The following is a 144,179-nucleotide window of genomic DNA, read 5'->3' as shown; positions in this document are numbered from 1 at the left end:
CTCTCAAGTTGCCTTTAAACATATTACTTGCTGAATAAATTCTCATTGATAAATTTATTGATTTGCATTGCTTCCAGTGTTCCAGTAACTCTGCCTTAAATCCTTATACTTTCTAGTTTTACAGTTAACTCAATGAAAGATTGGAAACTCCCTAGAACCCAACCTGGGATCTCTTAGTTTGTGGAACCACCAATTAGGAATTATTCAATGGAGTTGCCATATGTCTATAACTTATACCCCTTAGGGATGAGACTTTGGAAATTATCAAGTCTACTATTTTCAATTTAAGGATGGAGGAGGTTTTTTTCACTCAGCTTATTAGTGGCAGAGCTAGAATTAGAACTTTAGTTTTTGGACTCTTAATTTAGAACTCTTTCCACTGAACAATTATATCTCCTTTTCTAGAACTAAGGTTTGTTCAATACCTTTAAATGGCCTGGTGTAAATTCCAAGCACCACGAGGCTTCATTCCTCCTGGGGTCACCCCAACACACAACCCTAAGCCATCCATTTTCAGATCATCCCTGGGCCTGAGGAAGGTGTCTGTTATTGAGTGTGTGTACATTGGTTACTACAAGTATCTGCAGTTTTAAGGACTCTCAATGGATCGCATTTCCTTGCAAGTTGCACTGCAGTGACCCAGACACAACACTGACAGCTGTGGTGTAAATAAATAAAAACAGAGTATTTTGATCCTAATGGGGGGAGGGGTAGTGAAAGGTTGAGGACAAGAAGAGAAAGGCAGACAGAATGAAACAGCCACAGCTGTGAAAAGAACAGATGCTGGACACGAGAGAGGGAGAGAGAGAGAAGGGGAGGAGAGATTAGGGGTCTATCAATGTCAGAAATGTTGAGGCTCTTGGAAAAGGATACACATACTTGGGACAGGTGGGAAGTGTTTACATTAAAACCAGAATATCAAATGCCTTCCTAAATGCTAGCCAGCTCATGGAAGACCCAAGTTGACCCAAAGGAAAAAAGCTGAAGTCCTTGCCCAAAGAGCCCATTACAGAGAGAGTCTCCAGGATTCTTTATATTCCATTCAAATTACTGGATATCAGCTGTGAGCTGCTGGATATCAGCTGTGTGCATCAACACACTATGCAGTACACCAGTGGCTCTCAAAGTGTAGTCCCCAAGCCAGTAGCATCAGCACCACAAAGGAAACTGATAGAAAGGCAAATTTTCTGGACCCAATCAGACCTACTAAATCAGAAATTCTGAGGGTAGGGACTGACACCTGTATTTTAACAAATCTTCCAGGTAATTTTGATGTATGCTCAAGACTGAGAACCTGGGTTCTATGTGCGTGACACTGCTCAGCTTCCTTAGGATTCTCTATAATCCCATCACCTTCATTCAGTCAACAGGCCTCCTCTCAACCTTGCACCTTGGTTCCTATGGGTTCTTAAGGATCCATTCCATGATATTACCAAGAACTAGCAATATCCTCACAGGGGCAACAAAGGCAAGAAACTGTATAGCATGCACTGCCAACACCTGGGGCAACAGACCAACTAAACACACAGGACAAAAATCCTGAAATCCATTCATTGAGTTTCCAGTTAGTAAATGGTGTCTAATACCTCCCACTCCCTACCAGAGATTGACTCAGTGCAAGGACATTAGCCTCAGTCTCAGGGTCATTTTCATTAGCTTTCTGCAGTGCCTTTCATTTAAGAAATGCAAGACATTTTTCATTAATTTTCTGAACCGTAGGACATCAATAAATAGAGGAGATTTTGAAAATTTGGTGGGAGAAAGTTTAGTTTATCATGAAGAAAAACTTATTCTCTATCCTTTGACATTGTTTTTAGGTGTTGGTGATATAGTGTCTATGAGCAGAGAGAGCTAGCTTCCAGTGCTACCTCTTCTAAGATTTCTGACCCCCTGGTAATCACTCTTACTCTTTCATCCTGAGTTTTCTCTCCTATATAATGAGGATCTTGATTAGAAAGATTACTGAAGGTCCTTTTTCAGCTCTAAAAGATACCATTTGTAGTGGAGCTATCTGGTTGTAGAAACAATTACAGAAATTAATTAAGTGATGGTTATAAGTTCAGTTCTCTACGTGATTTGAAAGGCTGGCTCAGTAAGAAGATCAATCCATCTTTAATACACATTGGTTTCCAAAGGACTCTGATAGCTCACTCTGCATTACATGACACCAAGATATTGATCACTACTTTGGGGGAAATGACTCAAAGTACATACTCCTTTGTACGCAATAGTGTTTTGGCCTCCCCTGGACGGAAGTCACAAAATTATTATCAAAGAAGCTATCTTAGAGGTAGCCTAGAAAAAAGTTTGTAAAAGTTCAAGAGACCCTCTCCTTATTTCCTGGGAACTTTTCTACTAGGCTCTGTCTCTGAATTAAACACTTCAGCATGTCTAGGTGAAGTCTCACTTTGCCAAAAGACACAATTCTAAAATTACAGAATGTTACAACTAAAAAGTCTTTAAAAGGGAAATTGGGTGATAATAATTATTTATTTAGTACTAATCCTGTGCCAGAAACTATGTTAGATGCTTTAACATGACTACAATTCCATTTTATTCAGAGAGGCAATCTAGTCCTACCTTCTCATTTTGCCAAATAGGGAACTGGAATCCTCAGAAAAGACATGTAAGGTGACAGGTGATACAATGACTTAGGAGTAGACCCAGGACTAGACAGACCCCCAATGTAGTGACATGTCAAACTGTTCTGATCCCTCCAAAAGCTCATTATTCTCCCAGATAATTTTAGAGGTAACACAGAAGAAAACATTAAAAAAAAAACCTAAAAAATAACCTTTTGACTATTTTTACTCCTACTGCCCACTATAAAAATAACTGCATTTTAAACCTTGGGATTAATGAAATTCTCAAAAATAGTTAAGGATTGACTCAAAAGAGCACCCAGGCAATTGCTTCAGTGTCTGGAATTCTAGGGTGGACTTCCAAAAAGACCTAGTTATTTCAAACTTTGAGAACAGTAGTCACAGTTAGTAAAATAACAGTTATAGAAAAATGGGTTGATTGTTTACTATGTGTCAAGTACTGTGGCACTGCCTATTTTAATTCTCAAAATAATCCATTAGGAAGGTAGGAAATAATATTAATGCTATTTCAGAATGAGGAAACTGAAGCTTAGCAAGGTCATAGAACAGGCCTGAATTCAAACAGCTTGTAAGTGTCAAAAGCAACATTTAAACAAGTTTGGTGTAATTTCAGATCCTGAGCTTCTGACCACTATTCTATACTCCCCTTCTGAACAGATGGTGATCATTAATACCTATGCTGTCCTTCAGGGTTTATAAATCTTAATACCCCCATCTTATTTAACCCTCATAAATATGTCATGGTAGCAACTGTTAAACTCCATGTAAGGGTAAAGGATGATAAAACTGAGACCATGTAAGAGTGAGGAACTGGTCTTACAGGTGAAAAGTATAGAAACAGAACTTCTGAGCCCTAATGCACTGAAGTTTCCCTTAGGCTAAGCAAGTGGAGGGTCGTGGAAATGGATTTACATAGAGAGTCATTACATAGAGAGTCATAGAAGAATCCCCTGTCCCTTGAGGAAATGGATCGAGGTTATTCTCTATGCTCAGGGCCATAGAGTAATACCCAATGTTCTCTCTTCTCACCATTGCATCCCATATATATTGGAACAGCCAGTGGGGTCCAAGAGTGGAAATCACAGAATGACTGTTCTTCCGAACAATCTACAAGTATCTCTTTTTCTTGGGCTTTTTGCTTTTCTGTCTATATATGGCCCAGAGGGATCTTTAACTCTGACATCTGCTAATTCCATTGGCCCTGGTTAGCCAGTTTAAAGGGGGGAGTGAGGATGCCTGTTTCTCCTTTATCACAGCTTCCTCAGTTAGAGGGTCATGACTGCCCTCACTGCTGGTTCCCTGAATGCCACACTCCTTCTAGGTGTCAAAGCAAAGCAAAAAGTGAGTCCATGTCACACATTAAAGTAAGATTTCAAAACAGAATATACATAATTATGTTAAATTTAATCCTTAAATTACATTGACTTTTAAATCAATAAAAAGTTCCTTTTTCGTAAGAAAATTTTACAGATGCTGAACTTCTATTTCCTGAAAATAACACAAGCAAAAAACTAACAAACACAAAACAAAAGAGAAAATAATGGTTTTTATGAACACAGACATTGAATTATGTCATTGATTTTTTTATGGCAAGCAAAATTATTTTGCAATTATTTCACTACTGCTCTAAAATATCTGGAGTCCATCTTTTACTTTTTTTCCCATCTGTCCATACTTATTGGCCACCAAAAGTGTAATTATATATTTGTAAACACAATTTGACATGCAAATTGTCATAAAATGCTAAGCTAAACTATTTATTCATAAGCACTAATGAAAAGTTACAAATGCAAGAGTTGATTATCAACCTCTACTCTTTTTCATGTATATAACCTTGAGCAACACTTTTATCTCTGGTCCTCAAGTGTTTTTTTTTGCTGTTGTTGTTTTGTTTGTTTGTTTGTTTTTAAATATATTTTTATTGATTTCAGAGAGGGAGAGGGAGAGAGAGATAGAAACATCAATGATGAGAAAGAATCATTGATTGGCTGCCTCCTGCACCTCCCTCACTGGGGATTGAGTCTGCAACCCTGGTATGTGCCCTTGACCAGAATTGAACCTGGGACCCTTTAGTCCGCAGGCCAATGCTCTATCCACTGAGCCAAACCAGCTAGGACTGGTCCTCAGTTTTTATGCCTGTAAAATGAAAATAATAGTCTCCATGTTGCCTCCCTCACTTTACCACAGAATTTTTATAAAGATTAAAAGGAATCATTTATGTTTAACAACACTGTAGACTATTTGATACATGGGAGGCATTTTTGCCATGATTACATTTACTTCTCTTTTTAACCTTAAAGATGTTGCTCTCTTTAATTGGAATACATGACTTGATCATGCATAAATCTATTGATCATTATTATTGATTTTCTCCGTTTCCTGTGATTTGTTACCATTATGTCACTGTTCAACAATTGAACATTGCCAGATGCCAAGCTTTCTTAAGACGATGTAGGTGTTAATATTGTATTTATTTTTTAATGATTGAAAAGTATTTTTTATTTATCTTTCTATTTTATGATTTTTGACTTTTATTGAAAATATCACATTCAAACTTTTAATCAGAATATTTGTTCAAGCTGTTTCATATTGCACTCTCCATAACCTGATAGTAAAGTTGTTGTCACAACAAGAACAACAAAAAATATATATCTTCTGTAAAGAATATAGGGGACAGGTATCACTAGGGTCCACTTTAGATTTCTGCCTGTCATAGCCGTTCTAAACATACTGAATTAGCAATTCATATATACATATACACAAGATACAATAACACTTAATGACAACAAAAAACTAAAATTGTGTTATTTATACAATGGTAGCAGCTGTAAGATTTCAAGAAAGTTATTTTAGCTCCCTGAGTCTCCATTTCTTATCATTAAAATGAGGTTAATACCCACTTCGTATGTCTTGTAGGTGACTGTAGAGAACAATGATAACAATGGATACAAGTGCAATTGATGACCTGTAAAAAGTGATCCAGAACGAAGAGAATGTGGTGTCATGAATCCATTGGCCCTGATGGTGTATGCAGGTAGACCTAAGCCAGGGACCAGGGCTAGCATTCACAGTCCATGAATCATCCCTCAAATCCTCTGTCATAAAATGAAAGGCAAGTCTGAGCTATTCTTTCATTTGTTGTGGTTTTATGCCCTTTCAAGCCATACCTACCTATATAAGAACCAAGAACTTTTGAGAAATTCTTTTGAAATGCTTGTTCTATTGGGTATAGCAACGTTAGGTCCAACTCTTTCACGATAAGCTCAGGTTGATTCTGTCAACAACTGGTATCTGATTTTCAAACTTGCCCTCATATGACCCAAGTGAGTCCTAATTCAGCCTCAAACTTTAATGACAGAAAGCTTGCACATCAGGGCAAAGTGCCCTTGTGCTCACCCACCTCCGATCAGCACAGCTGGGGTAGCCAAAGCTGCACAAAAGAAGCTAGTGTTTCATCATTTTAACAACCAGGCAAAGGCATAGAGAACTCACCCTGGGCTCATTACCACAATCCAGTTTAAGAGCACAGAGACCACAGCACTATGGCTGTGTGTGCTGCAGCAGGTACTTCAATAACCCTCAGCTCCTGGATCCTCAGAGAGCCAGGCAAATGTTAAAAAGCACAAGCCCTCAGGCAGCCTCTAGGGGAACTACTGGAATGTTGTTTATCTTCAGACCACAACAACTGGTCCAGTGTTTCACAACAGGAACGTCTGTCCTGTAGTTCAGACACTGGAAGCTTAGAGAAGCAAAGCCTGAAATAACCCCGCTCTCTTCTACCTCTGTCTCCCCACCTTCCTGGACCCCTCTCCCATCTAATAATTCATATTTTTAAAAAAAGAAAGGAAGAAAGAAAGAAAAGAAAATGAAAAAAATAAAGGCACAGCCAAGGCTGTGACCTTGAAATAGATACAACTTTCTGAGCAGCTTGCAGTTAACTTAATACTCTAGCTGGGATGAGACACAGCCTGACCCAACAGGACTTTAGGTGATAGGGAAACCAGAAACGATGTCTTCTTTTATTGTCTTAACCCCTTGATTCATAAAAATTTCCCTTTATTCATTTTTAAAAGTTCACGTGCATTCTCTCAGGTCTCTTGAGTGAGAAGAAAGAAGAAATTGATTATGATTGAAACTCTAAAATAATAGACAATGCCTGGTAACTTTACTTTAGCTCCATGTGATTTGAGAGAGTTAGTTTTAAATGTCCTAATAAGTAGCTCTGAGATCTTGAACAAATGGACTAACCTCTCTGAGATGGTGTGCAAACATCAGAAAAGAGATGACAAGAGCCTCATCCAGGCTCATGAAGTGGGGAGGTTGTATAAGCCTTGCATGATTGAGCTCTAGGGATTTCTGAGTCTTCCTGACTGAGAACACAGAGCTGGGAAGATTCTGGGTGGTTTTATTATTTAATGTAATGGGAGCAGGTTGTTGTTGAGAAAGGAATTCTTTTTACACCAGACCATGAGGAAGTTCCTGAGTTTTGGAAGTTACAATCGGGAAATAATTGGTTTGTGATGTTTATGACCCGGTCTTGTCACCTCAACTGTTTTTGCACAACCTGCTTCAACTTGGCTCTTCTTTCCTGTGATGGAGAAAAGGAAGAAAGCTGGATCCAAGAAAAATGTTCTTCTGGACATGCCAGGATGGAGAAGCGCATGACCTGAAAACAGATGGGTAAATAGTAATTGTTTCAGAAAAATATAACTACTTCATGCCTAGTTTCTTCCTGGAAACCTTTAGCCCTTAGTAGTTTGGCAGGCCATTGCATACCTACTTCTGAACAAAATGACAAATGAATGCATTACTTTATTCAGTGAGCAACTACCATGCCCTGTCTTAAGCATAACAGATGAACCATACATTTTGTACTAAAAATAAAACACACACACACACACACACAGAATAAATAGATGAAAAAGTGAACTCTGATATTAGGCAAAACAAAGTACAGATTACAAAGAGCAGATGATGAAATGCAGAGAATACACAAACAATTAATTCTGGCTGTAGGTTTTAGGAAGGCCTTCATGAAATCAGTGCCATTACACTTAAACCTTAAAGGACAGGCAGGTTTTGATAAGGTGAATATGGGGTGAACTCATTTCAATAAGAAATCAAAGTAACAATGAAAGAAAACATAATGGAATACTATGCAGCTGTAAAGAAAAAAAAAAAGGAACTCTTACCCTTTGTGACAGCATGGATGGACCTGGAGAGTATTATGCTGAGTGAAATAAGCCAGTCAGAGAAAGACAAATATCACACAATCTCACTTATAAGTGGAATCTAATGATAGAGCCAGAGGCATGGATACATGGATATGAGGCAGGGGTGGGGTGGGGTGGAGTGGGGTGAGGATTGGATAAAGAAATTTGAAGGGATTAACTAAAGAACATATATGCACAGCCCATGAATACAGACAATAGTGTGGTGAGGGCCAAGGGAGGGGCATGGGGGCTGGTTGGATGTGGGCAAAGGCAGGGAGGGGAATAGGGGACATTTGTAATAATGTCAACAACAAAATATTTAAATTTAAAAAAGGGTGTGAACGCTGGCTGGTGTGGATTGGTTGGTTAGAGCATCTTCCTACAGCCAAAGGTCATGAGTTTGATTCCCAGTCAGTGCATGTACCTAGGTTGTGGGTTTAGTACCTAGGTGGGATGTATATGGGAGGCAACTAATTGATATTTCTCTAATCTCTCTCTCTCTCTCTCTCTCTCTCTCTCTCTCTCTCTCTCTCTCTCTCTCTCTTCTCTTTCTCTATCTCTTCCTTTCTCTCTTTCTCTATCTCTCTCCATTCCTCTCTATAAAAAATCAATAAACATATTTTTAAAGCATGAAAACATGTGTGATGCATGTGGAAAAATAAGAGCAGTTAATGAGACCATAATGGGTTGCTGACATTCCCAGTGCCTCCAAAGGACTCCCACTTTCACACTGCCCTCTATAGCACCTATGAATTTGAAACATTTGCATATGTATTATCTTATTTAATTTTTAACAACCCTATAAAATTGGAATGTTTCTCATTACTTTTAGGCTGAAATTCTATCTTTGTGGGTTAGCACACTAAGTCCTTTAGGATCTGGCTCCATTCTACCTGCAGGGCCTATGGCCTCATCTCTAACCCCTGATTCCTTACATCTACCCAAACTTTCCTCCAGCCAGTATAAGATAACAACCAGCATAAGGTACTCTGCCATGCTCCTAGAACGTAATACATGTTACTCTTTCTGCCAGACACAGTCTTTCTAATTACCTCTAAATGTTGGCCTGTATCAACTTTCTGAAGTCGACCTCTACTACCATTTCCACCTCTATTGTAGCACATAGCATGGCACTCTTCTCATTGTTTTCCTGGATTTCCATTCCCATGAAGCTCCTTGAGGCCTGAACATTGCCCATATTAATTTCTATCCCCACAACAACTAACATAGCAGTTGAAACATAGTAAGTACTAAAATAGAACTTGCTGAATGAATAAATGTGAACTTTCTGGACCAAAAAGATGATGCCCCACTTCTAAACTCTGAGTTACAGACACAAAGGGGGATGCCATGCAGCTGAGATTATAGCTTGGTTCTAAGTTCTACACATGCCCTAGAGCAGTGATGGCGAATCTATGACACGCGTGTCAGGTGACATGTGAACTCATCTTTTTTGGTTTATTTTTCTTCGTTAAATGGCATTTAAATATATAAAATAAATATCAAAAATATAAATCTTTGTTTTACTATGGTTGCAAATATCAAAAAAATTCTATATGTGACATTGCACCCGAGTTAAGTTAGGGTTTTTCAAAATGCTGACATGCCAAGCTCAAAAGGTTTGCCATCACTGCCCTAGTGGCATCACTGTAGTCTTTTTGTTTTTCAAAAATATGAAGGCAACTTAAGGACACAGAGACTATAATTTTGCTGTGTCGATCTCAGCTGAAACCAAGGTGTGTTTGCATGAGACAGTCATCACTTAGCTGCCTTGCTCCTAAGAACACTAACAATTTGGCCCTTCCAGACGGCTTGGGAATGTGATTAGGAACCATTTGAAAAGTGACACCCCACAGTAAAATGGAGCTTTGTGGCCCCTTCTTCAATCCCAGCTTCTGATCCTTTAAAACCTTCTTTAGAAACTTTCTTTTTCTTTTCTTACGTATGTTTACAAAAAAGTGAGAATAAGAATTCTCTTTTGAAACTAGCTTTACAGGCCAAATTATCCAGTATTTATTTAGGCAATAGTCAAGTCTCTGTGTTTAAAATAAACATAAATTCCTTCTATCAAATCAGCCAATGAAAGTCTATGGTAGACTGTGTGGCCAGTCACTATTCTTCTTTGCCAAATGCATATAAACAGAAAATGACTTCATGTATTTTGTTCTTATTTTTGGTCTTCCCATATCTTGCTGAGCCTTTATGGACAGCATTTGTTTCAGTTGATATTTTCACAGTGCCATTATTGGCTAATTGAATTCCAGGTTTGCGTGGGACCTTGATGTTTCATCCTTTCTATAAAGTTCTCTGCCAAATGGCTGTGGAATTTCTGTTTGAAAACACCTTTAACAGAGAACTCACTAACTCCTAAAAGCAGCTCATCCTATCTTTGAACAACACTGGCTTTCACCTTCTGAAATCATTTTACCTAGAGTTCCCATAATATTAGTCCTAATCTATCACGTAGGGCCACAGAGCACAATGATAATCCATTCTTCATGCCATCCTTTCAGATATGTGAAGATGATAAGGCAATTCTATTGTTTTTCTGGAGGTAACTCCTTCATAGGAAAGAGTTTCAGTCATGTCCCCTGGAGATTCCTCTGATTATCAATGACACTCAAGAGTCTGGTCCCTAGATTCAAGAGCTGCCATCTAGATGTTTTCTGAAGAAACAGCAAGATCAAGACCACTGCATACCTCCTTCATCAATTGACTTGAGCTCCACATCTCTTTCCTTGGTCTTGTATTTTCTATTCTGTTTCTAAATTTAACTTTCAGTGTATTCTTATATTAAGCTCATACAGTCATTGCATTACCTTCCTTTTCCCCATGCTGTTAAAATGTGTAGCACACAGAATATATCTGACACAGAAAACAGAGATAACAGATAAATAAAGTGTAATACATTTGTATATAATATTTATTGATGCCCCCATTCTGCATGGTAGCTGGAAGAATTCTTATTTTTTGTCATCCTGGGGAACCTTGGTCATTATGCGTTTTAACTTTGCCAATTCACCTTCCTGTCTTCTTTGCAAGAATGTATCTAAGCTCTGAGAAGGCTTATGTCATGAGAAAACATCAGGCCAAATCTATATCATTGCAAGATGTTTGTATTTCTATCTAACAATGCCAATGCCATGTGTTCTATTGCCTTCTGTCCTCAGCAACCCCTCCACTTGTACACTATAGTTGACCTCCTCCTGAAAGTGAAAAGACATCCACCCTTAACCTATCCCAGATCAATTACTGATATCCATAACCCTGAACCTTCTCTTCTTTCAGCCTTCTGAAACTCAGGAAATGGCAACTCTATCCTTTTTAGTTGCACAAGACAAAAACCAAGAACTTATCTTTGACTTTTTCTCATAGCAACATTTATTCTATTACAAAATGCTGTGCTTCTATCTTCCCAGTACATCAAGAATCCAACTACTTATATTAATATACACTGTCACTCCCTGATTCAAGCCACCACCATATCTCACCTGGATTATTGCAAGAGTCTCCTTATTGCTGTCTCTGCTTCCCTCTGAGACCCTATAAACTGTTTTACTCAGAACAGCTAAGGTGATCCTGTTAAAAGTCAGACCATGTAACCCTCTGTGCAAAATAGTGAAAGGCTTCCCATCTCACTAAAAGTAAGAGTTAAAACTTACATCAAAGATCTGGATGCATGTGGTCTGCCTGACCCTGACTTCCCCTGCCCACTGCTAACTCATTGCACTGCATGTAGATGCTGGCCTTCTTGGTTCCTCAAACACTTCAAATATACTCCTGCCTCAAAGGCTTTGCTCTGGGTGTTTTGAGGTATTTCCATGGTTCTTTTTCTCACCCTCTTCTGGTCTTTGCTAAGTGACACCTTCCCTGATTTCCGTATTCAAACTTGATCACCTCCCTCTAACACTGTCCACTCAATTTTATTTTTCCCCTATAATTTTTTTTCAACTTCCTAAGTGCTTTTTTTAATTTTTCCTTCTCCCTTCTCTTTTCTGCTTTGAATCACCAAATGCATCATGAAGGCAGGGATTTTCATCTTTTTTTTTTTTTTAATTAGTGTATTCCAAATTGCTAGAACACTATCTGGCACACAATTAGAACTCAATAGTCTGTGATTGGAATCCCACAAGTCTCTTACCGTATGTCCCACGTAATATTCTGCTTTGACATTGCCTTTTTCTGACCATGAGGCTTTTCCAGTCCATGAGCTCTTGTCTCTGAGCTCTCCAAATAGATACATGAGCATTTTGTGATACTGTCCATGCCATTCTGAGGCTGCAAACACTTCTGAAGCATGTCTTTGGACTTTCCTGCCTAGACGTGATGCAGTACCATTTTTTGTTCAGTGCTGCTCTCCTGTGCTGAATAAAGTACCTAGAACTTGACAGAATCCATCCTCTTGGTCATCATAATCTCAGTTCACTTCTTTTTGGGGAATTGTAAAACTTAACCACTTACTTCTGAACTCTTTCAAGTTAACTGCTGAATGGGGTGAGTCACTTCCTCAGAAACTTTCTTCAGTTTCTCACAAGTTTGTTTACATGTCTTTTCTATCTCCAGAGTTTAATCTTATGATGCTCAATATGAAAACCATTCTAGGCTTATTGTGGCTATGTCAATACCAATTCATGCCAGAACCTTCATTATAAATTTCTAAAAAACCTAGGCTCTTACAAGTCCCACAGCATTTTCTCAAGGTTTTCATCTCTGCCATGGTCTTTGAAAACCTATTATGAAACTAAAAAGTTGAACCTTTCCTCCTTTCTTGCACAGGAGTCTCTGTAGTAATAATTTATCCTGAGGGTGTGAAGCTAAAGAGAATACCCCTAGGATCCAAGAAATTAGAAGGAGGTACACACATCAATTAATTTTTAAAATATTATTCAGCTTTTCATAAATTAAAATGGAATGAATTCCTTCCCAGAAAGGAGGGGTTAAAAGCATTTACTAGTATAATCCAGAATTTCCATAACCTTGAAATCTTCCAGGTTCTTTTGCTGTAGGTTTTGAAGAAACATGCTCAGAAGACCCTGCAGGATACTTTATTCCTATATTATTAATCTCCCATCCAGGCAAAATAATAGAACTTGTTTCTATCTGATTTATCTCCTGTCCAATCATGTGCAAGTCACAAGAACTCCTTTTGGCCCCCAGGTTTTCAGGTAGTGATTACCGTGCCCTGTGCAGAATCATCTTATCATAAAGGACATCAAGCCTTCCTAGAGATACACACTAGGAAGGAATACTGGCAGGCCCAGAAAGATGAGGAAGGGGGCAGCTAGACAAGTTGAGAATGCATTCATCTGTCATAGTGCTCTGCCAAATTAGAGAGTGTTGATGTCCTCCTGGGTGAAAAATGGGATGCTATGAAAAAATGCATATCAGAATACAAGGCTATTCCATCTCTATCATGGGGAAGCCAAGGAAGATCTCCATTGTAAAAGTGGCTTAAATAATAATAATATTAATACATAATTATTAATCATTTCCTATGGATTGATAAACTATGCAAATTACATAATGTTTTTTTAGGTTCTTGTCTCAAACCAAGGTGAGCAAGAGAGTATGTTGCCACTGGGAAATGCCAGGGAAATCCCAGGACTGGGGTCAGGCAAAGGGTACATGGTCAGAGTGGAAAAGACTGCATTATGGCTCTGATGAGAGGGTGCAATGGAGGAACTGGTGGAAAAGAAACATCTCAGTAACTGGGAAAGTTAAGAGACATCAAGGAGGAAGATTTAACCTGAGGTGATGCTTTTATTGCATTTCTAGCACATCTCTCCTCTGAATCCATCCCAATTTTATCATAATCCACTGTGAGCTTAGGTAATACAAACTCATTTTCATATCAGCAAAAGGGATTAGAATGGTAAATCTTCAGAGGAAAAAAATATCCATGGTGTATTTGAAAGCTGAATGCAGTATAAATGATTTTTTATCCACTCTTTTGTATTATTCATGCCTCAGCTCCCTGTCATGGCCATGAATAAATAAAATTTAACAAGTGTTGTGTGGTCCATAGTGTCCCAGAATCATCCTAGAAGCTGAAGATTAGCTGCAACCCATTTCAGAGTCTCACAGAGTGTGAAAGTGAAGGTTTTGGAGATAATCAAAATCTTTCTTAGTCTTTTCAAACTGCCTTTGATAAACAAAAAAAATTACACACCTACATTTAATTGCATTTGAAATTCAAAGTAAATTAATACTGGTACAAAAAGGCAAATCAGATCATTGGAACAAGTATGCTGCTGTGAATTTATGCCACAGGTCTCCCTTTGACTTTTGTAGACCTTCCTTTGAGAAATAACGTGTCCGTCAGAAATTGGCAAAAGCCTTTGTATGGCAGGTTACCTAAAAATGGTTTATGATTCTTAAAAGGTTGAAAAATTTCAAAAGAAGAATAACACTTCATGATATGTTAAAATTATATAAAACTCTAATTTCAGTTGTCTTCAAATTAAATTTTATTGGAGCCCCACCACACTCATCCATATTGTCTGTGTCTTGCTTTTGCACTAAGCAGTAGAGTGTATACAACATAGATCAGATGGCCTATAAGGCCTTACATATGTATTATTTGACCTTTGGAAAAAAATAAGTTATTTATCCCTGGTATAAACCAATTCCTTCTTTTTAAGACAAGGAAATTAAAACCCAAGAGGAAGTAACATCTCAATGCTACACAGCTGGTATGTGGCAGAGGCAACACTGAAACCCATTTGAACCTCACCTGGCATCTTTTCTCATTATACTCGTGGCCCAGGAGTTGAAGGGACTGTGCAAGCCAGTGACTGAACAGGCCATCAGAACCAAAGCCACTGTGTGAGGGTCTTAGGAGCATAAACAAATAATGTACCCTAGGGAGAGGAGAAGAAAAATCAAAACTACATGGAAATTGATTATGAAGGCATGTGTGGCAAACTCATTTTGGCTCAGCATGTGCCCGACTGTATGATGGGACCATGTCACCTTCTGGTCTGAACTGAATGCTGCCTGCTTTTTTGGCCAGGGTACCCATAGGCTATTTGTCGTTATTCTTTTTATTCCTGCTGCAATTTACGAGCCCACAGAAACAGGGATGTGGGACACTTCATACGAGGAAGGGAGGTGAGGTGGGAGAAAGAATCTTAGAGTGGGGGAGAAGTTGAGCTGAGTTTTCTGCTGGAGGCTACATTTTATTTTATTTTTTTTTCTGACTGACACGTGTCTTTTTTGTTTTGAATAATGGAGATAATTATACATTCAAGGGATCATACTCTAAACCCTTTAAAAGATTAAGAAATCTTATTGCAGGCAATCATGAGAAAATGTAAGGGAGGATTACCCGGAGAGACAATGAAAATCATACTTCTTCGAGTCCCTCACTTAGCACAGAGACCTAATCACCATTCTCCTCTCTTTCCCATGGTCTAATTGTTGATATTCCAGGCCTCTCTCAGGACAAAGCAATGTTCTCTCTTAAACCCTGTTCATGTGAAGTCAGAGGTTTGGATGGGTCCTTCTTGGGAAACTGCTCCTTCAGTGATTTTGATACTGACTTGTCAGCTCCCGTTTACCGGCATCTAGTAGTAGAACAAAAGCTTTCATTATGTTCAGGCTTCCAGACCCTTTGTGTAGGGAGAAAGGAACCCTGTATTGAGCAGCTATCACATGGCTGACATTATTCTAGAAGCTGTGGATTAAACAGTGAAAAAAACACATATAGTCCCTGACCTAATGACTTATGTCTAATCAAACCAGGTAGATTGAAAAGAAAAAGTTCAAATGTATATCATAAGGGATAGGACAAAAATAAGTACAGATTGTTCAGGGCTGTGTGGGTGCTAAGCAATTTGAATTTTTAAAAAAAGGAATTAACAAGGAAAAGAGGCCAGAGGAGGCGTTTGTCAGGCTAAAGGAACAAGTGTGCAGCCCAGTAGAGCAGAGTTACAAGAAGTTGGCCCTGTAAGGGACTTGTGGACTCTCTCAAAGATAATACCACATCTCTCCTCCTCGCCCTCACCAACACAATCTTCTTTCCTGAGGTTTGATCCATAAACACGTGTTGACTGTCAGTGGATCAGAAAATACACTATCACCGGAACTTCCCCCTGCTGTCATTGTCAGCAGGTTTTGTCTTCTTTATGGTCCATCGACAGTGACAATAATTCAGGCTCCATTTTCTGTCCATTACACTTTAAACTGATCAAGGTGAGACTTTTCATTAAAGAAAAATCAACAGCTCTGAAAAGGCAAGTGTTAAAAGCTAACAAAAGGAGTCAATGTTGAAAATGGCTAAATTGTATTTACTGGATTTGGAGTGACCACCATATGCCTTTGAGTGTTCAATGTTATCCATAATATAGTGGCTGGCCAAAATCATGCAGTAAACGTGGCATGCAGCCCATAGGCCAAGGGTTGGACATGCTTGATAGAGAATGGTAGAGAACCATCCATTTTAGTGCCCTCAGGTTGCCAGGGGAGTATCAATGTCCAGTTGGCTTTTGATAGTGGAAACATAACTCAGTGGTCTCAGCTTCAGAATCCTTAGACTTCCTGGAACCAAAAGTTTAAAGTCTTGGCAAGCTTGAGTCATGGCTGTAAGTCTCTGTCTCCTTACAAAAAAAATCTGAAGAGCAAGTGATTTATGGTATGTTCTTCTTCTGGAAGAGCCCTCCAACCCCTGGCCACTGAATGGACTTTGAAATATGCCCACAGGGTTCCTTTATCCAAGGACAATCTCTGAGTGCTTATTATTTACTTTACTGGTGTAGAAGCTCTTTAATCACTGTCTCTGCATTTGCTTTAATCTAGAAACTGTCAATTTATTAGCTCATAACGTGCCTGAAGCTTTTCACCATCTTACTGGAGAGAGAGTAGTAGTATAAATTCAAAAGAGAATTCCAACAAAGTCAGATTGATGTGAGATTAAGATATGAAAAGACAAAGTAATATAACAACTATAGAACACACTTGAAGTTTATTTTTGAAAAGAGACATTCCATATTTTGCTTTAAGTGGAATAACACCATGTTAACTCCAGCCAACAATAACAATTGATGAGTTGAGTAAAAGTATTATTTCTGATAAACTTGAAGTTATCCATTCCAAAGGGTTTTCAGCATCAAAATTCTGGGAAGTTACTTAAGTGCACATTTGAGAGATGCTTCTGAAAACAAAGTAGTTACGAAACCAGACAAAGATCATGAACTATAAAACAAGCACGTAAATAAGTAAATAAATAAGTAAATAAATAAATATATAAAAAAATGAAAAAAAAAATTCCTAGAGAACAATCAGAGCATCAAGAAAAAATAATGTTCACGATACAGGGATATGGGAACCCAGGACAGCACGAGACCAAAATTGTATATAGGACACATGCTGAAGAGAAGGTGGCATCAGAGTCCAGAGAGGAAGGACTAAAAGAATGACTCCACTTAAAATAAAACTGCAGTATCCTTGGCTTGTAGATTACCTTAAGATTGGCCACAGCTAGTATAATCACTATAATCACTCTGAGATCTACCTATGACGTTCTTGATCTCTTGCTACTTGCCTCTGATCTTTCTCCCCAGACTGGTTTTAATAGCAAGTAAACATTTACTTTTTTATTTCTGAGAGAAGATATTTTAAATATTACCTGGTTCAACTCATTCATTGTACAAATGAAGAAACCAGGGCTCTGAGAGGTTAAAGTAAATTGCCCAAAGTCATCCAGGTAGAGAGAACCACAGGCAGGACTAAAATCCTGGATCTCCTCATTCCCAAATCATACTTTATTCCAAGAGTACATTCTTCCTCTCAAATAATCAACACTTTCCTCTTAATCATAGTGGTAATTTCTGCAAAGGTAGAGAAATGCTGGAGATGATTCACATGCTAGATTTTAAAATTAGCATTTGGGAACTATATATATTTATAAATAATTGGTAAGAAGATAATATCATCACATTTCTTTTCAAAGGGGTCTCAATATAATCTTCCAGAATACTGGCTTAAAATAATAGGTTCTGTCTGCTCTGTCAATTAACAATCCTGTAATTATTTTATTACCAGAAATGGAATTTAGGGATTCAAATGATTTTGGGAATCACCAAGACCTACTTTATTATCTTATAAATTAAAAAGCTGATGTTCAAAGAGATGTCTTACGAAACTCACAAAATATTAGAATTTGAAGGGGCAACAGATATTAAGTCAACTTTATTTTTAATTTAGAGAAGTAGAAGTACAAAAAAGTATTTAACTGTTATAATGCCTGTGTTTCCCACCACCTATAATTGATGGCTGCTCATGTTTTGTCATGTTTACTTCAAACATTTTAACATAATAAATAAAACTATGCAGATGCAGGTGAAATAACCTTTTTGCCAACACTTAGTCTCACTTTCCTCCTTATCAATATAGGGACAGCTAGTATTAGAAATTTGTTTGAGAATCCTTGCAATGTACTTTGTATAATTTCATATACAAATACAGATATCGATCGATAAAGCATAACTTCTATTAGAGCTGGAGGTTAGGGACCCTGCAATCAAAACTATTCAGATTTTTATCTGATTGTATATTATTCTTTTTAGAAATATTTAGTAGGCAATTACTATAAGAAAACAAAATTATAAACAATTGATCTAACACATCAATTTAACAGACAGGTCAGAGAGGTTAAGTAACTTGCCTCACTGGGTGTGGCATCAACATTCAACAAGAACCCAAAGTCCTCTACCCAGCACCCATCTCCACATTGTCTTTTCACTAGAAAATCCCACCTGATTGTCTTTTTTCTCCTATTTTAAGTGCCATGTAATATTTAGAAAGCCACATGTCTCCCCTACACTTCCATTCAGAAAAGAAACAATTCTGGGGCTGGGAAATCTCATACCAGAAACAATATACGCTTTAACTTCACACTTTGTTCTGAACAGCAGGGCAGCCAGGCAGACACCAGGCTCACACGCCATTATGAATCTGTCAGCAATTAGACTTCTAAACCCTATTTGGGTTTTACTTGCTTCAATCAACTTGTCACTGCAGTGAGGATTATCTACTTTCTCAACATAAACATCAACAGAAGTGAGTGCAATGGCTTGTGTCCTTGGCTGAGGCACAGCCAGAGAGAATGTTAAATAGCGCATTTTACAGACAGGAGGGAACTGGGGCCTCAATGGGACATAATTAGAGGGGGCAGAGCTACAATAGCCTTTATGTGAGGCTTCAGAATTCTGCTCCTTAGGATTGGGAGACATTTTGGGAGATTCAAGAAGACTGTTGTCTGCTTTTCATGTCTCTGTTTCCTGAGCTGGAGAGAAAGGAACAGGAAAGAAGAAACTGTCTGTGCAATGTTTCCACTCACACTAGAAGAATCTTGGGGATCATGCCACCCAACACCCTCATTTAAAGGATTAGGAAACTGAGATCCCAAGAGAGGGGAAGGCCATGGCCAAACTCAAACCTGTGACAGAGCCCAGTGTTCAGACTCCTAGCCCTTGGCTCTTCCCACCTGACCACACTGCCCCCTGCAGGGGAGGTGGAAAAGACCAGTGAAATAAACCACATCTTTCATCCAAATTCTCTTCTTAGTTTTCCACGGCACCCCATGGTGCAAAAGACAAAGCCACATAGTGCAATAAGTGTGAGGACAAGCACATGATGACAGAGATACCTAGAGAAGGGTCTCATTCCACATCAAACCTCCTCTGAAGATAGAGAATATGTAAGTACACAAGTAGAAGTTAATTCGATTCCTTCCAACAAGATATTTTTTAATAGTTGTCTAAGGAAGTTAGAGTTGGGTGGGTAAAGAAAAAAAGTTTAGTAGTATCTTCTACTAATAATAATAGATAACATTATATACTGGCTTATTTAACCCTCATGACAGCTTTATGAGGTTAGCATAATTATTTAGTCTTTATTTTACAGACGAGGAAACGAAAGCACAGAGTATTGCATAACTTGCTCAGGTTATGCACACGGTATGGCAAACTAAGATCTGAACCTGGATGATTTGGCTCAAGAACCTTACTCTTAACCAACAAGAGTAGGGGGACCAACCATCTTAATTTGCCTGGGACTGTTCCAGTTTTAGCAAAAGTCTCCTGACCTACGTAATTCACCAGTGCTGGATAAACCTGGATAGTTGATCACCCTATAGATTACTATACTGACTCTTTTGTTTATCAACAATCATACCCAGGCCCGAAGAAGTCTGGTCATTTGGGATGCCATAGCAGTCTTTGTCCCCCTCGGAAGACTGAGCTCACAGGAAGAACTTAAATATCAATATGTTCCAAGTACTCTTCCAAGAAATCATAAGGCTTTATGGTTTGTGGTGTTGTTTTTTTTTTTAATTTTCACGCACACCCTGGTTGAGGTATCCAGATAAGGAAACAGAGGCTCAGAGAAGATTGGGTCAGTTGCTTAACATCTCAGAGTCAGAAAGTGTAAAGCCAGGATTTGAAACTTCTTCGTAGGGAAATAGCTAAAATGAGGAAGTCTCAAAATATAGAAACCTACCTGTTGTTTTGTTTTCTGTTTTGTGTTGTTGTTGTTGTTTGCAGATATGGGAACTCACACCTGAAGAAATTTAAGTATAACTCTTTGAGAATTCCCTTTTTCTGAGTAAAGCTTTGAGCTTCTGCCTCTTTGCCATGAGGTATAGTATAAGCTGGCCAATTATTGGTGCTCTCCCTATCTCCATGCTATGTCCACACTGTTTCTTCCACATAGGCCAGAGATTTCCAATCAGTGTGCAAGAATTTTTATAACATGCAATACCTGACTATTCAGTCAGAGGCACTGACCTCTTTTCCCTTAGGTTGCCAAATTAAAAAATGACAACAGCCGACACAATAATAACCATCCAGTGTGAATGAATCACAATTATACCTATTTTTGTCAGATCGCAAAAATATATTTTTTTTGTGTGCCACATAATTTTAGTAATTAGTTTATGTGTGCCATGATATAAAAAAAGATTGGAAATCACTGACTTAGATCATTCCTCCCCTACAGTTTTGTTTATGTAAAACTCCTATCCATCCTTTAAGACCAGTTGAAATATTACTTCCCTAAAAGCCTTCCAGGGACATCCTAGTTTAATTTAATAGTACTCATCTTCTTTCCCTAAAAATAATTTACCCTTTTAAAATAGGTATCCTAATCTGCCTTATTCTAGAGTCACAGGTGCAGGAGTGGGAGAGGAATGGGTCCTTGATATCTTGCTATGCTGTGAACCCAATTAGGCTTTACCCTATCACCTCTCTGGCTTTACCAGAGGGGGCACTGTATATACAATCAGTAATTCAGGTGGCTTGTTGAATGAATATGGGTATGCATCAATGTATTTCATTATGAACTATGCTATTTCTACATGGAGATTTGGATGATGAAAAAGATATCCAGAATATTTGTGTATGTCCGGGGATAATTTCTTTGGCCCTTCTAGGTCAGGCTCTACTCTAAAACTAAAGCAAAAGATTAAGGCAATTGGATAGATGTTTATTTTAGTTACCTACTTCTATAAAACTTACCTTAAGTATTTTCACAAAATTATTTGGTGCCAAGAATAATAGTTTTAAGATGGTTTAATAGAAATACATATGGGGCAGGGAGTCAGTTTCCATTCTCTTATTTCTCACCCAAACTCACTGTGTGACCTTTGGTCTTGGTTTCGCTCAGACTGTTGCACGATAATGGTAGAATTACATGATTTCTAGGACTTCCTCCAGCTCTACATGCTTATAGTCCAATAATTCTAATGATTAGAGCAATATTTTTTTTCTTTTTTTTCTTTTTTTGCACAGGGACATTCTGTTCCCTACTGTTATAGCCTTGGCATTCGGAAAATTTTGGATGAATAGTATTATTAATAACAAATTGGTAAAGGACCAGTTGAAGCCACCTGAGGAAGAAGAGGGTGTTATGTTTGAAGGAAGGAAGCCAGAGATTCTGGAGGGACATGATGTGTGAAATAAAGGCTGGGGGTTTAATGAGTTTGAGGCGTGAAAAATTCAAGCTTCAGGGCAGCATTCCCTGGCAGCATGGAGCCCGGCATGCTTCCATGCCCTCTGTGGCTGAGAGCTATTTTAGAATGTATTTGGGTCTGGATCCTCTAACACAGCTGTGACTGTCTGTTAACTTTTAGAATGGCTCTCCATTCAAGCAAATGACTCTTGGTCTTATATTTACAGACCTAGGGGAATGGCAGCTAGAGGAGGACAGACCTAGAAACCATCATAAAGCTTATTGGTGGCAAAAGAAGTGGACTTCATTGAATTGAGATGTAGCAAACTTAGCCCAATGGACCAGAGACAAGAGAAGATTTCTCTATGAAGGCCACAAGCAAATGGTATGGGAAGTCTTACTGGATAGTCCCACCCAGCAAGACATATTTCTTTCAACATTTGAGAGCCCCTCAAAACTACTTAGCTATTAGCCTTCCTTTCTAGCTAGGCGATAACCTCTTGAGACCTTCACCCATGGAAAAAATGAGAGCACAGATGAGTGTTTTCACCATGCTCCCACCCTTCTCCCTTCTGGAATCCCTTCCAGTGCCCAAAGTGCAGAGCTGTCAAGTCCTGCCCCAAATGCTCCATTTAAGTGGATGCCCAGCCCAAATGAAGAAGCTATGTCAGGGTCCGGTTAAGCTCCCCAGCTGCTGGGAAGGGCAGAAGTAGTCACCATAGAAACAAGCCCCTCATCAATCATGTAGTGACTCACAAGAAAATGACTAGGATGCAAGGGGGACTAGAGTCCCTGGAAAAACTACACTTTTTTTTTTAAGCTAACTGACTGCATTCTTGAAAAACAAGGCAGCCACTTCCAAAAATGGAGTGAAAATGGCAAGGGTTGCTTTTGTCTCCGGAATTTAGGCCTAGATGCTATGGTGCTCTGAGCCTGTGAAGGCCCCCATCTGTGGATTTTGTTTTTGCAAACAATTCTGTTTGATACAACTCAATGTCAGAGGGAGAAACAACCTTGTAATTTGTCAAGTTCCACATCCTGAATCAGTGAGAGAGCTAGGGCTAGAATCAAGGTCTCCCACTCCAAATCTGTCACGCCTTCCACAATCCGAGGGTCAGGGTGGATTTTACAGTGAACTAAAGAAGATTACATTTTAAAATACCTCCTTTAATGGATCCTTTCAAGGCTTTGAGGAGCCTTAATAATGTATCCTCATGGTCTTTTCTTTCTTCTTTTTTTTTTTTTCTGTTTAACATTCAAAAGTAAAATACCTTAATGGCAATTGGTTAAGAATTCTGTTTCTTTCCATTCTGTCCCCTCTCCTCCACTCTTCCCTCCAGGTTGGGAGTTAGAATGGCCTTGGGTGTTTGTGAGATCTGGCTAAGGGGAATTTGAGGTAGGTTAACTATTAATTTAGTTGGGATTTAGTAAGATATACTTAATTAGTTCCCAGGCACTCTTTGGAAAAGTTAAATTATTGATTATCTTGATGTAGGACTAAGTTCCAAGAACACTTCTACAACCAGCACCAAGATTCAAAGAAATGGCAGGGCCAAATGTATGTCCTATGGAGATACAAATGGTCCCTGAGGCATCTGCACAGGAAACATGAGGGTAGCAGAGGAGAACAAGGTTTAAAATATGCAGAGCCTGGAGGTAATCTGTCAAAATTCTTTCAAATCCCAGATGTCATGTGTAGCAGAAACTTGATCAACATTTTCCATTATGGATAATGAATTGTGAAATTGAATGAAACTTTTATAAACTATCAATAATAATTTTATAAAAATACATTTCAAGCAACTGAAGAGAAATTGAATTATTCTTTCTACAGAAAATAATTTTTAAAATATATTGTCATAAGCAGTAGTGATCAGCCAATATACAGTCAATAATGGGTATAAAGTATTATATATGTGTGTTAACAAAGGTATTATGTTTTTTTCTGGATTTTAAAAAATTTTGTAGTATTAGTCTGATTTTTAAAAAAATATATTTTATTGATTTTTTACAGAGAGGAAGGGATAGGGATAGAGAGTTAGAGTTACTGATGAGAGAAAAACATCTATCAGCTGCCTCCTGCACGCCCCCTACTGGGGATGTGCCCACAACCAAGGTACATGCCCTTGACCGGAATAGAACCTGGGACCCTTGAATCTGCAGGCCGATGCTCTATCCACTGAGCCAAACCGGTTACAGCATGATTTGTAATACCTATAATTTTTTGTAGTTGATGGAGATGTAATTTGTCATTCAAAAATATAGGTTTGTGTGTCTAATTTTGTTCTTATAATGTAATATTAATTTTTCATAAAGAGATCCCCCATGTCATATAAGCCACATAAAAACTGGATCTGTCCCCTGCCTAAGATACCTCTTTAATGATTTTATATTAGTCATATGATTACTGAGAATGACAAGATATGTTCTGGGTGTGTTTGCTGAATCAAGAATCCATTCTTACTATATAATCACTCCAGCACTATCTTTATTGAAATTTAGCAATTTGAAAGAGTGTTTAGTCTTTTGTTTTGTACACAGGAACTGTTCTCCAATGCCAATCCAGTTGGGTCATCTCCATTGCTGGTAACAGAAGAAAAGCCTTATATAATGCTTTGCTATTACTCATCAGTGTTATGTTTGTATAGTACCTATCCCCAAAGCAACCAAGCCTTTTAATCTCATTTGATTTTTCCAAATTTAGTTTATCTGGAAAATATGCACATTTGTGATATATGTCTGGAGGGCTGGTTATTCTAACCCAGCTGTGGGCAAACTACGGCCCGCGGGCTGGATCCGGCCCATTTAAAATGAATAAAACTGAAAAAAAAAAAAAGACCGTACCCTTTTATGTAATGATGTTTACTTTGAATTTATATTAGTTCACACAAACACTCCATCCATGCTTTTGTTCCGGCCCTCCGGTCCAGTTTAAGAACCCATTGTGGCCCTCGAATCAAAAAGTTTGCCCACCCCTGTAACCTATTTACAGAAGGAGAGAATTCAATCATATTGATGAATTGTTAAAATTTGAACTATTCAATTTTCTCTCTAATATCTTCTTTACTTAGAGAATTGCTGCAAGGATTAAATAAGATAATATATACTAAACTATAGGCCCAGTGCACGAAATTTGTGCACTGGGGGAGGAGGGTGTCCCTCAGCCCAGCCTGCACCCTCTCCAATCTGGGACCCCTTGGGGGATGTCTGACTGCTGGTTTAGGCCTCATCCCAAAGTTAGGTGTGTCTAACTTTGTTTTTATAATTTAACTAGAGGCCCAGTGCACAAAAATTTGTGCACTCGGGGGGGTCCCTCAGCCCGGCCTGTGCCCTCTCGCAGTCTGGGACACCTCGGGGGATGTCCACCTGCTGGCTTAGGCCCGCTCCCCAGGGGACCAGGCCTAAGCTGGCAGTCAGACATCTCTCTGGAAGCCCAGGAGCCCTTGGGGGATGTCCACTTGCTAGCGGGGGCCAGGCCTAAGCTGCAGTCTGACATCCTTAGTGCTGCAGAGGAGGCTGGAGAGGCTCCCGCCATCACTGCTGTGCTGGCAGCCATCAGCCTGGCTTGTGGCCAAGCAGAGCTCCTGCTGTGGGAGCGCACTGACCACCAGGGGGCAGCTCCTGCATTGAGCGTCTGCACCCTGGTGGTCAGTGTGTGTCATAGTGACCAGTCATTCCCAGTCGTTCTGCTGTTACGGTCAATTTTCATATTACCCTTCTATTATATGCCTGGTGCATGGGTGGGGGCTGGCTGGTTTGCCCTGAAGGGTGTCCCGGATCAGGTGGGGGTCCTGCTGGGGTGCCTGGCCAGCCTGGGTGAGGGGTTGAGGGCTGTTTTCAGACTGGCCACACCCTCTTTAGGATGGGGGTCCCTGCTGGAGTGCCTGGCCAGCTTGGGTGAGGGACTGATAGCTGTTTTCAGGCTGGCCACAGCCCCTTCAGGGTGGGAGTCCCCACTGGGGTGCCTGGCCAGCCTGGGTGAGAGGCTGATGACTCTTTGCAGGCTGGCCACAGCCCTTTCAAGGTGTGTGTCCCCTGGGGTGCCTGGCCTGCCTGGGTGAGGGACTGATGGCTGTTTTCAGGCTGGCCATGGCCCCTAGCCACCCAAGCTCCCAGAGGAGGCTGGCTGGAAGCAGGTATCTGGGATTTATTTGTCTTCTATAATTGAAACTTTGTTGCCTTTGGCAGAGGCTACAGCCAGCCAGTGCAGGCGGGAAGCTTGGCTTCCTCCATCGCTGGGGCAACCAAGCCTCCTGCTTGCTCCAGCTCCGTGGATGCCAGCCGCCATCTTGGTTGGGTTAATTTGCATATGGTTGCTCTGATTGGCTGGTGGGCATGGCTTGGGCATAGTGAAGTTATGGTCAATTTCCACATTTCTCTTTTATTAGATTAGATATTAATTTACAGGGATTGGGCCTAAACCAACAGTTGGACATCCTTCTCAGAATCTGGGACTGCTGGCTCCCAACTGCTCGCCTGCCTGCCTGTCTGATTGCCCCTAACTGCTTCTGCCTGCCAGTCTAATCATCCCCTAACCCAGTGGTTCTCAACCTTGGCTGCACATTAGAATCACCTGGGAATCTTTTTAAAATCCTGATTTCTGGGCTTCATCCTCCAGAAATTCTGTTTCTTTGTTATTGGATGAGGCCACAACATTAGTAATAAAGAAACAGAATTTCCGGAGGATGAGGCCCAGAAATCAGGATTTTAAAAAGATTCCAAGGTGATTCTAATGTGCAGCCAAGGTTGAGAACCACTGCCCTAACCACTCCCCTGCCAGTTTGATCGACACCTAACTACTCCCCTGCTGGCCCGATAGCCCCAACCGCCCTACCCTGCCAACCTGGTTGCCCCTAACTGCCCTCCCTTGCTGGCCCAATTACCCCCAACTGCCCTCACCTGCCAGCCCAATCATCCCCAAGTGCCCTCCCCTGCTGGCTCAATTGCCCTCAACTTCTCTCCCCTGCAGGCCCAGTCACCCCCAACTGCCCTCCCCTACCAGCCCAGTCTCCCACAACTGCCCTCCCTTTTTGGCCCAATTGCCCAAAACTGCCCTACCCTGCTGGCCTGGTCACCCACAACTGTCTTCTCCTGCTGGCCATCTTGTGACCACATGGGGGTGGTCATCTTGTGTGAGGGTGTGACGGTCAATTTGCATATTACCTCTTTATTATATAGGATATCCTAAACTATACATTAGCATATGATTATTTGGTAAATGTTAGTTTAATGTTAGATGATTCTTTACCCATGGTAAACATTTGCCAACTTTGGTTCATGAAACACCCAGATGCCTGGAGGCATTTCTACAGTTCCTTGAAAGAAATGTGGTCGCAGTACACAAGCTTCAAATTTCTCTGCTCCAACATAAACCATGGATTGTAGACCTGAAGCAAAAAATCCAACTTATAATAACATTTTTGCAAACTTCAGTAGTAAGGACACTTATTGAGAACAGATTTGTGAGGTGATCGGTCATCAGAAAACCTCTCAGCTTACCTATTTCCCAGTTACACGACGTTGGTCAAGTCATTCTATATATTTCTATTTTGATTTCTTTATCTGCAAAACAAGAATAGTAATAACTTATGGGCTTATAAGAAGACAAAAGTAATAAAATGTTTGATAAGTTTGAAGATGTATAGATGATGAGTTATTATTTTGCACCAGGAATTTAAGAGGGAGAACTGAAACAAACCAGCAGGTAATATGTCTCACATTCCTTCTTCTACAACCCCATCACTACTCTCCTCAGAATTATTAAGTAAAAACAAGTGGGACACACTTAATTTGTACATATTTGCAACCTGGATAATATAGAAGTAAATACATATGTGACAAAAGATGAAAAATAAGAGTTGCTGGAGAAAAGCAGGGATATCTCATCAATATCTTTATTGATATTGAGCTAATACCCAAAGATGATTAAAAAATACAAGTGCAACCTTAGCTTGTTTGGTTCAGTGGATAAATCATTGGCCTGCAGACTGAAGGGTCCCAGGTTTGATTCCAGTTAAAGGCATATGCTCGGATTGTGTGCTCATTCCCCATTGGGGGGGCGGGTGTGTGTGTGCAGGAGTCAGCCAAGGAATAATTTCCTCTTATTACTGATGTTTCTATCTCTCTCCCTTCTTATCTAAAATCAATAAAAATATATTTAAGAAAATAAAAGTATAAAATATTATTTAAAAAACAAATGTAATCAATAAAGTAGTGAAAATAATAAACACTTAAGGAGGAAAAGGAAGTGGGAAGTACAGTGTATGTGAACTTAGTCTGGTTCTTTCATAAACATATGTTGGTAGGTGATATCTGATAATGATAAATCAATACAAACAAATGAAAATATATTTTTCAGAGTTATGAAGGTAACTACCAACAGAACCAGAAACAGAGACTCAAAATAAGCTACCACTAAGTTGGAAATAGAAAGGAGTTAGGAAGCTGTTGGTGTCCACCACAAGCTCTTCTGTATCATTTGATTTTCTTTACCATTTGATAGAATATGGAAGCAAAAATAAAGTACTAAATAAGGTGTGATCTTGTTTATCTTTAGTGGCATCAAATAACCTCAGACAAGATTGTTGCTATTAAGGATTTTATTTTTAACCATATTTTTTATTCTATACCTTTATTGTCTAGCAAGATAGCCACTAGACATGTGGCTATATGAAATTACATTAGTTAAAACAAAATTAGATAAAAATTTCAGTTCCTAAGTCTCATCTGCCATATTTCATGGTTATTGGCTACTGTGTTGGGCAGCAAAAGATTATGGAATTTCTCATTATTGCAAAAAGGCATGAACCCTCTAAGGAATCTATACACAGTTGAGGTTTTACCAATCACTCATTATTGGGTGACAACCTGACCTTTGTCTCTATACCAATGATGGTTGCCTCAGCTCATCACTTCTTTCTGACAAACCGCTTCTGGCCAGAGCACCTACCAGGCCATCATGTTCTGATTATTCTAGGTGTGGCCTACACTTCTGCTAACTGAACTCTGTTTTAAAACTGACAAGCTTCTGACTGATGCACTGGGCATCACTCAACTAGTCTTCTTTATTATTTTCTTTAACCCCAATAAAATGTCATTCCTCACTTTCTGTAACTATGGTAAATTCTGAGTGTTGCTATGTGTTTTGATGTAACCACAACAAAGTCTGGGGAATAAAAAGCGTTTGGTAAAATCAAAATGCTATTTCTTTCTAAAGTCAGGGAGAAGGCTTAACTTGGTTTGACACTTTGTAAAACCAGACCACAAAAAGGCAGTGGTTTCACAGAATTTAAACATATGCTACAAAATGGGTTGAAATAAAAATGACTATGACATCAGGTTCATAAAATACATTATGGACTGATTGCCTAGAATGTGTAAAGATCTATGTTAGAGGAGAAATTAGAATACCTTCAAAAAGTTTATAGTCAATCAGGAGAGAAAATAGCTTAACAGCTATCTTTAATATAAGTCAAATTGTGGATCCAGTAGAATGACTGGCTTAACATCTATTCCCATCTTGTTCTAGTAAGTCTTTGCACCAATTAGAAAAATAATATAATTCTCAGATTTCTTTTTAGCTAGGGTCTGGATGTGTTTAAATTCTAACTTAATCCATGCCTTCTACCCATGAGTGCACAATCTTAGCCAAGTTTTAAGCCTCTTTGCACTTTGCTTTCCTTTGTTTCAATAGAGTTTGTGACAATGACATTAATGTATTCTTCAGAGGTATCTGAGGATTGAGTCATTGATATAGTGAATGCAAAGACTGTACCACACTTTCTGGTACCTATAAACCCTCAAAAAAACTTTGCAGTTACTATTAAGAGAAAGAAATGGAATGTTCTTCCAATATCCTGCTTCAGAATAAATAAGGAGGAAGGGGGCAGAATATGTCACATTCATCTTGCTCTTGTAGACCTAGCAGATGCAATGTGGCTCTAGACCCAGTAGCTCCTGATACTTAGATTGTAACTTAGGTGTGGTGTTATCCAGGTACCTGCTATGGGGATAACAACTTCCTGATTGCCCAGCTTCCTATGTGTGGCAGAGATAACTAAACTTTTGGTGGGCCAATTTTGCAGTGCTGTCCAGGGAATCAGCTCTGGAGTCACAGTCTCAAGCTTGTGCTCCAGCCTTTCTAACAACATTGTAAATACTTCATCCCAAATGTTGAACACTTTCTGTTTAAAATAGTGGAATTCAGCGGTTCTCAACCTGTGGGTCGCGACCCCTTTGGTGGTCGAACTACCCTTTCACAGGGGTCACCTAAGACCATCCTGCATATCAGATATTTACATTACGATTAATAACAGTAGCAACATTACAGTTATGAAGTAGCAACGAAAATAATTTTATGGTTGGGTCACAACATGAGGAACTGTATTTAAAGGGCCAAAAGGTTGAGAACCACTGGTTTATATTATGTGAAACTGAACCCAACCTGACAGAGACAGAATGGAAGAAGTGGCATCATGGCTCTGCAACTAGTGAGCTGAGGTGTCTTCATGAGGTATGTGTGACAGTAACTGGGCCATATCACCACCCAGATCTGCTTTCTTATAAAAAAAAAAAAAAGTAGTCTTGAAGCAGGATGTAGGAATGGCATTCCATTTATTCTGCCGCTTAGCAGGAATTTCCGTCACAGTGTCTTTCAGGATAACCATGGAGTAGGTGCCCTCACTCTCCACATTCAGGTGATGCAGCATATCACACAGAATCATTTAAAAATGAAGTTCAACATTGTCTCCTCAATCCATTGAGTGTAGGGAACTCTCCAGGAAACCCCAGGTATGGGCAGCTTAGACTGTATTACTATGTGGTGGCCAATAGTGAAGTGCCCAGTCTCTACTAGAGCCCAGTAGAAATCAAAAAGAAAAAAAAGAAATGTTATCTAACAGAATGGGATATTTTTGCTTAAAATCCTAATGTCTACTCAGTGACTCACCTATAGCGGCTGGCCAAATGTTCCATGCAGGACCTCCATTTGCCACGGATACTCCAAGCACCACTGGGTCTGCTGGGTATATAGGATGTAGCCCAAGTGATAAAGCAGCTTGCACAGCAGCCTGAAACTGCTCCAGATCCTTCTCTTGTTCTGTGTCTCACTCAAAATTAGCAATCTTTTGAATCATTTGATCAATGGGTTGAAATAGTCTATGTTGCCTCCAAAATCTAAAGAACCTCATTAGGCATTGTGGCTCTTTCTTAGTAATATAAGAGCAGAAACTTTACAGCTGCCTTAGAAGGTATATCTTGACATGTTCCAGTCCACTGATACACTAGAAAAGTCTCCAGTGTGACTTTTGGTGACACAAGCCCCAGAATTTTGGGGGATACATTTCCATGCTGGTGTCACACAATTGTTAGAATACCTTCTATTTCCTGTTCACGTGGTTAAGTCAAAATGACATCATCAGTGAAACAGAATTGTGGATCAGAGACTTGGTCCAATTCCCTGTTGACTAGAATATGACATAGGTTTGGAAGGTTGATATAACTCTGAGTATACTACTGGTACCAACAGATAAAAAGCAGTAGAATTAGTTGCTGTAGAAAGTAAGGGGTTCTCTATCTTGGAATGTTTTTGCATAAGCTGAGTCTGCCTTGGCTGTGTTTTGGTGGAGTAGATTGCTGCAATAGGTAGGAGGCTAACCTAGATGTCCTTTAAGGTCTCTTCTAATCTCAATTTAAATGAACCCATGAAGAGTGAGCAGAGAATGTTAAAGGAAAGAAGGAATTCTGCAGCGCATGCAGTAAGCATTAAATGTGAGCAAGAAGGTGGTGACTTAGAGAACTTGACCCCAATATATGTTCCATACATAGTGTAGCATCAGGATCTCTCGTATATATCTAAACACATGAGAGTTAATTAAACTGGACCTATTATGTTATCACCTCAAATTAACTCAGCAGCTATGATATACTGATTCTGATGATTTGCTTTTCCCTGGGAATGGAGATATTTGGAAAGAGCAGTGGACCAGAAATAAATAGGAAATTGGGGGTTTTAGAATATAATCCCAGTATTGCCAGGTATTCACCATCTGCTCTTTGAACAGTTTATTGCAAATTCTATTTGGCTTCACTAAAAAGGAGACTTGCAAGATGTTTACTAAGAACATTTTATAATTGAGTATAAAATAGTTCATCAGGTAAAAGATCTAGACTCAGGAGCAACCTCATGTATTTGCCTCTCAGATTTCACAATGGTTGCAGCCCTAAAATGAAATATAATCCACTTTTTTTGGGGGGGGGGGGGTCTTGGGTTTTGATACTAAAACAAGGGTTTAGCGAAGGATATCCTAATTCCTCTTTGTGGTGACAGAATTGTACTAAGGGGTTGCTGCTACAATTGAGTGGAATAAGATAAGTATTGATCAAGTCTCCGACACTCCTCAGGCCACAAATGGAGTTCTTCCTGAACCTCTGAAGAACTGGTATCTCCAAGGAAATCAGGAGACCTGGCCCCCTACCTGCCTTAGGAGCACGTTGTGGGAGGTGCAGACCAAAGTTGAGTTTACACATGAGTGACTAAAGTTTCCTGCCACTAAGCATAAGAAGTCACTCAAGAGCAGCGTCCCTAAACCACAGCTACAGGATGTGGGCACAAGCCCTTGTATAATTGTTGGCCAAGAGCCAGTAAGTATTCATCCCTGTGCAAATACTGGGGCTTTTTTTGGTTGTTGCTGTTAACCTTTGAAAACCACAGGCATTAGCCTCTCTCTTTCTTCCCTTTGGCACAGTCACCTTCTTTTCTTCGACTTGGTCTCTTATGTGCAAAGAATTTCTGAGGAGCTTTTAAAGCAAAATTTAATACTTTTGTCCTCCCCTCTCCTGCCCCACAACATACCAGGCAGAGGTAAACCCTACTTAAAAAAATATCTGCTGGCTGTGTTGGCTTCCGCAGTTTTGTTTGGGCTTTTTGATCAGAGAGGAAATCAGAGAGCTCTATGAGTGACCTTAGCCTTCAAGAAAATTCAGGTAATTTCTGGAAGTTCCCTCTATACAACAGTGATCCATTTTTTCCTCTCACCTCTGAATTAAACCAGCAACTAATATACACTGATTTACACGGCATGCCTTTCTCTGGGAATGGAGATATATGGAAAGAGCAATAGATCAGGAATAGGAAACTGGAAGCTTTACACTCTAATCTTAGTATTGCCCAAAACTCACCATCTGCTTTTTTAGCAATTTCTTCCCAATTTCTAGGTTTTACTCTGTGAAGTAAAAGTTTTGGATTAGATGGTTCCTATGCTTCTTTGGCTCCACAGCCCTGAGCACTGGATTCCTTAGTAATGCTTCAGTAAAGGCAATGAGAATGGGCCTCAAGGTAAAATACCCCAAACTCATAAATTGTCTCTTTTTTCTACTTTTGAGTCTGGCCAAATGTGGGAGGTAAGGGATAGTGATTCTTGACCATCCACTTTGTTGTAAATAACAGAGCATCAGTCAGCCCTTACTCTGTACCCAATGTCCCACATCCTGATGTGGAAATCCAAGCTGAGCCTACTCCAGCATAAGACTATCTATATATATAAAAGCCAAGCGACCAGAATGACTGGAATGGCTGGTCACTATGCTGCACACTGCAGCGGCCAACCAGCCCAATTGGGGCCCTGATCGGCCCCTCCCAACCTCCCGTGGCCCCTCCTCCTGGTTGGCCCGGGCCCCCAATCAGCCCCCCAACCCTGATGGGGGTTAGGGCCAGCCGGTCAACCTCCTGTGTCCCCTCCTGCCCGCCGGCCCAGCCCTGATCAGCCCCCATTGGGGCAGGCGACCAGACCCCAACAGTGCACAAATTCATGCACCTGGCCTCTAGTTTTTAAATAAAAGAGATGGCAGATGGACATTACAGGATCTAAGTAAGCAAAAAGAGAAATTTCTAACCATCAGAACTGGCCAAAATGCATTAGAAGACTGTGAGTAAGCTGTCAATAGAGACTTTCTGGGATTTTCTAGTGGGAATTCCTGAATGGGATAAAGATCAAATAAAGAAGGTAGCCAACTATGACATTTGAATGATCACATGCTTCATAATAAATGACTTTTGTAACTAAACCTATTCCCAATTAAACCTATGATGCCCCTTTTGGAAACTTCATTGGCATAGTCCTGATGATAATCTGAAGGAAAAGCCCAAGTGTCCATTAGTTCCAATGATTTGGGATGTTTCCTGGGGAGCCCAAGTGAGAACATCAAGTGTCGCCAGAGAAAAAGTTGGCCAATGGGTCTACCATGACCAAGAAATCATTCTAAGGGAGAACTGAATTTAATGTTTTTGGATGTTATCCTACTTTCTGCTGCAAAAGTCACATCATTCTGCAGGCAAGTACTCAATGCCTTTTCTTTAATAAAATAACTTACCTCATTCCATTAAGTCCTCATAAGACCTTTATGAAAAAGGCAGAGTTATTATTGCCTCCACTTTGCAGATGAGAAAATTAAACCTTAGGAAAGTTAAAGTACTTTTCCAAGGTCTCACCTGACTGATTTAACTCTTTTCAAACAAAAAGGAGTTTAATTATCTAATCAATAGCAACAATGATTTGGAGGATCATAAAAATCGTAGGTTAAAGGATTACATCAATTGTCTCTTCAGCAATCCCTTTCACAATATCCACTTGATCTGTCTCTACTTGAACACATCAAGCGATACGGGTCTCGCTCTTTCTAGGAGCAACCCATTCTATTTTTGGACATTTCTAACTTTAAGAAGAAGTTTATTCTTGTTTTACATTACTATCCAAATTCCTGTATTCTCTCATCCTCTGATCATAATCCTGCTTTCTAGGCCACATTTATTATTTTATAGCATATCTCTCGAGAGTCTTTGTGAAATGTGAAGACAGTTCTCCTGTTATCATCTCCGCGTTCTGCATACTGAATAGCTTCAGTAAGATTAAATGCATATTCTATTGTTACAGACTGGATCTCAAGGCTCAGAGACATCTACCTCCTCTCATCTTTTCTGATTTAATTCCATTGACAATGTTACAATGCGTCCTTTAGAAGGTCATTTGGGAACAGTCCAGCTTAGGTTACAAAGAGGACAACTATGCAGAGAGAAGTCAACTGCCAGGCTGATCCTTAAATGGTAACTGAAGAGAAAGGGCTGGACATTTCAGATGCTTCTGCCAACAAATGCCACTATCTTGAGGCAAATGGGGATTTTCAGGCAACAGTGTCATAATAATTTGCCAATTATGAGGACTTCAGAACCACTGCCAAAATAATCCAACGACTTTTCTTTCCACTACTGTTGACAGGACAGCTAAAAATTTCAACATTTCCTTTTACAGTCTGAATAGAAGTCCCCTGCCTTGGGGATTGTAACAATATTTGCTATCATGGTGGGGAAGTGGATGCTGGGAAGGGGGAGAAGAGGGAGGGAAATACTAATGGAAGTAAACAAAGATAAAATGAAATGAGGTTTATTCAAGGCTTGGGTTCTGAATACCTCCATCAAATTGATGTTTGTGAATGTATCAGAGGACAAATCTTAGGAATCGAGGAAGTAAGTTTTTTAAAAACTTAAAAAATAGATACCACTTAAGCAAAACACACACACAAAATATGCCTGAATTTTTTTTATTTGAATTCCTACCAAGGTTTCTCAACTTTGAGTCTTGCGACAGGTAAAAAGCTGATTATAATAATGTATCTGGTGTTCAACATTCAAAATGAATTAAAAATAAGGTAAAATTGGAATTTTAAAAAATACAAGAAACTTGAAGAATTGAGAAAAGATAAGATAATCTCTCAAGTTGTTCAAAATGAGACATAAGTCAAGGAAATATGAAGAGGAAATAAAAGGAAAAAGAACAATGGAAACAAAATGAGTTAGGATGCACCTCAAAAACCTTTGGGATCCATAAACATTCCACGGGGACCTCCCTCTGAGACTCCAAAAGAAGGCGGCTAGTGGCATCACCACTTCTACTTTAATCATTGTGGCCCTACTTCTATCTGTTCTTCATATTGGACACCCATTAAAACAGAAGGGCCTGCTATTAAAAAAAAAAAAAATGTTTGAACAAAAAACTACAAACAGAAATGAGCCATTGAAAATTCTTGAGCAGAGACTGATATGATCAAATTGTGCTTTATGAATCTGGCAACCAAGAGCAGATTGGATCAGAAGCTAGCCTTGAATTGAGGATCCCAATTAAAAGGCTATGACCTGTAAAAAACAAAACAAAAACAAAAAGCAGACTATGGCCATTCTCTAAGTGAGCAGAATTTAAAAATGTAAAAATGTTGATCTAATAATATACCTGTGGGGATGGGAAGGAGAAGTATATGTACAATTTTTAAAGAAGAATGAACAGTCTGACATCTGGGAATTAGGGTATAATGCTAAGTCACATACAGATGTGATACTTTAATGGCCTGAATGTTTGTGTCTCCCATCCCCCACCCCAAATTTCATATGTTGAAATCTTAAAGCCCGATGTGGGGCCAGTAGGCAGTGATTAGGTCACGAGGGCAGATAGTAATGCCCTTATAAAAGCAGCACAAGAGGACAGCTTTGCCCCTTTGCCATATATAATGAAATCTGAAACCTCAGGAGAGTCCCTCAGCTGACCATGCTGGCATCTTAATCTCAGACTTCCAGCTTCCAGAACGGTGACAAATAAATTTCAGTTGTTCATAAGCCATCCAATTTGTGGTATTTTGTTATAGTGGCCCAAACTGACTAAGACAGATACTATATGGGATGTATTTGGCAAGGAGTTTAAAGAAATCAAAGCTCATGGATTTCAAGAATAATGACTGGGTCCCTGAAAATGCCACAGAGAAATCCAGGCATTTGAAGATGTTGAATATGAGAGGCCATTGGAACAGTGATATAGATGATCAGCAGACACAAATGCAAAACTGAATCTTAAAGAAATATCAGGGATGCAAATGTAGATTTGGAAGTCACTCTCATAAGAAGGGTAGTTAATATAATAGAGAGTACCCAATGAGAGAGAAGATCAGGATCAGAGGGCTAAAGATCAAGGCCTGGAAAATGCCTTCATTTAGAGGAGAGAGGAACAGGAACCCAGAGCGTCTGCTCTGAGTTTATGATCAGGTATTCACTTGATAACATTATTTAATAGGTTTAGGAGAATTTATTTTCTCATTTTAGGAAACTTGATTATCCTCACATAAGATCTGAAGGGTACCTCTATCGGTATAATCAAGATTTTAGATTTTCTAAGATACTAAATATTTAAAATCATGTAATATTATTTAAAAGTAGTTAATTATTTCAGTCCAAAAATATGGTGGGCTGAACAAGAATCTTCAATAATGATATATCTATGAATGATGTACTTATACATCAAAAAGAATCTCAAAAACCAATACTCCCACGGGCAAGGGAATAGCCAAGTTTGTTGCGGTTTCCAATGAATGACATCAGTCCCATGTAGGTCTCAATCAAAATGGGTTCAGTTAACACCATCAGTCCTTTTCCTCCTCCAGATCCACTGGAACTCTTGAGGGCATTCTGGATAGCTGGAACAAGCTTAGACATGAACCCAGACAGCTGAAGAGGAAAAGAAGGCACAGAGTTAGTGAATGCAGATTAGTTCCAGATGAATCCCTGCCCCAAACAATTCTTACAAAAGTTGACCACTCTTGGGAGCTACAGTGATTCTTACTTCTTAAACAAGAATTCATTTCTTAGAATTGTTAATGTTGCTTCTGTTAGTCTTTTAGTAAATTAATCACTAATTTATCACTAAGTAATTAATCACTTAACAAGTTATGTACATAAAATCATCTGCCTTATCTTGTTTATTTTTATTATTCACTAGAGGCTTGATGCACAAATTCATGTACAGGGTCTGGCTGGCCCTGCCCAATCAGGGCCAATTTGGGCTGGGCTGGTCAGAGGGAGGGGCCGTGGGCAGTTTATAGGCTGGCCTTGCCCCCTGGTCGAACTCCTGGTTCAACTCCCAGTTCAACTTCCAGTTGAGGGAACAATTTGTATGTTAGCCTTTTATTATATAGGATAATTTGTGCAACATTAAGAAGTCAGTTTAACCCATATTTTCTGATAGTCTATTATGAACGAGATACCTGTTGGGTGCTTCTAAAAATGTAAAAACAAAGAAGATATAGTCTCTGCCCTTAAACAAGTGATACAATAATAATCTAAAAAATGGGTTTGGAGGTCACTTCAGCAGTCCAGGCAAGAGATGATTGTGGCTTGGACCAGATAACAGTTAAGAACATGAGAACTGGTTGAATTGGGGATATTCTTCAAGGTAGAGTCATAGTACTTGCTGATATCATTGAATATAGGAGGTGAAGAGAGACTAGAAGAATCAAAGATGACATCTAGCATTTTGGTCTATCAAATAGTAGTACTATCATTACTGAGTTGGAGAAGCCTGCGGGAGTAGGGGTTGGAGGTGGTGAGTGCTCAAGTATTCTGTTTTAGATGTGTTTTTGAAGTGTCTAACCAGTAAGCCCTTTAGAGATTTACAATAGCCAGCTGGATACTTGAGCCTAAAGCATGAAGAAATATGCAGATGAAAAGTCCATGTCTATAGTTAAAAATTCCATAACAATGATTATAGATCCAGAAGTCAAGAACAATACCTGTAAGTGAAGTTAGTAGCCTAAACAAGATAGGATAAAGCGCAGGGGTTAGAAATAAACAAAGTCAATGAACTTCTGTTGGAAAATACGCTCAGCACTGGGGACAATGCAAAGGAGTCTAATAGGTAAACTGAGGGCCCAAGAGTTCTAGAGATTTATCGAATGCCAAATAATTAGAAAGCAGCTGAGAAAGGTCTTGGACTCAGGTCACTTAACTTAAGCCCTAAAGCCCTCTCTCCTATAAAACACTGTTATTAATAGCAATAAAATTCTAATGTTTAGGCAAGAATTTATGTTCCTTATTTTCTAAAGGTAGAGAGAGAAAAAATCAAACTCAATAATTTTCAAACCACATTCCTTAGAACACTGGATTCCATCATTGAGTGGGTGACAATATATTTTATCATAAAACCAGGATTATTTTGAGAAAAAAGGAAGTTCTCTTATTAATAATGTTGGGATAGAATCCTGAGGGTTGGGGGAGTGGGTGTGGAAGAAAAGAAGCCAAGCAGGTAACCTGCTTAAGTTCCTACAATAGAATCAATTAGACCTGCTCTGTTTTTATTAGTTTTATATATTTGGGGTCTAAATAAGATTTTATCTTAAAATGGTTTTTTTTCTTTTAAGAAAATAGAGTACTAATCTTGCCTAGGAACATTTAGTTCTGGCTATTCCATCCACAACATCTATAGTGCCCACATTTCTATTCATCATAAAAACCAAGCTTAAATGCTATCTTGCCCACAATGCTTTCCCACATAGTCATGGCAAAAGTTATTTTTTATTCTATTATATTTCACTTATACCTCCACTCAAATATTTCATCCACTTTTCTAAGAACTAGAATAACAAGCATGTATGCCTATCTATACAACTAAACCAAGGTTCTCTACCTTGAGACCATTGTTATTTAGAGCCAGATAACTCTTTGCTTACGGAGAGGATACTCTATTGCAGAAAGTTAAGAAGAATCCTTAGCCTCCACTCACTAGATCCCAATGGCACCCCACCCCAGGTATGACAACCAAAATTGTCTCCACACATTGTCCAATGTCCCCTGGGGGCAAAATCATCTTCTGTTGAGAACCACTTACCTAAAGAAAGTATAGCATGATGCAATGTGAGTATTGAAATCAAATAGTTCTGGTCTTAAGTTATAAATATTGCAATCACTAGCGGTGTTAATTTTTCTAGACCCTCTCTGAAATTTATAGTATCTTTTTTCTATAAAATAAGGCTACTAATAGGATCAAACTCATAATTTGTAAGGATTAAACTAACTGAAATAAAGGGTTTGTATATAAGCTCTTTGTGTGTGTACACACGTGCTCATGCACTTCATGAAGGTTTGGGGAAGTAAAATGCGATGAGGCTAAAATTTGGAATCATATTGCAAAGGGCCATAAAGGAAGTCTACAGCTAATAACCAATAAACATTGTCAATAAATCATTGTTGTCATCATCATTATCATCATCATCATTAAATTATGATTTTCTAAATACCAAAGTACAATTCACCTCAACATTTCCATTGCCAGCACCCTCTGGATAGTCAAGATGCCTTTTTATACATTAAGAAATGTTTGTCAAATGAGATTACTAAGTGCCTCCTCAGTTCTCATCATAAGCTTCATTGCATGAGAATCCTTTGTGGCCTCAGAATCTAAGCGCTGTAAAGAAAAAGATGACACTATTTTATACTCAGTGAACTGACAAAGAGCCAGATGCACTTTATTTGTAGTCATTTCTATGAACCCTCTAAAAGGAAGAGGGGCCTGGAAAACAGAGCAAGCAGTACATTGAAGGAGAGGCAGATAAAAGGCCAAGTCCCCAAGCTGCCTTTGGAGTGTTTCAAGGACCCGAACTCAATCTGTGTGACAAAAACACAGTGTCATCTGATATGAAAGCCACCAGCCACATACTTTCCTCTAAAAGCTTTTATACACCCACCCCTGCCTCCTTCTTTTATTCCAGTCTCAAAAACATGGGGTCAAATTTTAACAACTCCGATTACATAGGGGCTATGTGTTGGTAGGATAAGGTATAGCAGTGTGTGTGTGTGTGTGTGTGTGTGTGTGTGTGTGTGTGTGTGTGGTGGGGAGTGTTGGATGTTTTTGACTTTACAACTATTATTTACCAGCTTACCAGCTGAGTGACTGGGCACCTGGTTTGCTTCAGGTGCTGTCTGCCAGCAGTCCACTGCCCAGAGTCTCAGTTTTCCTTATTACAACCATCCTTTGCTTCCTGTTGACACTGGGTAAAGAGACGTGGTTTCATGCCTGCACTCCCACATTCCTCAGCTGAGCAGGTTTTCCAAGCCTGCAGGCTATAAGTTTCAGTCTTCCTATGTAGAAAGTGAAGCATGCTGGGATGCAGACTAAGTCCATCCAATACCCAGCACTGGAAACCACTTGGGAAGTTACACAGCTGGACAAAATGTCTATATCTTTCTTGCACATTTTACTTGGAGCTATCTTTATGAAGACACTGTGACTATGAGTATGGCCAGGTATGTAGAGAGAAAAGGAAGATGAGGCAGAAGTTCCTTTCCTAAAAAAGTGAGGTCTGTATACATTCTAATTTGCATACTCATCCTATTTCATTCCTTCAACCTTCCCATCAACACACACCCACTTTAAACTCGAGCTAAAACAAACTACTCTTTGTCCAAGAACATTTCATATAGCTTTCTAATTTGCAGCTTCTAACCATGTTCCTTTTACTTAAAATGTCTTCCCCACCTTCTTTGATGCTTAAATCACTCACCTTGAGATGATATCAAATGTTATGTCACCTGTTAACTTTTGGATTTACCTGTTCCCTCTTCTGGGCTCCTATAAAACCTTGGGAATTTCTCTATGAACAGTCTTAGCACATTCAGTTATAATTTGTTAATTCCCTTTTTTTTAACCTTCTCTCTTTCTACTATAAGTATCTGGAGGGCAAAATCTGTTTTGTTCTTATTGGGGCTAAGGATAAAAGTCACATTTAATTGCTAAAATATTGATTCACTTTCATAATTTCCTTACAAAGAAAGGTAAAGATGTCAGAAAAAGAATAAAAAGAAAATGCAATCACTTTAATTTGGCTGTAAAGCTTCCCTGATCCATTCACTATTATTCACCAGCACTGGGCTCTCACTAGTCACTCAGAGCAAGACTCTCCACACACTACAAAAACCCAGCCAGGCAATAGTTAAAAGAGGGGAGATAACACTACAAGTTTCAAATGTTAAGTTAATCAAACAATGGAGTATAGTTTAGCCTGGTCATAATGTATAATATTATATCGTATCATTTCATATCATATCAATAAATATGAATGCACATACACAGAGTTCCTTCAAATTTAAACACATTTCTCTGCATATTAGCAAGTTGTTTTGGTATAGAAATATAACTATTTTATTGTAATACCTTGGTCAACTTAATCACTCTAAGTGCCCTCGTTTTTAAAACTGAGATCGCTACCTTTTCACACAGGGTTTTTGTTAGTGAATTACATGAAAATATGCAAATTGTAATCAATAAATATAAAATATATAATTATATAATACTAGAGGCCCAGTGCACGAAATTTGTGCACGGGTAGGGTCCTTAGGTCTGGCTGGTGATCAGGGCTGATTGGGGCCTTCTGACTGCTGGATAGGGCCTTCCTTCATTCCACACCGACCCTGGTGGGTCAGCACATATCATAGCGAGCAATCAAACTCCTGGTCTCCTGTTCAAACTCATGCAGGGACAATTTGCATATTAGCTTTTTATGTATATAGATTACATGATATGTTTATATCTTATAATAATGTAATCAATGCCCAAAACTATTATTTCCTATATTCACAACTGTTTTATATGAATAATGCATAGTATCTGCACAGATTGGAAAATGTTGGTGAGGTTATGAAATAAGCAAGAATGTCTGCAAAGAGACCATTTGACCATCATATTTGCCAGATATAGAATGCTGTAGTGAGATGGATTTTAGAAAATGTATTTTGACATAGTATTGCATAAATGTGATTGTGATTTTTTGATCAGTGAGACTAAGAGATACTTTAAATTGTGTCCATTCATGTTCTTTGCTAGGTAACTTCCTAACCAAGCATCCCCAAGACTCAGCTTTGACCCAATGCTGAAACCTATGTTACCAGATCAGCTTTTTCTCCTGAGCTTCAGACCTAAATTTCTAACTGATTGACCATCAACTCTACCCCATGTTCCATGGACATCAAATTCATGTCCTAAAGTGAACCTCCAAACCTACTCTTCTTTTAGATTTCTCCATTTAAATTAATGGAATCACCATCTACTCAGCCAGAGATATTTGAAATCTTCTTCTTCACCTATCTATACTGCCAGTTATCTTCTTTCATTGATTCTATATTCTGAACAACTCAAAATGTCTTCATCTTCTTTTCATCTTACTACTTCTACCTTAGTTTAAACACACATACCTATAAGATGAGGCAAAACTAGGTTTATAGTAATGAGTATACAGAGTTTATTTTTGTATGTATTATTTATTAAATATTGTATTATTTTCCATATTAACAATTATAAACTTACTTTTATCCTACCCCCTATTTTTTGAACTATATGAATTATCATGGCAAATATATAAGATTAAACTCCAGCTCCATTGAATTATTCTGTGTCTAAGAACACTCTTTGTACCTTCCTGTGCCTCCACTCCTCTTCATTTGATACAAACTTCTGTTTAAGTCAATCAGTATTCATTTAAAAGTCTTTGTATTTTTATCTGCCTCCTCTATTAAGCAATACATTCTACAAAGGGAAGAATATTATCTCATTGATTTTTGTATCCTTAACAATAATTACAATACCTTTGCTTTGTAGGTGTGAGAAAATAAGTGTTGAATAAAGAGAACCTGGAAGAAAAGATTCTGAGTAAAAAGAAATTTGGAATTTTAAAAATATTAAGTTATTCCATTAGAGTGTAAATAAGTTAAAAATTTTGACTGCATATAACTCGGCTCTATATGATTCCCTTTCCTGTGCCATAGTTGTTGTTGTTTTTCATTATTTCAGCTATTTGATTTAGTTAGGCAATTTTCCCCATATTCTTCTACTTTTTACTGTTTCATTCATAAGGAAAATGGAAAAATTAATTTATATTATCCTTTTAATATCTTATGTTATTCCAAAATATTCATATAAAAGGTATTCTATATCCCCAGAATTATCTTTCTCTTATTTATTCTTTTATGTTAAGATAATTAGGTCTTAATCAAAGCCAGTTTTGGAAAATGTCCTAAACATAAATAATATTATGACATAAAAACCAACAACAAAAGAAAAACTAAGATTCTAAGAACTGGATCAGAATACTCATCATCACACATCCCAGATGGAGATCACTTGTTTTCCTACAGAGTTGGGAGTTGGGTGGTCTTTAAATTAAGAAATGGCTTGGCAAAAGAGAGAACCAAACTGTTGCCAGGAATTAAAAAAAAAAAAAAAAAAAAAGAGTTTGGAAGAATAACGAAGAAAAGCCTTAAAAGCAACACACCTAACAGATCCACAAAGTAGTTTGATCGACTGAAAACCAACAAACCAACTGGCCAACCATTCCTTATGCTCAAGCCCACACATGTAGGGGACTGCACATACACACACACACACACACACACACACACACACTCACTCACTCACTCACTCTCTCTATTGTTCTTACTTTTATCCAACAAGAGCTATATCAACATCAAATTTCCTTTTTAGCTTTGACTAATAGAAAGGCCTGAGGAAAATTTAATGTTCCAGTTTACTAATTACATTCATGGGTATTTGGGAAATAATTATTCCATACCCCTTTCAATATTTTAGTTTTCAACTTCCTTCTTAAATTATTTGATTGTGTTTATTTATTAACAGAATAAAACAAAACACTAACAGAAATTAGAGTAATACAGTGGCATTTCTCTGTAATAAATAGAGCTTGTTTTTTAATCCTTCAGCCAAAATCTCTTCTAGCAAAGGACACTCAAAGAATAGGTACTTGATGCACAAGGTATGAGGAATAAAAGAAGTGTTGGTCCAGGAAGTGATGAATATAATCACAAAGGTCATTGCTGTTATTTATTTATTAAGTTGGTATTTATTTTGACTTAAAATAAAATACAACTATTATTCATTAAAATATATATATATATCATTTTAATGGCTAGAACTAGATTCTCTTTAGAGGTAGGAAATGGCTTTGGTAAGTTACATTATTAAGTTCTTGAGTTGGAATAGCTGGTGTTAAAAAAGAAACAGTTAGCCCTAGCTGGTTTGGCTCAGTGGATATAGCATCAGCTCACACATTGATGAGTCCAGGGTTCAATTCCAGTCAAGGACACGTACCTCATTTGCAGGTTTGATCAGGCCCTTGTAGGGGCATGCCTGGGAGGAAACCAATCAATATGTCTCTCTCACATTGATGACTCTTTCTCTCCCTCTCTCTCTCTCTCTCTTTGTCTCTCCCTCTGCATTCCACTCTCTCTAAAAATCAATGGGAAAATATCCTTGGGTGAGGATTAACAAAAAGAAAAAAAAAAGGAAACAGATAAACTACTTTATGCTGTTAATAAGAAAAAATAAAACAAGACTTGGGGGTGTGGCAAGAGCAAGATACAGAGAAGAGGAAAGAGGATTATGGAGCAATTCATTAGGGTGTTATTATTCATAAGGTCTTTTAAAAACATGAATATCTGATATTCCATTTGAAGTTTGGGGTGTTATAATGATGTAAACTCCCAAACTCTCTCCCTGATGCCCCCGGTGAGTCTACTTTCACATAAATGCCTTTTCATATGTGCTATGTTGTTCTTATTGGTTTTCATTTTGTTTTGTTTTGTTGATGTTGGGTGGTAAAGAGTGAGGCTAGGAGCTTCTGGGCTTCTGTTGATGCTTGGGTTGAGGTATTGTGAAATAGGATTATAGCAGGAAGAGTATAAACATTATCCATACAATGAACTAATTTAGTCCTACAATAGCTTGGAGCCAGAATAAGCACTAGACCATAAATCCCTGAGATGATTGCCTAAATTTGGAGAGGACCATTGACTTTTCCTGAGAGCAGAATGGAATTCAATCAACTTAAAGGATGCTGAAGACCCCATCCAGTCTCTAATCACATACATTTTGCCTCACATCCTTTTTAGGATAGGGGGCATCAATTTAAAATATTTTTTATGATATACATATAAACTTATATGAATAAGTTAGTTTAAACTAATGCAAGAAATGCAATTGATACCATCCAGCCACAGAAGACTTTACATGCAGGTTGTCATGTTCTGAATTTATATCAAATGAGTTGTGATATTTGAAATGGATGCCAGCACATGAAGGTAAACATAGAAAGGATAATGAAGGCAAGAATGTCTAGGCCTATAATGAACTTGTATATGTCTATCAGGTTTTGTTGAAAATGTCAAGGTTGATCTTCACTGCATGTATGGCTCCAATAATTTTATTTAGAGTATTTTAGCTTATGTTTCCCTGGGGAAGAAGAAAGAATAGTAACAGTAATTCTACCTCCACCAATACATTTATAATCTACTTGGTGAGATGAGATTTAAGGGCATAAAATACTGTGAATTGCTTTATAGCTTATAGAACATTTTTTTAACACATTATCTCATTTAACCTTACAATGAACCAATGAGTTTGGGAAGAAGGTCAGTGTTCATTATTTCCACTTAGAGATAAGACAACCAAGGTGCAGAGAAAAAAAACTGACTTAAATATAACTACAGAAGCATACTTCATACTTCACACTATCCACACTCCTCTGAATAAAATAGAATTTAATTATGTATAGAAAATTATATGCACACTATGGGTAACAAGCCCAGTTAGACAAACAACTATTGCAATTTTTAAACAATATTACACTATGATTTTCTACTAAGAAATTAGCAAGACAGAAATAGCATGGTATGGATAATATAAATATTATATATTTTTAAAATATATAAAACAGCTCCATTGTTTACTGAGAACTTATATAAACCTCTTTGAGTGTTTACCTATATAAACCCCATGTAATATCTTATGTTATTTATTTTTTTTACTGTACATGCTTTAGAAGCACAAAACTGTAGCGACAAAGCTAACCCAAGAGTGAATTCTTACCTTGCAAATTTCAAGGAACTGCTCACTGGTATATCTCATAGGATGCTCAGTGAAGGTAGCATAAGGCACCTCAGTGGACCATGGATTCCAACGGGATAAGAGAGACTGCTGCTCCAGACTCCCCCAGTAGATCCTAAGGCCTTCTCCTTGTCTCCTACAAAAAAAAAGGAGTTTCCCTTTAGATTAGCCATTCCATTAGATTAAAATAAAAATCAAGGGTGGGAAAAGGATGTACTAACTCAGTTAGCCTTTATATTGTTGCTGAGATAAGTGGCTTAACTATCAAACAGTTGAATTGTTACAAAAATATAGAAGAATAAAAGAATGAATTTGCTTCCAAACATGATGAGTTCAAAGTTTTGTTGAGAATTCTATATGGAAGTGCCTGGTTGGACAGATGTTAGGGACGGACATTTGAACCCTGACCTCATGACAACATTCTGATGGTAAGAGTTAAAAGAGAAAGAAAGAAGGAAGAGTCAAGGCAGTGGGACAGGAACTGAAACAGTGAAGGTGAGAGATGATTTCAAAGAAAAAGGAAATGACAAAGATTTCCACAGAGCCATAAATATAAACAAGAACTGAGAGGAAAATAAAAACAAAAATGGGAACTTCCCAAATATGAAGATATATCTGATCTTTGAGAAGCAAAATTTCAGCAATAAACATGTCAAAGCTCACAGGGAGACTGCCCTTGCCCTTTTTCATAAAATTCACAGTTCTGGTCCACAGTATGTAGGAGGTAGCCAGTCTCTGGTATAGCCCAGGCCTGTTCATCTAGTAAATTCAAATGAAGAGCAAGAAAAAGCCATCTTGGGAGTAGTGGGAAGAAAGTTGTGGCAGGGGAGTATGGCCAAAATGATTGACAGATTTGTAAGTTCTGTGGCCTCTACTTTTGCATATGCCCATCAGAATCCATGGTTTATGGTTTTAGGCATCTCTGATGGCAAAGAGATCCCTAGAGGTTAAGCCAAGCTCAGGAGCTTGGCATTCGGCAAGCTAAGTTATCTGTAATTCTAAACAGCCCCATGGAATATCACAGAGGTCTTGTTTCTTCTAGAAATTAAATCCCGGGATCTAGAATGAAAAACTTGAGCTTAATTGTGGTCCCTTCACAAAGCTGTGACTTCCTGTATTAAGGATGAATTCCTTTGGGAATGCTATTGTGGTTTCTGAATATTTATTCATGTAGAGATGTGTGTAAACACCATCTCACACATAAACATATAGCACCCTTCATTCAGTTGGCTTGTCCTTCAGCTGCTTCTTACAAAAGGAAAGTTAGAAGAGAGCCTGGCACATTCTGCTGTCTAGTTTTCAGATTTTTGATGATTTGGAAGCTGACACCAACATTTTCTTATACTTAATTCTTTGCTCAGAAAGAAAAGCAAAGGAAAAGAAAAAAGAAGATGAAGAAGAGAACAAAAAAGAAAAATATTGAACATACCTCTGAAGTTCCCTTCCTAACCCCTCACCTTCTCAGGTGCTTACTGACTTTTATCATCCCCCTTGTACTTCCCTTCATTTGTTTCCCCTTGCCTGGTAATAAACCCAAAGCTCAATGAATATCCTATATGCTGGTTAATGGAACATTCTGACTTGAGTCCATTAAAACAACTTGCACAATGCAATTATTTACTGCTTCATATGTCAATTTATGTACTGGGTGCAATTTTGCTTTTATCCAAAAGGGATGAAAATCTGCCAAGATAGCTTATCTAATAAGTACACTTTATATTCCTTCACCTTAGAGAAACCCCTTAAGCACGAAATTCAAGAGAGAACCTATTTCTAAAAAGACAATCAATTTGAGTATGGCAATGACCTTTTTCAGAGACATAGCATAAACATACAAGTTCAGCCAACCTTCTCACCTGAGCTCCAGAGGTGATAGATGGAAAGATAAATCTAGAACTAAATAGTTTCTCCAAAGGTAAAACTAAGGTGTTACTTCTCAAAAAAGCCTTGAGTACCAGAGTACTATGAAAATCTATCATCTCCTCTTCTGTCAAATGTCAGTAGGGCAATTGTGGAGAATATGATGTCTTTATGACCAGGGATGCTTTGTTAAAGAATTCCTTGTGCTTACCATGAGGAAAGTTATGTAAGGTAGAGTAAAAAGTTCAGTGAACAGGATGGCAGGTAGTCCAGTATTAGAGTCTTTGTCTTGACACTTAATGCTGTGTAAACATGGGAAAGCTTATTTCTTTTTCTGAATCTGTTTCCCCATATGTTCTTTAGAGTATCTCCATATGGTGACATTCAAGGCTTCACTAACTCTGGGTGAATGATGTAGACAGCTATGGTCATGATGCTACTAGCATTCACAAAGTCAAGGATTTGGGATGCATAAGAAGCCTCTGAGTTATGGTTTCTTCGATTTAGAGGCATCAAATTAGCCCTCCTTTCTCCAGCAGAGCATATCCTCTACTGCAAAGTCTACACCAAGTGTTGTCCCATGACTTCTAGGGAACTTTAGCATCTACCACATTATTTCACAAACATGTAAAAACAGCAATCGGCCAGTATAGAGGAATAGTAGTTTAAGGCTTATAAACTATAGAATGTCAGAACTAGAAAGGCTCTTGGAAGCTATAACCCAGTCTCTTTTTTCTGGAGATGGGAAAACTGAGACTCAGAAAGGACTAGGGCTTTTTCCAATGCATCACTATACACAGGCCCGAGTTGGTGAGAGCCATAGTTTCCTAAAACCTTGTTTAGGGGTATTTTCACCATTCTGCTCTATAGTTACAAAATACATTCCAAGTTAAAGTTCTGCCATTACACAACATAGCCTTGTTTCCAATTAGACACAGAGTTAGAAGAATTGCCCTAAGGAGCCTGCCATCTTTTGTGGGCAAAAAGCCTGCTCAGGAATTCTAGTTAAAGGTCAGGAAGAAAACCTCTATCTCAAGTGGAACTGTAGATTTTTATATATACTCAATATTAGCAATTCTGAGATTGTAGGAAAACAAGGTATTACTAGAAATAAGAGGGGAATTATAAAAATGTTATGTCATCAGGGTAAGAAGACTGTGTATCTCTCACTGAGCTATTATGGCTGAATTTTCAAAGTTGGGGTACAATCCTAGGTATAGAATGTGTCAAAATTTAAGCAAAGAAAAATTTGGTAGCTTTCTTCTCAAAATTATGCTCTGAGTATAAACCATGGATTTCACTAGCTCTTTGTCTTTGAGCATTTCACACCAACTTTCTGATCTTTAGATAGCAGTAATTTCATAAGAAGCAAGAGAATAACTAATAAAAGTGTTTTTTATTCTGTAAGGCACTGTCCAACTAGCAAATATTGAGTGGTAGCATGTATTATAATGCATATTGTGTACTGTTAGAGATTTCATATTTTTTTAAATTTATTTAACTCTCATAGCAATTTTTTAAAACTTCTTTTGTAGAAATAGATGAAGTTAATAGGAAATAGGATAAAGACTTTAACCAGGTGTCATCAGATCACCGAATCAAGAACTACTAGTGGAATAAAATAAAAAGGGGGAAGAGAAACAGCATTATCCCTATGTTACTGGTCCAGAGCTCACGTATGCCATGCTTCAAAGGCTAAACTCAAAATGTTAGAGTTTGGAGTTAGAAAAGGCTTATTGATTGAGAAAGCATCATTCGAGAAAATGGGAGACTTAGTGGTTTCTCAAATCCATCTTAAGAAAGTACAGAGTTCAGGCTTCTTTTATGTCAAGGGAAAGGCAAATGGAAGGAGAAAGAGGTGACTGATGACCGCAGATATCTGGGCTTCAGCAGGGGTTCAAGAAAGATCGTGCTTAGTTTGTTGACCCTGGATGGTGTAAGTGTGGTCAAGAGGTACCTACAAATCTTTGATAAACAGTACATATTTCCTTTATCTCCTTAGGAGAGGCACTTTCTGGCAAGGGGCTATTTTTGTAAAACTCAAGCTGCAAGCACAGTTTCTCCAATGATTATCAGGACTATATGAAAGAAGTTATTTACCTGAAGGCCATGGGAGCAAAGCAGGTTTGAACAAGATGGAGTCAGAGAGGTTGAGCATTTCACTCTCTTACAATTATAACCTATTTGTTCCCACTTTCTAAACTCAAGGAAACCAGCTGTATTTGGCCTCCATTCCCACTTCTTACTCTTCATTTTTAGTAAACATCAAAATCTCACAGGATGGTATAGGAGTAGAGGAAGGGGTCTATAAAGACAAATCAGAACTTGATGGAAGAAGGGGATTTATGACAGATATTTTTAGTATCCTAGGCTGCTGATGGGTTTGGAACAGCCTAGGGACATGGAGAGAATGTAAACACATTCTAAAAATCTTATTGTGTGACTCTGTGCCAGCATCTTCTGGGTTCTTGTCATGAACAAGTTGGAAGGCCCCTCAGAGGTGTGTTTCCAATTCTTTCATTTTATAGATATATAAACTGAAGACCAGAATTTTAAGAGATCAGAGTTCTTCCTTTAGTCACATTAATTATATATTCTACTTAGTGACTAAGACTCAGAATTCTACTCAAATACAATTGTTGGCATGGTGGAAGGCCTAAGCAATTACATTTTAAATCATCATAACATCCTAAAGACAATTTGCCTTTTTCACCAAAAATAAATAAATAAATACTAAATGGAAAGGCATGTTGAAAAGATAAGGTTTACACAGAAGAAACTATCATAGAAGTGCTGAAGAACCAATCATGAAAAATAAATACAGTTTAACAACAGAGAGAGCTGCAAGTTGAATAGAGGTGAGATTTTCTTCAATAAGATTTGTAATACAAGAAAGTATTTCTATCAGGAAAGACTCCTCTCCTTGAAGAATTTTTTAGCCAAACTAGAAAAATCTGACAGCTAGTCACCAGTCTGGGTTAATTTGCTCATTCCACACATTCTTCTTTCTTTGGAGAGAAGCCACACATCCTTTCTCATAGCACAATATAGCCAACTTCCTTCCCTTTGACTTTCTACTCTCTGTCCCTCTTGGCCTTCACAGATACTGGGCTGAAGTATTAAACTACCCATTAGAAGAACTGAATGAAGAGTCCAGGCTCCCCAGGAGGAAAAATGGCAGTTTCCATTATTACCTCCGTCAGCTGCCCCCTCCTTTCTACACATCTCAAATCTCAAAGCTCCACCACAGAATTAAAAACATAGCTCAAGGCCCCAAAGCAAGATTTATGAGGAAGCACAGACATTAACTCTTGCTCTAAATGCAGGGCGTGTGCTTGTAAGTATGGGTGAGCAAACAGAGGGAGGCGGTGCAGGAGGAGGGAGGGCAGGGAAGGGGAGACAGCAGTTCAGAACAACACAATATATTTTCTTAATGTCTCCTTTCAGGCTGTATTGTTGAAAGGTGGGCCTTCTAGGCCTATGAAATGTTAGTCCCTTGCTTATTTAATCTGTACAAAAGGGGGGACTGAGTTGGCACCCTGGAAGGGATTCAATGCTCCTTTGCTCATTGAATGACCTCAGACGAAATATTTTCCATGACAGGAACCCAAAAGACGCTGGCACAGAGTCAGACAATAAGATTTGCAGAATGTGTTTACATTCTCTCCATGTCCCCAGGCTGTTCCAAACCCATCGGCAGGTGCTGCCTTTATCTGTTCTCTTTGCTCACCTGGCTCCCTCCCAGAAGTTTCCAGGGCCTTGGGCTCAGTGAGATTAACTGTTTACTGACATGGGTAACCAAGAAATTCTATGTGTATATTACTTGAGGGAGAGGTAAGTGATAAAGTAAACCTAGATCAGCAGTGTTCATAAAGAGAAAATCCAGGGGCATTTGGTACCATGGTAAGAATCTTGAGTAACAGTGAGGAGTTCAATGGCTATATCTGCTACTAGCTTGATGAATAATTTGAACCATTTACTTATCTCTGGGTTCTTGTAGTCCATCAGTAAAACCAGGTAGTTGAACTAGATCACCTCTAAGGTCCTTGTATGTCCCAATAAATTAATGTTTGTGGTGAAAGACCAAAATAATGTTTTATTATACTGGTTATAGCTAAAGCCTTAGGATAACTTAATGAATATGGGAAATTCTCAGAGGGTGGCTGACTTTATTATTTTCTCTAAAAGAATAAATAACTTAAACTGAAGAATGAAAGACCTAGGATTAAGCCAAAAGCAGAATGCAGAAAAAATGGGGGTGAAAAATTAAGAAAAGGATTACAGAAAATGTTATGGAATCACCTAATCTAAAACAGATGCTTATCTTCTTGGAAAACTTCAGTTGTGCTTGTCCTAGAAGTAAGTGGTCATATTTCGGGCTGAGGTAAAGACTAAGACCCAAATCAAAGATACAACCTAAGATTTTTGTGAATCACAGTGTTAGGATATGTGTGTGTGTGTGTGTGTGTGTGTGTGTGTGTGCGCACAGCAAATACTTAGACTAAAATATGGCTCTTATACTACTAGGTACATAGTAATCACTTAATGAATCCTTCTTTTATGACAGTGAATGAATAAATAAATTCACAGAATAAGTTAGAATGCCTGTAAGATTGGATGCTACATTATTTCATTCTTAAAATGTTACATGTTATGGTAGTAAGATCCTTGAACTGAAAGTTCAAAAATGAAAGTTGGATCTAATCCTACCATTGATACTAACTTTCTGTGTGGCTTACAGCTAGGCATAGCATCTCTAGGATTTAATTTCCTTTTGCTATGGTCTAAATGTTGTGTACCCCAAAATTTATATGCTGAAATCTCAATGCCCCAGGTGATGGAATTAGGAAGTGAAGTTTTTGGGAAGTGATTTGGTCATGAGGGCAGAGTCCTCATGATGAAATTAGTGCATTTATAAAAGAGACTCCAGCCCTGGTCTGTGTGGTTCAGTTGGTAAGAGCAGCAGCACCCTGTACACTGAAGGGTCATAGGTTTGATTCCTAGTCAGGGCACATACGCAGGTTGTGGGCTTGATCCCTGATCAGGATGTGGATGAGAGGCAACCTATAGATATTTCTCTCTCACATTGATGTTTCTCTCTTTCCCTCTCCCTTCCTCTCTCTGTGAAATCAATGAAAACATATCCTCCAGCGAGGATTAAAAATAATAAAAATAAAATAAATAAATAAACAGAAGAGACTCCAGAGACCATCACCCCTTTTACTATGTGAGGACACAGCAAGAAGGTGCTATATGTGAACCAGAAATCGGGTCCTCACTAGACACTGAATCTGTAAGCACCTTGATCCTGGACTTCGGAGTCTCCGGAACTGTAAGAAATAAATTTCTGTTGCTTATAAGCTACTAGGTCTCGAGTATTTTGTTATAGCAGCCCAAATAGACAAAGACACCCTTTTTATAAAATAATGGAGGCATTGGATTAATTATTCTCTAAAAGACACTCCAACTAGGCACAAATCTAACTCTTATGACTCATCACAGCCAAGGAAATATTCTTGACTGCTAAATGCATTAGTTCTTACATCGGCTGCTTCTTTCCTCACCATTATTCTGTGATTGTTTGCTGCTATCAATATTCAATTACAACACTCCAGTAGCTCTTCCTCTCATTTGTTTTTTTCTAAATTCTTACTGACAGGGAGAGTAGGAATAAGTTACTCTTGGAATCATAAGAAAATAATTAAACAACAACAAATCCTCTTGCTCATACCCATTCCTGTAAGAGAAATGTATCCATTTTATAGAAAAAAAGCTTTGGTTGCACAGATGCTAATTAAATGAAGAGCTAATCCAATGAGGTTGACAGTAAACAATTTTTAGATAAAAGAGAAGAATCTCTATGGTTCTTTTAGTTTGAAGCATGTAAATGCTCATATTTTAGAAGATTCATTTGGAACTACACATTTGAAACTACACCTGTCAAAGTGAAACAACCATGATCCCAAGATGAAAAATAATAACCTTATCTCCACTGATGGGGCTGACATAAAATTATGTCAGCCTTAGAGTCATACTCCAGTAGACTGGTATTGTCAAATTCTGTACAAGAAGCCTCATATTCTCATCCCCCTTCAAACCTTTCAGCATGTAACTCCCAGTTATGTGTAACAATTGCTCTGAGTAGCAACATTATCAGCAAATATTCCTTAGCATTCCTTCATGAAGTCCAGAGAAATTTCTCTGGATAAACTTGTAATGAGAATTCACAGGCAGAAACAATCCCTTAAAGTTGAGGGTATCAAAGACGGCTTCATTCATTCAATACATGTTTACTTGTACCAAGTATCTTGCATTGAAGACAGAAGAAATCATGAGAACAAAGACCTAGCTGGGGAAAGGGAGAGGAGAGACATATAAAATGTATTGTATGTGCCATGATTTATATTTTTATGATGATCTTATTCATTCTCAGTTGGGCTACATGTGAGTAGACAGGGTGATGGGAGGTAGGTCAGAAGAAAGCTATAGAACTTGGTGGGGGTTTGGGTTGTTTGGGTAGTGCAGTAAAAGGTCTAGAGCAGCCTACCCCTAACATGGAACCTAGTGAAAAGCCACTGGGAAATCAGTGGGGAGAAGTTTAATTACCTAAGGAAATTAGTTTCTGACTGCCATACTCAAAATTAGAGAAATAAGGGGAACTGAATGTAGAGGTGAGTAGGGCATATGGCTCAGGCAGATGCCCCCTTTGATTCCCAGGCCATAAATGGGCTGAATTTTGACCATGTGTGGGCTTCCTACTAGGTATCATGAAGAAGCCTAGAGGCAAAAAAAAAAGAGGATAATATCAAAAGTTGGGTGCAGTGGTGATGACAGCAGAAGAAAGGGGAAAGAGAAACTTTAAATGGAATATACACTTCACCTTCAACAGATTCAAAGTGTAGTTGCTATTTAAATTATCAGCCTTTCTAATCTTATAGCACCTACATTTTCTCTTCTGTTAAATAAAACTAGTGACATTGTCTTAAAAGGGCATTATAAGGGTTAAGGAAAATTTAAAATGTAAAGTCTCTAACAGTGTCTGATAAATAGTAGATACTCTATATTTGCTAGTTGGACAGTGCCTTACAGCACACAAAACAATTTCTCATCCATAGGCCCATTGTTATTCATAAAATTATTGTTTTCATGAAAATTAGAAAGGTGGTATGAAATGCCCATAGACAGAGAGCTAGGGAAAGCCAGGGTTTTTACCTAGAGATTTCTGGTCCAGAGGTAGGACTCTGACCTAGGTCTCCTAGTCCAAAGCCCTGAGTGCTACTCAAACAATATGAATGCATAGGAGACCTGAGGGCTGGCTAACAAAGGGGATATTTAGCGGCATTGCTGGTGGAGGTTGCTCAGAGTAGAAAGCTGGAGCAGGACTGTGTCTGCAATGATGGGAGAGAAAGGAGAGATCGAGCACCAGTTTTCCTCCTTACAAATATCAAAGAAAATCTGGCAACAGGAAAAAGTTGCCTCAAGGAAAGTAACATTATGCCTACTGCTCTATGCCAGTTTACTTACACTGGCACTAAACCTGTGTGGAAATCATATAAACGGATTAAAAGAAATACACTAGGATATTAATACTATTGATATAATAAGATTACTTTTGTTTTAAACATTCTTGCATTCTGTAATAAGCATGTATTATTTTTACATGGAAACGATAAACTGTATATTTAAGATATTATAATCCATCATAATCAGAGCAAAGACTAATTTGTACCAAGCAGTGTGCTAAGACCTCCACATTTGTTATCTCCTGTCTTTACCATAAACACACAAGGTAGATTTATAGTCTGTTTTATAGATGAGGAAACCACGGTCACAAGCCAAGAAGTAGTAAGCGGTGGAGCTGGGATTAAGATTTAGGTCTCTCCGGTCTACAACCCCTCCTAATTCCATCAGCCCTATGGACGGACAGGACCAGGAAGAAAAGGAACCCACCCCTTGTTTATACCAACCACTTATTTGTTTCCCAGTGGGTCTATGTAGAGACAACAATTCTAGAGATCACATTTGTATTTTAGTCTCTCTCTTCACCTGAACTAATCTACCCTCTGCCCTTCTCCATAGTGCTGATCCAAGAGCTCAGAAACCTACAGGGGCTTCCAGTTGCTTATAAAACTCAGAAACTTTCCCGGCCTGACATTCCAGGCTTTTCATGTGCAGTTCAGGCATTCACTTCCAATATTCAAAACCATGACTCCTCAGGGCTCCAAACAAACCACTCAATTTGCTGAGCCTGTCTGACAGCATTAGTGATAATTTCCCCAAGAAATAATTCTCTATACTAGTTTTATACCACCAAATGAACAGTGAGTTGTTCACAAATAGGGTTCATGTCTAAGTGATATGAATTTCCCTCACAATATCTATCTGGTAGTACATGGTCAAACAGTTTTCCCAGGGTCTTTACTATAAAAAATATAGTCAAACAAAACAAAATTACTCAGTCCTTAGACCAGATTGATCCGGCTGCTGCACTTGTTTATCATTAGTCTACATTTCTGAATTGCACTGTTTACAACTGAGCTCTTTAAAATGTTTGTTTAAGGGGGATGAGGAATCCTTGATCAATTTTGAGGTGTACATGAGATTTTTAGAGAAACAGCCAGGACAGTGGAGCTGTAGTTTTGCTTGCAGGATGTCTGCAATTCTGCTCTGAAAAAATTGTGCTGAAGATGTTGGCCTAACAGGTCTACATCAGGGCCCTTCAGTGCCAAGAGGCTGCTACGTGTAGAGAGGAGAGGGAAGCTACCCGGGAAAATGCCACACTACAAAGGAAACAATTTTGAGGCAACTCCCTCTATTATCAACTAGGATATTTGGCAAACCATATTGGCCTAGAATTTGTGAAAGTTTTCATGTCCCCTCTTAAAAGGAAGTTACTTTTAAGCATTCCAAATAACCAAGTTTCAACAGGCACAGAGTAACTGAGTTAAAAAAAAAAAAAAAGAAAAGAAAAAGAAAGAAAGAAAAAAAGCTTCTGAGAAAAACATTTTTCTGAATCTCATCTCTTTCTATTTCTTCTCAAGGGAGAATGAGAATAGAAGATCTGGAATACATACATGGGCAATCAGAGAGACAAGTTACCACAAACATTTGGCCCAACTCTCTATGGCCCATTGGTAAACAGCCTGAGCTGTCCAAGAAGGCAAAGGGCATAGAGGCCTCTCTGACTGACAGAGCAAGAACCCAGCTATTTTCTCCTAATACTCCCCTGGGGTCATGCTCCTAAGACTGTGATCATTTTGCTTTCTCTACTTTGGAAAAATTTTAAATGAAAAAATTTCAAAAGATAAAACATGATGCACATTTTTTCTCTTTATGTTTTATGAAAGCATTTTCTGGGGAAATTTATTTACATATTTCATATAATACATTATGTGGACAAGCAGAAATTTCCATCTAACTTCCACACACAGATGTAGTCTACAAACTAACATCATTTTCCCTCTTGGCCACAATCTGTGTGGCCATTCAGTGTTCAGCAAGATTGCATGTTCAGTGATCCTCTCCGTCTCTGCCCAAAGTGGTGATATTCTACCTATCACAAGTAAAATCCAGACAACAAAAACCATGTTATTTTTCGGGCACTTGAAAGAAGCAATAGAGTTTAGAGGATGCAGACCTGGGTTCAAACCTCAGTGCCTTTATTTACTACATGATCTTGGGGAAGGCACTTTAACCCTCATAATCTGTTTCCTCATTTGCAAAATGGAGGTAAGGATGCCTAATTAGAGGAACTATAGTAGGACTGCATGCAGAGTGCCTGGTGCCTCTCATCAGAGGTTTAAAGCAGAGCTCTGAAAAGTAAATCAGAAGAGAAGAAATTTCTGAATTCTCTTGCATTCCTGCTAGTTTCTTTTGCATTCACCCAAAACTGCCAAATTATAAATTTGGTGGAGTGGTGAGGAGGTGGAGGAAATAAAGACAGAAGATGGTGTGAAATACTAAACTATGTACAAAGTTAAGATATTCCAAACATTTCCTGAAATGCCACTGATTTACCTACATTCCAGAGCATATTTACTTTGGGGTAAGTGAACTAGAATTTACTTGGGGATATTTTGATTTATCTTCGTGTTGGAATAATACTGTTTTGCATACATGAGCTTGGACTTTTATGATTATGTTTTTACTTAAGATTTGCTTCTACTGCAGTGCTTTCTATTTCCACCAAGGTCCAGAGCAACAGTACAGATAGAGACCTTGGATCCTCCCTCTTATTTCTCAGTCCTGGTGCTCAGTTTTTTTGTGGGGCAGCTTTGTATACATAAGTGAGAACAAGCAGCCCACATCTGCAAGTTCCATCCACAGGTCCACTTTCCAAATGGCAACTTCTTAGTCACCCTTCATGCCTAAGTGCATGTCCATTGGCAGCATGGCATGCTATTGGAAGGACAGGCTCTGAAAGCAAAAGCAAGGCCATTTGGACAGAGAAGTCTAGGGTCTCAGGTACCCAGAGGATGGGCTAGAACAGTGCAAAACTTTATGTGTATTTGAATTACCTGGGGATGTTATTTAAAATAAGATTCTGATTCAGTTGGTAGAGTGGGTCCTGAGGTTCTGAACTCTGTACTTCTAACAAGCAATCAGATGAGTCTGCCACTGGTCCTATTAACAAGTAGCCTGGAAAGGGGCATGGGCTGTTGTTGGGCACATGTCTTGGCCTTGAGAGATCCTCACCCTATGGGGATGGACACAGTTAGATAAGGATCAAAACAGGGTTGTCTTGGTTGCTGAGTGGGTCTAGGAGAGGGGTCTTGGTTGCTGAGTGGAAGGCACAATGGTTTGTACCTGCTGCAAGGTAGGACGCTAGAAAAAGAGGGTTCTATCAGGACAATGAAAGGAAAAAATCCCAAGCATTCAATTCAAATGGCTTTTCTATTATATGGTTGAATTACCAAAAAGCAGTTCCCCCAAAAATTTATTTTTTATTAAGAAAATATAGATTGTTAAGTTTGATTAAAATTATTCAAATGTTTGCAGTGATAATTTTTTATCATAGAATATCTCTTTCGATCTAGTTCTCTCTCTTTATTTAAACAACAACAATAAACACCTAGTTTCTTCAAACATTCCTCATTGGACTAGGTTAAAGCCCCTGACAAGCCAGGTTATCCTCTTCTGAATATGTTCCAGTTTTCCAGTGTCCTCATTGGAAATGAAAAAAACACTCCAGCAGTGATCCAATCACTGTGAAATATGCCGTGTAAACACCCTCCTTCCTTCCAGAGGCTGCATATCTGCTAATTTACCCCAAAACAATAGATCAGTGATGGCGAACCTATGACACGCATGTCAGAGGTGACACGCGAACTCATTTTTTTGGTTGATTTTTCTTTGTTAAATGGCATTTAAATATATAAAATAAATATCAAAAATATAAGTCTTTGTTTTACTATGGTTGCAAATATCAAAAAAATTATATATGTGACACGGCACCAGTGTTAAGTTAGGGTTTTTCAAAATGCTGACATGCCAAGCTCAAAAGGTTCACCATCACTGCACTAGATGTATTGATGACTTACCAAACTGCTGACTCACCTGGAGTTTACGTGCATATACAGTTTCTAATTTGTACTAGTAAGTCTTTTTCACTCCTCTCACTGCTTGAATACATTGTGAGGAGTTAATTTTCCAATTGACTTTTGAAGAGAGTAGACATGAAAAATGTAGTTCAGTGTTAAATTCCACCTTTGGCACCTGATCTTTCATAAAGAAGCGTTTGATCAGAAACTAGAAGGCAGGAGAAAAAAAACCCCACACCCTCCTGATGCCTTCTTTAAATGCTCAAGGCAAAAGCAATTAAATGTGTTATATCCTGGTAAGACAGGCATTAAATTACCAGCTCATCATAAAATGTATTCATTTTAGAAATAGTTTCTGAGTCAAGGGAGGGAGAGCCCAAGCATATAATAAATAAATGAATGGATAGATAGATGATAGAGAGAGAGATAGATAATCCCCTATCTTGGCCAAAGCTTAAGAAATTGCTTGTGCAAAAAAAAAATCATCTAAAAACAAAACCAAATAAATTATCTTTCCACAACATAATTAAGAGGTGGCAGAACACTTCTGTGTCTGGCAAAATTAATTCTATTTGCATTATAAGATTATCCAAAAGGCTGTAAAAGCTAGATTTTGAACATGGTCTTTAATTAATCCTGTACCATGCTTAGTACAGCAGTGTGCACCCTTGGGAACTTTTGATCATTATAATTAAAATTTGCACTTATATACAATCCTCTGAAGATGCTTTGGGTACAACTTCAGCCTCCTACCATATCATCATACATTTCTATAGAGAGTGAGAAGAAACGAGTCAGAGTATCAAAGTAGCTTCTTCATAATTATTTAAAGGTCAAGGAGACCACGTTGGCCTTTTTTACAATCTGAGTGTGCCCAAAAGAGTTTATGTTAACTAAGTACTGTATACTAAACAAAATGAGTTATCATTTTAAGCCACAGAGACAATGTAGTTTTAAAGATGTAAAGTATTGAACTCTATCTTAGCAATAATATTAAGCATTTAATAAATGTGCGCTCAATGGAACTATGCTCAAAACACTACCCCAGGCAACATTAATCTGAGATAAGGAAATTCCTCTGTATTTCACATTCTACCAAGAAAGAATAAGTGTTCAAAAAAAGTAGTAGGAGAAAACCACGAAAGGAGAAGCTATAACTACAGAGAGGGAGACTCCATTACTGACTCAAGGATCAGTGAATCCTGAAAGAAGTGGCAATTGGAACATAAAAGTATAATAAGACGTGCACATACAAAGATGAAAAGTAAGGTTACTCCAAATAGAAGGACATAATACAAAGGCATGCATCATGAGAGTGGGAAAGTGTTGGAGTGCCTCTATCTCTCATCCTAAACGAGGTAGATACTGAGTATTGTCCTTGAGCTAAAAGTCTTTAACTAGTTCCTTTCCACTCTAGAATGAGGAAGAAATTACCCCCCCCCCCGCGTGTGTGTGTGTGTGTGTGTGTGTGTGTGTTGAGTAATTGGAGGTGGCCTAGAAAAGGGAGCATTCATATCTGCATGGAAGCACACAGTTTGCATATAGCAAATTCTCTCTGATAATTTATGGCCTGGTATGATAAGAAATGTAGCTGCTATTTATTAATAGACACTGTGTATTTATTATCTACATATCTACATCTTATAGCAAGCTTCCAAAGCAGATATTATTTTCTATATTTATGAGGAAATGGAAACCAAACTATTCAAAGAGCCTACTTAACATTAGTGAAGTATTCTCTTTGGTTTGCTTGACCTCAAGGCCTATATATTTCTTCCTATGATACACAGTCCACTCTCATGTCTCCAAAGGGTTTAGAGGCTGGTGCTATGTTTTTCCTTACAAAACTCCTTACAAAAGTCTTGTAGGGAACAGAGTATTTCAGTCACGGTAACTTAACATTCCAGTTCTGCCTTTGTTTATTCTCTTACCCCATGAAGCAAAGTGGGCTCCAAGAGCACATTTTACTATCATATATGGTGATATTATGCCATCAATATGGTTATTACATAATTTAGAACTGGTTCTAAGAAAGAACTTGGTTTTTCTTTTTCTTTTTTCCCCTCACCTATAGCATCTTACATATCACTGTAGAGGTAACACAGTATCTAAATACTGTATTTCGAGTCTGCTTTACTTTGTTCATTGTCTAGAAACTGAAACTCCAGCCTTCAAAACCAGCAGTCAGTCCCCCAGGCACAGAATCATCTAGTAGGAAGGTTAAACTGATAAAGAGACATGTATTAGATGTTCAGCCACCTTTTTATTCTCATAACTTCATACGGTAGTTCCATAAAAAATTATAAAGAATTGTACAGAAACTGCTGAATGTTTCTGTGTGACTTAAGCCTACTACACAAGGAAAAAGTCAGCAAAAAGGTTGACTTCTGCAGTAAGTAGATTGGGGTCAAGTAATAGAAGATATTTAAAACTAGGCTAAAGAGTTTATCCTTATCCTATAAGGCATTACCCTATAAACAATTGGGGGCTGAGGAAAACTTTTAATAAGAGGAGAAATATGGACTTGTCTATAGCTTTGAATTAAGAAGCTTAAGTAGTCAGAACTTGAAGGGCAGGATGGATTTTTGAGAGTATAAAATAAGGGAGACTAGTGAAGAGCCTCTATATCAGTGGGTCTCAACCTGAGGGTCGTGACCCCTTTGAGGGTAGAATGACCCTTTCACAGGGTCGCCTAAGACCATCAGAAAACACATATATAATTACATATTGTTTTTGTGATTAATCACTATGCTTTAATTATGTTAAATTTGTAACAATGAAATTGGGGGTCACCACAACATGAGGAATTGTATTAAAGGGTCGCAGCATTAGGAAGGTTGAGAACCACTGCTCTATATGTAGAATGAGGTAGGCTTCAGAGTCAAAGACAATAAGACCTTGGCCTCAAGTTGTAAACATCCTGAAAAACTGTTTAGTAAATCCTTCTCTCAACTATTCTATGGCCCTGAGGTTTCTATCCTCAGTGAGCAAGAAGACTGCAATTTCCTTAACCAGAGCAGTCAGTGCAGGCCTGGGAGGGAAATGAGCTTTTTCTGAACTTGCTGAGTTTGAGGAGTCTGAGGCATAGCAAACAATCCTGGATGTTTCTTTGTTCCTCTTCCTGACACATTTTTTCCCCACCTCCCCTCTAGCAAACCCTCACCAGGAGTGAACGAACTCTTTAATTATCCATACCCCAGAGCAGGAGGCCCTCAGCTTTAAGAGCAGAAGGAGAGAAGAAAGTGGCTGGCTCCCACAGGCTCGTTGCCTCCGGTGCCCTTTGGAGTGTGTGAAGGTGGAGATGGAAGGGGAGGGCCTCCCATCCAAACAGACAAGGCCTCCAACTCTGTAGACACTGAGAGCCAAGCAAAGGACACTGCCAGAGGAGGCCCATGTCCCCTCATTTATAACCTGGGGAATAACAAAACAGATAGGGGTATGTGGGAACCATACCAGAGTTGCCGGATAGCCAAGGATAATTAGAGTGTGGAGGCCTTGTTGATAGTACACTGGATGGCCAAGGCCACTCTGAGCATGAGAATTTTAATCAGGGTGTACACAGCTGCAAGGCCACAGCAATCTCACGTTACACTGTGACCTTCTATAACCCAAATATCATGTCACTGTTGGTTAGAGTCCTCTTTTGTCTAAGTGTTATAATACATGTTGTTAACCAGCCAGTATACTGGAGACAGGAGAGAGGCTGGGGAGAAGAGGCAGGCTCAGAGGATATAGCTACAATGTGTGCAGGAAAGGCTGGAGAGGTTGGGGAAGCTGCTGAGGCAGAGAGTTCAGGTGCTGCTACTATGTGAGGTGGTGAGTCTAAGGCAGCGTGTGGCTGCACAGATAATAGTTGTGGGTACAGAGACTAATGCTGCTTTTGTGGGAAAGATGTATTTGTTCACCAGCCAGTGTGTGGCTGCCTGTATAGAACTTTGCTGTGAAGAAATGTTTTGTCTGATGGCTATATGGCCACTGGCTTCTACAATAAAGACTCATTCTTATACAACTATGCTCATATCTTCTTTGTGTAAGACCAGGCATCCAAGAAGGTCCAGCCCTTGGCAGAGAGGTTCGGACCCAACAGTTAGTGTAGCAAGCAGGGCTCAAGAAGAAACCTACCCTGACCCTTGGCATAGTCGAGCAGAATTCAGAAGGATATACAGACTCAGAGCAACAGTGCTCTTATTCTGACAGGGTGGCATTTAATTTCTCCTCAAAATCTGACTTTAAGTCTCTAGTGTTAAAGAAAAGAAATCCTTAATGAATGACACAAACCAATTAGAGAGCTGCCTAAACTGAGCCCAAGCTCTAAAACAGAGGTTGCAAGTTCCTATTAGATGGAGTGATCTGCATAAGGGCCAAAACAAGCAGATGTAGGACCTGGAATGTCTGAATCCTGGCCTGTCCCAGAAGGCAGGTGGTCCTCCATCCTGTCGAGGCCACTCTCATCCATCTCCTCACACCTAAGGATGTCTTTGCAAACAGTGTTTTCCAACCTTCCTTCTCTGAGAATCTGGCCCCTGCTTCCCTGCTCATTGCTATGTAGCATTTAATTATCTTGTAAGAACCTGTCACCAAATACATGTGAGAAAAAAATTGAGATTTGGAATAACGTCACCGTAAAGCTTTTGCTTAGTTGTTTTTGCAATATGTATATTTAGTTCTATATAACATCTAGAGTTACGATGAAAAATTTTTCTAGCTCTGAAACCATTATATGTTTGAAGAAAGGGAAGACGAATAAGGGTAGTGGCAGACATAGAGTAACTGATCATCTAACATATGCCAGGATCTTTACATTATGTAATTTTTTTTAATCCCTCCACAATCCTATAAACTGTGTTATTATTATTTTTTTATTATCCCTATTTTATAGAGAATCAGGTAGTTTTCAAGGCACAAGTGGAGGAGAAATATACCAGCTCCAAAATGTGGCACTGTTGTCAGTCTAATATAATCACTATCTCTAATAATAAAAGAATAATATGGTAATTAGACTGGACATCATTCCAGACATTCTTCCTGACAAAGTTGGGGCCCATGGGAAGCCAGCCCGGGTCTCAGGTGCCTGCTGGCAGCCAGAGGAGGAAAGCCCGGGTCCCGGGTGCCGGAGGGAAGCCTGTGCCGGCAGCCAGGGGAAGAAAGGCCAACTCTTGCACGAATTTTCATGCATCAGGCCTCTAGTTTTAGCATAAAATGTAACAGGAGGAAAACTGGTGGCAAGTATAGAGAAGCAGAAAAAATTCTCAAATAAGGAAAATTACATCTAATACCACCACCCAGAGATAATCACCATTAATATTCTGTTGTAAATCCTGCAATTACCGAAGTTTAACTCCCTTTTTGAAGCTCCTACACTGATGCTGCAGAAAGCTTTTGGACAAATTACATCTTCTTGTTATATTCAGAATTATGAAGAAAAAAGCAGGAAAGATGTTTTCACATATTTTAAAACATGAATTTAAGAAGTAGTCATCAAGGCCTACTATGTGTTTGCACACTGTTTGGTGTCTGGAGAATTAGAAGTCATCTGTGTTATTTTAATATCTGCCTTCCAGAAGCTCACCTGGAATGGCAGCCATGGAATAGCAGAGGCATAACCAAAAGTCTGGGAGGTCTCTGCCGTAGCAGCCAGATGCATCCACCATATCCATCGTAAGCTTATTTTGTTACCACAGCCTAAAACCATGGCTTCAATATGTCTACATCCCAATTTATGTTTATCATTCTTACTCTGATTAATTATCAAGGTTTTATCCAGGATTAATTATATACATATTAATGAACCCCCTTTAAAATAAACAAAGCACTATGCCAACAAAATATAATTTTCAAAATTTATTGTAATTAAGGACTCAACTTCTGAGATGAAAGTTTTGCCAAGGGGTTAAAGGAATCATGGATAGGACCCCTTTGCAACCCTAACAATAAGTTACTAGCAAAATCCCAATGAAAATGCTACCATAATAAAGTCATACCTTTTATAGGTGTAGAATATGAATAGTAATAATTATGATGATGCCAAATACTTATTTCCTTTGGCATCATATTTTCAAACAGTTTGTAAATTATTTGCATAGATGTTTTATATAATCCTCAGAATAACCTTATGCAGGGATATATTATCTCAATTCCACAGATAAGGAAATTCCATGAAAATTTACAAAGTGTTTTTACATATAAACCAATCATCTCATTTAACTCATACTAGTATATTCCCATTATGATTTCTATTTTGTTGGATGAAGGAACTATGACCTAGAAAGTCAATTTGCCTAAGTTCACAAATTTTTTTACAGGTCAGATCTTGGTCTAAAACTGGACTACTTAGGGTTTTTCCAACTAAAATTCAACTGTCTTGGTGTCTAGTCACAAATTCAGAGAAAAATTCCCCAGATTCATCCAGTTAACTCCTCAGGTAGCCCAAGATCAGCACACGTGCTCTCTATTTTAAGAGGGGGTTTATCTGACTTAGTTTCAGCCTTTGGAACTCAAAAGACATCTGCAAAGGTTCTCCAAAGTGGCTTCATCTCAAACCTCTTCTGTAATTGAATCTGTGAAAGACAAGGTGATAATGGGGCATCACTAATAAAATTTTGAACAAAGAGATGAATTGATCAGAGCGATATCTTAAGATAATCTGACAGTGTTACATTGAATGGATCTGAGGACTGGTGAACACTGGAGGCAGTAAGATCTAATAATCTCATAGTACTTATTATTTATTTAGAATTTTATTAGACACTAAATAATCTCAATCCTCACAATCCTATGAAAGTACATTAAGTATCCACTTAACATTGTCAATAGGTTCGGCAACTTTAAGTAAGACAAGGTATAACAAACCCAATTTTACCATAGGCTAATTGATATAAACAGGAGTTAAGTTCCTAAGGCACCTCATCAATGTTATAATGAAATGACATTAAACAAAATCGCATTATTTGAGGACCTAAAGTACAGATGATCATCATCTTCATTTTATAGATTAAAAAAAAAAACAAGGAAAGAGAATATAAGAGGCATTCCAAAGATTATACAGTCAGTAAGTGGCTGAACCTGACCTTAAACCAACAAAGAAAGTCTGGATAGTCCACACTCTTAACCACTACATTTAAGCAAATTCCAGGAAACCATCATTATCATTGAAGTGAGAGGTATTAAAAAAACAAAGTAAGAACACAATAGTAGAAATGGAAAGGGTTAGTGAGAAACGTGGCAAAGATAGACTTGACAGGCCTGGCTGGCATGCTCAGTGGTTGAGCATCAACCCATGAACCAGGAGGTGACGGGTTCCATTACTGGTCAAGTCAGGGCACATTAAAGGGTTGCGGGCTCCATCCGCAGTAGGAGGTATGCAGGGGGCAGCTGATGGGTGATTCTCTCTCTCATCATTGATGTTTCTATCTCTCCCTATCCCTTCCTCTCTCTGAAATCAATAAGAACATATTAAAAAAAAAAAAAAAAAAACTTGACAGAATTTAACAACCTGATTAGATTCGAGGGGTAGAGTGGTTTGAATAAGAAAAAAGAGCCAAAAATGACAGAATTTTCAAGCCTGAATAATTATGAGGACAAAAAGGCCATCCTCATAAATAAAGGCCTGCAGAAGAGAAGCAGGTTTGTTGGGGAACATGAGATAGGAGGAAGATGACAGGTTGAGTTTGAGATGCCTGTGGGGTACACAGGTGGAGACAGCCAAAGGGAAGAAATACAGGTGTGGCGTGTTTCCCGTCATTGAGCCCCCAGACTTGCTACAGGTCTAATCAGCTACCTTCATCCTAGATTTTCAGTCTTAGACTTTCCTGGCACATTGCTGAGTGACACAGGATAGAATTTTCCCTAAATGCTTAGATTTGGAAAATAAATGCTCACCCACAGGCCCAAGCACTCATAAACTCAGCTACCTCTTAACAAGTTGGATTCTTGTGCAAAACCATCTTAAGCTACTTATTTTCCCAACTTAAGGTATTAGGCACACAAATCAGAGGCTAGAGGATAGACGCAGTAACAGCTGAGTAATTCTTTCCTTTCCACAGTACGCTGCCCTTGTGAAGGTGAATTTGCTTCTGTGTGATAATGAAGTCTCTACTCAGGATTTATGAAAGTGAAGGTTGGCTCAAAATGTTTTCCTCTGCCCAAGTTAGGCCTATGAGGATCCTCAACCTGGCTGAGGTGGGAAGAGACAAGAAAGACAGAAGGGGACAATGAAGAAAAGTTCAATGGTGGTGGAGGAAAAAAGAGGTAGAGAGTCCCAAGTTCCTTTACACAGCTGATGCTGTGTCTGCTACTTGGGATTTATGGTCATGACATTGAATGGGTTTGCACCTTCTAAAAAATGAGCAAATCATCCCGAAATGATATGGTGAATATATATAACTTTTCATGTTAGTCCTATAAGGTATACTAGTCATTTCTTTCCTCTTGCACTACATGTTGACCTTTGGAGTTTTGCTCTGACTTCCAGCTGCCATGTCACTACAGATTCCAGGAAGAATTAACCAGAATATATAGGCTTTGCTATCTCAGTTTATCACAAATAGCAGGGTCTGCTCCTTACATATAATATATTACTCATTTTAAAAAGGGAAGCAGCTACATTATTGGTCCAAATTTAAAAATTTTGAAACTTAATTTTATTTAGCTGAACTTTTAGTGAGTACATACATATGCACACACACCCAGATATATCTCTCTGTCTCTTCTCTCTCTCTCTCTCTCTCTCTCTCTCTCTCTCTCTCTCTCTCTCTTACTACCCCTTTGCCACTGCTTCCGATATAAACTTTTTGTTAAAAAATAAAAATGCTAATTTACATGATTCCATAGTTGGGTGATAAAGTCATACTTCATCATTGTGGACTCTGTTTCTCTAAATTTTCTCCCACACTCCCACCTGAAATTTTTCCCTTTTAAAAATCATACCATAAATTGAGGAGGGGGGAATATCAAAGATAAACTCATTTCAGTTATATTTATGTTTCAAGAATTGAATACTCATTGAAAATGCTGATTTTTAAGCAGTCATTACAAAAGCCCAGTGGTTTTTCTGGGCAACATCAACTGAGCATCTTCAATCAAAATAACATTTGTAATGGTAGATATCGTGATGCGTTCAGCACTTAGAACAGTCAAGCAGTACTAGCAGCAGTTCTGACTATTTCCTCTCTGAAATCATCAGCATCCAGAGCAAAGTACTCAGATACTAGAAACACTTCTCCAGAAAAATAGAGCCCCTTTGAACTGGCAGGGTCTCTAAGGTATTTCTTGTTTCCTTTCTCATCCCCTCTACTGCCTTCCACTTTCCCTCTTATTCCTATTCATGTTGATCTATTATCACATTTGCAGATTACTACTAAAACAAACATTTTAATAACTCTCAGCAAAATATTGTCTTGCTCTTTCAGAGAATCTTAAGTGGTTGGGACATTTATAGGAAAATAATACACAGTACTTTTATTTTAAATCTAGAAAAATATGCAAACAAATTGATTTTTTTCAATAAATAAGAAAAGCCCTGTCCTCTGACACAGAGAGTTCTGAGATCTAGTATTCAGTGACATGTCTATTCACCTGTAGATTCATTGTGCCCTGACTGTGAAGATAGCCTTGTGTTAGGAGCAAAGTGCTACAATGGGATTAGGACATAAAGTTAGACAAGAAATGCTATTAGATTCAAAGAAGATGGCAATTAATAATGTACCCCTCTGTTCATAGCAGCATTATTTACAATAGTTAAGATTTGGAAATAGCCCAAGTGCCCATCAGTAGATGAGTGGATAAAAAACAGTGGTACAGTTACATAATGGAATACTGTGCAGGTGTAGGAAAGAAGGATCTCTTACCCTTTGAGATAACATGGATGGAACTAGAGATTATTATGCTAAGTGAAATAAGCCAATCATAGAAAGACAAATATCACATAATCTCACTTATTTTGTGGTATCTAATGAATAAAATGAATTTATAAACAAAATCAAAGTAAGTCCCTAGGCATGGAGGCATGGAACAGACTGACCTATCTTAGGGGTGAGGGCATGAGAAGAGATAAACCAAAGAACTTACATACTTACATGCATAACCCATGGACACAGACAATAGTGCATCCATGGGGTAGGCCTGGGGGATATAGGGGCTTGGCAGAGGGGAGTAAGGAGGATAATTTATATCTGTTATACTGTCAACATTAAAAGTGTTAAAATTTTTAAAAAGTTAAATTCATCAGGAAATGAAAAAAATGAGTTAGAGTTGAGTTTTCCTTTATAAAAAATAAGATTTTCATACCAAATTAAGATCCGTAATCACATTTGTAATCAATAACTTTGGGAAAGACTTTTTTTAGACATTCTCAATGCACATTAGTCCAAAGCATTCTGGAAGTGCATGAGTAATAAATCTATTTGTCTCTATGCAATCAAATATTTCTTCATGTGCTTGGAGCACTGAATGTCCTTCTGATGTGTGCGATTCCACAGAACACTTTGGGCCTGATGTTGTCAAAGGGTCCTTGCCTCTCTGACACAGAAAGGCTTTCACACTATCATTAAGTGGAGCCTCGTAGCACTCAGCACTGAGGGTCACCTTTCACAGGTCTGGCAGATCCTAAAAAGAAAGATTCATAAGACAAAGTGCAGAAAACTTTCCAAACTACTCTCAGCACCTGTCTTCTCCCAACAATGTGGCAAGCAGTATTGTAGAAAAATAACCAAGATCATCTTAAGAAAAAGTGAGGAATTTAAAAGAGGAAGAAAATTTGGGGTTGGATAACAGACAGGAAGCTGTCCTCCAGGAGTTAATGGAGAAACATTGACCAAGACTTAGGGAACAATAGTGGGACTACACAGATGCCTGTCCTTATAATATCTGTGCATGCATTTTTTGTTAAATATCATTGGTCTGCCCTTGCTTTTAATGCAATTCTGATTATAGAAGTAGGGAAGTGTCCAATCTCTTGTTTATTGCAAACATGAAAATAGGAAAGTAAATTTAAAGTGTTAATCCCTCAGTCCATATCTTTGCTTTATGTAACTCAAGGTTTAGCTTTGGATCTTGGCTCTGCAACTTACTAACTTTACTAACTATGTGATCTGGACAAATAATTTCATCTTCTCATGCCTTACTTTTTGTTTCTTTAAAAGAAATTTTTTTTTTTTTTACTTCCCAGGATTCTCATGAGGATTAAATGCAACAATGGATGTGAAGTTCCCATGTCTCGCTCAGTTTAACAAACATTTGTTAAATGAGTGCTGGACTGGTGGCCCTGACCATACCCTGTCATGGAAATACCTTCTCTCTTCGCTTCCTTGATTCTATCTAATATTATCGTTAAGGAAATGGTTAAAGATATCAATTTCATGGTCAGTCACCTCTAACTGCATTCAGTTACTCTATTAAAACATATCCTTTAAAAAAATAAAGTACTCTAATTTTATAGCATCAAAATTTCCAACAAATCACATTATTAAAAAAATATTATTTTGTTTATTCATTTCCATTATTGCTATAAAGTAAATTATTAATTGGCTATTTTGAAGAAAAACAACAGAATAAAACCAGGAAGTTACCTTGGAGACATTCCCAGTCCTAAACTCTGAAGGAAGCTGAATACCTATTTAATGGATCTGAAAGATTATTACCAGTCCATTAGATCTAAGTTGTCCCATTACATTAAAAGATAGGCACAAACATGAGGCACAAATAACTGAAGTTTGATAGAGAAATGAAAATTAATGGTCGAGGAACTCCAAAGCCTTTGATAATTAATACATAAGCCTTCTGGTAATTTAAATTATGGGCGAGGTAACTCAGAACGAATACATTAATTCACCTTGAGAGTGGGTTGACATAAAGTTTCCTTTTTAGATATGCATGGTTTACTCAGTAATAATAATAAAAGAGAACCACAGAATTCCACATATATAGGATCACTCCCTCTAAACCAGCCCCAGCATGCCAGGTTGCAGAGCTTAAACCCACACACCAAGAGTTTAACTTGAGCTTGGCTGGGGGACTTGGATGAGACTTTCACTATTCAGAGACAGAAAATATTAATTATCATCAAATCTGTCATTATCTCCCCATCCCCCTCTCCACATTCTCATCCTGCCTATCTCATCCGTTCTCCCTCCAGCCAGCAAAATGAAAGGCAGTGATTTGCAGAGTAGATTGTGGTTTTACTAAAAAAAAAAGGGGGGGGTGGAGAGTGGGAGGCAGCTGTGTATGCCGATTCGAAATAATCAAAACAAGGAGATGGGAGAGGTATTCTTTGAAGTGCCCCCCAGACAGTTTTGTAAAAAATCCAGAACATATGATTTCATTAAAGCACCTACAAAAGAAAGGCAAAGAGAAAGAGGGGGAAAGGGAAGAGGAAGACAGAGACTGAGACAGACAGACAGACAGACAGATGGGACAGAAGAGAAAGAGAGGGAGAGAGAGAACTAATGAGAGAGAGGAGAGATAAAGGAAAAGCAAGACAAAAACAAAACGAGGCACAAAACCACATGTTGAATGCCCTCTCCCCCACTCTCTCTGCCTTCTGAGCTGCATGTCCAGGCAGACAAAGGTGTTAGGAGAGTGCGTAGAAGCAGCAGGCAGAGCTGGCCTGGCATGCTGAAAAAACACACACACTCCTACAAGATATGATTTCAGGAGCGCCTGGATCACCCACTGCCCAAAATAACACCAACTTCACCCACTGGCTGATGCTGAAATTCCACTGTTTGTGCTTCATTTATTTTGGAAAGGGTTATGATGCCTGCTGACATTGCCCTGAGTTAGGGAACTCTTTCAGCCTCTTTGCAACCATTTATAACCTGTGTGTGCCTTTTAAGGTCTCTCCTGGGTACTGGTTTGTATCCTGGGATAAGAGGAAAAAAATATAAAGACAGTAGTAGTTTCCTGAGCAGAAATGAGAGTCAAACCAGAAAACTAAAGTCACTGAGAAAAAATTTACCTATTCAGCTCGCCCTTAGTTCATGTGAAACCCAAGCATAATTTAGTTTGTATTAGAAATTACGGAAGATGAAAAAATGCCAATTACATTTTGATTTTATATTTATAAAATTATATGTGTTGCATAAGTTAGATAATTATGCAGTATCCCAATAACACACATACAGACACACACACATGCATGCACACATAAATCCACAATAACACAGCTCTAGGGTTGTTTGGCTCAGGAGCTAAGTGTCATTTTTAAACACCAGGTTCTTTCAATCTCTCTGCTTTGCTGTCCTCCACATTTCACCTTAGTTCCTTTCATGGTAACAAGAGAGCTAAAGTTGTTCCAGGCTTTACATGTAGACTCAATAACATAGAGCTCTTTCTTTCCATTAAAAAAAAAAAAAAAAAAAAAAGAAAGAAAGAAAAGTTTCCCTTGAATTCCCCTAGAACAGTAGTCGGCAATTCGCGGCTAGTGAGCACATGCGGCTCTTTGGCCCCTTGAGTGTGGCTCTTTCACAAAATACCATGTGCGGGCACGCATGTACAGTGCGATTGAAACTTTGTGGCCCATGCGCAGAAGTCGGTTTTCAGCCTGGGTGAGTCTATTTTGAAAAAGTGGCGTTAGAAGAAATGGGGGTACGTTCGCTGAGGTCGACCCCTCAGATAGAGGGCGTTTTTAGCAAAGGCCAGCTTAGGAGTACCCTAATTAAGTTAATAACAATGTACCTACCTATATAGTTTAAGTTTAAAAAAATTGGCTCTCAAAAGAAATTTCAATCATTGTGCTGTTGATATTTGGCTCTGTTGACTAATGAGTTTGCCAACCACTGGTCTAGAAGATCTCCACTTATAAAAGAGGCACTATGGGGCTAGACCAGTGGTTCTCAACCTTCTGGCCCTTTAAATACAGTTCCTCATGTTGTGACCCAACCATAAAATTATTTTCATTGCTACTTCATAACTGTAATATTGCTACTGTTATGAATCGTAATGGAAATATCTGATATGCAGGATGATCTTAGGCAACCCCTGTGAAAGGGTCATTCGACTGCCAAAGTGGCCGCGACCCACAAGTTGAGAACCTCTGGGCTAGTCTCCTGGGTTTGAATCCAGCTCTATTACTAATTAGCTGTGTTTCTTTGGACCAGTTACTTAACCTCTCTCTTCATTAGTTTCCTCATTTATAAATTGAAGTTAATAATAATATTTATGTCACAGGATGCTGAATCATAACAGCATCTGGATCATAGTAAGTCCCATTACATGTTAACTATTGGGACTGAATTGGGTTAACTCATGCCTAAAGCATTAGCTCACCAGGGAGGGAGTTTACCAATTGCGTACATCTATTGAACCTGAGGATCACCTTCCCCGAATCACATGACTTTCCAGAAAAGAGTTGTTACATAAATAAAACTAGTTCTAACTAGAATGGAAAAAAGGGGTAAGTTGTTGTTGGGTAGGTAATCAACATTGTCTGCTACATGTACCCTATCCATTAGTCTTTATTACAATCCTATCATCCTTATGTTACAGAGAAAATCGAAGATTCAAAAGAGTTAACTTGCCTACATGTAATGGAAACAGCAATAGTAAGGTTGGTGCTTTAAATCAGGCTGTTTGCAGGTCCTGTGTTCTTCCCATTAGGACAACACATTTAATGGGAGAGCCAAGGCTTCTCCATGTCTCCAACTGCACAGCTTTCCTTTAGCCTTATAGAGTTGCAGCTGGGAAAGATTTAGGAGCTTGTCTCTATACCACAGCTCAGGGGAGTGGAAAAATGGAAGAAGTAGGTGAGAAAGACAAGAAGAGCTACAAGTTCTTCAGTTCTTATAATACATGTATTAAATGAAGTGTCTGAGTCTCTTCTCACTCATGATGCTCATGCTTGTTTTTCTAATAGTTTAAAGGACATTAAAATAAGCTTAGTTGCTTACAAATAAGAAAGTGATGATATGGATTTGGATGCACTTTTGGTACATCTTTATTCATTTTTCTAACATTTTCCATGAAAATATGTCTTATAAAGCTTTCTTCTTTTTGTATTAGTGTTTATATTTTGTATTTTACCAAGAAATCATCTGTTTCCTCTCAGATGTCAAATATTTTTACACAAGATTATATGTGGTATTCTTTTGTTATTATTTTAAATTCTTCTCAAACAGTGGTTTTACCTTTTCCTCATTCCTAATTTTACCTCCTTCTGTGTAATATTAGTGATATTAGTGACTACTAATATTCTGCTATTTGTAATAAAAAATAGCTGTATCTTCCTTATTTTGTCTTAAAATGAATCAGATTTTAGATGATTTGTTCATTGCACTAACCTTTACCTTTATTATTTTACTCATTAATATTTCCTCATTTTTCATTTTATTTTGATGTTCTTTCTCTATTTATAAATATGAGTACTAGGTAGTTTTAAAATAGTTTCTCTTTTGTAATGAACATGTAAAAACCTCTGCTGACTAGACCACAGTCCCTTTTAATATTTACTCTATCCCATGGGCTATGATATCCCTTTTCTTAGCTAATCTATTATTTCAAGTATGACACTCATACTTTAAAAAACCTTTTACTCCTAGGCTAGGGCCCAAAACTAAGTAAGACCTAGTTCATCATATGAAATATCCTCTAGTCTAGCATTAAGACAGTCCTGTACATAACTGGTGCTGATGTGGGATTTACATTAACAGCAAAATCCCTAAGTAGCAAGAGATAAGGTGTAATAATGTCACTACTCCCTACCCTTCTCTACAATAGGAATCCCATCCAACCAAAGAGATACTAATAAGAGGAAGTGGTTATAGATCCAGCTCACAGATCTTCTGGATAAAGATCTGTGATCTACTGAAGTATTCTTACTCTATGTTTGAGACCTCGTCCTCTAATTCATCTGCCTATTTGAAGGGCTGAATACTGTTTAATTTCTCATTCAGATTTCCTCCTCTGTAACTTTCCATAAAAGCCTCATTAGAGAGGGAATCACCTCTCTGCACTGTTCTATCCAAAGTCATAACCTACACTTGATAACAAGTCTCTAACACAACCTGCAGTAGTAGTCTGGGAAGTCTGCCTCTGTGTGAGGAATCAGCTTATGTATTTCTCCCCGAAACCAGATGGCTTCCTTTGTTTTTGTTCTTGATTCAGTGAAGTTTTTCTTTTTCTTTTACTTGTTTTGGGGGGAAAAAATTGCCCTTGTTATAAGGAAAATACACAGTGAAACAGAACTGGAAGGTAATGGGGGTGGAAGATATAGAAAAACTTAATCGCCAAATAAGCTGTCCAAACATGGCCTCCTGCTGTGATGTATCCCTTACCTCACCTGCCTTTTCTGATTCATAGAAACCTACTCCTACTCTGGAAATATGGGAGAAATTATATATTTCTCAGTCTTTCAAGATATAGAAGACAGCATGGAAAAGGGAAAGATGTTTTGTTCCATCATCCCCAGCCCCTCCTTCAGTATGTATTGATGCCAAAGAGATGAACCCCTTGAAATTGGGTCAACTTAGACAGTGATATGCTGAGCAATGAGGCTATGTTGATGAGGAAGTGAGCAGCATCAGACATGGCATAGAAGATGGCTAGGAAGTAGAGTGCAATAGAAGAGATGTTGAGGAATTTGCAGAAAGAAGTAAATTGGAGCATGTAGTCCACCTGTTCCCATTGTGTCAGTAGCTGAGCCTTCTCTTGATCAGTGGTCTCAAAGGGTGTTCTTTTCACCACATGTTGGAAGACATACATAGCCAAATTATGGATGATGTTGTTCAACACGAATGCTGATTGGCTAAATTATGCAAGTTTCTGTATTCAAAGTATTACTTTGCAAGACTGTTTTGATAAATGCTTTTTATTATTATGTAATATTTAGCAGTCATGCTCAATCAACAAGGTCAACAGAAACTTGTAAATATTCTGGTAAATAACACACTATAATACTTTTTTTTTCAGTGCTGTAACATTAAAATAATCCTTGTTTCCAGACAACAGGAATGCTGATGAAAGGGATGAGAGTAGAACAACAGGCAGCAGTCTTACCAAGATGACGTGGCCAGCCAGAGGCCCAGGCTATTCATCATTCCAGGGTTGGGGTTTACTTCACTGTGTGCCACCCCCACATTCATCCTGCACGCTTCAGTAGCTGGCTGGCTAGGGGCACAGCACTCCAGTCAGGTTTTTTATATTACCTTTCACTGAGAGCTTACTATGTGTCAGACATTGCATTAAATATTTTATATACATCATGTAATTTAATCCTTGCAATAACTCTTGACACAAGTAAAATTTTGTCTATTTTATAGGTGAAAAATATAAAACTTAGAGAGGCTGAATAACTTACGCAAGTTAGGAAGAATTCCCCCAAGTAGAAAGTGGCAAACCTGTAATTTTAAGTAGGTTCATCTAACTCAGAAGGCAATGCTCTTTGCCAATAGACTATAGCTGCCGCTTTCTGCACCATAATCACATTGCAAAATATATGACAGAACATTGATTTCCTGAAACTTGCAGATTTACCAGGTGTGTCTTCTGCCATCAACTGAATCATACGTAGGAATGTTGAACAGGTCAGAACAGGGCCTCACTGTAGGTGGCCAAGGACTGTTCTCCACTATGCTAACTGTCCACCCTCTGGGGCAGTGATTGGCAAACTAGGGCCTGTGGCCAAATCTGGCCCACTGCCTGTTTTTTTTTTTTTAAAAGGTATATTGGAACACAACCCCATCCATTCACTTATGTATTGTCTATTGTTATTTTCACTCTATAACAGCCGAGTTGAATAGTTGTAATAGATACTGTGTGGTCCCAAAAGTCTAATATGTTTACTATCTATTCCTTCAGAGAAAAAGTCTGCTGACTTCCAGCCTAAAACATACCTAACCTCAAATACATTTTGAAAGATGTGACTTGTGAAATTTTATTATATCATACTCCGTACATACTTCTTAAGAGCACAGAGCATAGGTGCTTGGCACTTGTCTCTTTCCATGATACCACATCCAACCTTATATAGTGAGCACATGGACTGTAACAAGATGGATAGAAACAGGCATTGTTCATAGCATCATTTACATGTTACTAAAGTGTGATATGATGGATCTGGAAGAGTGATCTTCTTTTCAGCACCAGCTTCTACACCTCATACTGGGCTAGAAGACCAAAGCTACGACAGTGCAAACTCCTACCAACCTCTGGGCACCTGAGGCTCTCTCCCAATACACGGGAGCAGCAACCACTACCCAAATGTTCACCATAGGAACTAGACCTAATGATCCAGGCAGCAGGTTATCCAGGCCCTTCACTGCTCCTGAGCCTTGGGGTCATAGCACTATTTCAACTCCACAAAGACAAGGTGTCATGAAAAGAAGAGTCTCCGACTCTAAATCAAGCAACCAAGGGTACAAGGAAAGGCATGATGATAGAGATCTTGGATATAAGCGAATGCCCTCTGTGAAGAGGGTCAATCAGCCTGGAGACACACATCTGAGAAAGCACATGATTTAAAGTTCATAAGTCTGAAACATATTTATGGATATGAAGAATTAGGCTCTATGTGGTTCCAGTGAGATCCCCATTTCTGAGCATGTTGGGGCACACACCAGTGACCCAGTTCCAAGCTAATATATTAGTGATTCCAATGTAGAATGTGGGATTGAACTAGTAAAGCTGTAAAATACATTCTAGTTCATGGATCGATGCTATCTATGCTCCTCAATATGTTGTTGTTGTTTTTTAACTTGCCTATACATTCAATTGTTTTCCAACAACTGATCTCCTTAATTAATTAGCTGTTAGCACTTTAAGCCCATACACTTTCATTTATTTAGTCTTCTATGTTCTATATACTGGTTTACCCACTGCAAAGTCCTGATGAGTGACACATTTTGATTTTTGGAGGTTTCAATCACAAATTAAAAAAAGACATTTTTAAAAAAGCTCTTGCTTCTAATAGAATTGAGCTATGTTGTTTTCCCATTCTTACCTTCATCCTACTATTTGCATTCTTTTCACCACCAAACCATCAGAGCACTCAAATCAATTCCTCTTATTGCTTTGTATTTACTGTTTTTTTGAAACAGTGTAGTTTTACATTTCCCCTGAGATCTTAGGGTAATAGCTCTGTGAATGTGTGTGTGCTTAAAGTGCCTCTGCATATCTAGATAATCATGTTTGGGGCAAATGCCTCATGTAGACTTACCTCTACCTTGCACTTAATGCCTTGAAAGCCTTAGGAGGGCGGGAAACTGTAGCGGAAGCTGCCTTGGTTGGGCAGAAAGCCACAAGGCTACATGTTTCACACAAACCTCCTGTTCCATGTTATTTCCTCTCTATCCTTCTGCTGCCAAACCACCACAGTTCAGCTAATTCCTCCTCAAGCAGCGTCTCACCCAGTGCTGCAATTATAGTGGAGACAGAAATGGAGTTGGAAATGAAGTAATGAGGAAGCACAGAGAGGAGGCCACCATGATTCATCTCAAAAGCATGTGGGGTCATTAAATCTATACATGTGGTCCACTAGTCCCTAATTTTAGCCACTAACTGAAAGAAAGAAGGAAGAAATGAAAATTAGGTGTTTTGAGAAAACCCTGTATCTGTTGGTCCCTTTCCGAGAAAGCAGCTTGCTGAAAAGTGCCAACCTATCATCATAAATAATCCCACGTTATTATTTAGAACATCCATAAGCCAAGACCAGAAAGAGTACAATGTTCCCTGCTTAGCATAATTCAACTATACAATGGTATAAAGACAATACTCATTCAGTAGAAACCATACTTCAGATTTCGAATTTTGACCTTTTCCTCGGCTAGTGCTATGAGGCCTGATAGCAGCAGGGAACTGTGGAGATTAGCAGCTCCTGGTCAGCCTTGCAATCATGAGGGTAAACAACCACACTCTGCAGTGTACTGTGCTGCCAGCATTTTTGTGTTTTTGGTTTTTTGTTTTTGTTTTTTTTTATTCTTATGTGTTTTTGTATCCCATCTCATCTACAAAATGTCCATCTGAGTATGTCTCCTGCCCCTGGCGAGAAGAGGAAGGTGATTATTCTCTTGAGATAAAACTCAAGAAATTTGCCCAACTGAAGGCCAATGTATGTGTTCTGAGCACACTTAAGGTCAGCTAGGCTAAGCTGTGATGCTCAGTAGATTAGGTGTATTAAATGTGCTTTTGACTGGTGATAGTTTTCAACTTGAGATGGTTTTATCAGGACATAACCCCACCATAATTCCAGGAGCATCTATATAGGAGCTGACAACTGGTTTGCACAGTTTGTAGTTAACGCACATGGTCTTTTTTGCCTTAGACATCAATACTTTATTTAATATGAGTTTGAGGCAATATTTCAGCACTTGTGCTATGGCCTGAAATTTTCCAAAAGATAAAAGGTAGAAACTATTACATCAAGAAATGTTGCTCCTGGCCTGGTTTTATGGAGATTTGGCTTTCTACTAGTGACCCAACACTGAATTCCACACATTTCCCCTGAAACTATTTTCTCCTGATGGCTGTATCCCTCCTAATAGCAGCACCATTCTCCTTGCCTCCCAGACTTCCAATTATAGCCATTTTTAACTCCTTTTCTCATGCTTTTCCCTCTTTGCAATTCCCACCCCAGTCTCCAGTTAAAGCATCAAATCAACATCTGCTGCTACTGCCTCTTCTGTAGAAATAACTATCTCTTTATCCTCATAGACATCTGAATAGTTCAGGTTCTCACTGTCTTCCATGTTCTACTGCAGCAGCTTCCTAACTGGTCTCCCTTCCTCCCTCAATGTCCTGCTCCCCTCCTTCTGCAGGAATCTCTCCTCCCAGGGTTCCTTGTATTAGCAATCACACAGACTATTTCCAGGGTCTTATTGGAGCAGCATCTCTCATTTCTTCCACCTCAAAAGTCCTTAGTCAATTCTTAAGGCTCAATTCCTTTAAAGAACTTTCCATGATTCCCGTAGCTTTTGGGACAAGATGAATCTTTCAGGACACATAACTATATTAAAATAATTAAATTTGACTCTTTGTCCCACAGAAGACTTTAAAGTATGAGGTTTTCTATGTTTTTCTTTGAATTCTCAATAGTTTACATAGAACCTGATATAGGGAAATAATATCAAATGGATTCACTTCCCCATTTAAAATTCAGCTGTAGCTTCCAGCTACCAAGAATGTACAAACATTTCTCCATCCTTCATCTGGCCCCATTTCTAGCCTTATCATTCACTATGCATTCATTACACTCAAGCAAAACCCACTCTCTATCCTCAGCATTTCCCTGGTATTTCTTGACCACGTGCCTCTATTCTTGCTACACCTTCTACCTAAACCAGTTTTTTTGTTTGTTTGTTTGTTTTTTCCCCTGTCCCTCTCTTTACATCCATACATGTTCAGGATAGGAAGGTATATGTGCTTAACATCACACTTCAAACTTCGGAAAAGTTAATTCAAACATTTGAAAACCTTTTTAACCTTTTTAAATGTTTTTTAAAGATTTTTAAACATTTCTATGTATTGCTACAACACTACTCCTCACCATATCCTGGTATCCTTTCTTTAAAAGTCATGTCATATACCACTTCCTTATATTTCCCAGATACAGCCACAGTTATATGAATTCTCTTTAGTGTCAACTCCTCTGCAATGACATAAGCTTACTGCACTTTAAAGCATAGCTGTTCGTATATTTGACTTATCTCTGCTAATGAAATATGCACTATTTATAGCACTAACTGTGTTGCTTAGTTCTATATCATAACACCTAACATAGTGATGTACATGTATTCACACCCAATGCATGCTTATTCTGTTTGAACAGATTGTTTGAACCTGACTTGAAATGTTACCTTTATGCGTACTGCTTGGTGTCAAAACCAAGTTTGTCAAGCAGAAGCTTGATTTGGAGGAGTTCAGTCAAAAAGAAAAAGGCCTCAGACCTCCTTAGAAGGAATACATTTTTTATTCCGTTCTTCTGAGAACAATCAAAAAGCATAAATGCAAGCAGTACCTTAACCTCAATAAATATTTGATAAGAGGGTTTGTGTATTATAATTATTGCAGTCAATAATAAACTTTTATTTTTATACATGTATCAAAATTCACTGAATTCCCAAGATATGCTCTTGGGAAAACTTAGTGGTTCTTATTTGTTTTATAAAAAGAATAGATCAAAATTAAAGTAAAAATTGATAATTATTTGCATGATTTTAAATATGGTCAAAATCAGTCAACTCTTTCTAAATTTTTTTAAACTGATGAGAAATACCTATTGCCAAGTTGAAGAACATGCCTCATTCCCTTTAGTCTAGAAAAAAAAAAACACACCAGAAAGTGGAGATTCTTTTGCAAAAAAATTAAATCATTGCTTAAAGTTTACTGAAATTACATTTACATTAGGGAATTTATACTCTGATATCATGGTCTTAGAGAATTCCCAGTGCTACTCCCTGGCCCCATGCTTCAATTTCCACTCTTCTCATCACACATGAGAATCAGTGAGTTTACTATCCCTTTGAACACATGTTCTGATTTAAGTTCTACATAATATAAAATACTCCCAAGAAAGATTGACACTAACATTGAAATTTATCTAGGTAGGCTGTATAAATAGCAATTAGATTTTTTCCTTTTCCAGAGAAAATATTTTATGTAATGGGACTTAGAAACTGGATTTCATATCCCATCATTAAGGGATTCCCCTCCAGTGATTGTGAGATGCCCCATTCCCTCAATATTTTCATTTCACTTTATTTGGGGGGAAAATAAATGGTCAGAGTGTGACAGAAGTAGGTGGAATAATGCCCTCTCAGTTCTAACAGACTCCTGAGTCTGGCTCTTTCAGCCTTTTACTGAAAATCCTAAAAGGATCAGTGAAAAATATTGGAGTGCAAAATTTTTATAAATAAACGATGTGAAGAATCAAGGCAATTGGAGTACAAAATAACTTGTCATAAGGCCATTTTTTCAACACACATTTTTTTTTTTTACTGGCTTCCAGACAAACGCATTATTTCCACATAGGAGTGGGCAGACATTATCTTAGTCATCTTTTTTGTGCTGGTCAATGCAAAGATCCCAGGGGCAACTTTCAATTTGCCTGGGCATGCTCAACATTTCTGTGGGTTTTCTCTACGTGTGCTTTTAATTCAGTGATTGTTAAGAACATTGCAGGCAAAAGCTAAAGGTTACCACAATGCAGACGCATAGTATGGAAGTGGGGGCTCAGTGAGACTTGACAAGGCTCAGGTGCAGGGAGAATTAAGTACTAATTTTCTTCTGTAGGCTGATCAGTGAGGAGCAGAGTAAAAGGGGGGTGGGGTGGGAAATATGGGGTCAGATTCATCAGATGAGTGTGTCACCTATTTATTTTAAAATGTGAAAGACTAATCACATAAGAGGATGCTACCTTCAGTCTCTGCTATGGGAAATGGACTGAATTGTTCATTAGGGACAATGGGAACAAAACTGGGATTAGAGCTCAAGGTACCGGAGTCTTGCTATGGCTTCCAGAATTACAGATGAAGGAGGACACGAATACTTGGATTTTCAAACATTGTAGGATATCCTTCCTACTCTCCTCCTCCCCTGGGCACCCCATGTCTACTTCCAGCAGAACTGGCCACATCATTCTGCAACTGACATTTCACTCTTCTGTGTCTCCAACCACACTGTAAGCCCTTAGAAAGATGTCATATGTCTTCTCTCCAGAGCTCAGCACAGGATTTGGCATATAAGAGGAACTAAATAGTTGTTGAACTATTAAACTGACTCTTGATTCTGTGTAGCAACAGAGAAAAATATTAGAACCAAGAATTGACCGCTTCAAGGGAACTTATTTTAACTCAATACAGGAAAAACCATTCTAACCACAAACTCCCTGAGTGGGAAAGGCAAGGTGAGAAGTATTGAATTCTCTTTTACTAGAAGCCTTTAAACAGAAGCTGGATAGTCACCATCAGGTGGTCTCCAATTAAAGATCTATGACTATTCCATTCCAGACCCCAGGCCTCATTTATCTGAGAGAAGAGTCTCTAGTGCCACCTTCCTGTAACCTGGGGTAATTTATAAAGATCTATCCTTGCCAGAGTTGGCTAATCAACTTGCTGATCCTATTTAGTATTGAGCCCTTGCAGTATAAAAACAAAAGACACCCAACTTAGCAGGAGAGGTCTATGGTTAGGAATTCAGCTTTATCTTCCACTATTGAATTGACTTGACTTAGAAGAATAACAGTTTGCCCTACACTAGAAGTGTGATACAGACATAATAAACTGGGATCTCAATATATACTAAAAGAAAAAAACAATCAAAACCTTAAAACTAATCAGGAATTATAGATTATCTGAACTAAAATGCTCACATTTAAGCCTCAGAAGGAGGCATCTATAATCACCCAGCTGGTGCCAGGCAGAGTTGGCACAAAATTCCCCTGATTACAAGGCCAGAATTCTTTTCATTACTCAATGCTGTGAAGCCCACTATAATATAACACTTAATTACACAGGTTCAGGAATACAAGTCAAAGCAGATCCCAAATGTAATAATAGATGCTAAAACTACATATGGCAAAAGCATGCTATAATGTGGTTAACGTATGACGTGAATAAATTATAAAGGGATTGATTGCACAGTATTTTCCCATTGAGGACTGAGTTGTACTTCTATATCATGTGACTAATCTGTGCTGTAAACTCTGTAACACATGATCTCATTAAAATTCAAACCAAATGAGAGACATCAGGGCATCAGGGTGTGTAAGAAAGGCAAATACACAAGCAGTACATTAGGCTTTTAGACTGACCCATTGCCCATCAAAGTAGGTAGGTATTATTACATCCTTTTTAAAATGAGAATAGAGCCCTGGCCGGTTTTGCTCAGTGGATAGAGCGTCGACCTGCGGACTCAAGGGTCCCAGGTTCGATTCTGGTCAAGGGCATGTACCTGGGTTGTGGGCACATCCCCAGTGGGGAGTGTGCAGGAGGCAGCTGATCGATGTTTCTCTCTCATTGATGTTTCTAACTCTCTATCCCTCTCCCTTCCTCTCTGTAAAAATATCAATAAAAGTATATTTAAAAAAAAATGAGAGTAGAGTTCAGAGACATCGAACTGCTGTCATCTACTACTAGTAAATGACAGTCAGGATTCAAATCCACATATATTTGGTTCCCAAGCCAAGGCCAAACTTCTTTCTCGGGGATCAGGACATCCCAGACATCCATGCCTCTGTAAATAAGTTTGACTTTATGTAAGTAACTCTTCCTTTTTGGGTCTTAGATAATTTCTCAGGTCCATTATAGCTCCAGATGTTTTATTACACAACCTCAGATATTCAATATTTGAAAAGAATTTCTTATCTATATCCTATCCAAAAAATAAATAGTGTAAAACATAAGCATGCACAATATCTGAGATGTCTAGATTACCCTTTTTGTATTTCCTACTAGGATCATTTAGCAAGGTTTGTCTGAACATTGGCACCCACGGAGGGCTTTCAGTGAAGAAGCAACAGATTCACAGTTTCATTATGTGCATGATGGGCCAGCTGAGGGAGGTATCCCCCATGTGCAGGACTCTGTAAACAGCTGCAGCTTAAACAGGCATTATCCTAAGTGTAGGCAGGAATTAGCCAGTGCTGAAAGATGAGGGCCATCAAGTCAATGAGGACTATCACAACACTGTGCACTAAGGCCTAAGGGAACTGCCTGTGTAGAGAAAACAACCCATTTCTTTAAGGCTGAATGATATAGTGGGAATGTCTTAGCCGGGGTAATCCGGAAACCCAATTTTACACTATTTAACAAGAACTTTAAAATGACTTCACCTTCAAGCGAGCCTCAGTTTCTTCATTTGTAAAATTCAAAATTAATCAACCTCCTGTATTTACTATGTAAGTGTGTGTGTGTGTGTGTGTGTGTGTGTGTGTGTGTGTGAATCTAATAAAAATAAGGAGTGTGCAAAAGTTTTGTAGAATCCAGGACACTAAGAACTAGGAGCTGGCATTCTTATTCTCTCTCTAGCCTAAATGTGCCTGACACTCTCTCCCTTTGATTTATTCCCCTCAAAAGCAGAGATGAGGTTTTTGTCATTGTCTTTATTTTTACTTATTTAGCAGTTCTTTGGTAGAAAAGAATGGGTTTGGTGTATAAGGATCTATGTTTCATCTCAGGTAAAGCACTGGCTGGCTTTGTGCCCTGGAGTCTGTTTGTTGATCTTTCTCTTCGTCAGTGTCCTCATCTGTGAAATGGGGGTGATAACACCTCACTCGTGGTGATATTGGAATTCACAGTAAGATATTTAAAGAGTGTCTGTTTCATAAATTGGAATGGCTATCATAATTACTTACCACCCTTTTCAAATGACCAGTGACAAACAGTGGGAAAAGAAAGATATCTCCCACTACCTGCCACTCCAAACCTAATCTCAGTTGTGTCACTAGTGGGGACTAGGACACATATTCAGTGCTGATTGAACATGAATACTACCCCTTTGCCATCCTGGTTAGCCCATGGGCCACCACTTTAACACTTCTGCTGCCAACCAGCAACTACCCAGGGGAACTGCATGGATTTCAGATGAGTAGAATTTTAAAGGATAGTTGTTTAAAAATTCTAAGAAGTGCCCTGACTGGTTTGGCCCGGTGGATAGAGCATCGGCCTGCGGACTGAAGGGTCCTGGGTTCGATTCTGGTCAAGGGCATGAACCTTGGTTGCGGGCACATCCCCAGTAGGAGGTGTGCAGGAGGCAGCTGATCGATGTTTCTCTCTCATCGATGTTTCTAACTCTCTATCCCTCTCACTTTCTCTCTGTAAAAAATCAATAAAATATATATTTAAAAAAATTCTAAGAAGCAATCAGGGAAACCTTTCTTGAAAGTCTCTTCCCCACAATGACAATATACAAATATATGAGGGGTTAAATGCTTGAACTAGGTCCAGTTCAAAACTCCTGACACTGATATTCAGGCATATTTTCTTTCATATGGTATAATTTCTGTAAAAACCACCTATACCCTTCTTTTCTCCTCATGATATCATTTATTATTATTTTTAAGAGTACCCAGATAAAAATATCATATATTTCGAAGGACACCAGAAGATCATAAACTTTGTTTTCATTGCTCTACAAATGTTAAAAAATATATACACAGAGAAGAAAGAAGATAGTCAATAACCAATTTGTAGGGAGTTCATTTATGGAAAATCAAAACCCTAATTCCACATCTGCTATCTGCATAACCAATGCTCCGTTCCCTAGATGCTCCTAAAGAGCAGATTCCCAGTTCTCTGATGACATAAGGAGAAGAAAACATAAACATGCTAGAACATAAACATTTAGATCAATGCACAGCCTCCTTACTTATTTACCCATCTTTAAGTTCTACTCTCAGCCTTGTCATTAGATGTCTTGAACAGAGTCCCCCAAGACCACATTTCATTTTTTTTATTTTTTTTTTATTTTTTTTATTTTTTTTGGTGCCCTTGACCAGAATCGAACCTGGGAACCTTCAGTCCGCAGGTCGACGCTCTATCCACTGAGCCAAACTAGTCAGGGCAAGACCACATTTTATATCTACGAAACCAGGGAGATTGGATCAGACACTAAGATCCCTTTCAGCTTCTGTTTCTTATCATATACTCTCATTTGTTAAAGTATAATAACAGCACCTTGGAAGAATTTAAATACATCATAACTAAGAGGGCTTTTTCCTACAATAAATTAGCAGAAACAAATCCTGAACTTTGACTCTCTGACAAGTGTCCCCAAGTCATCATGCCATTCCTCCAGATAGCTTCTCACTGAAACATGTCCTACACAGCCCCTGGGCCCAACCCAATCTGTTGAACAAGTCTTTTATCACTTAAATTTAAGCTGCTGCACATGGGTAAGGTCTCCCCTTTCTGAGGCAACCTATGTCAGTGGATAATAATACAACCCCTAAGTAAAAGGGGTCCAAAGAGTTAAAAACATAACCAAAATAATGTATAGCTGGTGATTAAGAGATGATTCAGAAAACCATGGGGATGGTCACAGCATAGGACTTCAATGCCACATATTATTATGGAAAATTATTACAATGGATATTAATAAGAGGATCAAAAACACTGAACTTTGACCCAGAAAGTTAGGTTAGTCTTTTTACTTGTCGTATGCCCTGTCTTTTTTGTGTTTGTTTGTTTTTTTGCTGTCTTTTTTGCTGTGTTTTTGTGTTTTGTCCTCTATTCCTTTCTTAATAAACAAACAAACTGAGGATGTTGGGTTATTTCTAAAGAAAGAGGACTCAAAATATAGTTATGAGATTTAATTGCTAAATCCTAATAATCTTATTTAGTGAAGATACAGAAAGAAAATATATAAGAGGGTTCTCCCCATAGAGAGAACAGAAAAGTTAAGTTGATTGGGCCCCAAAAGCCAACATTTAAATATTAATTACAAGTAGAAGGGCAAAGTTAAGATGCCCTATGTCTAAAATATCCAAATTCCCTAGCTTCCCAGGCTCTGTGCTTTAGATTCCAGAAAGGATTAGTTCTTTTTCAGAGAACCAATTTCTCTCTTTAAAGCCAAATCCCTGACTTGGATTCCATTTGTGCTTCAGAATCCTGTCATAATGACACTACAGACCAGGGTACTTCCTTAAAGAAATGCAGTGTATCTAACACTGAGAGGTTTTCTTGTTATTCAGAGCAACAGATTTTTGTAGAACCTCAAACTGGATGCCCTCACAGTAAGTACATAGTGAGCGCAGTGTCAGTTTGGGGGTAATTCTCAAGCATTTCCCAGCTGGGATGGGATCCTGCCCTCTGCAGGAATTCTTAGGCAATAACTTCCTAAGGAGTTATTTCTCATTTAAATATAACCTCCTGGCAACCAAATATTTATCTAGAAGAAATTGGGAGTGGCCCTGTCCAATCAGGCACCTGGGTTCAGTCCATTACTCAAAAATAACAGGATTGAGGCATTTGGGGAACGCCTCCTCCCAGAGATTTGCCAAGAAATAGCTCAGTAATTCCCCGCCATCGACCCATCCTTGTCAACACGCCTCCCTGGGCATTATGAATGAGTGGACAGCACCACACCCAAGATCAAATACAGGGCATTCTTGGCACAGATCCCCAAAGGCAAAGTCAAGAGCATGCATGACAAAATCCTTGCCTGCTGCCCAGTTCATCAGAGTCTGTGATGTAACTTGATCCTTGCTAAAGATGGTAGGGCCATAAACCCCAAGGCAATTCTGTTTTCAGACTTTATCTCCATCCAAGCAAATCTGGAATGACTTTGCACTATTGGAGTTTGGGGGCATTAGTCAGTATTGCACACAAGAGGGTGATACTCAGAATCTCATATATGACCTCTCCTTTCCACACTCAGGTCAATCATCCAATACCTCTCTCTAGCACTGACTCAAAGATCTGATCAAACTACTCTGCTCCAATCCATCTCACACACCACTACCTGCTTTAATCATTTACTCACCATTTATTGAGTACACAGCAGTGTGCCTGTCACATGTAAGTGTTGTGCTACCGGCTGTAGGGACACAAAGATGCACAAAGCCTCAATGCTTTAAAACCTTTATGATTCTCATTAGCCAATAAAAATATATAAAACTTCCATATCTTGCCATTTAACACTCCCTGTGAATAGGTTACCCCCTCTCTCTTCTCTCTCCCTCCATTCTCCCTATTCCCCAGTCAATCAGGAGACTCCTCAAAATTTCTGAAAATAACTTTTCATACTTTGGTATTAACACCTATTTTGAAAATACTCTTCCCCGATCCTATGAGTCATCTTACCATTTTCTACCAAAGTTTATCAGTCTGTTGTCTCTTTAGCAAAAATTCCCACCCTTAAAAAAATAATTGGTTCATCTGTGCTCCCCTAATATGTTGTTTATATACTTCCTTTATGGTTTGTCATGCTATGTGTTATATGATCTCAGGCTATTTGAGGGCAAGACCAATATATAATTCACCTCTCTTTCCCTACAGAGGTTATGAGACCATTGTCCTCCATTTGTTGAATCAGCTCATTAAAACTATTAGAATTAAAACTTGTTTGCAGAATCTGGACACAGCAATATCAAATTCACCCCAAAGGAGAAAAAATGCAACAAAAACACACAATGACTGGAACTGCATAAAATAGCTAAAACAACTTTTTAATTTAAAAAGCCAATATTAATTACCTGCTGTTCTTAATTATACATTAGGTTTTACATTAGAACTAGCTTCCTCTGCCTGCTGGCCCATCATCAAGTGGCACAAAATATAACCCTAGGTGTTTTAGGTGGCTATGTATTAGGTTTAAGGTCACTTCTCTATGCATACCTGTAGAGTCATTCCTTTTGACTCTACACGCTTCATGCTTGATCTGAATTGATGGATACCATCTTGTTCCTAGAAGCATTTTACCATGTGCATTCTCTGCTCACAGAAACAGATCCTCTATCACCAATTAATTAGGGCTTAGGCTCTCCCAAACCAATTCATCAAGTTCCTATTCCCATCAGAAAACAGGCTCTAGCTCTCTGTTAGTTTGTCTCTGAGTAACAGGCCTTGAGTTAAGTGAATGATTAACACTCCTTCCCTGTTAAACTTACAGCACAAAGTCCTATGCAGTGCAATAATGTTTAATTTGGGGAGACAGATACTGTGCCATATCATCTTATTTACTGAGAGAGCATTTGGGGAAGGAAGGATGAGAAACTAGGAAGTTACTCTTTAAGAAAGACAACACACTGGACTCTTAATAACCTCTCACCTCACTTCCACCTAATGAAAATATTTTACTTGTGTGTTTAAAACTATACTTTATTTAGTGAAGTAAACACTCTGTTGGCTGGATAATACAGTAATCAGGCATACCTAAATGAAGAATAATTTAACCCACTTCATAACTGACTGGATGTTTTTAACAGGGAAATGAGGAATGAGATGATATAAAAATAAGAAATACATGGCTAAGTCAAGAGAGTTTGGAATAAGAGAAGAGCAAGGCGGTGGAAGAAAGGAGAAGAATATGTCAGTTGAAGTTGGAAAAATGTGGATCAAACACTAACTGGCCTATTTTCTCTTCTCCTGGTCCATCTTCCTATTAGTCTGCAAAATAAATGCACCACAGTTCTAGGTCTGCTGCCAATGTTAAACATTTCCAAAACATTGCTTATAGTGCCCTTTGACTGCTGATAATGAGTTCTATGGTTCTTATTTCATGGGAGCAAAACTGGAAAGAACATTATAAAATTATCATGAATCATTGGCCTAGAGACCTTAAAGATCACTTATTTTAACCCCTTTCATGTTTCATAGGATCAATTGAGGCTCTGAGGGGGAAAACAACTTTCTTTCAAGGATGCACAAAAAACAGAAGCCAGTATAAAGAGTAGAATTCAGATTTTCCCATTCCTAGCTCAAAATAGAGTCTTCATGTTGCATTTTTAAGGAGTCATATTCACTTAACTAGGATTACCAAGGGCCAATGCTCTTCTTTATTAGAGTGAATGAACTAAAAAAAGAGTTTTCCAATCCCACCCTGCCTCTCCATGCCCACACCCATTCCAATCACCTCCCAGCACTCTGCTGCCTCCACTTCTTAACCTAAAATATTTCTCAAGAACTCAGGTGAACTTTGCAGGTCTCTTAGTTTGGAGTAAAATGCTATAGCGTCAAGATGTACATATGATTTTAATCCCCTAGAGCTATTTCCATCATCACTGATAAAGCCTTGTGTTTATATAATACCTTTCCCCAATAAGCCAAGGGTGATTTATGAACATTATCTCATTACACAATAAGTAATTATCCTAAGAGATAAGTGGGCAATTTTATTTGCTTTATACACTGAATCAGACTCATTCCCCAGCAATTCCAGAGACAGTCTTTAGTTTAGAGTAAAAGCTTTCAAACTAATTTTAACTATGAACCCCTTCATTCTCTAATGAATGCCAGTGCAGTGACAGGTAACTCTAACTTCTCCAAAATACCATAACTCATCTACATCTAAATACAGAATTAATCTCGTCAGTGGCTCAGACTGTGTTAGCTTGTTTATAGTTCCTCAGAGGTACCAGGTTCCCTCCTTCCTTTGTGCATATCCCTCCTCTACCCAAAATATTCTCTCCATAACCTCCTTCACTTTGTCAGCTCTTACTCATCCTTCCAATTCCAGCTCCAGAATCCCTCCCTCATAGAAAACTGCCTTGATCTTCACCCTCCAATTTGGGTCTAAATCCCGTAATAAATATTCTGATATCTTGCATGTGGTAGGCTACCTCCCAGATGACCTCCAATAATGTCTACTTTCTGACAGTCATGCCCTTTGGTGATAGCCTCCCTTAGTATGAGGTGCATCTAGTGAACAGAAGTGACAGAGGTGATGAGCTGTCACTTCCACAATTAGGTTAACTGAAGATTGTGGCTTCTACCTTTCTCAACTTTTCTTGCTATTTCTTGATTTCTCCTTTGCTCCCTCTTAGAGAAGCCAGTAGCCATGTTGTCAGTAGCCTTAGAGAAGGGATATGTTTGGCCAAACTCCAGTGAGGACCTGAGCCTGCCCACAACTACACCAGTGAGCTTAAAAGTGATCCTCCCTTGGTTGAGTTTTGAGATGTCACAGCCTCAGTGACACCTTCATTGAAGTTTTGGAGAGATCCCGAAACAAAGAATGCAGTTAAGTCATACCCATCCATATTCCTGACTCTGAAACAGAAACAATAAATGTTATTTTACAGTACTACGTTTTGAGGTAACTTGTTACGTGGCAATAGATAATTCACACACTTACTATATCTCTTCTTCAAAACACCATCATTGTTGTAATTTTATTTTATTTTTATTTTTTTAAAATATATTTTATTGTTTTTTTACAGAGAGGAAGGGAGAGGGATAGAGAGTTAGAAACATTGATGAGAGAGAAACATCAATCAGCTGCCTCCTGCACACCCCCCAATGGGGATGTGTGCGCAACCAAGGTACATGCCCTTGACCGGAATCGAACCTGGGACCCTTCAGTCTGCAGGCTGGCGCTCTATCCACTGAGCCAAACCAGTTAGGGCTGTTGTAATTTTATACATAGTAGTATGATTATTTGATTGTTGTCTTTGCCCTCCTGATGGTGAGCTCCATGATAGAATAAACTCTCTTTAGCACAACTCTCTTTAGCACAATTGTATCACAATACTCAGCACAGCAACTGGTGATTCAAATGCTTAATAATGTTGGTTGTATGAGTAGTTTCTCCCAACCATCATCTTTTCCCATAGCCTATCAGGCACACTACACAATAAAACAAAGTTCACCTTCCACTTGGAGGCTCCCTATCCATCCCTCCCTCTCCCATACTAGAAAACCCAATCCAGTCATCACATGCCAGAAATTCTACTTCAGCCAAGTCTTCTCACACCCACCATGCCCTCCTTTAATCACCCATTGGCCCTATTCAGGTTGTTATGATTTCCCAACTTTACTATTAGAAAATCTCTTCCATGGTCAGCTCTTTCCCACAGTTTCTGTTTTCTCCAAGACATTTCTAATAGTGTTACTACCCTTATCTTCCTGAAGCAAAATGCTAATTCTTTTAGGCAACTCCCCCCAAACTTTCAACATCTCATGCCCTAGTATAACTAAAACCCCAAATCCTCATATTATTATTCTTCAAAACCATTCAGAAACATCCACCATACTTTCCCAGCAACTAGGACCCCGCACCTTGGAGGCCTGGCATGATCATACTGCCTGGGCGTTTGTCTACTTATATATGGACCTCACTGCTCCTTCCAATCTCTCTTTCCAAATTCTGCTCATTCTATAAAAACCTGCTCCTATCACCCCTTCTCCATTATATCTCCCAACACCTCCCAGTAGAAATTATTTCTCCTTCTCATGTGCCCATGACACTGTTGACTTTCCACCAAAGCACTAACCAAATCCTGGTCAAAGCATGAGTGTGTGTGTGTGTGTGTGTGTGTGTGTATGTGTGTGTGATCCCTTAAGCTTGTGAACATCTCAGGGATAGAATCCATGTCTCCTGACCTTGTCATGTACAAGACCAGCCACCTGGCCAAGCTCAGAAAAGACTTGTGAATTAATCAGATCACTACTTGGAAAGAACATACCTGTAGGGAGCCACTTTTCATTTTCAGAATGGTGCTAGGAGGGCGGATTATTAAATCAGTGGCTTTTCTTTTTTAAGCAAAGACCACAAACCGCTTTTGAAGCCAAGAAAAAGATGTGATTGGAGGCAAATAAATCAGTACCTTTAATCCTCCACTGAGTTTGGAAAAACAACAAAATGCCCGCTTCCACCAGATCATTTCTTTTTAATTAAAAGTTAGCCGGATTCTTTTAAAGGGCTTAATTTTCTGGTCAAGTCAACAAAAAGGAACCAATGCCATCCACCACCTCCCCTGTCTTCCCATCCCCATTCCTGGAGTTAGGCAACCCTTGGGGGCGGCATACATTTCAGCTGTTTGCTCTGCGCTCATAATTAGATTGTCTAGACAGGAGATGTTGCTGGAGTGATAGAAAATATTTTACAAGGTGTTCTGCAGAAGCACTCTTATAACAGTGATTAGAACACACTGACAGACGCGAAGCCAGCAGAATCAGCCTGGGCCACGAGCCGATTTCACCCAGAGCAAAGCAGAGGCCCTTTGAAGCTCTTGTCTGAGGATCAGAGGCCAAATTAGAAGTCTTGGGGGCACAGAGCAGCTTCCTGACCTTTGGGTCCCAGGGAGCAAGGCTGAGACTATGGAGTAATGTCTGGAATGCCCTCCTTCCCACCTTCAGGTGTCAACAGGGGGCGGCTCCTAGCTGCTGTTTTCGCCAGCATCTCTACAGAGAGGCTGGTGGTGACCACCACAAGCAGTTTCTGAGGCCTCACTTTTGCAGCATTGCCTGTCCATTAAATTTGCAGAATGCAAATTTTAAAATGGAAAGATAAGTGTGTGACATCTCACAGGAAGACATTTCTCGGCCTGACCTTCGCTCTCAGCTTTTGTTAGCAAATCAGTGTGTAAACAGCAATATTTTCCAGCAGAAAACATTTAGAGACATTTTTTTTTTCCATAGGAGTAATTGATTAGGTAAATCATTTAGCCCTCTAAGATGAATGACTTTTGGAAAATTGCTATACCAATAGAGGAGTATCACAAAAGCACAGAGTTTGAAGTCCAATAAAACCCTTAGAAATTTTTAAAATAAGGAAGCTGAGAGATTCAGCAAGGAGAGGAGAATTATATTAAGAAAGTGGATGAGGATCTAGGTCCCTGGTGCTTACATCAGTAAACCAGTGTCTTTCTAACAAACCTATTATAAAACCTTGCCTCCTCTAAATACTTACTACATAACAGACACTTTTCTAAGCATTTTATATGTATTATCTCCTTTAATCCTCAACACAGACTGAGACAGATACCGTTACCCTCTCCAGTTTACAGAGGGGACTGAAGCCAGGACTGTGGTCTGATTGTTGTAGGTCACTAGAAGCAAATCTAGGACTGGCCCCCAGGAGGCCTTCAGACCTGCTCTCTAAACATAAGACTACCTCCTCAACACAGAGCTCAGATGGGAACAGAGCTAAAGAGAGGGGGGCCCATTTACTCTGAAAAACTAAAATGCATTTGAGGATTTGGGAATCAGGTGCATGACAAAGGGAGGATTTGAAATCAGATAATCTCCTGTTTCAGACCCCACCACCATCTATTTACATGATTACAGACAAATCACCGGATGACTCAGAGTCACAGCTTTCTCATCATTATCTAGTGTGAACATATTAAAAAATAGGGGGCAATGTGATTTGACAAGTAAATAGGAATTTTTAGAACTCTAAGTGAAAACTTACTTTATTTTCTCAATTTGCAATTTATAAAACACTTTCACATCCATCATTTAAATCTACAATGAACTGTATGATAGACCTGGCAGAGATGTTCTATTACTGACATTTTATAGATTGAATATTGAGAGCTCAAGTAAAGTGACTTGTCCAAATTTAAACAGCAAGATATTGATGTGGTTACAATTAGTTATAGCTCTACCCTTATGCTTAATTCTCATAGAAGCCTCATTTTCTTCTCTCTGTCCCACAGTTTGGATTATAAAATTAATTTTTAATTAAAATCTGGGAATGAGTTTAATTATAATAGAAATAAGATTTAGGGTTTGCATCTCAGATAAGGAAAGATAACAAAAGATAGGTACCAGCAACTAGTTACACTGGTGGATAAAACAGGCCTTTTACCATTTCCCGGTTTTGTCTATAGGGAATGTTCTAATTCTAGGAGAATCTGCCTTCATCGCACAAATAAATAATCCACAGCCTTTAGTTGTCTCTTGCCATTGTCTCTCTCTCTTTACACTGAGCCAAAGGCAAACAGTGAATAAAACAAAACAACTCTGTTTTGTAAGCACCAGTATGTGGGATAAGCTGGCACATGTTCTACTAAGTTCCAATAGTCTTCTTCGTGGCTTCTTAAGAGAAGCACAAGCTACATTAACAGAAGTTATCTTCACCCAGAGAGACAGAGAAGAGGAAAGAGGGTGACAAAACAGGTGGGATCATAGAGCAAAAGAGGGAAGGGAAATGAAGAGAGAGAAAGGGAAGATAAGGGAAAGGGAGAGACAGAGATAACATATTATTTATTCAAAAGAAAGAATACTGAACAAAGAATTGGAAAAACTGATTTTAAAACCCAGCTTTAATACTAATTACCTGATGGTTTTGAATCCCTGAACCCCTTTTGGCCTCACTTGTCTCATCTCTAACATGTAGTCAATCAGCCCTACTAATTCTTGCATGTTGAAGATCAATGGTACAGGGGAGGTAAAAAGCTCTTGGCAAACACTGCCAGTATTACCATCCACAGCTAGCGGGTGCTAATGTTAAATCATTGCTTTTTCTCATAACAAGGGGATTTGCTCAGACTGTGTCCAGGCTTTCCTCTGAAGTCAGTTTACGATTATTTAGCAGCTGATTTTTCCCTTGCCTCTTCCTCCTTTTTCTGACCTTTGACCTTATAATAGTGACTTAATATGCAACCAGGAAGGGCCAACTGACTTGGAAATAAAGATAACAATCAAATTAACCTACTTAGTTTCTTGTTAACAAAAGCTTTTATCTGGGAGAAAATCAGAACTTGTTAACACCTGATATCTTTGAGGCATATTACAAAGTGCTTTCAAGCTATCTCATTAGAGCCTTACAATAAGACTGTTAATGAAGCAGAATGACAACTAATATGAATGACGCTTTGATAGATGAGGAAGAGAAGTTAACTGTTGTAAAATTGTGACTGAAATCCAGGACTCTAATCCTAGTGCAAAACGCTACTATGAAAGTTTGCTAAAAAACTGAACAGAACATAAAAAAAACACCCCTTCACCACACTATGTTCCTACCTCCAGGGGCTCAGAGACAGCCTTTAACATTTAACAGTATGCCAGCTGCTGGCACAGGCTTTCTCATTCTAACCCCAGAATGCAGATCTGGATAAAGCCGCACAAGTTAATTAGGAGGGCTGGAATTACATCAACTCTCTGTGGTAATAATTGGGTGCCTCATGGGAAATAAAATAAAATATACCATAAAAATGAAATTTGTCTGGCAAAACTAATGCAGAAAGGGAAGTGAAGGATTTGAGAATGTGGGAATAGTGTGAAGAGTCACATTTCTTACTTTTTAGAGTGGAAGCTTAATATACACTATTAAGAAAAACATCAGAGGAAGTATATTATTTAAATAAGTAACCATTGAAGTAACTATAATGATAATTATAAACAACTTTAAAAAATGAGTGATGTAGGAGTTTTCATCTTTTTTTCAAGAAGATGAAAGAAGTGGGTTCTCATCAGTGTAAATGGGTTTATATTAGGGAGTCAGTAGATAACATTCAAAAAAGATAGGAATAAGAATGCTATGTTACGACTTCCAGTCAAGATGGCTGCATAGTTTAGACACAAAACTTGCATCTTCCCACAACCATATCAAAATTACAACTAAATTACAGAATAATCATCATTCAGAAATGCCTGAAATCTGGCTGAATGGAAGTCCTACAACTAGGGATTTAAAGAAGAAGCCATATGGAGACTGGTAGGAGGGGAAAGATAGGAACAGACTGGTCCCACGCTGATGTGTTGTGGATAAAAATCAAAAGGGATACCTCTGGCTGCAAAGGTTCCTCCTGAGGAGCAAGGGGTCCCAGCCCCACACTTGGCCCCTAAGCCTAGGGTTTCAGTGCTGGAAAGAGAAGTTCCAATAGCTTCCAGCTGTAAAAACCAGTAGAAATTGAGGCTGAGTAAGATGAAGTGTTACTAGAGTCCCAGGCAGTTCCTCTTAGAGGACACATGCTGATTCTCTGCCAAACAAATTGGTTGAGAAGCTCTCCTACCATGCTCCCACAGCTCTTTCCACCTCATATTTAACTATTTACTTGTCAGTTTTTCAAAATTAAGTAAAAATTTACTCAAAAATTTATTCCTGACTGACATAGATTAGGAATTCAATGATTGTTTGATGATTTCAACTGAGAGTTTCACTGTTCTCCCCTGGATTCTTTCAACTTACAGAGCTGAATTGAACTTATAATTGTTTTCCCTAAATGTCCCACCACCACTGCACCACTTTCCCAAGTTTTAAGACATCATACTCACTTGTCCAGGGACATCCCAGGAAAGGCAAACTTCCCTAAGCAGATGCGATAGACAGCATTCAAGGGAATTCGCTGCAACTGCACACAGCTGAGCATGATGAAGTCATACTTGCAGATCAAGAGAGTCTTATCTGTGATCACCAAAATCCTCTCCTTCTCATTGTTCCAGTGATCTATCCTGTAAGAGTCATCACAGAGAGTATATAGTTGATTGCATAAGCTTTCCAAGTTAAATATACTGGCATTAACTGAAACATCTTTAGTAACACAGAAAATAGTAAAGTTTGATCATTCAGTAAAAAGAGGAATACCATCTCCTCTCTCCCTCAGTCTGGCTCCATGACCAAGATCAGAAGAAAGGTGGAAGAGCTCAGGGAAATGTTTTATGGCCACCGGACTTAGAGATGGTTACCAATGATGGGATCCATTAGGGGAATAATAAGTTTGTATCATGTTGGCAGTCAACTGATTCATGCTCCTCCTTATCTTTCCAGTTCTGTAGGAAACCTTCATGAAAGCACATCTTCCTTCAAGGACACCAAACATATCTCCTTGTTCTAACACAATCTGCACTACAAATATTACTCACTAGGCACTAGTTTATGCTAATCTCCAAAGATCATATTGCTGACTGGAAATAAAATGGGAACTTGAACATAGGTCCACTGATCCCCATCACTATTTTAAGGTCATCCATCCTATCATATCTTATAGTAGAAACAGAGTAAAATGAGTGAAGTGGGATACTTATGAGCCAAGGACAAACTAGACATTAAATAACTATTTATTGAGTTGATTTGCTTCAGACTTAAAAGCCTTTCAGGGCATGCATGGAAAATTCTGAGTGTTAAAAATCTGTCAAAAAGAGAACAAGAAGTAATCAAAGCAATGGCATCTGGTTAAAAGAAAATGAACACGGTAAAAAATTTCTCTCACCCACAGCCCCTTTGCTGTATGTTTACTATAGCCTTTAGTACATAGCACTTCATGACTTTTATTAGAATTGTTTTAACACATGTTTTGTCTTCCTTAAGATACTAAAAAAAAAGTGATTTGTAATTGATTTACATCTAAATCCCCAGTATACAGAATCAATCTAATAAAAGATAGTATGAGCACCCCACTCCCATCCACAGTAACCACAGTGCTATTCATAAAATACAGAAGGAAAAAAATCACTCCCTGTTCACCTTATTAAATAATCTCCTTTCTATCCTAGGATCAAATCCAAGTTATCTAATTGGACTGCAGATCCCTGAATGGTCTGGCCCCTGCCCAGCATCATCTCACAGCAGGATGAGAAAACTCTTTGTCCAAGTCATGGTTCACATGCCTCATCCAAAGACGATTTCACAAACTCCTATATAAACTTGGCCCCCTATTACACTCTCTTAAAGCATCCTGATCTTTTTTTCTTTATGGTACATACTATCATTTATAAGAAGGAATTCTATGTAAAATTTTTAGTAACAGGTACCACATGGACACTGACAAATCAGAATGGACACCATAGTACAGACGGTAGAGCAATGGCCGTGAGAAGGTCTGAGTATCACCCATGTGTGTGTGTGTGTGTGTGTGTGTGTGTACTTTTCATGAGGGCAAATGGAGACATGACTAGTATTAATCTCATTAGTTTGGGGAGATAATTAAGGGACCTGATTCTCAATCGGTGTCCTAAAAGTTAACTGTTATTATCACTGTCACGGAACTAAGTCACTAAATAATTTTGAGTAACTGAAATATATGCTATTCCTCGGTATATTTTAAGGAAAGATGAGCAGGAAAAATTGAGGAATTAAGGCAATGGGGGGAGTAATAGGAGGAGATATGAAAGAGAGAAAAAAGGATAAGGATAAAGAAAAAGAAAAAGAAGAAGCAAAGAGCCAAGATGGCGGCCAATGGGATGGCAGGCTGCAAGATAGTGTGTGAGTGAGAGAGAGAAAGGAGAGTGCGTGGATGTGAGGGGAATGTCTGTATTTGTGAGTGAGAGAGACCTATATTCCACAGAACTGTTGGGGACTGGGGGACCAGGCTCCCCTGGCGGGGCAGCCTCTACTACTGCTGAAATCATTCCCAGAGAGACTAGCTCTGCCTCAGAGACCACGCCATCTTGAAGGGGAGAGTGGCATTGATTGGAAGCCCAGCCTTACATTCAACTGAGGAGACTTTGGATACCTCCTAGGATCCTGCAACCATAATGCCAAGGGACCAGCTGCCTAAGCTGTGAACCCATGAACACTGAGACTCCAGTCTCCCAGGCCATGGGCACCTAAAAAGTTTGTTCAGGGGGAGACAAAGTGGTGCTGAATATGCGGACAGGCCCTGTGCCTTCTCACAGAGCAGATAAAAGGAACAGCTGAATCAAATAACACCCACCTGGAACTGGCAAATTAAACACAGCTGGTGAGGCAATCCTTGGCTGGAAAGGTCAGAGATCTCCTGGAGAGAGGTGAGATCTGGGATCCAGGCTGGAGGGAGAAACTCGTGCAGTGGGGACTAGAGCCTCAGAGGGAAACAGTGCCCCACCAAATCTGCGGCTCTTGGAGTCAGTTTAGCTCTTGAACGTGGAAGGGGTCCACAGGGCTGCTGGCAGAAGGGGACTTTAGATACAAGTCCACAGCCATGGGAAAGTGTGACCAGAAAGGCAGCCTGAAGTTCTATACCAGCCATGCAGTGCCGGGGAAAAAGACATGAGTCAGCGCAGCACCTTTGTTTTTTTAACCTCCTTCCTTTTGCTTGCTAAGTCTAGTACATAGGATCTTACAATCAAAAACACTCACCGAGACTGCAGGGGAAAGTTGTTTTTGTGGAAACTGGGCATCAGAATAAGGAGAGATGAGCAGGAAACTAGTTCTGGGTCAGTCTGTCCCTCCAGTCCAATATTAAGTGTGGCAGGGAAAGAAGAGTCTAAACACTGCATAGAGGGGCCATTTAGTCCCAGAAAATAATACAGAAACACCACCACCCAGCGGTTGTGTCAGAAATTGACTCTTGTGTAAATACAACTGAAGGCAGACAAAGAAACAAAGTGAGCAGAGAGATCCCGCCTGCTTGAAAACAGGGTTGTGGCTTATGACGCAGAGGAGCAATGGATCACAGGGAACTTCAACACTGTGCTGACTACCTGACAGGAAACAGATATGCCAGGCAAAACAGTAGAGGAAGTGAACGACCTTCACTACCTCACTTTTTAATTTTTTTTATCTTTTACTTAAGAAACTAATGTTTTTTCTCACTTGATTTTTTTATTATGACATTATTGTTTTTAATTATTATTATTACTACTATTATTTTACCTTTTTTAAAGTTTTATTTTATTTTTGGATTAGTGTTCTACATTCTATTTTCATTTTTATTTTAGCATTATTTTACTCTATATCAATTTTTCTTTTATGCCAACACTCTCTTTCTAACTTTTCCCTCTTTTCATCTTGTTTATTTTACCCTGTTTCTGCTTTCATTTTTCTCTATTCTTTCTTTTTACTCCCTGTTAAAAATTGATCTTACTCAAAAATCTAATTTCCTCACCCCTGCTCCAAGTCCAGGCACAATTCTCTCTTCTCTTTCTTCAATAGCCATTTTTTTCCTTTTTCTTTCTTTCTATCTTGTTATTGTTCTTTTTTTGATTGTTAGTTTTGTTTTTGTTTTTCCCTTTCTTCTTTTTTTTTTCTTCTGTTTTTCCACTTCTCACTTGTTCTCTTCTTCTACTAATAGCTTAATTAATTCCAATCACCAACTCAGGCCTATCTATTCTCTATTATCCTTTTCCAATAATAGATGAATACATAGATTAAAGAAAGGGGAAATATATATATATATACATATATATATATATATATATATATACACACACACACATATATATATATATAATTATATATATATAATTTTATTTTATATATTTTAACATATATATATATAATTTTCATATATATATATATATATAAATTTCTTTTCTCTTTTTTTTGGATTTTGTTTTTGACATTTCTTCTTATACACTCATTCTCTTTCTACCTCCTCTATGCTGAATTTTGGCCATTTCCCCATTCATTCAATTCCTTGACCTTACCTTCTGGAAATAAGCTCTGCCTCTTCAGATTCAGCTGGCTGGGTGTTTGTTGTTTGGGTGTTTTTTGTTTGCACTTTTTGGATTAGTTGTTGTTTGTTGTTTGCATTCATCTCAGGGTGTTTGTTGTTTGCATTTTTTGAATTAGTTGTTGTTTTTTAAAATTTTCTCCCCATATACATATATTTTCCCCTTCCTTTTCCTTCCCTTTCTCTTCTCTTACATTTTTTTTCTTTTCTCAATATCATTTTTGCACTGTTTTCTCTCCCTTAATTCTCTTTTCTCTGGTGGTCACCTTGTTTGGGGTCATTGGTATTGTGAATATATTTGTTTGGTGCCCTGTGCATTGTCTTGTCATGTTGTATTTTGTGCCTTTAAGTCAATGCAGGAAAGAGAGCTACATAACCAGACACCCTGAGAGGAGCAAACATGGGGAGACAAAGAAACAGCCCCCTTTCATACGAAAGAAAAGGAGGAACCACCTGAAAAGGAAGTAAACAAAATGTAGGCAAGCAATATGTCAGAAAAAGAATTCAGAGCAATGGTCATAAGGATGCTGAAAAGGATAGAAGACAAATTCAACAACATGTGTAAAAACCAAGAGGAAATGAAGAAGAACAAAGAAGAAATGAAAAATGACATTGCCACAATAAAGAACACAATAGAAAGCATCAACAATAGACTATAAGAAGTGGAGGACTGCATCAGTGAGCTAGAAGACAAGGTAGGAAAACATACCCAAGCAGAGCAGCAACTGGAAAAAAAAAGAACTTAAAAAACAGGAGAGCCTAAGGGAACTTTCAGACAACATGAAACAAAACAATATCCACATCATAGGGGTACCAGAAGGAGAGGAAACTGAGCAAGGAATAGGAAACATGTTTGAAGAAATAATGAGAGAAAACTTCCCTGATATTGGGAAGAAGAAAAAACTCACACAAGTTCAAGAAGCACACAGAGTCCCAAACAAGATGAACCCAAAAAGACCAACACCAAGACACATTATAATTAAATTGGCAAACACCAATGACAAAGTAAGAATCTTAAAGGCTGCCAGAGAGAGACGGAAAGTTATCTACAAGGTCTCTCCCATCAAACTATCAACTGATTTCTCAACAGAAACACATCAGGCGAGAAGAGAATGAAATATAAAAAGTCATGCAAAGCAAGAGTCTGAATCCAAGAATATTGTACCCAGAAAGGCTGTTAATCAAAGTTTAGGGTGAAATCAGGAGCTTCACAGACAATAAAGGACTAAGGGAGTTTATTACCCCCAATTCAGCAATGCAAGCAATGCTAAAGGGACTGCTGTAAAAAGAAGAAATAGGAAGGGAAGAAGGAACACCGGCATAAAGAATAAAAATGGCAACAATTAATTACCTATCAATAATAAACAAATTAAATGGATTAAATGCCCCAATCAAAAGACATAGGGTAGCTGAGTGGATAAGAAAACATGATCCATATATCTGTTATCTACAGGAAACCCACCTCAGAAAAAAGGACTCACACAGACTGATAGTGAAGGGATGGAAAAAACTACTCAGGTGAATGAAAATGAAAAAAGAAAAAAATTGGAGTTGCAATACTTTTATCTGACAAAATAGACCTCAAAGTGAAGGCCATAACAAGAAATAAGGAAGGCTACATCATAATTCTAAAGGGAGAAATTCACTAAGAATATATAACTCTAGTAAACATATATGCACCCAATACAGGAGCACTCAAATACATAAAACAAAAAACAAACAAACAAACAAAAAAACTCCTGGAGAATATCAAGGGAGAGATTGATAGCAATACAGTCATAGTAGGGGACTTTAATACCCCATTTACACCACTGGATAAATCCTCTAAACAAAAAAATCAACAAAGAAATATCAATCCTAAGTGACTCACTAGATCAGACAGAATTAATGGACATCCTCAGAACATTTCACCCCAAAGCCACAAAATATACATTCTTCTCAAGTGCACATGGGTCATTTTCAAAGATAGACCACATATTGGGACACAGGCAAAGTCTCTTCAAATTCAAGAAGATAGAAATAATATCAAGCATCTTCTCAGATCACATTGGCATAAAGTAGAAATCAACTACAATAAAAACAATTTAAAAAATCAAACACATGGAGGCTAAATAGCATGCTATTACACAATGATTGGGTTACCAAAGAGATCAAAGAAGAAATAAAAAGCATCATGGCAACAAACGACAATGAAAATGCAACAATCCAAAATCTATGGGACACAGTGAAAGCAGTCTTGAGAGGAAAGTTCATAGTTCTACAGGCCTGCCTCTAAAAACAAGAAAAAATGGTAATAAATTATCTAACCTACAACTCAAAGGGTTAGAAAGAGAGCAACAAGAAAAGCCCAGCATAAGCAGAAGGAAGGAAATAATAAAGATCAGAATGGAGATAAATGACATAAAGACCAATAAAACAATACAAAAGATCACCAAGAACTGGTTCTTTGAAAGCATAAACAAGATTGATGAACCTCTAGCCAGTCTAACAGAGAAGCAAAGAGAGGGGACACAAATTAGCAAAATCAGAAATGAAAGAGGTGAAGTAACAACCAATCCCACAGAAATACAAAGGATTATGAAAAAATACTATGAATAACTCTATTCCAACAAAATGGACAACCTAGATGAAATGGGCATATTCTTAGAAAAATACAAGCTCCCAAAACTCAGTCAGGAATAATAATAATAATAATAATAATAATAATAATAATAATAATAAAACCTGAGTAGGCCAATAACTACCAAAAAAAACTGAGGCAGTGTCAAAAATCTTCGAGCAAACAAAAGCCCTGGTCTGGATGGCTATACAGGGGAGTTCTTCCAAGCATTCAAAGAAGAACTAAACTCTATCCTCCTCATACTATTCCAAAAAATTCAAGAGGTAGGCACACTTAAAAGCTCTTTCTATGAAGTCAACATTACCCTTATTCCAAAACCAGATAAAGATACCACAAAAAAAGAGAACTACAGGCCAATATCCTTGATGAACATAGACACTAAAATCCTTAACAAAATTCTAGCAAATTAGATCCAGCATTACATTAGAAACATCACCATGACCAAATGAGATTTATTCTGGGGATGCAAGGATGGTACAATGTCTGCAAATCAATAAATGTGATACATCACATAAACAAATTGAGAGACAAAAATCACATAATCATATCAATAGATGCAGTAAAAGCGTTTGACAAAATCCAACATCCTTTCTTTTTTAAAAAAAATATATATTTTATTGATTTTTTACAGAGAGGAAGGGAGAGAGATAGAGAGTTAGAAACATCCATGAGAGAGAAACATCGATCAGCTGCCTCCTGCACATCTCCAACTGGGGATGTGCCCGCAACCCCGGTACATGCCCTTGACCGGAATCGAACCTGGGACCTTTCAGTCCACAGGCTGACACTCTATACACACTGAGCCAAACCGGTTTCAGCTCAACATCCTTTCTTGATAAAAACTCTCAGCAAAGTGGGAATAGAGGGATCATACCTCAGCATAATGAAATCCTTATATGACAAACCTACAGCCAACATCATACTCAATTGGCAAAAACTAAACTCATTTCCCCTGAGAACAGGAACAAGACAGGGATGCCCATTTTCACCACTCCTGTTCAATATAGTACTGGAAGTGCTATCCATAATGATCAGACAAGAAGAAGAAATAAAAAGCATCCAAATTGGAAAAGAAGAAGTAAAACTGTCCTTATTTGCAGATGACATGATACTATACATATAAAACTGCAAAGAATCCATCAAAAAATTACTAGACCTAATAAATTAATTCAGCAATGTAGCAGGATACAAAATTAACACTCAAAAACCTATGGCTTTTTTATACACCAATAATGAATTCACAGAAAGAAAAATGAAAAAAAAAAAAAAAAAAAAAAAAAAACAATCCCAATTACCATTTCACCAAAGAAAAAAAAATTAAGATACTTACGAATAAACTTAACTAAGGAGGTAAAAGACCTCTACTTGGAAAACTACAGGATATTGAAAAAGAAATAGAGGAAGACATAAACAAATGGAAGAGCATACCATGTTCATGGATTGGTAGAATCAGCATTATTAAAATGCCCATACTACCCAAAGCAATCTACATATTCAATGCAATCCCCATTAAAATACCAATGGCATACTTCAAAGACCTAGAACAAACTCTCCAAAAATTCATCTGGAATAAAAAATGACCCCGAAAAGCCACAACAATCTTGAGAAAGAAGAACAAAGTTGGAGAGATCACAATACCAGATTTCAGGCTATATTACTAAGCCACGATTCTCAAAACTGCCTGGTACTGGCACAAGAACAGACATATAGACCAATGGAACAGAACAGAGAACCCAGAAATCGACCCAAGCCAAATATTATGCTCAATTAATATTTGACAAAGGAGGCAAGAGCATACAATGGAGTCAAGACAGTCTCTTCAATAAATGGTGCTGGAAAATTTGGTCAGATAAATGCAAAAAAAAAAAAAAAAGGTAAAAAGAAAGAAACTAGATCACCAACTTACACCATACATAAAAACAAACTCAAAATGGATAAAGGACTTAAATGTAAGACAGGAAACCATCAAAATCCTACAAGACTCCATAGGGAGCAAAATAGCAGACATATGTAGTCACAATATCTTTACTGACATAGCTCCTAAGGCAATGGAGACTAAGGAGAAAATAAATAAATGGGACTATGTCAAAATAAAGAGCTTCTGCACAGCAAAAGAAACCATCAACAAAACAACAAGAAAGCCCAATACATGGGAGAACATATTTGCCAATGATATTTCAGATGAGGGTTTAATCTCCAAAATTTACATAGTACTTATACAACTTAATCAAAAGAAGATAAATGATCCAATCAAAAAATGGACAAAGGATCTAAATAGACACTTTTTAAAAGAGGACATATTGAAGGCGGAGAGACATATGAAAACATGCTCAAAGTCACTAATGATCTGAGAGATGCAAATCAAAACAACAATGAGATACCATCTCACACCTGTCAGAATGGCTATTAACAAATCAACAAAGGACAAGTGCTCATGAGGATGTGGAGAAAAAGGAACCCTCATGCACTTCTGGTGGGAATGCAGACTGGTGCAGCCACTGTGGAAGACTGTATGGAGTTTCCTCAAAAAGTTAAAAATGTAACTCCCATTTGACCCAGTAATCCTGCTTCTAGGACTATATCCCAAGAAACCAGAAACACCAATCAGAAAGGATATATGCACCCCTATGTTCATAGCAGCACAATTTACAATAGCTAAGATTTGGAAACAGCCTAAGTGCCCACTAGCAGATGAAATACTATGCCACTATAAAAAAGAAGGAACTTTTACCATTTGTAACAGCATGGATGGAACTGGAGAGCATTATGCTAAGCGAAATAAGCCAGTCGGAGAAAGATAAATATCACATGATCTCACTCATATGTGGGATATAATGTTCAACATAATTTGATGAACAAGAATAGATCCAGAGGCAAAAGGCGGGGAGGGGGTGGGTTATAGAGCAACCAAAGGACTGGTATGCATGCATATTAGTGTAACCAATGGACACAGACACTGGGGCAGTGGGAACTTGCCCGGGGTGGGAATAGCTTGGGTGTGTGTGTGGGGGGGGGGTGTCAAGCGGGGGAAAAAAGGAGTTATATGTAAAACTTTAGTCAATAAATACATTTCAAGAAAAGAAGAAGCAGAAGAAGGAAGGTAAAAAGGATAAGATCATTGATGGAGGTCCTATCATATGTTGGCTGTTATGTATGTATAAGTATTACCTCTACACCTCCCTATAACCCTTTGAAGAAAGTTATTATCTAAAGTCACTTAGCTAGAACATGCTAGTAGACTTAGTGGTGCAGTCTGAGAGATCTGATTTAAATCTTGGTTCAAAAGTTTCCATCCACTCCAACAATACTATAATATTCAACCTCTATTCACTGCGTGAAGGAGAGAATTCTTAATGATCTTTTTAACACTCTCATCTTAGTCAGAAGGAGAAGGGGACTCTGCACTGTGTTATCAGATATCTACATAAAGTTCTGTAAATAAATTGAATCTATTTAGCAGTAAGTTATGAGCTGCTACTTAATAAACCAGACTTGTTTTTAGTCTAAAAAAACACAGCTTTTGGTTGAATGGTTTTATTGAAAATGTCAGCACGCCATAATGAGATTTATTTTAAAAGGTAAAGGATTTAGGGGAAAAAGAGAATTCTTTTTAGGAACACAGAGTGCTCTGCTTTGACACAGGCTGCGTAATTTACATGTCGGGAAAGTCTGAATTCAAGTAAACACGCAAGCTTATAAATAGTTTGGGGCCACCATCTCTTGCTCCTAGGTGGTGTACTTATTTATTTATACTTTAACACACCAGTTTTTTTCCAAAGAACTCATGAGGAAAACACTGAATTTCATATTCCTAATATTAACATAATTGAAGTTTTGCTGGTGGTAATATCCAGCACAAATATAGTAGAAATAACAATAATATACTTTGTACAGCATCTGGGGATTTGCAAAGTCCTTAAATAACAATGCTCTCATTTAATTCCCACAACAACCCTTTAGGTAGATGTTATAACCCTCATTTTAAACACAATGAAACTAAGGTCCAAAGTGACTTGCCAAATGTTTTACACCTAGCAAGCAGTAGTGCGGGGACCTTAAATAGGCATTGAGATACCAAATTTAGCCATAATGTTGGCTTTTTCTCCAGATTGTTCACTTCCAAATAGATGACCCTTCACTATGATGCAAAAATGCAGTAAAATTCACCTCTGAAAGAGGTGGTGTGATAATATGTATCACTCCTAGAATTGTTCTCTCTGGGAAACTTCTCCCCAGGAAAACACTCATGACTGTCTTTCCCAAACCTTGTCCTCATCCAGTGTTTTCTCTCTTGGGGAGGAACCCTCCTTCCATTCAGTTATGCAAGCTGGAGATGTAGGAGTCATTCTGGATTGATCCCATTTCCTCACCTCACATGCCAAGTCGTAAACATTTTACTCCTAAAATATCTCTCAAAACCACACATTTCACTCCTCTGCCTTCACCATCCTGATCTAGTCTTCCTTCATCCCCTGTCTGGCCTCTCTCTAGGCTTGGGCCACCAAGCTCCTAGACCTGCTTTACCTGCCTCCGCTCTTGTTCCCTTCCAACTTCTTCAGCATATTGCAATGAGGTGGACCTTTTGAAAAGCCACATCTGGTCTTTACCTCCCCATTCTGGCTTCAACATTTCAACAGCTATGCAAACACACTTCAACTGATATCCCGGATTCTTATGGAAAAAGAAAAAAATTCTTACCCTGGTCTAAGAGGCTCTGCAGGGTCAGGCCCTACCTACTTCTACAACCTCATTATAGGCCAAGTCTCTTCACTCCATTCTCCTTGATTTTGTTTCAATCTTGTATTTCACATGCCTACTCCTGCTAAAGGGCTTTGAAACAAGATGTTCCCTCTGCTAGCAATAATTTTCCTTCTCGTCTTTACCTAGCTAACTCCTGTAGTGGTGAGCTCAATTATTACTTACTCAGGCAGGTGTTCCCAGATCTCTGTGACTACCTCTCTTATTTCTAATATACACTTTCATGCCACCTCACATTTCTCCTTCATAGTACTTATCCTAGATTCAGTTTTATAGTTATCTATATGATTAAGTAATGTCCGTGTCCCCTTCTATACTGTAAACTCCACAAAGATGGAATCATTTCTTACCATTGTGTAGTAGGTGTTCAAAAAATATTTCTAAAATGAACCAAAAAAAGAATGAACAATCCTTGTGCTATGCAACCTAAAAGCCTTGGCTCATAGGGGAATCTTTTCCTGAGGATTACACACTAAAATATTCCCCCATAAAATAGCACATTAAAAAAATCAGTAACATTGGGGAAATGCTCAGTCCCTAATAATGAGAAACAGGATACAAAATGTTACCTTCAGCATACTTTCAATTTTGTACCAACAACCAAAATTACACATTTTCTGTGTGATAAGATTTCAAATGATTTATTTTTTTTCATGCTTTTATGATCCAGGTTATTTTTTTTTACAATAAACATATACTACTTTAATGATAAAAATATATTTTTTAAAATAATAAATTTCAGCTAACCTTCAAGTTCTCAGCTTAAATAATTGCTCTTTCATGAAACCTCACCCTCACCTTCTCCCCATACCCCCACCAACTAGATGTAGCCTGTCTTTTCCTTTAAATACACATGCTTTCATCAGTGCCTCAGTTGTGATTCTAATCACAATCTTGTCTATATGATAGTGATTTCTGTGCTTGTCCTATCATTCGCCCCACATTTGATATCCATATGGCACCTTAGTCTTATCTGGGTCCTCTCACTGTGCTCAGTACAGAGCAAAAGAGAGAACAGGGTCTTAGCAAGTGAGCAGAGCATGGAATAAAAACTAGAACTATAAGATTCATTCCCTCTGTTGCGGGATCCAATCTCTCCTGGCATAGGGCTTGCCACATCTCCTCTCCCCACCGGTGTTCCTCAGCACTGGTGTCATTTCCCTTCTTGACAAGGAAGGGACCCCATTTCCTTTATATACAAGGAACCTAGGATCTCTGTGAAATTTGTAGCTTCCTGGAATGACAACAGTTTCGCCAGCAGAGGGCAACAGCGAACTAACAATGACAGAAGGACTTATGAGCAAGTTTCCAGAACCTCCACCCAGTTTCTCTAACCATCCCAGATGCCTTCCCAGAGGTTCCAGCCTTACACCTAACAATACTTTCAGTTGCTCTTTTAAGGCTGTCAAATCAATTTGTGGTTTGGAAATTATTTTCTTCCAAAAATATGTTTTTCTAGTATTATTCTCCCCCACACATACACACATGCACACACATACACATGGGTGCACACAAACATACACACACCACTCAATAGAGACATCTTCCCTGATATTGACTGGAGGGACTACCTGATTGACAAATCAACCTCCCTTTGTGTGCCCCTCCAGACTGTTAGCATAGTCTAGCTCTTGATAGAGGCAGACAGTATCTTGGCTAGCCAGGAATTAGCAACCCAGGAGAAAAACACTGAATCATTCATTCCACACATATTCCCTGACTACCCATTGGGTTCCAAGCCCTGAAGAGAATCCAACTTGGGTTTGCTCTTCAAACACTAACTAATGAAAAATGCATGGTATTAAAGCAAAGCAATTCCCCCCCCCCCCCCCACCCTGTCTGTGTTAAGCGACGACTTATAAAACCTTTGGCTAAGTAATCCACATGCAATTCTTTCAGTCATTTAGTTACTCTTTCCCTAAGCCTCTCTGATTTATTTAAAATAGAGGACCTTCAAGTAAACAGTATTCTAATAAAAACATGATGTCCATAAACCTTCCCTGTTCCCAGGTCCCCTGACTTGACTTCCTGTGGTTTATTTTTGCTCCCTACTCCCCCAAGTAGCCAGTCATGTGCCAGATTCTGTGCTAGGTACTGAGGATACTGAGAAGAACATTCTACACTTAAGGGATACATAGTTCTTTAAGATGAGAGATGAAATCCCATAGGGAAGAGCTAATGTGGCACCCAAAGGTGAGATGAGACTTGATAATGGTAACACAAGTCCACAGGCTCAGGTCTCCAGGTTTCCAGTCCATTGCTCACAGAGCTGAAGCAAAGGAACCCCAGGCACCTACCTAGTTGATGCCCTTGAATAAAGTACTCATCAACACTTCATTTTCTGCTGTTTGGTGAGTGTTGGAAAAACACAAATTACAAAGTAAAAATGATTCTTTGGAATGTACATCAAAAACATGTCTCAGTATTATTTATTAATTTATTCAACACTTCTGTAATGTGTACCTCTATAGGACAGATAAAATGTTCCCATAAAACATAGATAGGATGAACCTAGAAACATCCATTTATATATCCATAAAGAATATTTTTTTCAGGTAAAAGAAATGTTATCATGAAATTTCTTATTGTTCCAGTTGATTGCAAATTTTTTTTTTAAAAAAATGGTCAGTGCTCTCTCAAAGGGGTTTATGAATTTAAATACATATATTTAAAGTTACCCTTTAAAAGGAGGGTAGCACCCAGGAAGATTCCAATTCAGGATTGCTAAGATGGGGTTCCAGACATCTATATTCTCTTAAAAGCTATCCATGTGATGGTACTAAGAGGTGAGGTCTTTGGGAGGTGATTAGGTTTAAATGATGGGATTAGTACCCTTATAAGAAGAAAAAGAGACACCAGAGCTTCCTCTCTTCAGGATGTGAAGACACAATAAGAAGACAAGCTAGGAAGTGAGCCCTCTTGATCTTGGACTTCCCAGCCTCGAGAACTGTGAGAAATAAATATCTCTTGCTTAAGCCACCAAGTCTATGGTATTTTGTTATAGCAACATCAGCTGACTGATACCGGACATTAAATTATTCTAAATAACTTAGCCAGGATTCATCCAAGGTAAATTTCACTTTAGACCCTAGAGCTTTCTACTTTACCAAATTGCCATCTATTAGGAAGGTAATGAATTCTCTTCAAGTCATCGATAATATTGCTGAGTGCCTATTAAAGATATTATATAGGTTCTCATGCTATGAAATTATCTACAATTGTCTCTGTCTTTAAAAAACTTATAGTCCAATATGGGAGAATATAAGTAAACTAGAGGCTGAGTACATGAATTTGTGCACAGGTAGGGTCTGGCCAGCCTGCCCCTATCGGAGCCAATTGGGCCAGGCAGGCCAGGGGGAGGGAACATGGGAGGTTGGCCGGCCGGCCCTGTCCCCTGGTCAAACTCCCAGTTGAACTCTCAGTCCAGGGGACAATTTGCATATTGGCCTTTTATTATATATGGTTGAAAATTATGGTATAGCATGATAAATAATAAGTAGAAATTTGTACACAGTGCTATGGAAGTCACAATTAATGGCTAACATTTAATGCTTACTTTGTATGAGTTTTTTTTTTTTTTTTTCTCTAAGTGCTTCATATGGATTATGTCATTTATGCTCGCAGCATTTTCCAGTGAAACCATCTGGGCCTGGAGAATTCTTCTGGGAGTAGGTTTTAATTACAAATTCAATTTCAGAACAGTTATAGGGCTATTCAAATTATCTTCTTCATGTTAGGTGTGTTGTGGTAGTTTTGTGTTTTGAGAAATAGGTCCATTACATCTAAGTTGTCCACGTTATGTGTGTAGAGTTGTTAGCTATAATCACTTATCTCTTTGTTGTTTGTGGGGACTGTGGTGATACCCCTATTCATTTCTAATATTGGGAATCTGTATGTTCCCTTGTCTTTTTTGGCAACTTTGATAAAAGCTTGTCAATTTTATTAAACTTTTTAGAGAACCAGCTTTTTGTTTCATTAGTTTTCAGTATTGTTTTTGTTTTTTCATTGATTTCTACTCTTATTTATATTATCCCCTTTCTTCTTCTCACTGTGGGTTTCTTTGTTATTCTTTTTCTAGCTTCTTGAAGCAAGAGCTTAGATTGTTGTTTTATTGACTTTTCCTTGATTGATTTGAGCACTTTTCCTTTAGTGCTATAAATTTATCACTCAGGACTGCTTTAGCTGTATCCCACACATTATAATATTTTGAATTTTTATTTAGTTTATTTAGTTCAGCATACTTTTTATTTCTTTTAAAACTCTTTCTTTGACCCCTGGGTTATTTAAGAGTATTCTGCTTTGTTTCTAAGTGTTTGGAGATTTTCCCTTTATCTTTCTGTTATTAATTTCCTGTTTGCTCCCAGTATAGTCAAAGAACACACTCTGTATGATTTGTTTGTTCCAATTTGGTGAGGTTTGTTTTGTGGCTCAGGATATGTTGGATCTTTGTTTATGTTCTGTGGGTGCTTGAAAAGAACATATGTTCTGCTGATATAGGATAAAGTTCCCTGTGAATGCTAATTGGGTCTTGTTGAGTTCTTTTAAATCCTTACTCACTTTCTGCCTATTTGTCATATTGACAGAATGGTGTTGAAGTTTCCAACTACAATCATGGGTTTCTCTATTTCTCCTTTCAGTTCTATCAATTTTTATTTTACAATTTTATAGCTCTGTTGTTTCGCGCCTACACCTTCAGAATGGCTCTGTCTTTATGGTGGATTGACCCCTTTGTTAGTATACAATTCCCCCTCTTTGTCTGGTAATTTTCTTGGCTTACGAAGTCTACATTCACACAGCATATCATTTCAAAAGTCACAGCAATTCCTAGACTTTGTAATTCTTTCTACTAAACAGGCCAAGAGGCACCCTCCTTTTCACATCCATTACTCCTTCTAGACACACCTTACCTTCCCACAACGGGGTATTTGGGGACAACATAAGAAGCCCAAAGAGTTGAGATAGTTTACTATTTGTGAATCAGGTGGCATGTTTATTCATAAGAGTTTATAATAGTCATTTGTATAATAGCTGTAGAGGCTAAAATGTGTTGATAGCCTCAATATTAAGATTGAGGTCTTATTTGTTTTCTTTAATAAAACGCACATTGGCAGATCCCTAAATAATTAAGATTAAGTTTAAACTATTGCAAACTCTTTCCAGAACTGACTGATTTTCTAAAAATGTCAATATTCTATTTGATACCTTTCAGTAACTTAAGAAAAAAATGCCTATAGTGGTTACAAAGAAAACATAAAGGGAGTGGTGTGCTGTAAATGGTAAACACATTCTAAAATAATGGTAAGGATGACAATGCCCTGATTTCATTTCTTTGGCATAAAGTTCCCTACCCTAACTGAATTCAATATACCAGTGTGAGGTCACTGGACATGTGGTTGGAAGAAATGTATATAGTTGGCTCTTACATGCAGGTGAGCTCACCATATAGCACTGCATCATGGGAGGGAAGAGGGGCCCATACAAGGCAACAAGGACTGGCAAGATATTGGCAAAACAAGAAGACAGACCCTATCTAAAAGTATTCAAATGGCCTATAGACCCCCAATTTGTGATTCCAGGAAAAAAAAATGATCTAAGTTCTTTAGCCTGGTATTCAAAATTCTTATCTTTCTGGCTCCTTTCTACCTTTCTAGCTTGTTGCTAGGCCTCTCACTTAAAATATAATGTTTTTATTGATTTTAGAGAGGGGAAGAGAGAGAAAGAGAAACATTGATGTGAGAGAGAAACATGGGTCAACTGCCTCCTGCACGCCCCCTACCAGATCAAGCCTGCAACCCGGGCATATGCCCTGACAGAGAATAGAACCAGAAACATTTTGGTGCATGGAAAGACAATCAACTGAGCCACACAGGGCAGGGCTAGGTCTCTCACTCTTGATCACCATGATCTAGCCACACTGAACTACTTATGGTTCCCTGAGCCTGTGTCCATTACTCTGCACAATATATTCTTCCCTCTGCATGGAATGTTCTTACTCATATCTTTTTAGAAATTTCTCTTCTGCTTGTAATCTGTCTATACCCTTTGTCTAACTCAACAGTACAGACCCAGTGAGTTCTGTGTTCCCATAGAGTCATTTGCAGGACTGTTGATCAGCATGTATTATATTATGCTGTGAATCCATTTACATGTCTTCCTTCCCACAAGACTGAACACTCCTTGAAGACAGTAATCTTATCTTATTTGCATCTGTATTTTCATCAGTGAGGGTGGAGTCTGGCTTATTCAAGAAGCTTGGCAAATATTTAAATGAATGTATGATGAGTAAATGTGAATAAATAATAATAATAAAAGCTAACTCTTATGTGGCACGTACAATGTGGCAAAAGCTGTTTTATTGCTAAGTATTTTACATATATACTAAATTTAATTCTTAAATTAATAACCCTCTTTATATCCCCATTTAATAAATGACAAAATGGAGGCCCAGAGGATATAAGATATTTACACAATCAAGGTCACATAGCTAATAAATGATGAAACTGGGCATTTAGCTGCATTAGACTTTTTTCACGTCTTGGATCTTTCTAACTCTTCCCTAATTGGTAGCAGTCTTGGGAAAACAAACACTTCCAAGTACGTTTGTGACTGCAGTAACTAAATGCCCTCACTGTCCTATAACTCAGGTCACTCAGGGACCATTAGCTATCTGGATGAAGCTGCTGCCATGGGGAATTTATAGAGAAAAGCAATGTGTTTAATTAAGTGGTTGTCGAAAACACCCACCCAGTATAAATGGATTCTGGCAATGAATGTGCTTTTCTTGCTGCCAGAGTCCTGCCACAGGTCATTAACATCTTGATAGATCTGAGGCACTTCTCAGCCTGAGTGCTTTCACCCAAGGACAGAGGAAGTCTCTTTGGGCTTTGGGCTGCTTGGAGGACCAGGGAAATAGAGGCAGAACTTCATGGATAGATCCTACTCATGTCAATGAAAGACTTCAAACAGTAGATGTCTCTATCAGAATTAAATTCAAGTCAAGTCCATGATAGGTTCTGAAACCTACCACTGTACTAAGCACTGGGAGATGGGCACAGATGGGCCTGGACAAAATCAGGCCCTGGCTCAAGAAATACCTTCCTCACAATGTGCATATGAACTATACTATAAAGTAAAGCAGGAGCACAAGAAGGGAGAGACAATTATTTTGGTTGAATTATTATTGAAAGGCTTTCTGGATAAAACATTCCTGAAGGACAGGAAAGATCTGGATGAACAGAAAAGAGAGAAAGGCATATAAAACAGAGCAAATGGGGCAAGTGCAGTGATGGGGTCAAGAAATTGTGTCAGGAACTTCTGGGAAACAGCAGGAAGTTCAATTGTCACTCCATGACATGCAGGGTCTTGCAGATGAACCAAAAGGGTATGCAGGCAATGAGAACACACTGAAGTCCTCGATGCATGAGAGTGATCTGGAAAGTGCTTCTCACATTTTAGTGCACATAGGAACTGGAGATTTTGTGAAAATTCAGCTTCAGGCTCAGTATGTCTGGGTGTGTCCTGAGGGTCAGCATTGCTAATAGGTTCCTAGATGCTGCTGATTCTCACATGTTGAGTCACAAGCATCTACAATACGTAAATAAAAGTATGCAAAAAGTATGCAAAAACAATTTAGAGTGTTAACTTAATTTTCATAGATGTTTATTATTCATGACTAAAAGGATAAAAATCCCTGATTTCTGGTTTTTTTAATAATTATTTTTTAAGAGTATAAGTAGTAATATTTTTCATTACAAATATAGGTCAGTGTTCCTTATAACAGAATTGGACTATGACAAGATAAGTGCGATTGGCCTTACCCATTAGTGACATCCACCATCCCTTACACGTATCTGACTTTTTTGGTTAATTCTAGAAAAAGACTGGATGAAGTCAAATAAACAGCCAAAGGCAGAGCATGCTCTGGAGAGAAAAAGGTGTCTGAACCTGTCCAGTGAATCTCTGACCCTCCTCTTTGCAAATAATAGACAATCAACAAAGAAACCAGACACAGGCACAAAGATCATTTACCCAATTCAAACTGCCCTGATCACTATGTCGGGGGATGAAATCATCACAAAAGGCAGCAAGAACAGTGCAATAAGATCACAACCAGACTGGTTGGGAGGTCACAGGAGTCAAGCCCTCCTGTGACCCTTAATAAGCGGTTGCCCTTACACAGGTCATTTCATCCCTGGGTTTCTTCATCCATAAAATGAAGCCAATAGTTTCTCCTTGCCTTCTCCTGTGGGTCTGTATGAGGATCACATGTGAGAGCAGGTGTGAAAGCAATCACATGCAGTGCTGCTTTAGGGATCAGTGTACTTAAAGAGGCCTCTCCCCACACCTGAAAAATAGTTCACAGTCACCTGTTCCTCAGTGTCCCTTTGTCTCCCAGAATGCCTTTCTTTTTACTTAAACATCTAAGATGGAACTTTTATTCTGGGGATTTTTATAAATTAAGCAGAGATGCTCGGCATACTGCTCCTTACCCCAACAAGCCCAAGAAACAGAGTTCTGAGCTTATACAACATGCTTCTGTCAGAGGAACCACACACTACAATTTAATAGGAGGCACACATGAAATCTTTGCACAATTGCTAAAGGACTATTTTAGCAAAAGTCGGGCCAGCATAATGCATTACAGCCCTACCTGTGCTACTTAAGAGCTGTGTTACTCTTCTGAATCTTGATTTCCTCATGTGTAAACTGTAGGTAACATTTCCTACTTCAGATGATTGCTATGAAGATGGACTTAAATGAAGAAGAGCACTTTTTAAACTATAAAGTGCAATAGAACTATGATTTATTGTGTTTGTCAAAAATAAATGGTCAATGCCTTATATATTTTATTTCTTTTTTTTATTTATTTATTGCTTAAAGTATTACAAAGGGTATTACATATGTGTCCATTTTATCACCCCACCCTAGACAGTCCCCTAGCCTCCCCTATCCCCCAGTGTCTTATGTCCATTGGTTATGCTTATATGCATGCATACAAGTCCTTTAGTTGATCTCTTACCCCCCTACCTCCTGCCCCCCAACCCTCCCCGGCCTTCCCGCTGCAGTTTGACAATCTGTTTGAGGCAGCTCTGCCTCTGTATCTATTATTGTTCAAAAGTTTATATTTCTTTTCCTAATCATAAAGATTTATTCTACCCCACTTGTAAATATCCCTTACTTTGTGCTTCAAGTTTAAAAGAATAATATAAGCTCTTAAATGTGTGTAGCCGTTGACAATTGGGGAAGTAATTGTCCAATAATACGTGAATGATTGACTCACTTTACAAAAACTACATGATAACCAGGAACAATCCAAGGAAACACCTGAGAGAAGTGCCATTTAGAGATAATCACAATTATGTGTATTAAACTAATACAATGGCAAATGCACAGAAGGCACTTATCACAATACTTGGTACAATTTAAGTGCTCAATAAATGTTATCTATTATATTATAACAATCTCTGACAAAGTGCATAAAGAAAATCTGTAAGAAGATGTAGCAAAAATTAACAGTGGGTTGTACTTCTTTAAAGAATAGTGAATTTTTAAACAAATTCACTAATTAAAAAAAAAAAAAAAAAAAAAAAAGAAAGACAAAGCCTACTCAAGTTCACCCAGCTGCACTGCTGGTAAATAGTGGAGCAAGTTTTCAAATCCAAGTTTCCTGATTCCAAATTCAGGATTCTTTGTATGACATCATGCTGCCTCATTGATTTCACTTTTGTTTACTGTCTAGAGCAGCCATGGGCAAACCACGGCCCGTGGGCCGGATCCGGACCATTTGGCTGTTCTATCCGGCCCGCGGAGCCCAAAGAACGGAGGGTTCTCTTGCTCTCCCCTCCGCTCCTTCACCAGCAGCAGTGTTAACATGGCAACGTCGGAAAACACGGCCGCAGCTCCTTCTTCTGAGTCCAGTTTAAGAACCCATTGTGGCCCTCGAGTCAAAAAGTTTGCCCACCCCTGGTCTAGATGCTTAATGTAGATACTTAATTCAATTTCATGTATTTATTATACCAAAGCCCTCAGATAGAAACATTGATGGGCTTAGAGGAAGGTAGGCAATGAAGCATGTTGTAAGTATTTTCCACAAAGATGAAGAGCTGGAGTTACCTGATCCCAGACACTAGAGGCAAGCCTTCCTGTTTATGAATAAGAGTAATAAATACAACAACCCCCACTAACATGTATGGAGGGAAGATCCCATCTCCACCTACCCTCTTAACAACTATAAACAAAGACATCTTGAGTACATTCCACTAAGAAGCCACTTCATTGTCATCATAGCATACATTTTTTGAGACTCCATAGAGTGTCAAGATGTTCTCTTTGGTTCTGGCTTAATGGATCGCTTCTAAAAGGGAACATATAATTTCTTTAAAAAGTCCTTTCCCAGAGGTTCAGGAAAGAAAGACAGTGAGAAGAGGAGACAAAATTGAGATAAACACAATGCTGTGTTTATAGCTGTTGAGACAAATAAAGCTCCTGGATAAGCTGGGATGGAGGCCTGGGTCTTAACTGGGTCTATTTAGGGTATTCTTAATGTTTTCAGCTATCTGGGACCCAGCTGGCATTAATGGTTGAATCTTTCTCCTTCTGGTCTCTATTCATATTCTCTAGGTCCTCTGACCAAGTGCCTTCAAACTCATTTTTTCTAACTTTACTGAATAATGTATCTGATCAATTTAGAACATCACGAATCAGCTCACCTGAACTAATTCACATGCCATTCCATGAAAAAAAAAAATGCCTTTACTGGCTCAATGTTATTTAAGCTACTATAAAAAGCAAGACTATAGGAAACAAGCATGTCAGGATTACTCTCCTTTTTGAAAAGTTACTTATGAAGATAGTATTTGGACCCATATCTAAAACAATCTATTAATCACCTCTGTGGATGCTTTAATGGATACCTCAGACACATTTTTCCCAAAATTGTACTCAACAAGTTCTGTAAAAAGTGAATGATAAGATTATTGGCAGGATAAAGTGAAATTGTGTACACCAAGTTTCTTTTACAATGTTTGGCATATGGTGGTTTCTAAACAAAGAAGAAATATTTTATTCTACACCTGGGAATGGTGGCCCAGTCAACCCACAAGTTCCCCAAGTCAAAGCCCAGGAGTTGCCCTGGATTCCTTTATCCTCTATGATTAAATACAAAGACCCACCAAGCCTAGATATGTCAGTTATCAGCTGATTGCCTCTCAGTTCTAAATGCATCCATTGTACATGTTCTGTGATAAACCACTTAATTCTTTTAAGCATGCTTTCTTTAAAGTGTGAACCATGTCATGTTTTTTCAGTAGAGAGTGTTAGACAGATGGAGAAGGAAGAAGATACATGTGTCATTTCCAGCTTGGGCTGGGTGTCCACAGGGTAGGGTTGAGAACAGTCAATGGCTTCTGCCCCAGCCAAGGGTCCAGACTACTGCCCCCCTACAACCTTGCTGCCTCTGCTTGGCCTCTGCTTTCCTCGGCCACTTGCCCAGTGTTCATCCATGCATCAGTGAAAAGGGTGATTTATTTTATTTTTTTGCTGAATTGGATAATAGTTGATAATTATTTTTGAATGGTGGGGGAATATTTCCTTAATATTCTTTGTGCTGCTATAATATCATAGCCGCAGAGATGGCACACTTGTGCACTTAATCTGCATTCTTAACATATCCTCATCACTCTCTTCAGTTTAGACAATCAAAAAGTAAATCAGGCTCTGATTTCTGGAATTTGCTTATTCCCTTTGCGTAATCACTGCCACCAGGTTTAATTCCAAGCTGCCAACATGACATCACTGAATTGCAGTTGGGAAAAGTTGTGCAGTTGTACCGTCCTATAGTATTTCCATCACACAAATGTTATAGGCAGAAATAACACAAAGAGCATATGTAACAGTAAAATGAAGGAAAATAATCAGAAAGAGAGGAGTTTTGAGTATATTACCTTTGTTTTAAATTTAATTTATTTGGTTGGAAACTTTATATAATTTAATATTAATAATTAATAACTGACTCTCAAAATTTCTGAAACTGCACCATTCACCTCTTGTGAGCCACTGTGAACCAGCCCCGGCATGCCACTGGATCAGACCTTCTTCACTCCAGGTACAGGGATTACCGAGCTGTTCTGCTGGAATCGCCAGTGATCATGTTACCAAGATAGGAAACTCACTGAACCAATTAATCATCTGAAATGGAGTTCTAATTTCATTCTCCATTTAATATTATGGATTCTGCAGCAGAAAAGAGGTGCCTATTTCCCTTATTATATGAATACTAGAGGCCCAGTGCACAAAATTTTTGCACAGTAGGGGGGGTCCCCTCAGCCCAGCCTGCAGCCTCTCCAAACTGGGACCCCTCAGGGATGTCTGAATGCCGGTTTAGGCCTAATCCCCAGGCCTAAACAGGTAATTGGACATCCCTCTTACAATCCAGAACTGCTGGCTCCTAACTGCTCATCTGCCTGCCTGCCTGATCACCCCTAATGGCCTCTGCCTGTTTTCCTGATTGCCCCTAACTGTCCCTCCTGCTGGCCTGATTTGCCCCTAACTGCCCCCTGCTGGCTTAGTTGCCCCCAACTGCCTCCCACTGCTGGCCTGGTCACCCCTCACTGCCCTCCTGCCAGCCTGGTTGCCCCACGCAGCCTGCTGTTCGGTCATTTGGTTGCCCTTCACTGCACCCCTTGCTGGCCTGGTCACCCCACACAGCTTGCTCTTGAGTCATTGCGTGAGGGTATCCCAACCAATTTGCACATTCCTCTATTATTAGTATAGATTTTACATATCATTGTAAAGGCAATGGTGCTCCTAATATTTTCCTGGTGGGTGAAGAAAAGGTCACTCAGACACTAGAGTTTCAGGGCAGCACAGCGAAGGAACCACCTTCGTGGTGTCATCTGCAATGAAAGCCCTTAGAGATACTTTAAGATTTAGAGCAAATGGAGCAGATATTAAAGTGATAGGGACTTAAGTTTTAACCTTAGTTTTTGTTTTGTTTTGTTTTAATATATTTTTTATTGATTTCAGAGAGGAAGGCAGAGGGAGAGAGAGATAGAAATATCAATGATGAGAGAGAATCATTGATTGGCTGCCTCCTGCACACCCCCTACTGGGGATCGAGCCTGCAACCCAGGCATGTGCCCTTGACCAGAATCAAGTCTGGGACCCTTCAGTCTGCAGGCCGATGCTCTATCCACTGAGCCAAACCACATAGGGCAACCTTAATTTGTTTGTTTGTTTGTTTAATTCTAATTGGACAGGTGGCCTGTTTTTCTATTCTGCATGATTTTCCTGTGTGTTTTTTTTCTGTTGATATTGTACACAAGATAAAATTCAAACTGTATATGTTGACCTCATTTATCCTCTTTCCTAATCTTCCTTTCTATTCTACCCAGAGTGGGATGGTTAGTAGCCTTATGAGGTTGAAGAGAGTCAGAGATTGGAACCAGAGATTTCAGTTAGGAAGTAAATGCAATAGTCCTTGAGATCAACTATGAGAGCCTGACCTAAGGTAGCAATAGTGATGGCTGAGTGAAGTAATGAGCCTGGGAAACAGTTGTCATACCATCATCCATGGGGCACTATGAAACTTTACTTTCTAACTGGATATGTCAATTATCTTGCATGACAACCAGAAGAAATTCTTCCACAGATCCATCTCCTATTCTGTTATAGAGGTGTCAAGGAAAATGCTAGATTTCTACTTCCCTTCACTGAGTCATAACTACTCACTCTGTCAAGAGCCAGAAGCCTTGAATTTTCTCTCCAGAAGTCTTGGCTATGTGGCCTTTCAAGTCTTCCATGGCAGTCTCAATGGTCCCCGGCTGAGTGGGAAAAAGAAAATACCTAGTTTAGAGAAGACTGAATCCTCTTTGTGTTTGTGATTAGTTATTATGTTTCTACAGCTTCTCCAAAAAAGCTGAGCAGGAAAGATAGTTCTTACATTTGCCTATTTTCTCTAGGCACTTCCTCCTGGAGAGCTTAGCCTTGAACTCTGTACTTACTAAGTTGCTTTGCTCGGGTGAGATAAAAGTGATCCAATTTCTGTCTTCCATAATCTTACTCACATTTTCTCATAGAAATAAAGACAGCCATTTTCAGAGAATCAGTTTTTCTGAACAAACATGTTTATCAGGAAGTTCAAAGCATTTAGTAATGTATGTATTTTTTAAATCAAACCTTTCTCTCTTCAAAGAGCACATGGCAATGAAACACCAGAGAGAAACCTTCCAAAATTCTGACCATAACTGTAGCTGTCTCTAGAAAATAAACTCTTTTGTCTCCTTACATCACTTTCTTCACTCTTCTCTGAGCAGGTGTTCCTACTTATGGGCCTACCTCTAGCTTGGAAATTGATGAATGAATCCCTGTCCTAATTGGAAATGTGTAGACCTTCCAGCTCAGTGATTTTTTAAACAGCAGTGCACATCAGAACTACCTGAAATGTGTTTTAAAACACAGATGCCTGGGCACTGACCCCGGAGTTTCTGATTCATTGGGTCTGAAATGAGCTTGAGAACTGGCATTTTCGTCAAGTTCCCAGGTGATACTGTTGGTGTGGGACACTACTATGAGAGCCATTGATCTCTAGACAGTTATTCTAAACCTAGGCTGCACATCAGAAAAACCAGGGAAGCTTTAAAAAATCCTAATGTCCATGTTGTGCATTAGGACAATTATATTAGACACTCAGTGGATAGAACTCATATGTCAATATATTAGTATTTTTTTAAAGCATCCCAGATGACTCCCATGTGTAGCCAAGGCTGAGAATGACTATAGCCTAGGGCTTAGTCTAAGCCATTTCATTTTATAGGTGTAGAAACAGGGTTCAGTGAGGGGAAGTAACTTGTCAAGTTCACTCAGCTAGGAAGTGGCAGATACAAGAAACCCAGACCTTCAATTTCTGGGCCTACAATGTAGTGCTGACCTCATTCCCAAGTCTTGGCTACTGACAACTAGCTTGAAAATTTCATATATTCTCTATGCAATATGGCTTTAATGTCTTATTTTGTCTATGTATTAACGTTCTTAATACTCCCAGCCTAAGATCCTTCTCTCACAAAAGAAAACAGGGACAGTGGCCTGGCTATGATCCATTCAAATATATTTTCCTCCCAGAGACTGGATGGTGGTAGGATCTTGGTTTGCTTGTCTTCTCAGTCTATGATAAAAGGCTTTTCAACATTTTGGACACAGGCCAAAACCGGTTTGGCTCAGTGGATAGAGCGTCGGCCTGTGGACTGAAAGGTCCCAGGTTCGATTCCGGTCAAGGGCATGTGCCTGGGTTGCGGGCATATCCCCAGCAGGCGATGTGCAGGAGGCAGCTGATCAGTGTTTCTCTCTCATGGATGTTTCTGGCTCTCTATCTCTCTCCCTTCCTCTCTGTAAAAAATCAATAAAAAATATATTTAAAAAAACAAAACAACAACAACAACAAAAAACATTTTGGCCACAGAATCCATTGGTCAAGAAAAAATCCTATATAATAAAAGGGTAATTTGCAAATCGACTGAACAGTGGAACAACCAGTCACTATGACACGCACCGACCACCAGGGGGCAGACACTCAATGCAGGAGCTGCTCTCTGGTGGTCAGTGCACTTCCACAGGGGGAAACCTGCTCATCCAGAAGCTGGGCTCACTGCTGGCAAGCACAACAGGGGTGGTGGGAGCCTCTTCCGCCTCCGTGGCAGTGCTAAGGACCCATCAGTGGACATCCCCTGAGGGGTCCTGGACTGTGAAAGGGGCCCCCTCCCCCCACCCACCCCCTCCCCGCCACACACACACACACACACACACACACACACACACAGTGCACAAATGTAGTGCACTGGGCTTCTACTTTTATATAAAAATCCATATATGAAAAACGGGACCAGAATGGAGCTGCCTCAGATAAGTGGGAGTAAAGGTATGGAGTTTTTCCTACTTGGCTCCCCCCTTCCTCTGATTTACTACACACAGCCCAAGTTATGCAGAAAAGGGACTGGTCAACTCCTGAAGAGTTGAGTGGCCTGGGTTTATATTTCCGATGTGTCATGAATGGATTCTGACTTTTAGACAAGAATTTGACTTTCCTTGGCCTCTGTTTCCTTATTTAAGTAGTAGATCAAGCCAAAGCTTTCTGAGTCAAGCTGATGATTAAAACTTCCTTGACATCTTTAAGAATACCTGATAATGGCCTTACACAGAGATTCTGATTCTATGTCTTTAACAGGTTTTCTGTTGAATTGGATGGTCAGACAGTAAACTGAGTGATTTCTGGCTCTCTTCCCATCCCCTACTGCTGGTTAAAAGGTTGTCAGAAAGCTAACATGGCACCCCATGAAACCTGCATGTCATGAGATCAGTTAAATTCTGGGACATTAATCAAATATTCCTTGAGCTCCCACTGATGGAGGCTGTGCCAACATCACTGGTTTCCAGTGACTCTACTGGAAAGACTGGACTACCATGGAGGGAAACTTCCTAGGATCCCATGACAATTCTTCCATCACACAACCTTGGCTCCCTTGATGCAGCTAGACTACCAGGTCCACTGGTCAAATCTCGACAACATGATATTTTCTGTGATGAATCATCATGGGTATTTTTCCTGACTTTCTTCCTATAGTCACATAATTTCTGCTGCAGCAAATATAATTTGGTATTGAAATTAATACTTTTCAAGAGAAAAACACAAACACAACTGGAATTGGAGAATTATGAAATAATCCTAAAATAAGTATTTTGTTGAATGATTTTATGCCAGGCGCTTTACCAAAAATTTTTGAAATTTAATATATTAATGTAGAATTTTTCAAAACCTTACTTGTCTTCTTTATGAAAAGCAATTGGCAAAATGTAACAAAATACTCTTTACTTTGATTTACACATTCCACCTCTGCGATATTATACTATAGATATTCTTGCATATATATATGAAAATGACATGTATAAAATGTTCTTTGCAGTCCTATCTGTGAATAGCAAAAATTTAGAAGCAATCCAAATATGTATCAATAGGAGACTAGTTACATATATCGTGGGAAACATCTATACAATTAAATATGTTGAATATATTAAAAAATGAGGATACTCATATTAACTTGAAAGATTTCAACATAGATTATTAAGAGAAAGAAAATATTTTTCAGAAGAGAGGGTAAATATGCCACCTTTCGTGTAAAAAGGAGAAGAAGGAGTAAGAATTAATATTTGTGTTTGCTTATGTATGCCTAAAGTAACTCTAAAAGAATATATAGAAATATTAGCAATGGTTCCTTAAGGATGGGGAAAGAATCCAATGGGTAGAGACAGTGGAGAGAGATGATCTTTTACTGTACACTTTTTCAAAAGTTAAATGGTAAAAATAAAGTATGCTTGTTACCAAATGGTTTGGAAGTCTCTGCAGTCCTGCCAATATGCTCACTGTCTGTGATGTTATTCCTTCAGTAGAAACACTGGCCATGCCCTGACAGAACAGTTATACATGTTTTCCAATGAAGTATTTTACTCTCTTCCATTTGTTATTATCTATCTATCTATCTATCTATCTATCTATCTATCTATCTACCTATCTATCTATCTATCTATCTATCTATCTATCTATCTATCAATCTATCTATCTATCTAATCTAAAGCCTAAGCAACTGTTAAGCTGGAACGACCAGTCGACCAGTCGCTATGATGCTCACTGACCACCAGGGGGCAGGTGCTTAATGCAGGAGCTGCCCCCTGATGGTCAGTGAGCTCCCACAGGGGGAGCTCCACTCAGCCAGAAGCGGGCTCATGGCTGGCAAGCACATGTGCAGCAGCAAGAGCCTCTCTTGACTCTGTGGCAGCAATACTGAGTGGCAGCAGCAGGCACAGCAATCTACGATGTGCGCAAGTGAGCAGCGTGGCACCTGGCCCTGGTTCTGGCTCCTCCATGGCTGCTTGCCACTTGGCACACTACTACATCCCTCTCACAATCTGGGACCCCTTGGGGGCCTAAACCAGCAGTTGGACATCCCCCAAAGGGTCCTGGATTGTGAGAGGGCACAGGCTGGGCTGAGAGACACCCCCCACTGCATTAATTTCATGCACCAGGCCTCTAGTTGGTATTATAATAAACTTCAGCCATTTAGTGTTGGAAATGAAATAAAAATGTGTGAACACTGTGACTTGTGTTGAGGATATGGTATAAATCTCAGCCCTTCCACTTGCTGTGAGACCTGTGTCAAGTCATTTTGTCATTCTATATATTAGTTTACTCATTTGTTGGGTTGATAATCTATATATATAAAAGCCTAAGCAATTTTTATGCTGAACAACTGGAATGACCAGAAAGACCAGTCTACCAGTCACTATGACGTGCACTGACTACCAGGGGGCAGATGCTCAATGCAGGAGCTGTCCCCTGGTGGTCAGTGTGCTCACACAGGAAGAGCACCACTCAGCCAGAAGCTGGGCTCATGGCTGGTGAGCGCAGCTGCAGTGGCGGGAGCTGTTCCTGACTCCACGGCAGCGCTGCCAAGCAGCAGCAGCAGGTGTAGCAAGCCAGGATGAGCACCAGTGGCACAGTGCCCCACCTTGGCTCAGTCTCCTCCCTGGCCGCCTGCCACTTGTTGCACTGCTACATCCCCCAAGGGTCCCAGATTGCAAGAGGGAGCAGACCAGGCTGAGGGCCCCCCCATCCCCTGTGCAAAAATTCGTGCACCAGGCCTCTAGTATTAGTTATAATGGAGCTATTGAGAAAGGCCAAGAACATTTGGTAATTTGGTAACACTGAATAATAAAAGACTTTATTATCATTCTTACTGATAATATAAGTCAGCAGTTCTCAACCTGTGGGTCACGACCCCTTTGGAGGTTGAACGACCTTTTCACAAGGGTCGCCTAAGACCATGAGAAAACACATATTTTCAATGGTCTTAGGAACCGAGACACGGCTCCTCTATCCGTCTCCAGGCGGGTCCACCTACATGCAGATATGTCCACATATGAGTACCCGGCATGATGACATCATTGCGCCAACCCCATCATATACACCCCATACAAATACAGGTGTATGTGACAGGGTTGGCACCATAATGTACTTATGCGGACCAGTCACACATGTGTAGAGAGCAGCTACTGTGTAGAAAGCAGCTGCTGTGTTGAAAGCAGCAGTATTGGAGGTAAAACGACACTTCATGAATTATAATTACTGGGTAAATGTAAAATCATGTACTGTGAAATCAGCAACTACTGCAAAAAAAAAAAATCTACCATGGGAACTTAATCTGGATGCTGATCGGTCTTTTTATATTCAGCTGTGGTTGATGTGAATACTGACCCCTTGTGATAGTAACAGGTATGTAACAAAACAACACAGAGAATGGTAAATCATAGGAAACTTTAATGAACTATTGACTGAACTATGCCATGTATCATCTTTTGTATTATTAAAGCTATTGTTATATATTATTTTCATTAGCAAACCATCCCATGACAATGGATCGTGTAGAGAAGAATGTTAAGAAAAGAAAATATAGTGAGGATTTTTTACAGTATGGTTTTACCTCAATAATTACAGCAGGAATTGAGAAACTGCAATGTGTTATTTGTTGTGAAGTTCTATCAGCCGAATCTATGAAGCCAAACAAACTAAAATGCCATTTGGATAGCAAGCATCTGAGCTTTGCCGGCAAGAATACCAACTATTTTAGAAGCAAAGCTGATGGACTCAAGAAATCCAGACTTGACTCTGGTGGCAAGTACCACAAACAAAACGTAGCAACCATTGAAGCTTCATATTTGGTGACGCTCAGAATCGCCAGAGCTATGAAACCTCACACCATTGCTGAGGATTTACTGTTGCCAGCAACCAAAGACATTGTTCAAGTTATGATCAGAGACGAATTTGTTACGAAATTGAGTGCAATTTCCTTCTCTAATGATACTGTCCACAGAAGAATAGATGACATGTCTGCTGATATTCTTTTTTTAAAATATATTTTATTGATTTTTTTACAGAGAGGAAGGAAGAGGGATAGAGAGCTAGAAACATCAATGAAAGAGAAACATCGACCAGGTGCCTCCTGCACACCCCCCCACTGGGGATGTGCCCGCAACCAAGGTACATGCCCTTGACCGGAATTGAACCCAGGACCCTTGAGTCCACAAGCCGACGCTCTATCCACTGAGCCAAACCAGTTATGGCTGCTGATATTCTTGATCAGGTAATCCAGGAAATTAAATCTGCTCCACTTCCAATATTTAGTATCCAGCTTGATGAATCTACAGACGTTGCAAACTGTTCACGATTACTGGTTTACGAGAGGTATATTAATGATGGCGACTTTAAAGATGAGTTTCTTTTTTGCAAACCTCTTGAAACAACAACTACGGCACGTGATGTATTTGACACAGTTGGTTCATTTCTGAAGGAGCATAAGATCTCTTTGGAAAAGGTTTGTGGTGTTTGCACAGATAGTGCTCCAATTATGCTAGGATGTCGATCTGGATTTCAATGTTTGGTACTGAATGAGCCACCCAAAGTCATCGGAACACACTGTGTGATTCATTGGCAAATATCAGCAATGAAGACGCTGCCACAAGAGTTACAAGAAGTAATGAAAAGCATCATAAGTTATGTCAATTTTGTAAAGGCAAGCACTTTAAACAATCGACTGTTTTCGCAACTGTGCAATGAGTTGGATGCACCGAACAATGCTCTGCTATTTTACACTGAAGTGAGATGGTTGTCAAGAGGAAAAAATTTGAAATGTGTTTTTTTTTTTTTGAGCTTCGTGATGAACTCAAAACATTTTCTAATCAGAAAGCAAGACCGCAGTTCGAAGCACTTTTCGGTGATAAAAGTGAACTGCAGAAAATAGCTTACTTGGTTGACATCTTTGCCATCTTGAATGAGTTAAATTTATCACTGCAAGGACCAAATGCAACATGCCTCGATTTGTCTGAAAAGATACGATCATTCCAAATGAAACTTCAGCTTGGCAAAAAAAATTGGATGAAAATAAAATTTACATGTTGCCTACCTTATCTGCTTTCTTGGAGGAACATGACATTGAACCAGAAAAAAAGGATTACGATGATAATTTCTGTGAAAGAACACTTGCACATGCTTGCAGACGAAATTTCATCGTACTTTCCAAATCTACCTGACACCCCATTTGCACTTTCCAGAAGCCCATTCACAGTCAAAGTTGAAGATGTTCTTGAGACAGCACAAGAATTCATTGAATTTATTAACAATGATGCAGCGAGAACTGATTTCTCTACAATTCCAGTTACAAAATTCTGGATCAAGTGTTTGCAGTCATATCCTGTTCTGTGTGAGACTGTGTTGCGCCTTCTTCCATTTCCAACAGCATATCTTTGTGAAACAGGGCTTTTCAGCTTGTTGGTTATCAGTCTAAGTACAGAAGTAGACTTGTTGTGGAAGATGATCTACATTGTGCTCTTGCAAAGACTGCCCCAAGAATTTCTGATCTGGTGAGAAAGAAGCAATCTCAACCTTCACACTGACGTTGGCTTTTTATGCATACTGTCACAAAATGTAGCAATGTAGTTTACTGTTGTTATATTAAGACTGTTACCCATGCTACACCATGCTTCAAGAGAAAATTTCATTTATTTGTAATTAGAAATAAATATTTCACAATATATAATTACATATTGTTTTTGTGATTAATCACTATGTTTTAATTATGTTCAATTTGTAACAATGAAAATGCATCCTGCATATCAGATATTTACATTATAATTCATAACAGTAGCAAAATTAAAGTTATGAAGTAGCAACAAAAATAATTTTATGGTTGGGGGTCACCACAACATGAGGAACTATATTAAAGAGTCGCGGCATTAGGAAGGTTGAGAACCACTGCATCCACATAGCCAAACCCACTAGGGCTGCAAGGTATTTTAAAATAATCTTTAAATACCTAGAATGTAAATAGTTATATCAGGATATGGGGATTAAATGGTTACTGAAATGGAATAAGTCATTCTGAGATTCCTTATAACCTAATAGAAAGTAATGACAAAATAATATATCCTCATCATCCTGTGAAAAAAAGCTTATCAAGGCAATTCAGATACAGTTCTAATTCTAAATTTTAACAAACATCTCACTGGGGGGGACCCTTATTTTCAAGTCACAAATAACATAATGGACAACATTTTCTCTAATAGTCTAGCACTAATATCTTCAATCAAAATACATCTACTAAGAGAATTTCAAAGACCTATGCATTTTGTGTCCTTGCTTTTTCTTGATCTGGACTAGCCTGGGATCAGTTGTCACACAAACAATACTCATATCCGCTGCTAAATTTTCCCCATATACTGAATTCCTTAACTAGATACTGAGAGGAAGGAATAGAAGGGAATGCTCCTAGAGGCTCAGATACAAGAAGATCTGTCTTCTGGCTGTCATCATGCGCAGATAGGATTACTTTGTGGTAAATATATAAGATAAGAAATCCATCTCTAAATTGTAATGTGATTTGTAAAGTCTGAGAAAATGTGTCTTTCCCTGAAAATAAAGGAAATGCATCTTATTTTATTATTTTGAAGTGTCTGCCCTTAGAAAGAAACATCATCTTTATTATAATCTTCAAGAGATTTTATTGTAAGGAGGGGTGTTGAGAAATCTTTTGCCCAATGAGATATATAATTTCCAGGTCAGAAAAAAATCTAACACAGACAATAATAGTACAGCTAATATATTTAGCTTTTCCCGATGCAAGAGCAAGACACAGGGAACCCTATAGTAAGAGGAGAAGGAAAAAGAGAGAGCATGAAAGCCAAATTAGTATCATGAAAGCAACGACATCTTGCTACACAATGGGAAGTCCCAAACCTGCTTATTAAAGTCTCCTTGCTTACAATAGAACACAGGCTATAAAAAGGCCATGGGGAACCATTAATTAAATATTAAAAGTTCAAATAGTTTTAGTCCCAGTAGTTTATATTTAATTTACATTCTCAAGTATAAATTTAGAGATAATTTTCCATCCCTAATCACTTCAACTTTCTGATAAGATATCTTCAAATATAGAGTCCTACAGGGAGCTTAAAAATATCTTTCCTCAAGTGGATCAAATATTGTTTCTTTCATAAGAAGTTGCTTTTGAATATATCTCCACAATAAAGTGATTATCATAATATACCTCAAGTTATTAGTCTTGAGGAGTACTTTTGTTAGCCTTGAGGCCTTTTTTAGATATGGCTGAGCAATAATAGCAGATGAACTACCACAGAAGAAAAATGTTATCTAAGCTGATGAGAGTCTCCATGTACACTTAAAAAATGAGATGGTCTCTTTTGCCACGGTATACAATCCCTGATTTTTGACCCCATTTGTTGTAGCCTATGAGCTCTCCAGGACTGTGTTGACAAGAATGTTAAAAAATTGGAAAAGATCTCTAAGTAGGAAGGAGAGTTCAAGACAGAGATAGGTACTAGACACCAATGACATAGTCTCTATTGATTCAAATGGTAGAAGTTTAAAATCATTTTTATCACCTGTATATACAAACCCCACCCTCATTCCCCACCCATCCATTTACTTTCCTAAATCCAATGCATAGGAATGAGAGCCCGGCTCCAGATTGCAGTGATAGGGTTAAGATTTAAAAGTTCCTGCTCCCACACTATAATACCAGCATCTCCGTAGACCCTTGAAGTTCAGCATATTCTCACCATGCCTTTCCACTCTGCCACCCATGTTTACAGAATATAACAAATAAACACTCTGGGCTCACAGCTTTAAATTCTAGCTGCTCTGGTTTTCTCTCCATAGGACATTAATTCCTTGAGGTCAGGTTTAGCATAAACACAAGACTGAGGAGGCAAAGATCCATGGAGACTGGAGGACCTGCTTCTCCTTAGTCCTACCTGGTGATCCAAAATAAACTCTCTTAATTTCTCTGAAATTCAGACCTTCATCTGAAAAACGGGGATTAAGATATCTCCTTCTCAAACATCATAAAATAGGTACAAGTGATTTGAGGATGGTAACAGAGTAAACAACTAGCCATCTGTGAATTGGAAGGAAAAGAATGAATGCTATTGAGATGTTGTAATAATTATTACAATAAAGTTATTTGGCAATGTCTGCAAAACAAAAGATATTTCCTTCACAATTTTATTTTTTATTTATTTTTAAATACATTTTTATTGATTTTAGAGAGGAAGTGAGAGGGAGGGAGTGATAGAAACATCAATTGATTGGCTGACTCCTGCACACCCCCTACTGAGGATCAAGTCTGCAACCTGGGCATGTGCCCTGACTGGGAATCAAACCCATGACCTCTTGGTTCAAAGACCGATGCTCAACCACTGAGCCATGCTGGCTGGGCTCTTTCACATTTTTTTAGATGAGATAACAAATGTGAAAACACTTGGTAAAATATGTGGTATACAGAAAGACATTAGGATTTTTTAAAGAAGTCTTATGTAGTATTTAAGAGCACCAATGACTTTACCCGTGTAACGAAGTACTTCCGGGAGACATTAGCCCTGTGATAAGGATTGGGGTAGAGTGTTGACTCGGTGACACTTGGCTGCCTTGAAATCTGCTTTGGTACTGGGTCCTTGCCTGGGTCTCCCTCCTCCATGGAGAGTCGATCAGTCTCTGAGGGTTGGTCATCTCCCTCTTGTTTCAGAGACACGGGCTGGAATCCTTCAAAACTCCCAATCATTGACATTTCTTTAGCTTAAAATAAAGGGAGAAACAATCTTGTCAATAAAAAAAAAAAAGTCACCTGGCTCTGGCAAAATAGGTACTTGAGCATATGATGCTCCTGAAACTGACAATTCCCCCTTCCCTACCTCCACCCACCCACACACATTAACTAAACAGAGGCATTGATGGATACAATTCAATAACTCAGACTCCACAATCCTGGGGAGCTATTCTCTGGACAGAGAAATGGAGGTTGTGCCCAGCTGGTGTTGCTCAGCAGTTGTGCGTCAACCTATGAACCAGGAGGTCATGGCTCCATTCCTGGTCAGGGCACATGCCTGGGTTGTGGGCTCGATCCCCGCACAGTGTGGGGTGTGCAGGAGGCAGCCAATCAATGATTCTCTCTCATCATTGATGTCCCTATCTCTCCCTCACACTTCCTCTCCGATATCAATTTTTTTTTAAAGAAAGAAATGGAGGTTGCAAGTACTTTTGTTTTTCATCTTCAATCCCCCCATACAGACAGCTGAATAAGGGAAAAGTTGTGTGAAATAATTATCAAACATTTTTGTTCAAGATTTCATAACATTTTTACCAAACAATCCACCAGCCTGCAAGCTTATTTAAGAGTTAAAAGCAATGATAATGTAACTTCTTTTGTGCTTTTTGGGTAACAATAAGGCACACAAGCACTTAAAACTGAGCACATTTTTCAGCTGAAACATTGCAATTCTAAAAATGTATCCTAAGGAAATAATTTAGACAAATGCTCAAAGACATAAATATAGAAGGTTGTACATCACAATGTCTATTATGTCTAATAGCAGAAAAAAATACAACTTCAGGTTTAGCAGCAAAACATTGGATATAATAGCAACATCATATTCTCACACAACATTTTATCTAATACCAAAAGAAACTAAGTATTATCAGTTGGAAATTTGCTAAATAAGATATGTTATAACATTCAGTGAAATATAATGTAGTAATTGAAAATGTAAGTGTATATTTTTATCATGGAAAGATGTTGAAAATATATTATAAATGTGAAAAGTAAGTTATACAATATTAGGAATAATGTTATTCAAATTGGTAAAATAATTCAGAAAGAAAGAAAGAGAAAATAAGAATAAAAGGATACTTGGACTTGTGTATATGCATGTATGGTATGAGAGGGGCTGGAAAAAGCCTAAAAAGATGTAAAATTAAACATTAATAATGATTATCCCTGGATGATAGTGCTTTAAATAATTTTTATTTTTTGTTTTGAGAAGTTTCTAGGTGCTTAAAATGATTTTACAGGAATGGGCAAAAGCAGGTTTATAGTTGTTTATATGAAAAAAAGGCAAATAATACAGGTAAATAATATAATAATGAATAGATAAAAATACAAAAATAAACTGTAAGCCTACTTTTGCCCATGTGATCTTCTATACTAATAAAAGCCTCAGTGGTCCTCACACCTTTGCACAACACCCTCACATCATCACAAGATGGCCACCACAAGATGGCCACCTTCATGTCATCACAAGATGGCTGGCAGGGGAGGGCAGTTGGGGGCGAGATCAGGGCGGCAGAGGAGAGAAGCTGGGGGTGACCAGGCCGGCAGGGGAAGGCAGGTCGGGACGACCAGGCTGGCAGGAGAGGACAGTTGTGGGTGAGATCAGGCCAGCAGGGGAGGGCAGTTGGGGTTGACCAGGCTGGGTGAGGGGGGCAGTGAGGGGTGACCAGGCTGGTGGGAGGGGGGACAGTTGGGAGTGACCAGGCCAGCAGGAGGGGCAGTAAGGGGCGACCAAATGACCAAACAGCAGACTGCATGGGTGACCAGGCTGGCAGAAGGGAAAATGAGGGGCAACCAGGCTGGCAGAGGGGGGCAGTGAGGGGTGACCAAGCTGGCAGGGGGGGCAATTGGGGGTGACCAGGCCAGCAGGAGGGGCAGTAAGGGGTTACCAGGCTGGCAGGGGGGCATTTGGGGGTGACTAGACTGGCAGGGGGGCATTAGGGGCGACCAGGCCAGCTGATGGGGCAGTGAGGGGTGACCAGGATGGCAGGAGGGGGAGTTGGGGGTGACCAGGCCAGCAGAGCAGCAGTTGTTAGGCTGGCAGTGGGGCCAGTGAGGGGCAACCAGGCAGGCAGGTGGGGCAATTGGGGTTGACCAGGTCTGCAGGGGGAGCAGTAAGGGGTGACCATGCTGGCAGCGGGGGAGCAGTTAGGGGCAATCAGGTCAGCAATCAGAGGTGGTTAGGGATGATCAGGCTGGCAGGCAGGTGAGCAATTAGGAGCCAGAGGTCCTGGATTGTGAGAGGGATGTCCTGGGGATTGGGCCTAAACCGGCAGTTGGACATCCCCCGAGGGGTCCCAGATTGGAGAGAGTGCAGGCTGAGCTGAGGGGACACCCCCACCCCCATGCATGAATTTCATGCACCAGGCCTCTAGTATATAAATAAAAACACAATAAATTTATTTCTATTTTGTAAATAAAAAAGCAACACAATGCAAAACAAAAGGCACATGCTAACCTAGTAATAAGTGCCCCTAAATAAGGTCTCCATTTTCAATCTGAGGCCACGTAGTTATCAATATAGTAAGCACACTACCAGTGGAAGGAGGGTCTCACACTCAGCTTCACCCTATAATCAGGAGTGCCATCTTATTCTCAGCGCTGCCACGTGTTCTTAATCCGACAAACTTATTTTCCTCAGTTCTTGTGAAATATCAGAAAGTGAGAAACAGCCCCTATTACCAGCAACTTTACATTCTTAAAATAGGGATTAATTAGAGTATTCAAGAGAGGTAAAAATACTATGAACATATCATTTGTTGCCTAACCTGGACACTTTTGAAGGTGAAAGTGTGCTATTAACAATTATGCCAGGATGATGGGAGCAGCTGGGATTGTCTCAGGCAAATGTGGACATAGACTCATCCTGAGAGGGTTTGAGTGTAGGAGAAAACATGGTTAGAACTCATGAATGAAAAGCCCTCTGCAGATCACATTACAGGTTATTTCACCTGATCCACCCAGCAAGCACTGGAGGATGATTTCACCTCCATGTGGGAAGCACAGAGTTGGATTATTTCAGAAACACTTGTAAAATTGTGGCAGCGCTTGCACTCCCACCCAAAACTCCCAAACATGCTTTGATTTCAGCATGCCCACCATGATACACACTATTTTACATCAGGAGGGGATTTGCTGGATTTTCAGGTATTTTTTTTTTGAAAAGTGGGGTGTACAAAAGGCAGAGAGATTGGCTTATGGGAAATACAAAACACACATGAAAAAGCAGAAAAACATTTTGTGTGCCTGAGAGAGAGAGAGAAGACAGAAAATGAGAGAGATCATGAGAGGAGGTGTCTGACTGAGTTTAGTGGTTTTCAGGTGGGGTCCATTCCCTCCCTTTACCATGTAACGGCCTCCCTGGCAGTTACAGGCTCTATTATGTGGGTCTGTCACCTCTGTCAGAGTAGGTGTTGGAAGGAAGTGCATGTCTAGAGTTCCCTGTAACCTGTGAAGGAAAGTTTGTGCCTTTGGGGAAGGAAAGCCTGCTTCTGTATTTGCTGCACTCTGTGAACAAGCTCCTAACAACAGACATCTGCTAAAGACTCCTGTGCCTGGAAAACAGAGGGAGGATTTAATTAGCACCACTTCCTCTCCCTCAGGCTGTCTCCTCTGGAAACACTTGAAGAGAAGCAGAGCACTTTGGAGACTGAGAAGTTTGAGATCCAGGAAAACAGGAAACTGAGCTTTAGTTAAATTTGAATAGCCATGACTAATGGGAAAGTTGAACCCAACCACCTCAATTCAACATGATTCCAGCTCCCTTCCAGCCATGGGGACATCTTTGTAAGGACTTGTAATTTCTTCAACAACCTCCCCCATAGCAGAGGAGCAACATGCACTTAAGCAGCCCACTCCATTCTTCATCACCACCTGCCCAGATAGTCTTTATTCCCAATTCAATAAAAACCCCTGCTACTGCTGTGTAAATTGATCATATACATTCAAGTACTAAAAGCATATTAATATTGGTAACAAATCCAGCCAAATCCAAATGTTTCTATTGCTTTACGTGAATAATTACTAGTATGCCTTACAACAGACCCATCGAGAGCCATTTACAATTGAAAATCATTGTTCCCTAAGATTGCCCAGTAAATTTACCTTAGCGAGTAGTGCTAAAGAGAGTACAATTTCTAACAGAAGCAAAGGGTCAAGCCTTAGAAAGATAATTATGTTCATACTTTTTTACCTTATTTTTTCATTCCAGGGAATTCATGTAATGAATATTATTCTAGAAAAAGGAAAAGACTACAATATTTCTTATTATATGTGTTAATGAAAAATTGAAGACCAGTTAATACCTAATGGCCAAAAAATTTCTAATTCTATCCAATCAATATTGTGTAAATACTTAAAATAATGTGAGTGGGATAATCTAAGATGGCAGCAGATTAGGTAGAAGCTACACTCACCTCCTTCCAGAACCAAACTAAAATTACAGCTAGATTATAGCACAATCATCCTGAATCACCAACTGAAGACCAGCTGAAGAGAAGTCTTAGAAGCAAGGATTTACAGAAGAAGCCAAATTGAGACTGTAGGAAGGGCAGAGACACAAAAAGGGCTGGGCTCACTCCCATGGTGGCTGAGGTTCTGGGGGTATATTTCAGCTGCAGGGGGGTTCCCCCTGAGAAGTGTGGGGTTTAAACCCCAAGCTGGGCTCCCCAGCCCAGAGCACCAGAGCCAGGAAAAGTTTCCCATATACTAGTAACACCTGGTTGTGAAAAGCAACAGGGTTTTGGTCCATCAGGGAGAGATAGAAGTCTGCCAGAGACCCCTCTTAAAAGGCCAATGCACAAAATTTTGTTTGCAGCCACTCACTCTGGACTCTGGCAGAGGGAAGGTGGAGAGGACTAGAGTCCTGTGAAGAGTCTGGTGTTTGTGGCTCTGGGGAGGGACCTTGGGGGACAGCTGCTAGGATCCCTATGCTGAATCATTCTTCCATACAGCAGATGCCATTTTTCCTTAGTGGAGCACTTCCCTCTGTGTGGCATTAGCCTAGGACCGTGGTCAGCAAACTGCGGGTCGCAAGCCACATGCGGCTCTTTGGCCCCTTGAGTGTGGCTCTTCCTAAGCCTTAGGAGTACCCTAATTAAGTTAATAACAATGTACCTACCTATATAGTTTAAGTTTAAAAAATTTAGCTCTCAAAAGAAATTTTAATTATTATACTGTTGATATTTGGCTCTGTTGACTAATGAGTTTGCTGACCACTGGCCTAGGAGAATACAATAGACCCACCATCTGGACTACTTTTCACCCTACCTTGTGGAGCTTCTACCCTGGTAAGGAGTCAGTTGCCTTTGCCAGAGTGGAGAGATCAGGGCAGACTGAGGAGGTGTCTGACTGAGCTTAGTGGTTTTCAGTTGGGGTCCATTCCCTCCCTTTCCCATGAACCTGACTGGTGCTTCCTCCTTATGGGAGATCTGATAGAAAGACACTCCAGGCTTCCTGGCAGACCCACCCTCCAGTCTCCAGAGACACCACCCACCTGATTCCTACTGGCTCCACCTTTCCAAGGGCTGTGCAAAATCCAGGACAGACTGAGTGGTATAGCTCTGAGGTAGGGACCACAATCTCCACCTTCTCTGAAACCTGACCAGAACCTCCCACTGATGGGACAGCCACTCACTTCTATCTGGTGACTCACTGTGAATCTACCTCATGAAACTCAAGTCCCACTAGAGCAGTGGTTCTCAACCTTCCTAATGCCATGACCCTTTAATACAGTTCCTCATGTTGTGGTGACCCGCAACATAAAATTATTTTCGTTGCGACTTCATAACTGTAATTTTGCTACTGTTATGAATCATAATGTAAATATCTGATATGCAGGATGTATTTAGGTGACCCCTGTGAAAGGGTCGTTCGACCCCCGAAGGGTCGCGACCCACAGGTTGAGAAACACTGCACTAGAGGCTCTTCCAGTGACTGAGCCTAATAGGCAGCCAGCAGATGGAGGAAGACAGATGGATCTTGGGTGTTTTGGAACTTCTGCCAACCTGCCCTAGTTCTGATACTGGTAAAAATGGGCCTTGGTGCATAGCTTGGTATTTCCCTTACACACCCAGGCCTAGCAGAGGCAACCACAAACTGTGAATCACTTGTAGCTTCAAACAAGTTGCCCAAGACCAGTCACAGGCAGTGTCTGACATTGGCCTGCACCAGAGTCCCTCCCAAGAGACCCAGAACCAATACATCCAGTGGCCAACTTCAGAGCAGGATCCAATGAACTTCACAAGCAAGCATAGCCAAAGGGAGATCTCAGAAAGCACCAACCCCTCATAAGGCAAATTCTGCTTTGTGTAGTCAGCACCTGAATAGAAGCTCATATGCCACGATTGGGGTTGAACCCCAGAGTGAGCCAAACTGGTCAATCCCAGATACCAATGGGCCAATGGCAATCAAGATTCAAATACAACAACAGGGTCCACATAACCCACACAAGGGACATTCTGGGAGCATCCAGATCAGGTGATCAAGGAGATTGTACCACTGCACCCCAAAGGACACCGTCTACATAAGGCCACCCTACAAATACTGGTAGTCATAGCAGATCTATATAATACATAGAAACAAGCACAAAGAGGTGAACAAAATGGGGACACAAAGAAACAGACCCCAAATGAAAGAACAGGAAAGAAATCTCCCCCAAAAAGTGCTAAGTGAAATGGAGGCAAGCAATTTATCAGATATAAAGTTCAAAGTAATGGTTATAAGGATGCTCAATAGCATGAAAAAGGACATAGAAAGCATTAAAATAGTCATAAGTAAGAATATAATATCTGAAATGAAGAATACCCTGGAAGTAGATTGGATGAAGCAGAGGATCAAATCAGCTATTTGGAAGACAAAGTAGAAAAAAAAAAAAAAACATACACCCAACTAGAGCAGCAGAAAGAAAATATAACTTTAAAAAATGAGGATAGTTTAAGACCCTTCAGGACACTTGAAGTATAACAACACCTGCATCATAGGGGTACCAGAAAGAGAAGAAAGAGTGCAAGGGATTGAGAACCTATATGAAGGGATCGAGAACCTGTATGAAGAAATACTTACTGAAGGAAAAAGACACATAAGTCCAGGAAATGTAGGGAGTCCCAAACAAGATGAATCTAAAGAGGCCTCACTAATACATGTCATAATTAAAATGGCAAAGGTTAAAGAAAAAGAGAGATTCTTAAAAGCTGCAAGAGAAAGACTGTTACCTACAAGGTAGCTTCCATGAGACTGTCAGCCGATTTTTCAACAGAAACTTTGCTTTCTTAAAAATCAAAGAGAGATCTAGTGTAATTGATCCCCAGGTGGATAAATAACTACATTGAGATCTAATCAGCTTAAAAGGAGTAGCTGGCTTCACTATGTGGCCACAGTTCCAGCCAGAGGCAAAGGAAGGGGGAGGTAGGGGATAGTATTGTGTGTGTGTTTTTTTTTCCCCTCTTCCAGGAGTAAAAAATAAAGAACAGTTTGGACATAACAAAAAGTTTCATAGTTTTGACCAAGAAAACAAGATTGACATTAAACAGAGACACTGGTGAAACTCGGGGCTATTTCATGATGAACCTCTTCTTAAAGGCCACGCCATTCTTCTTTTCTTCGGCACTGCTTCCTCCTTCCCCGTCTAGCTTTAAGAAGTTTTTCTTAGATTCTTGCTCTCTCTGCCTCCCTGGCAACCTCACACAGCCAGGCTGTCCTTTGCTTTCTTCATTTGCTGAGTTTGTCTCCTGACGTCTCCGTAAGTCTCCACGAAATTTGTTTTAGCCTCTGCAATCCTATTGTGGGGTCTATGACTTGCACGGAGCTTTTAGAGTATTAACAACTCCTTCAGGGTCCTCATTACTACCTACCTGGCTCCTTAGGAAGACGAAATTTCCAGTAAGAAAACACTCATATATCCTAACTTCCACATTGCATAAATGAGGAAACTGAGGCCGGGATGGGTTATGTGTCTCCCTTGAACTCTCAGTTTAGCCACTTAAAATTTAGTTAAAGACAATAAAGAAGGAAGTTATGGCCACTGTAGGATTAAAAATATTGTCTCCAGAGAAACACTTGTGGGCAGACCAGGAGCTTAGGAAAGTCTATGGTTTGTTAACAAGAACTGCTACCTTCTTGCAGGTGGGGCAGTGCTGGGCAGGGGGAGGGAGTGTGGGAGTTAATTCCCGTGGCTTGTGTTATATTCAAAGCTGGCAACTGTGTTTTTCTGATGATGACATCTCCATCCAACTGAAGGGGTTAACGTTCTCCAGGCATATCCCCAAAATAAAAATCCACTTTTAATTTTGACATTTTGTAAAGGTAATTTATGTGAATTTATGTGTGCAGCCTTTCCTGAGTCTCTGTGCGAACAGTTACGGGATGTGCAGTGGATAAACAACAATACTCTAACGCCTTGAAACTCTCCAACAAGCCCTCCTCTGTGCCAGCTCAGATAAGAAAATTGGCAAACAATTCATCACCATTTCACATTTTGTGCATTAGTGATAACAAGCCTGCAGGGCTGCTCTGTGTCCAGGGTGAAGTGGAATTGATGGATAGTCTCTTTGCTTCCAGCTTCTCCCCTGCCATTCAGGGCCCTCTGGTCTGCTATAAGTGCTTTCACTCAGCAGGGAGTAGGGGAGAATACAGGGCCAAGATAAATAAATGTGGGTCCCCACTCTCTCTCTCACCCACTGGGTCACCCTGGGCAATGGCTTCCCCTCTCTGCAACTCAGGTCCCTCATCTACAAAATGAGAAGCCAGACTTTATGGTTAGCAAATTATACGCCTAGAAATGACTAATCCTTTTTAATCAATAGAGATCCATTTATCTGTTTCTGGACATCTTCTGAAGTTTCCATGGGGGGTGAGAGTGAAATGTATTAACATTTGAAAATTATTGGACTAAATTATTCCTAAGTTTACTTCTAACTCAATCCTCAATCCATAAGGTTTAAAAAAAATAGTTTTATTGATTTTTAGAGAGAGAGGAAGGGAAAGGGAGAGAGAAAGAGAAACATCTATAAGATGGCACAACATTAATTGGCTACCACCTGCATGCCCCATACCCTTACCAAAAGGTGTAGAAGAAGGCACCCAACCAACTGAACCACACCAGTCAGAGCATTCCAAAGCTTATTTTTTCTTCAGTGCCCAGAATATTCTAGATCTAAGCCTATAGAGGTTGCTCATATATGGTTTCCCTCATCTCATCTTCATTAAGGGACTTCAACTGACAAAAATAGCTCCCTTGTGATTCAAATTCTGTGGGGTCAGAGGAGGAGACTTACAATGGTAGTCACAAATTTGGGCACCCATTGCTAAAATTCTGGGGCATTTGGCTTCTGACTTTTGCTAACACAAATGCTTTTCCATCTTGATGAGAGCTACTAGGGACATTAATAGAAGAACAGTGAGTACCTCACCCAGGTGAGGCCAGGGCCAGAGACATGCTAGAGTCTCAGTAACTATCCTTGCATTAAAGAAGGGAAACAATTAGA

General features: G+C 39.0%; 1 protein-coding gene and 1 pseudogene across 2 annotated transcripts; both read right to left on the bottom strand.

Annotated features, from left to right (window-relative positions):
• Positions 1–37,109: 37,109 nt before the first annotated feature.
• TPRG1 (tumor protein p63 regulated 1) lies at positions 37,110–134,658 on the bottom strand (the record flags this gene model as incomplete). Its single annotated transcript, XM_081087026.1, has 5 exons — positions 37,110–37,304; positions 46,504–46,657; positions 98,504–98,680; positions 123,707–123,798; positions 134,437–134,658. 5 exons carry the CDS (start codon positions 134,656–134,658, stop codon positions 37,110–37,112), a joined length of 840 nt encoding a protein of 279 aa, XP_080943152.1.
• Positions 76,329–76,993, bottom strand: LOC308517077 (ORM1-like protein 2; annotated as a pseudogene). The gene is made up of 2 exons: positions 76,848–76,993; positions 76,329–76,648 (listed from the first exon to the last, which is right to left on the bottom strand). The product of its transcript is annotated as an ORM1-like protein 2 (transcript).
• Positions 134,659–144,179: the final 9,521 nt, after the last annotated feature.

This window comes from Myotis nattereri, assembly GCF_964212035.1.
Source record: "Myotis nattereri genome assembly, chromosome: 3".
In the NCBI taxonomy this organism is placed as follows: Eukaryota; Metazoa; Chordata; class Mammalia; order Chiroptera; family Vespertilionidae; genus Myotis; species Myotis nattereri.
This window is presented reverse-complemented; position numbering and strand designations above follow the sequence as displayed.